Here is a 144179-nt window from a genome sequence, read left to right as displayed (position 1 = left end):
CAGCACTTGGCTATTGTAAATTGTGCTGCTATGAACATTGGGGTGTGTAAGTTCTTTTGAATTGATGTTTCAGGATTCTTAGAGTATATTCCCAGTGGTATAATTGCTGGCTGAAAAGGCAGTTCCATTTTTAATTTTTCAAGGAAATTTCATACAGTTTTCCACAATGAGTGTACCAGTTTGCATTCCCACCAACAGTGCACTAGGGTTCCCTTTTTTCCAAACCCTCGTCAGCACTTGTTTTTTGCTGATTTATTAATCATAGCCATTTTGACATGTGTGAGCTGATATTTCATTGTGGTTTTAATTTGTGTCTCTGATAAGTACTGATGTTGAGCATCTTTTCATATGTCTATGGACCCTCTGTATATCCTCCTTGAAAAAGTGTCTATTCAGGTCCTTTGCCCATTTTTAATTGGATTTTTTGTCTTCCTCCTGTTGAGTCATATGAGTTCTCTATATATTTTGGAGATTAAACCCTTGTTCAGTATATCATTGGAAAATATGTTTTCCCATACAGTCAGTTCCCTTTCTATTTTGATGATGTTTTCCTTAGCCATGCAGAAGCTTTTTAATTTGATGTGATCCCATTTGTTTATTATTTCTTTTATTTCCCTTGCCTTAGGAGAAATATTGGCAAAAATATTGCTGCATGGGGTATCTGAAATTTTACTGCCTTTTTTTTCACTAGGACCTTTATGGTATTGCCTCTTATGGGTATATTTAAGTCTCTTATCGATTTTGCATTCATTCTGGTATATGCTGTAAGTCGATGGTCAATTTTCAATTCTTTGCATGTACCAGTTCAGTTCTCATAAGACCATTTATTGAAGAGGCTAATTTCACTCAATTTTTGCTCCTTCCCCCTTTGTCAAATATTAATTTACCATATAGGCATGGCTTTATTTCTGGGCTCTCTATTCTGTTCCATTGATCAATGTGCCTGTTCTTATGGTGGTACCAGCCTATTTTGATTACAGGTGCTTTGTAATATAGTTTTATATTAGATATTGCAATCCCTTCAACTTTATTCTTTTTTCTCAAGAATGCTGAGGCTATCCAAGGTTTTGTTGTTGTTGTTGTTCCATATAAGTTTTTAGAGTATTTGTTTGAGATCAGTGACATATGCCATTGGAATTGTCATAGGGATTACAAAAAATATTTTCATCAATATTCATGAATATTGTTGATACTGATGAATATTTTTCATTAATATTCATCAGTATCAACAATATCCTTGTTCAGTTTTTGTTTGCACGATCTATCCATTGTTGGTAGTAGGGTGTTAAAATTCCCTTTAATGACTTTGTTTCTGTCAATTGTCTTCTTAAAATCCTCCAAGATATTCCTTCTATATTTAGGTGCTCCTATATTGAGTGCATAAAATAGTTATATCCTCTTGTTTATGGTTATATTACAGTTTAAAACGGTTATATTCTATTGTTGGACAACTCCCTTAAATATTATTGCCCTATAATTTTCTTTCTTTGTTGTGTCTTTACCTGGTTTTTTAATCAGGATAATACTGACTCCATAAAAAGACTTTGGGAGTATTCCCTGTTCTTGAAATTTTTTGAATTAGTTGAGAAGGATAAAAGTTAGTTCCTTGAATATTTGGTAAAATTTGCCGTGAAGCCCTCCAGTCTAAGAGATTTTTGATCAATGCTTCAATTTTGCTAGTTGTTATAAATCTGTTCAGGCTTTCTGCTGCTTCGTGATTCAGTTTTGGAATACTGTATGTTTCTAGAAATTTATCCATTTTTCCAGATTGTCAAATTTCTTGGCATGTAATTATTCATACTAATTTATGTGGTATCAGTTGTTACTTCCCCTTTTTCTTTTCTGATTTCATTTATTTGGGTCCTCTTTCTTTTTTTCCTGATGAGTCAGGTTAAAGGTTTGTCAATTTTGTTTATCTTTTCAAAACCAGCTGCTGGATTCACTGATCCTTCAGATTCTTTTATTAGTCTCTATATCATTTAATTCTGCTCTGACCTTGATTATTTCCTACCTTCTACTCACTCTGAGCTTTGTTTGTTGCTGTTCCTCTAGTTCTTATAAATGCAGGGTTAGGTAGTTTGTTTGAGGTTTTTCGATCTTCTTTAGACAGGCCTATAGAGCTATGAACTTCCTTCTTAGAAATGCCTCCGCAGAGTCCCATAGGTTTTGGGTTGCTCTGTATTCAATTTCATTTGTTTCCAGGTACTTTTTTATTTTGTCCTTGATTTTATTATTACCCCATTCATTATCTAATAAAATGTTGCTCAGTCTTCATGTATTTGAACATTTTTGACTGTTTTCCTTGGGTTGGTTTCTAGTTTCAAGGCATTGTAATCCAAGAAGATGCTTAATATGATTTCACTTTTCTTGGATTTGTTGAGGGTTGTTTTGTGTCCTACCATGTGGTCTGTCTTTGAAAATGATCCATGTGCTTTTGAAAAGAGTGTATATTCAGCTTCTTTGAGGTGAAATTCCTTGTATCAATTAAGTCTATAGGGTGTCGTTCAATGCCACAATATCCTTGTTGATGTTTTGTTTGCATGATCTATCCATTGTTGACATTGGTGGGTTAAAATCCCCTACAATGACTGTATTGCTGTTGACCTTCTTAAAGTCCTCCAGGATTTTTCTTATATATTAAGTGCTCCTATGTTGGGTGCATATACTGTGTTTACAAGTGTTATATCCCTGTGTTGGGCAACTTCCTTAAGTATTACATAGTGACATTCTTTGTTTCTTATTATGGCTTTAGGCATTAAATCTATTTTATCTAATATAAGTATTACTATTACACCTTTTTTTAAGGTCCATTGCTTGGAATATTTTTTCCATCCCTTCTCTTTCAGCTTGTGTAGATCTTTTGTTTTGACATTGGTCTCTTGTGGAGAATGTATATTGGGTCACATTTCCTTATCCATTCAGCTATCCTATGTCTTTTGTTTGGAGCTTTTAATCCATTTACATTTAAGATTATTATTGATAGGTATTCATTTATTGCCATTTCCCCCCTTTGTGTCTGTGTTCCTCTCTTTCTTCTTCTTCATCTTCTTGAAGCAGTCCCTTTGGTATCTCTTGCAATACTAATTTGGTGAAGATGTACCTTTTTAGTTTTTTTTTTCTTTTTTCTTTTTTTTTTTTTTTTTTGGTCTGGAAAGCTCCTTATTTTACCTCCTATTTTAAATGAGAGCCTTACTGGGTAAGAGTAGTCTTGGTTGCAAGTCTTTGCTTTTCATTACTTAGAATATTTTGTGCCATTTTGGCTTGTGTTTCTGTTGAGAAATTAGCTGATAGCTGTATCCAAACTCCTTTGTATGTGACTAGCTGTTTCTTCCATGTTGCTTTGAAGATTATATCTTTGTCTTTGTATTTTGCCATTTTAATTATTATGTGTCTTGGAGTGAGTGGGACTCTTTGAGTTCATCTTGATTGGGGCTCTCTGTATTTCTTGAACTTGCATGACTTTTTATCTCTCCAGGTAGGGAAGTTTTCTGTCATTATTTTTTTGAACAGGTTTTCTATCTTTTGCTCCTTCTACTTCTGTGATCCCTATGATGTGAATATTGTTACTTTTTGTGTTGTCCTGCTGATCCCCTAAACTATATTCATTCTTTTTGAGTCATTTTTCATTTTGTTGCTCTAACGGGGTGTTTTTTTTTCTAGCTTGTCTTCCAACTTGCTGATTTGATCTTCTGCTTCATCTAATTTGTTTTTAATTCCTTCTACTATATTTTTCATTTCAGATATTATATTTTTAGACTTTTTCCTGTTTTTTAATAGTTTTTTTTAGTTTATAGTTTTTTGTCCTTTTTCATGATGATGTAGTTCCCACTAAGTTCCTTGTAGTTCTCACTGAGTTCCTTTAGCATTCTTATAACCATTACTTCAAACTCTATCTGAAAAATTGCTTGCCTCGATTTTATGTAGCAGTCTTTGGGCGGTGGGGGGGGTCCTCCTTTACTTTTGAGTGGGAATTGTTTCTTTGCCTCCTTATTTTAGGTGATTCTTTTTGTGTTTCTGCCTATGAGATTGATCTGCTTTGATTCCCTGTCTTTGTAGTGTGGCATCTGTAATAGGACACCTGTGGGACTCAGTGGTACTGTCTCCTTTGACTATTGAGCTGTATGCTCTCGGGATGCCATTTATGCATTTTATGTGGGTTCTCTTATTGTGATTGGGTTTTGGTTATNTCCTCCTTTACTTTTGAGTGGGAATTGTTTCTTTGCCTCCTTATTTTAGGTGATTCTTTTTGTGTTTCTGCCTATGAGATTGATCTGCCTTGATTCCCTGTCTTTGTAATGTGGCATCTGTGATAGGACACCTGTGGGACTCAGTGGTACTGTCTCCTTTGACTATTGAGCTGTATGCTCTAGGGATGCCATTTATGCATTTTATGTGGGTTCTCTTATTGTGATTGGGTTTTGGTTATTGTTGGCTCATTTATTGGTGGATTCTCCCCTCTGGCTGGCTGGCTAAGAGTCATAGTCCCCACCATTTTTTATATGCTGTTGTATAGGAATTGCCAGAACAGAACAAAACAACCCAGCAAACAAAACCCACAGCAGCAAAAATACCGTCAACCATTACTGTGGTATCAACAACAAGTGAGCCAAGATTAATAAAGGTGGAAATAGAATAAGAGTATTATACAAAAGGAAAAAAATATGATGTGACTAATGGAAAAAAATAAGTTTGAGAGAGTAGATGGAGGAGGGATAATAACAGTGGGGAATAAAAACAAGATGAAGAAAAGAAGAAAATAAAAAATTACAACATAAATAAGATAGGGAATAGAGCAAATGATTAAGAAAAGGGAAGAATAAAAAATAAGGTATGAAAAAAAGGTGAAAGAATAGGAACCAAGTTGAAGAAAAACAACTACCACAGTGATATCTATGAAAACTGGGCAAAGATTAATAAAGGTAGAAAGAGAATAAGAATATTATAAGGAAGAAAAAAAAGAAAAACTGTGAGATGTCTAAAGGAAAGTACAGTGATTTTGAGACGATAAAGGGAGGAGAAATAATAAGTGTGAGGGTTAGAAGCCAGGATCATAAAGGGAAAAAATGAAATTTAAAATGAAAATAAGACAGGTCAGGAGGAAGGCAAAATGGAATAGGACAGGGGAAAAATAAAATATGAGATTTAAAATTTAAAATAAATGAACAACTAGCAATAAAATTAAAGAAATGCAGCAACAACCCCCAAATCAATGACAACCAAGAAAATATTAATAAGGGTGGATCAAAAATAAGAATATTATAAGAAAGGGAAAAAGAATGTGAGATGAGTAATGGAAGGAAAGATGGTTTTGAGAGGGTGGAAGAAAAATAATGACAGTGATGAATAGAAGCAAGGCATAGAAAGGGAAAAAAATAAAATTTAATGCAAAAATAAGAAAGAAAAGGATGAAGGCAAAATGGAGTAAAAGAAGGGAGGAGTAAAAGCTGTGTTTTGAAAAAGAACAAAAATAAAAAATAACAATAATAAAATATATTTAAAAATAAAACTGGAAATAATGAAATAGTAGGAACAAAATTGAAGACAAAGAAACAATGTTAGAAAGCTATGCAAGATAAAAAATAATGCAAATAATGAAAAAGAATGAGGTGGGATTAATCTTATGAGAGTCTAGTGTTTGTTGGCCTACTGTCTTCTCCTTCTGGAATTGTCCCTGATAACACCAGCTGGTGTCCCAGCCTAGCTTCATGCAGGCTGTTCAAGGCTACAAGCAATCCACAGTCTTTGGCTGTCTCCTTCATGCTTGCCTAGTCCTTGCTGTTCTATCCTGATGGCTCTTTATGAGCACAAGGTGCAGGGGTGGTTCATCTAAAATTTGACAGCACTGCATGTACCACCTCCACCTCCCTCTAGAGGGGGCTTCTGGTGTGATCAGGAGGGTGTGATTCCTGGTTCTTCCTGAGAGGCACTGTTCAATCTTCAGAGAAGGCGAAGGGTGTGTTCCCTGATACCTGTGCCACATATCTTGGTCTGTCCCAGATTATTTCAAATACTGTATATAGTCTCTGATGAATTAACTGTCTGTTTCATGTGAGAGGCTGACCTATGTAAAAGGTCAGCTCTTTCCTGCTTGAAACTGATGGCAGCTCTGTGTGAGAGCTGAGTCTGGGTGGGACCCTGAATACCTTTTGCTATGCCAGTTTCTAATTGTTCTGCTTCACTATTTTCAGTGGAATAGGGCCCAAGGAAGAGCCAGCATAGTGTCTTATAATAAAAGTTCATAAAGGTCTCCTTTAGAGATTCTCCTTTCCCCCGCAGATATGTGCCCAGCAGGGGTTTCTTGAGCCTAACCTTACTGTTCTGCAGAGTTTGAATCCTGCAGGTGGTGTTGGGCACTCCTTCCTTTTCTCAGAGCTTTGTACTCTGTGGTGAGTGGTCCTGCCTGGTTGCAAAGAATCTCGGTTGCTCAGCTTTTGTCCGTTGAGCTCCTAGCCCACTGCTTTCACAGGAGGCTTAGTCTTAGACCTATACTCTCCATTCTGCATGCAGCCCTCACTTACCAGTCATGCTTGGTGGGGGCCTACAATCCCTTCACCATGCAGCTTTCTACTCTCCCTAGCCAGCTGGACTCAATGGGCATTTAATCTGGCCTCTTTGCTGGCAGGGCAGCTGTATGTGTGGGGTCCCTGACAAGTCATGCCTCAGCTACTCTCTTAAAAAAATAGTTCCTTCATGGCATCCATACTGCAGCACTGAACCACTACCCAGCTCTTCATGCACCCCACCTCCCCAAGAGGCAACAGGTCTCTCTTTCTCAGGGATGGCCACAGCCTGCCAGTGCCTCTGACAGTTATAAGAGATAGAATTTCTCTCTTGAACCCTCATGGTTGGTGTTGCAGCTAAGGATGTGCTGCTTGCTGTGTGTGTGCAACCTGAGTGTCCCAGACTCTTCATATTCTCTCTAGTCTCTCCTGATTAGGGTTGGGGGTTTCCTGTGAGGGACTGGGGCCCCCTGCTCCAGGAGGGGTGGGCACTACTAAGCTGCATTTTCAGTCTGTTCTGTCCTTTTCTGCAGAGGTCTTATGCAGGGTATTTCCTTTTTAACTTATGTAACCTTTTACTGGATGGTGAAAAGCATCCTCTGTACTACTTGACTTCAGAAATTCCTATCAGCCAAGATTCCATTGATTATTTAGGTCACTTGTTGAAAGATCAGCTGAAAATCCATGTGGGGGCATGAGCAAGTGGGCTCAGCTTCCACCTTCTTGGCTGCCATCTTCTCCTTCTCCTATTCATATAAGTTTTAACTAGGATCCCCCCCCACACACAAGAATTCTGCCAATGGCTATCCCCATCACCAAGGGAATACTCAGCTCTGTTCTCTGATAGAAATTTATCTTCCTGTGTCTGAGGGCTTCCAATATGAGAAAAGTGATAAGATGATAAATTAATTGCTAAGGGAAAAGAACAAAAGGAAGATTTTGACAGTCTCCTCATTCATGCTTTGGAATGGGTCAGAAACTCAAAGCTAAAGCTGAGACTCGGAGAGAGAACCTGGGCCTTAGATAACTTTCTGACACGTCAGTGATATTATTGCCTCTGCATTTCTGTAGAAATTGATTATTTCAATTGCTGAGGGCTCTTTGGAATCTTTTTCTCTTGAGCTGCATTAGGGTAAGAAAACATTTATCCCTCTCTAGTACTTAAAAGAAACTCATGTTATGCATTCTTTAAACTTGAAGTGGTTTTCCATTATTCAACACATGAGCTGGGATTTGTAAAGATACAGAAACCGAGGACCTAATTTACTCCTTGTTCTGCTTTGTGGAAAACAAAACAGAAAGGGATAATAGCCAAGGTCTGGTGGCTTCAGCCAAAATCAATCTAGGCTTCAGATTCCACATGAATCTCAGAAGCCTTGGCCTCCCTGAAATGAATCATTATTTTGTCTTTATAGTCAGGTACCAGAACATTCTCATGTTCAGATAAGGGAATCAGACTTGACTTTTTTCCCCCCCTTTCTAATATCTGTACTTGTTTTCTTCTTACCCAACTCTCCTTTCTCTTTCCTTTTCTGCCTCTTTCTTCCCTTCTCTTTCCCACTTTACTCCTTTCAGGTTACAGTTTGGAGACCCCCTTCTCATTAGAGACAGCCCACGAAACGTCTCAGGCAGAGCAGGTCTCCAATCTCCCGAGGCAGTGTGGCAGCATGCAGAGCCACCTAAGTGTAACTTTTGGGGGACGCCGGGCTGTCCACCTTGAACACAGCCATGTTCAAGAAAGCACTTGTTTCCACACCGAGGTGATTAGCTAATAGGCATCCCCCTTTAGCCATTTCATGCCATAAAAATTAATTAATATGCAAAGATTTTCTCAGAGTAGGAGCAGAGAGAGTGGAAAATAACAGGAGGGTGTTGATAGTGTGCTTGAAAGATGTCATTAGATGAAAGAGACAGGGCTACATAACCTAACCAGGAATTTGGTTTCCTTTATCGCTTTGTCTCAGCTCTGCACCTGTGTCAAAGCAGGGTGGCTCTGTCCAATGAACTTTCTGCTTCTGTCATCCCCCGAAGCTCTGCCCCTTCCCGTTAAAGCTACCTCTCTGGTCCTAACAGCTCCCGAGCTCTGTCCAGGATTAAGTCCTGCAGCCAAAAGGAGTAGGTCAGTTGTATCACAGCTGAGCATGTGGTTGGGGGGCATAGATGTCCACTTTTACTCCCTCGGGAACGTGTGAACTTATGTTAAGTAAAAGCTAAAAAATATCTGTCTTTCATGAAGAGCGAATTGATACTCTGAGAAAATAAGATTAATCATTTTTGGTTCTCCTCGTGCATGTTTATTTCCCTCTGCCGTTTTGGGAAGTTACCTGCCAAGGATGGAAGTTGGTCTTAAGTGAGCAAGAAATATAGACAAATTAGGTGCCAGATTCTACTTGTCTAAAAATGATAAATTAGTAGTACTTACCTAATGGTGTTCTTTTTACTTGAGTTAAGTCAAATCTGAAATTTTCTCTTCCATGTAAAAGCTGAAGACATTTTTATTTCTTTGCCTCATTCCTCTCATGAGGGGTATGCTAAGTTTTGTTTTCAGTGGAAAACTCCTAAGTTCCAATTACTCTCTTTCCCTCACCCTTCCCCCTCACCAGAATACAGTACTTCTTTTTTCCTTTTTCTGAAATTAAGAAGGAAAACAACTTGGTGCTGCTCAGAAAAGTAAAAGGAGATGGATGGGAACATTTATTTCTGACCTTCAGCAAAAGAATTCTCCTAGTTGGGCACTATAAATGTGTTTTCTGCAAATAGGGAAGCATGAATTTGCTCCATCAGGATGGGGAAAGCATTTGCACTTGAAATGCGAAACACAGAAAATAAATCAATCAAATTAATGTCTAGCTGTCAGCCCAAGAGGTCCATTCCCCACCAGCTACATCGGGAGGCAAAGGAGCAGTTAACTTATAATGACTGAGAAAAGTGGGACCACCCATGGATTTGCTCACCAGCACTGGTAAAGGGTGCCTTTCTCCTACTGTTCCTAATAAGAATTTGCTTGGTCTGTAATCACATTTATCCACTGCTATAATAGAGAAAGTGGTAGGATGCCTTGGGCCCAGGTGCTCACTGGCTTGCTACCCCAATCCTTGTGAAATTACCTGTAGGAGTTATTCCTTGAGTTAAAGAATTACAGGACCACTCACAGGCACCTATTCATCCTCTAACTGGTCAGCCACCGGGCAAAGAAAAGACTCCTAGGGGATAGAGGATGCCAAATAAGTTCTGTTGGGAAAATATCTCTAGCTGAGGGCAGCATTGGGAAATTTCGCCACATAAAGGGTGCTCAGGACAAGCCTTGGACACAGAACTCAAAGCATTAATAATGATGGCATTGCATTGACACTCAGTTGATTTCTCCATGATATTTCTTTGTATCTCAGTTGTCTAAAATTGGTTCTGAATAGCTACTTTACTGATCCAGGTAACTGAATTATTTTATGATCATGGTGTGTTGTAAAATTTAGCTTGTCTGTATGGATCACACCAACCAGATATTTGCCATATTTCACTTTCTCAACATATGTTATTCCTAGGAAATACAAGTAAAATACCTTCAGATGACAGTATAGTAACTGAGTGAATTGGCTGTAAGGCAGAACACTAGAGAGTGATTTAGACTGTGGGTTAAAAGTTCTACACTTACACTTCACTTGGAGACATTCACACAAAAAACATTGCATCTGGCCTGTGGTTTTATAACTGAAGACCTCAAAAGACTATTATGGTGACTCCTGAAGAATGTCTTTTTTTACATCCAGGTTTAGTGATGGAATATTTAGTTAGAAGCAGAGTGAACTGGTGATCTCTGGGTAGGAGTGGAATGTTATGTTGGAATAATTGGATCAATCTGGTCTTCTGGTTTGGAACATCATTCTTCTCATCTGCCAAGTTCTTCCCCTCTTCCTACACCCACAGAAGCACAGATTTTGATTACGACACTGGGAAGTCTCCAACTGTCCGGGAGCATCCCATGTTCTTCTGGTCTTTCTGAATAGAGGGTGACACCCCTGCCCTAACACACACACTATGAATATTGGCCATGTTGTAATATACAGAAACTGTTCTCCATTGAGTTTCTACCTGAGTCCTGAACGCAATTGACTTTACTTCTTGGTTGTTTTAGGAGGGTCAGCTATGTCAGGCCTTTGTTATGATTCTCAGTGATAATAATAACAATACTTATTTTCTGGAGTGGACTATTTTTATCTAACATAAAAACATACTTAGTGGGGTTTTTCTACTGGATTTTTAAATAGCCTTGACTATCTATATGAGTAAGTGATATTTAACTTCAGGAAAGGTTTGGTTTCTGAAGTTGAATCTGTATCTTTTTGTTAACTAAAAAAATAATAGTTATGTAACCCAGTATTTGCCTTTTTGGCCTTAGTACTCAAGAAACTAAATCTGAATTTAGTATTTAATTATAGGTGATAGACATATCTGTGAACTTACTTATCCTGGCTTTTGTTTATTACTGCTCCTGGGTAATTTAGAGGGCTAGATAATTTAGTTACCAGCATAAATAAGAACTTTTTTCTCTTGAATTCATGAACATTACCTGTTGTCACAGAGAAGAGAGAAGGAACTCTCAGTTAGTGAGTTATAATGAGACAGTGGGAAATATAAAAGAAAAATCTGGAGCTTGATTTAAGGAGAGAAAGCATAAAATAGACACTGTAGTTTGTGTGTGTGAGTGTGTTTATAAAACTGAGGAGAATCTGAGATGGAAAAGAAGATGTGGCTAAGAAAGCTAAGAAAAGGAAAACAAATTGGCATTGCGAAGTCCTAGAAATATTTTTTGAACACTACCATACACTGTGCTTTGTGCTGATGAAATAACAAAATGCAGAAAGCTATTGCCAGTCCAGACTGACAAAAATGTCAAGATCATTAGAATAGGAGTTAGGGGATCTTAACTAGTGACCAAGTCCTAGCTTGGTCACTAGATAAGAGAGCATCTTTGAGAAAATCACACTGTTTCCAGGTCTCCGATTCTTCATCTTCACATGAGAGGCATGGCCTAGATATCTCTAAATCCTCATCTAGCTTTGACATTATGAGTCATTTTAAAAATACTTCCATATTGCACAAGTATCGGGAACAGTGTTGTCACTCTCAGCATGTGGCCTGGTCACAGCTCTGAGCTATAGATAGTAATAGGTCAGAACTGGGATTTTTGACCTGGTCTGTTCTGACCTCTCCTGGACTCTGTGTCCCAGAAATTTTTATACTTATTCAACGGGTGACTTGTCTGTTTAGTAATATTCCCTTTATATTGCAGGAAACAACTGCATGCTGGTACCTTTCCTGTCAGGCCAAAATAGCCCATGGCATAGTAGTCTCAGAATAGCTCTTATGGATTTATTGAACTCCCTGGGCCAAGATGCTCATCAGCCCCAGGCCAATGAAGGACGGGTGTTCTCACTTGGGGGAACTGACGTTCTTGAGACCACCCTATGGCACAACATGTACTGGATCACTGCAGGAGACTGGCCATATCGCTTATTCACTGACCACGTGGTCTGTGGTCTGTTGGCCTTCTTTCTAGAATGAAGACTCATTAGAGCCACTATTGCTTAGGAGCCCTTTCCTTTTTACTCCACATACATGGGCTGTCCCCTGTGTTTACCTGATTTCCCTTCTCCACCAGGAATGCTATTAGAATAGAAATTTCAGCTGTCACTTCTTAAATTGAGATGTAAGACCAAGAGGTGTGTCTTTCAGACCAAGTAGCTGGCTGAAAGCTGGCTAACAAACTCAATACCCTCACCCACTCTGGAGCTATAAACAGATCAATACATGGATATTAGAGGGAAGACTTTTTCTTTTCTTTTTTTAGACAGAGGGGAAGGGAGGAGGGGAAGGGAGGGACAGAGGGAGAGAAACATCGATGTGTGGCTGCCTCTTGTGTGCTGCCCCCACTGGGGACCTGGCCTGCAACCCAAGCATGCGCCCTGACTGGGAATCAAACCTGTGACCCTTTGGTTTGCAGGCCAATGTTCAATCCATTGAGCCACATCAGCCAGGGTAGAGGGAAGACTTTTTTAAACAGGGCTAATGGTCTTCCAAGCTAGCCCCTATCTTTAGAAAGGAGAAATGGGTCCTGACCAAAGCACTGGGAGAGCTGGGCGAGTCCTGCATGTACTGATGGAGAACACAGAGGTCAAGGGTTCAACAGATTGTGAGAGGCGAAAGGATGAGAATCACACTGCAGCTGCTTCCACCATGACGCAGCAGAAAGCTGGCTGCACTGGAACTGGCCTACACTCCCAGTGTTTGTCTGTGAAAAGGACCGGTATTTACTGTGGCTGAAGGATTTGGAGAACAGTGATCCATGGGTCTGATTCACGATGGCTGCTCGGAGCATGAATAAACTTCAGTGGAAATCTGGAGATTCCTGGGCACTGATGCAGAGGCAATGTCCCAGTGGAGAGAAGATGCACTGACCTGGGCAGAGGGCACCGCTGATTGACAGAGCCTCCTGGAAGACCTGCCAAGCCCAGCCAGCACTTGTGTTGGGGCAGCATCTGTTCAGTGAGCAAAGGAGGTCCTGTTTCCGTCGCTCTTTTCCCATCCCTTGCCTCACTTGGAGGCCTGAACACTTAGCAAGTAGTGGGGGCAAGTAGGAGTTGAAGCTGCCACGTGGAGGACAGAAGACAGTCTAACAAGTGCCTCCTCATATTTCCTACAGTCCCATCAGGGGAAGGAGAAGCACTTTCACTCTAAAGCAAGATTTAAACTTTTTTATAGGACTGTATGTGGTGGGGAGAATAATGCCCCAACCCCAAGTTGTCTGCATTCTAATTCCTGGAACCTGTGACTGTGTTACCTTACATGGCAAAGGGGAATTAAGGTTTCAGGTGGAATGAAGGTTGTTAATCAGCTGCTTTGAAAGTAAGGAGACGATTCTGGATATTCCAGGTGGGCCCGATGTAATCACAGGGGCCCTTATGAAGTGAAAGAGAGAGGCAGAGGAGTTAGCGTCAGGATGATGCAATGTAAGAAAGACTGGACTGGCAGCTGCTGGCTTTGAAGATGGGAAAATAACTGTTGTGCAGGAAATACAAAGCAGCCTGTAGAAGATGGAGAAGACAAGAAGTGGATTCTCCCTTGGAGTCTCCAGAAGAGAACCAGTGCTGCTCACTCCTTGACTTCAGCCTAGTGAGACCCATGCCAGACTTCTGACCTTCAGAAATGTAAGACAATGTGTGTGCTGTGATACCCCTTGTATTTTGTGGCAATTTGTTACAGCAGTAATAGGGAAGTGACACACTGCATAGCTGAGTTGAGACTGTATTACTTCAGAATGACCAGAAAAGTCATGGAGTGGAAAGAATTAGACCCCAGAGAATAAATTAAATGATAAGAGGGAGCCCTCTCTGGGTGGTTTAATTGGTTGAAGCATCATCCCATACACCAACAAGGTTGTGGGTGTGATTCCCATTTGGGGAACCTGGGGGAGGTCACTCGTCGATGTTTCTCTTTCTCCCTCTCTAAAATCAATAAACATATTATCACGTGAAGATTTAAAAAAATGAAGAGAATCCAGAATGTGAAGTTACTCAAGGAATCCCTGCCCCATGACACAATTGTTTGCCATAACAATCTCATTGCTAAATTGTGTCAGCTGCTGGTCTTTTTCTCCTAGAATTTGCTGACAAATTCTAGAAAAAAAAGTGAATCAAGTATTCTGTGCTTTCAAATGGGGTCATATTTGCAGTCCAAGCCCCCAGAACTTTTTGTGGGGCTCTGCTAGGTTGCAGAAATAGTCACTCCATTAGGGTGATTAGCTATTAATATGAAGTTCAGTTTTTTTTAAGCATCATTGAAAAGGGGGCTAACAAGTCAGGTTTCAGTGAACGTTGTCCCCTTTTGTAGCGAGAGAATCGGGCTATGAACGGAGGAGGTGAAGGGTGAAGCTGGAGATTTAGGCCAGGGCCAGGTTGGAAGACTTTAGTGACTATCTGAAACCGGCTGCATTTTATCCCAACAATCAGAGTGAGAATTGATAAAAATCTAAATTAGGATGATGGCAAAGGGATTTGAAAGAAGCAAAGTGAAGACACTTTCCAGGTAAGTTGAAGGTGATAATACTTGTGTATGAACTAAATGGCAATCTTAGTTTCCTGTCCTGTGTATGTCATGAGCTAATAGTGAAACTGAAGGGAAGGTAGGTGGGTGTTTGTTTATCATTGTGGAATTTTACCTTCAAAGTGGCTGTGGGACATCTTTTTGGAGCCGAAGGCTCAATTCAGAACATTACATCAAGAGTGGAAGAAGGAAGACGGAGACTGGGATAATGATTTGGGAATTGTCAAATCAAAGATGAAAATAGTTAAGGTCACAGGAGAGCATGAAATCGTTTAAGAAAGTGTTGAGAATCATCCAGATACCATTTCTATGCAGTTAGCAGGAGGAGATTTTTAATGAAAAAACAGTTATAGCAGTCTTGCACATCTCAAGCAGGCTGAATAGGGGACAGCAGAATTCAAGATCAGTGAGCAGGGATGGAAGCTGAGGTGTCAGTGTAACAAAGGCTGAGTAAATATTAGGTTGGCACCAGTGAGTAAAGAGAAGTGACTTTTAATACAATCAAAGAGATGTATAAAGCTGGGCTGTAAATTTTGAGGAGAAACTCCATGCGAATGATTGGAGCGTGGGCAAGAGAGGCAGAAGGAGGAAAATATTCATGCCTTGGTGATAATGGCAGGCCTGTGTGAAGAGAAAGTTATAAGGTAGGAGCTGGAGAGAGGAAGACAGGTGATGCCAATTCCTCTTTCTGGAATTAGACTTTAAATGACATTTTATGTGTCAATTATGAGCAGGTGAGGAGGCTGGGCTCCAAGGTGAGTTGCCCACCCCTGTGGTGAGGGGCACAGTGACATGCAGCCAGAAGCTGGCACACAGGAGGGTTTGACACCCATTGTGTTCTCAGCATCACATTTCATTGGAGGAGGAAGCCAGTGCCTGCCTCTGGAAAGCACATGTTATAATTAGGAAGACAAGATCTTCACAGAGAAGAGTTTTAACATAACCAAACTGGAGCCACGTTTTTAAGACTAATATTGTGAAATTTCAGAGTACAGGGAAGATCCTGTTAGCCTCTGTGGGGTTAGCTAAGGAAGGCTTCCTGGATTGCATGGGGCCTGAACTTGACTTTCGAGGTAGAATGAGTACAGTAAGCAAAAGCATAGAATAGGGCCGTTCAACCTTGGCCTCAGGCGTTACCAATCTCTGTCTAAGTTGTCACAGCATCAGGGTAGCTGTTGGTGTGACAACAGCTTCCCAAGGCTTCCCAAGCCTTCAGGGGAAGGGGGAACACAGTAAGCACCTGGGGAAAGGGGGTAGGGCTTTGGGAAGACAGGCCTTGGATTGATTAGTCCTGGCTATGAACCTGACCTGCGGGGTGATTATAGGGGGATGTACTTAACCTCTTTGAGTCTCTGTGTCCTATCTGTAAAATAGGGGTCAGAAAAGGTAAGTAATAAAATGGCATCTTGTGCACTGGATTTCATGCACCTTGTTTCTTCCTATTCTATATATAGCAGGTGCACAATTTCCTTTCCACAGTCCGACTCTAGAGGCAGACCCCAGCTCTGTCTGTCTCATTTTTCTCCCATTCACATTCCAAACAACTGCCCAAGTGTTCCTCCTAAAACATGTGTCTAATCATTCCTCATAGGCTACAAGTCTTCACCGTTGCCTACAGGGGAAAGTGAAATTTCTGCTTTCCCTGGCACTGACTTCAGCCCCAGCTGTATTACCTGCTGACCACCCCCATTATGCTCAGTCTTTAATGAACTGCCTGCCAACCAGGTCCAAAGAGCAAACAGCTCAGGCTCTTTGGACCTGGTTCACATTGTTCCTGCTCCCTGGAATTCCCTGCCTATGCCTCCAGCCTCTACTTACCCTTTCCTTTTCCCCTACCTTAGGATCTGCCTTATGCAAGACTCAGGACTTGCATCATTGAAGTGTTTCCTGAGTGACCTCTGCCTCTATGAGCCCTCCCACAAAATAGATCACCTCCCCCCCCGTTTTGTGTGTCCACTGCAGCTGGCATGGCCTTGGACAGCAGGTCTCACATCTCATTGCACTTGCTCCTGTAGGGCTACCTCACCCCATCAGATTTGGGTTGCTTGAAGGCAGAGGGGATGTCTGTTTCTCTTATTTTGCTTGACTTCACTAAGCCAACAGTGGGGATTAATTAAAGTCATTAAGCAAGAGAGTGAACAAATGAAGCAGAAGTCAATGTCTTGTGGCTAACTCTTTCCTCTTTGGGTGGTTTCAGGTCAGGCTGGGCCAGAATTTCCCAGCCAGATTTCTTAGACTGACTGTTTCCATCTTCTTTCTCTTCACCTAGAGAGGTAGAAGGCAGACAACTGGCCAGAAATATGCTTCTAAGTTTCCTGAATTTGACTTTGGAACAGCCACTCAGGAGCCCTCTCCTACCCTGCTTGGTTAGATGGGCTCCATGTGTGTGCTTGCCTGGGAGCTGGAATCTGGTAAGGCAGGTCTCTGAAGGCGTTGGGGACTCGCTGTCTCTTCCAGTCTGAAGGAGCTCGTTGTGTGCCAGCCCCTCAATTCTGTGTTAGTGACATCCTCTCTTACATCTTCAAAATAAGGAGGAAACAACTTGATACCATGGTCAAGTTAAGTGACTTTGAATTTGTGTCTGGTAAAGCTCAGGAGCAGGACCAGCCTCCGGTGCAAAACTGAAGTCAACCAAGCTGGACTTTCCAGAGCCCCTTCTCCAATCTGCTCTTCATCCTCAATATCAACTTGTGTCCTTTGTGCCTTTGCTTTCTCTATTGGAAAATGTATTTTCTGTTAGAAGGGTGTTCATTACTCTTATCATGTCAGCTTTTTCTAAATTACTCTTGAAGTGACTATAACTTAAAGTCGGAAGGCTACCTTCTCCACTGGTAAGAATGCAGAGGGTACAATAGCCCTATTTATAATATATAGTATATATTACATATTCATAATATTGATTACATTATATGTATATGTATATGTATATATATATATGAATGACATACACACATGGGACCTGGAAATGGACTCCAGTTCAAATATTAGTTCAGCCAGTTATTAACTCTGTGATCAAGGCAATGCACTTACCCCCTCTTAGCTTCTGGTTTGTAATGTGTAAAATGGCAGCAAATTATTTCCCATTTAGAGGTTTGTGAAGAGTGAGAAATAAGCATCACATTGGCATTTGTTGAATATGCTTTGGACTTAGTCTGCTGACATTCAAACCTGACTTTCCTGCTTGCTATGGTGTGACCTGGGAAAATTCTCTGTGCCTGAATTTCCTCATCTATAAAATGGCAATGATCATAATAGTACCTACCTCATAGGGAGTGTGAGGCTACCATGAGAAAATACATACAAAATTTCTTAAAGTGTGCAATTTATACTCATGAAAATGAAACTCTTGTTACTTCAAGTGTTGTGAGAATTGAAAGAAATAGTAAATTATATATGTATTAAATTTTAATGCTTCTTTTGAGTTTTCAGTGCCCATCCATAGTTAGGAATGACAGAAAGGGAAATCTGGATCCTGGCCTCTATTTTGCAGAAACTTAGCTGCAGGACCAAGAGCAAGTCTTCTAAAGCATTTGGAATAATTCTCTGGAAAAATGGGTGGTGGTGGAGCACATGAAAAAGTGTTGGGATCTGATCAATGGTTTTCAACCTTGCCTAGACACTTGAATCACCCAGTGAAATTTAAAAACAAAAATCTACTGATGGGCAAGCTCTACTCTGGCATCTCAGGTCAGGCCTGCGCATTGGTATTTTTCTGCGCATTGGTATTGTTTGTTTAATGCTTCAGGTGTTTAGAATATGCAGCTAAAACCATTGCATTAGAGGATTTCTAAAACCTCTGAGTTATACATTGTTCTCATATGAGTTAGTCATTGACTTCCTGTAGCCAGTGTCAAATAATTTTCAGAAAACAGACTAAATTGCCAAGCATTTTTCATCAAATAATTTTTCTCACTTTGTTTTAGTATTTACTGTATTATAGTGGCTCACATAATCATATATAGGAGTCAACCCTTTGGAGAACACTTATTTGCTTGACACCTTATAATAATTTATCCTTCCCATAAAAGTTAGGCATCTGAACACTTTTATAGAGGATGACATGACAACTTAAAGAGAACAACTTACTTTCCCAAGTAGCACACTAGTCCAGTTTTGTATCTCATGTGAGTTGCATTACGCCAATAGTTTTCAAATTGTAATGGTTCTGAGAATCAACCTGAGGATTCTGTAAAAGGTGGACCATGATTCAGAAAATCTGGGCAAGACCTGAGATTCTGGCCTTCTAACTCACCACCCTCCCACCGCAGCTGCAATGGCTCTCTCACCGGCCTGTGGACCATGCTTTAAATATTAAAGCCCTGTCTCATATTCTCTCCATGGAAACCAGTGAGCTGGACTCATTTCTTCAGAAATTATTATAGATCTAATGGGTCCTGGCACATACAAGGTACAACACCTACATAAAACATATTCATCCAGAAGAGTGCTGTTTTCTTCAAAGTAGACCCACTGGGAGTTTTCTAGAAATATTCTAGAAATAGTGCTTCTAACATGCTTTTTGTGCACTTCTTCTTTGTGAATTCTCTTTAAAGTCTTAGGCATATTCTTTGGACCATTCTCAAACTTAGCAGTTCTTTAGTCCCGAGGATAGACTGGATTTGGGGGAAAGCTAAATTTGGTGAAAGGATAAATGATGCAATATGGTTTAATATAAATAAATAAAATGTGCAAGGAATGTGAAGGGTCCTTTCCTTTAACAAACATCACCAGGGAAGAGGTTGGGAGATGATACCATTCCACGGGGCTTCATTGAACAGAAGCATAGGATTCCAGGACTGGAGCAGCTGGAACAACTTCCAGTCTGGTCCACAAGCAAACAAATAGCACGGCATCTTCATATTTACAACAGTATCGTGTTAGACGGGTTAGATGACTTTATTGTTAAGAGTAGTAAATATCTATGGGTTTATGGGCTACATAACATAGGGTCTCACATATTTTTCTGCATGTATGCTAACCAAATTTAACCAGTGTGTAAACCTTTTTTTTTTGCTTGAAGACCATACAAAAGCAAGCGAGTGGCCGCATTTGGCTCATGGGCATAGCTTGTTAATCATATTTCCTCACTAAAAATGCCAATTAATATGTACATTTTTATCTGTATACACAATATATTCTGTTGTGAAATAATAGGTTTTAAGACCTTTAAAAGGTAAAAAATTACTTACACCTTAGGCAATATTATAATTAATTGTTGCTTACTTAGCCAACAGACAGCATTTACATTGATAATGCCCAAATACCTTCATGGGCTCTTTTTTCTGTCTCCCTAGCTCTGTGTGCACACACAATATTACCATTGCTCCCAAAACAACTATGCATGCTAAACATGGATCCTATAGAAAAACAATGCTGAACTTACTTGAGGCAAAAATCCCACAGTTACATAAACAGCCTGGGGAGTACAAAGCTGAACAGAAGCAAGATGCCTAGAATTTCTTCATTCCTTGCTCTTCTCAGGGACTATTAGTCAAAATGCTGTCTTCAGGTTTGTTTGTTTTTTGGTGGTGGTTGTTGTTGTTTGGTTGGTTGGTTTTTACACAGCAGATTGAAGGGTCAGGCAAACTGGCCATTCACCCAGATGATTAATTCAGCTAGGGAAAAACCTGAACCACTGAGGATGATAGCAAGACAATTCTCCTGCAGAAGTTGCCGAGCTGAGGCACATTTGAAGGGTATTGTGGTACTGGACTATTCCTGGGAGCATTGGTTATGAACATAACCTTGGCTGAAAGTTGACATGTGCTTTTGCAAGCACAGCTGCTGCTTCCATTTAGAGCTGGCCCTGGTCTCCTGAGGGCCTGCAGATGAAACCAGGATGCATCTGGGGTCCAAGCCTGGGCAAAGTTCTGTAGTGTGATGGCTGCCTCTTGCCTAACGAGGTGGAGGTGGCTACTTGAAAGTCACATGGGAGAAAAGGGGTTCCATGTGGCAGGGCCCTTTTAGAGATGGTTCCCAGGTGACATGGAATAACTCTGGTCTAGCCCTCTGACACCATGCTGCTCTGTTCTAGCATCATGGAATTGTGTTAGATTTCAGAGCTGAGCAAGACACTGGCATATTTTCAGGCTTTCGTAGGGGCTTGTGTCCTATGGAAGGAAGAGGGTGCAGAGCACTCAACAGGGGAGTCTTCAGCTTGGTAGAGATTTGTGGAAGCCTTGGTTATCAATGAAATGAGGCTTCTTCTAACTTTGTCCTTCAGGACACAGGCAAGCAAAAATCTGCTGGGATGAGGAGGTGAAAGGGTGTTGTACTCACTGGGCTAATAATGTTAGATAGCTGGGGAAGAACCTCCCTAGGTGTTAGGCAAAGGAGAACCTGAAGCTGTGAGTCCTGTGGTCTCTGGTGCATCTACTCAACTGTGCCCTTGTGCAAATGCAACCACAGACGATTTGCAAGCGAATGGGAAAAGATGTGCTACAATAAGATTTTATTTACACAATCATGTGATCAGAGGAAGAAAAGACAAAAGCATTTTTAGATAAAGATGACAGGGCTTAAAGAATGATCGCTGTCCCTGCGTATTTCCCTCATGGCTTCCCTGGGGGCCTGAAGTTTCTCCAAGGTGCACTTCAAAGTTCTTTAAGGACTCAGGGACATCTTAACTGGGTTAAGATGTTATATTAGGAGGAATATGTTAGAGAATATTTTTTTTCTCTTGGAGGAGAGATATTACCTTAGTGAGTAGTTACTTTGACTAATCAGTTAGCATTCATTGCTGGCTAAGCAGTCATAAGAGGGGGGGGACTCAACAGAGGTAAGTACAGGAGATCAGAAGACATCCAGGGACTAAAATTATATCTGCTGTGTGCAAGATCTTATACGGGGAGCCGTAGGGGCCACAAGGATGAACAAAACAACCATATTTCAGGGAGGCTAAAATGTCATTGAACATGCACAACATCTATCCAAAGTGAGGCAAAGGTAGATCTACAGTTGTTTGTGTGGAAAATAATACAATAATTAAAAATAGTACAGGAATAAACTGTTTCTTATATTCACAACTGTAAGCCTACTCTTGCCCCATCCTGTGTGTGTATGTATGTATGTATATACACACATATATGTATTTCTAATACTGTGTATGTACTTACTCATCTATCCATACATAACCACTAAAAGATTCCTAAATAAGGGCTAGAACATTAGTACGTGGTAAGCAGCTGCCGGTGGTGTAGGCAGTAACCCTGAAGAGCCTTAGCAAAGAAATCTATTCCTATTGTCCAGTCTTCAGGGACTTGTGGACTTTGAATTGAACCTTAGCTGATGTCTAAAAGGTTACTTGGTGGAGGCACCTGCCTCTATTACCCCCCTACTCCCCCAAACAATAACAAAAAACATGGGCATAAAGGGGACAGCATGGGGGCACTTCTGACTGTCACCCTCATCAATTTGGAATTCTGTACAAAGGGGCCTGAGGTCAGATATAATATTGGTTAGGATGGTTATCATTCCTTTACACTGTGGTTATGGCTTTGACTCCATGCTTCTGCTTATCAGCTTGACATAGATGAGACCAGGCAACAGAGAACACCTGCACTTAGGTATTCAGATATTCTGCAAACAATCCTTGGCTTCTGGTAAAAGTTAAGCACTGATGGTACAGTGTGGCCCTTCTCCACTGCTAGAGACAGAACCTTGAGCTCCGGGCCCACCAATGTGCATTGGGGCTATATTCACCTCCCATATATGAAAGTCAACTAATATTCCACTTCCATGGGACTCTGAGAAACCAATTAATAGTGGAGGGTAATAATTCAGTTGTTCGGTGAAAGGATGGGTAAAACAAAATCCTAGGATGCCAATAGTAATTAAAAGGGCATTGCATTTGTTGTGTGATTCCAGATAACCCCTGCTAAGTCTCTCCTATCTTTTCCACACAACCACACGTTATTGATAAACAGGCATCAAGAAGGCATTTGGTGGTGCTTTATTGCATTAGTTTAAGCCACTGAGGTTTTTATGTAAGAAGGGTATAGATTTATGCTGAGTGATTCAGCTGTGAAGCAAGCACATTAATTTGTTCATGAATGTGAACTGGTGATTACCTCTATTAAAGTCACCAGGGCAGACTGATCACTTTAATTTGGGCAGAGGTGTGCAAACAGCTAGTAGTGTGTGTGTACCTAAGAGCACAGGCCGAAGAGCGGTTCTGCATCTCTGAGGAGCCCTAAGGAATGAAGATTTGTATTCTTATAGGTATGTAAGTACTGGTGAGGTTAGGAAGCCTGGTGGGACTAGGAAGAAATTGCTTCATAGCACCATGTGGCAGATACGGTGTGTTAGCATTAGCTGCCGAATGCTGATTGAATGATAAACTCCAAAAAGCACGGTACGTAGAACATAGACTTGCTTCCAATTCTAGATCACAGGACTCAGGATACTTCTAGGGGTGATTAAGTTATGACAAGTTAAATGGTGCTCCACTTTATACAGGATGAATAGAATATGTGAGATTTAGCAAAATCGAAAAATTGGAATTGAGTACCTGTGCTAGATATAATGAAGACTTCTGTCCTGCAAGAATTCACAGTCTAGCTGTGGAAACGTGAGATGACTTTTTAGCAATCCTGACTTCCACTTGCAGTTTGGGGAATGAAGGTTGGGAAGACGTTAGACTGATATGGTGGCTGAGAAGGAGGAACAGTGTTGAGTGTGGGATATGATGCTGGGGACACTGGAGAATTAGCGGTTCACTCATTGCTGGGGACCTTGCAGCAGGCACTGCGGCCATATGTAAATACGGGCCACAACACAACCAGTTTCTCTGACCCAGAAAGCACGCTTCTGACAGGAGCCAAAAGTAGATGCTTAGGGATGTGCATAACTTTGTTTTGGGGAAGGGCAAATGTCAGAGACTTCTTTGTGTGCATGAAAACAGAAAATTGACTGAACACATAAAGCAAAAATGTTTAGGAATCTTAATCAATTATTAAAAATGAATTCCAAGTATATACGAATCTGGAAATATTTGCTATGTAAGAGATTAAGCAGTGAAAAAAGAGACACGCTGAGATTGCAACTATATAAAAATTGTATATAACTGAAGGATCAACTATGCAAGTGATTACTTAGATTTCTCTTTACTCTCATTGCTTCTACTTTATTCTCTTTGTCTTAAAATTTATGATATGAACTTCAAAAATGCACTTACTGAATTTCACCAAAATATAAACTTCTTGAGAAAAGACAAAAATATTTGATTACCTTTGTGTATGGCACATTGTAGGCATCAGAATTTGAATAGATGGGTATATATATATATCTGTAATGGGGTACCGTTATTAAAATATTTCTTAACTTTCATAGTGACCTTTCACAATATAAAGATAATATCTGTCAACTTCTTACTGGGTGTTTGGTTAAGCACTCTGTCCATTTTTTATTTCAAACTTATCACCACTTTGTTATTTTATATTTATATTTTATAGTTGAGGAAATTGAGGCTCATATCACTAATGCAACGTGCTTGATGGCAAGGACAAGAGTCAAGATGTGAACCTTAGCTGTCCACCCCTAAAGCCCAGGCTCTTACCATTATATGATTCCAAAAATATATATACAACAATTATAAGCACAGATGCTTTACAGAAGTCATTTAAAACAGAGGCATGAGAAAGTGTTTCTCATTTTCTCCTGTCCTAGGGATTTCAGGCTGCCCCAGCTGCCACCCTCTCCTGAGCCATCCCTCCCTTATCAAGTTATCCCTGTTGTCTCTTCTGTTTTTGAGAAACCCAGTTACTGGTAATGAGGTTGATAAACTCATCTCCTTCTAAGACAGCTGAATTGTAAAAGATTCCAAAATCCCTCAGTCAGGAGGGAAATGAGAATTGGGGGAAGGCAGGAAAAGGTAAAGGGAGGGTGGTAAATGGAGATGGAAAGAGACATGGCTTGGGGTGGCGAAGACACAATACAATATACTGATGATATATTATAGAGTTGTACACCTGAAATATATATCATATATGATATATATACACCAGTGTCACCCCAATAAATTCAATACAAAAGGAAAAAATAAAATAGAACTATTATAACACTATGCTACAATAAAAACAAACAAACAAGCAGATAAAACCAAACACCCCGACCAGGAAGAGATACTACTGCTGACATAATCTGGGGTGGCCAGATCATTGGGGCTTTGCTCATATCAAGTCATGAGGGTGGTCATTAGGTCTTTTTCTAGGACCGTCTTTGTCGAAGTCCAGCATCATCTTAAGGTCAAATCTCTGTCTTCGTATCAGCTGCTTCTGTCTTGCCTCTCAAATATTTCAGGGAAGTATATCATTTCACCTCTCACTGGATTGTAAAATTCCATCAGTGATACATGAGGCATATTCCGTGGACCCTTACCATTCTAGACAGGGTAGCCACAGATATATTAATGCCTTTTTGTGTGCTAATGCTATCAGTGCAGATAACTAAATAAATCTTCATGTCGAGACCATAGCGTTCTTCATTGCTATGAATGTTACAGACAGTGACTATGGGTGAGGTTTGTGCTATCATTTCTTCCTTTATGCTTTTGTATGGCCGTGTGACTGTAGTGTCTGAAAATTGCATAAATTCCCTTTTAATGGTAAGTTTGTTCATTTTATTCTCAAATTTATGATGACAATGAAATATCTACATGAGGAGCAAGTACTTTATAAACCTCAGAATTGCTGTTCTGATTTAGTTCAATAGTGTATTCTTAAAACACCAATATGGCACCGAAAGCTGTAAACGTGAATAAGATGATGGAGTGTTTGGGGGTTGAACACATCAAATATGCACTGGCATCTAAAACTGAACAGACTTACACATATTGAAAAAAAAAGTGATTTAATTTCTAGGGTAGCCAGAAAAGAAGAAAACATTCTATTTTTTCTGATGCACCTCGTATCACTTTCGAGTTAAATACTTTGTTAGTAATGTCTAATTAAAGCTAAGCCTTCCAGGCATTTTGGCTTTTATTATAATTGCTCAAACAAGACTATGGTGTTTTTAAAATCAAGGTGCTTTCTGTAGTGATATCCAGAAAACCAAATTTCACAGTTGTGGTATGCTACTCATCTTGAACTCTGAGCTATGCAGGATATTTTTGTGATCAAAAATATCTTGCATTTTGAGTGGTCACAATATATTTTCATGAGGGTTCCACATGTTTCTGAATTTGTCCACTTTAACCCTCCTACCCGTGCCTCTGGACTCTCTCTACCTGCTTTTTGGTCTCCTAAGGTGATTGTTAAATGTTAGGGAATATCCATGTACATTTGGTTGTAGTACAAATTCAGTTCAAGGAGACAGTTGATTTCTTGAATCAGCCTCAGGCTTCCTTGCTGGTTTATGTCTTTCTAATCTTAGTGATAGTATTCTTTGCTTCACCTACTTACATGGTGCACCTCCAGAAGAACAGAAAATATCATAATTTTTGAGTATCCAGAAAGTTGTGCTAATTAAACAATTAGAAAAACCTATTGTAAAATAGATTTCATAACCATCCATGTGTTTACTGATTCCCACCCAGAGGTACTGTTTCTAAACCCATTCAGTTCTTGTAGTCAGCAACGCACAATTTAGTAATGACTACTAAGCTGCTTTCTTTTCTTCAAGATCACCATTTCTAAGGCACCAAGTCAGATATAGAGACTTGGCCCAGTCTTGGCAGTTTCTATTGCCCCAAGTTCATTATGCTCTCAGAAGTTATATGCGTGTGTGTTGTGTGTGTTGTGTGTGTTGTGTGTGTGTGTCGGGGGTCTTCCTTCCATAAAAGATCAATGTGAATTTGGTATGATTAGTTCACCAAGGAGCTGCGCCAACTTTATTCACAGACCTAGTCACTTTCAGAAATCCCAAATCAATCAAAATAGCCCAACATTTAATAGTTAATGATAAAGCAAATCCCAAATATATCATTTCATCCATAAGGATCTCAATATTTATCTCTAAAAGACATGGACACTTAAATAACTGAAATATTATTAGTGCACTCCTTAATATCATCATATATTTAGTCAATACTTAAAATTACTTTGTTTCACAATGCACTTTTATTTTTGAATTTATTTTTTGCACATTTCCATACATATGTATTACAGTTTATTTATTGTATTCAGGAACCCAAAAAAATGCAACACTTATGGTTCTGACTTTTTCCTACTAGTTTATCATAATCAGGATTTTCATGATTGCATTTATGTGGTTTCATTTTACATATTTCTTTGTCTCTTGAATCTCTTATAAATTCAGAAGTGATCACAAGGCTGGTAACTTCTGGGTTTTCGGTAAAAACATTTTATAAGTAGTATTATGTCCTTCCATCAAGATATACATATTTGGTTCTTTTACTCTCTCTTAATTATGTATATTTTTATGTCAATTGCCATTAAATATTAGGCCTAGAGTCATTATTTCATTGAGAGTATGAGTATTTCTTCCCTCTTCTTACCAAAATATTATCCAAGACCTTGTTCCTGGATTATTTCTGAGTATTCATGTTGTTGCTATATAGATCACACCAGACTCACTAGTAATTGTTCACTGCTGTGCAAAAGTGTGACCTCAAGTCTCTCTCACACACCAATCAATGTTGACAAAACACAAACAAAATAATTAACTGAAATCATTTTATAAAATGAATGGTCGTTCAATAACAAAACTAGGAAGAATTTAATTGAAGATTAAATAATAGAATTTTATATTAAATACATATATTTTCCTGGAAACACCATCGTAACCTGATTTTTCTCATGCCACCAAGAACAGAGAACACAGCATTCTGGAGTCAAATAATAGAGCAGAATGTAGGGACTTTGTTTAGCACCAGAGTATTGGTAAACATCTGCTAGAAGGTAATGTGAAAATTTTTCTAGACAAATTAAAAGAGGAATTTAACTTTACCTTTGGGAGTATCTTTAATCTATGATGTATTATAAATCACTATATTCAGTAAAAAATATAAAAAAAGCTATTTTTAAATCAATAAATACATATTGAACACCAATTATGTATCTGGTTTTTGGACTATAAAGCACACTAGAATAAACATAACAAAGATAAATAAAATGCAGAGTGGGGACAATGTGGTATAAGAAAAAGGAATTGAGAATCTGTAGGAATTGAGAATTCTTGTCCTGCCTTCAAGGAACCTCATGACCCTGGGCATTTAATTTCAACATATATTTGTCTTTCTCACACACTTATTCTGAAAACTAAGTAAAATGGTGAAGACTATCTGGAGAATCAAAGGTGAAGTATTAAATATAAGAAAATACATGATAAAGTTTGGTACTCAGTCTGTGATCTCTCATAGTACTATATATACTCACTGTAATAGACTTCATATGTCCCTAAAAGCTTCAAAACAGGATTCTTTGGACTAATGATTTATTAAAGTCGAATTTGGAAGTATTTCTACTATTACCATCTACTGAACTCCTTTTGCTGACAAGCAGTGGTCCTCCAAATGCTCACTAGTTCTGTGCTTTCCCCACTGCTCCCACTGTTTAACTAAGATTTCTTTCACGTTAGGAATTCTGCACATGTGTAATGCAATATAATCTTCGAGGGCATTAAGACATGGTAGGAAAGCATGGTTTTGGGCAGAAATGAGCCAGATCCAACAGGGCAGGTGGCCAGGAGGCTCCCAGGGATTGTCTCTCTGCTAATCACTTGTTCTATTTACCCTACTGCGCCCAGGCCTGGCTGGCACCCCTTCCCTACTCCTTTGCCCTTTCTAATTCCCAACCTCTTGTTCTGTTTACACTGGCTTGATGAGACTGATCAGTGTTTTGATGGTGGTTTTGTGTGCTGTTGACCTTGACCAATCAACCTGACCTTGCATTACCAATTCTCCTTGAAGAAAAGGGATAATACAAATTGAAATGCTTGACCTGGGATCTTAAATGCTGTTCAGCTGTTTTGGTTGGTGTCATGTGTTAAAATATGAAATTAGAGTGCCCTTATACTAGACCTGCATGTTCTAATTTGCCCCACGCTCCACTACTACCTATGGATTATACCAGTCTCTTCGATACATTTCTCAGGCCCATGGAGCCCCTGAAAACATTGTAGTTGGCTGTTGTGGACTGGCATCTTCCTGACACACTCTGACCGGCAGCTCTGAGCTCCTTTAGGTAGAACACACTGATTTTCAGCTTATTATGAGTCTCTTTTAAATTCAAAGCACTGCCTGTAACATATCTTAGTGATTACAATTTAGTACTTATTTGACCCAAATCACAATGTTCTGCACTCAGTGATGAGTCTAATAGGGCTCAAGTTACAGACTAGGGCAGCCATAATAGACAACGATTCAAATCAGTGCAGTTAAAATACGTTATTGTGAACACATGAGCATCCTGAAGCAATGATTTGCTATTAGCACCCTATTTTGGAAGAGATGCCTAACTTAATATTAAAACTAGTAACATTTGATTCAATATTGAAGAGTACCCTACTCTTATTTGTGAAAGCTGTCTCCTGGATTCGTCACCCTCCAGAGAAGGTGCAAGGTCACACAACAGTACGCTTTTCCTTTGCCTTTATGTAATTTTCACTCAAATGTTCTTCAATACAGGTTGCCAATTTGGCCTGTTCCATCTCCAACAATGAAGAAGGGGTGAAATTAGTTCGAATGGCAGCCACCCAGATTGACAGCCTGTGTCCCCAGGTAAGCTTTATTCACTTCATTTCAAAAACTGGTTGGTGACTTTATACTTCGGACCTTTCACACTACAACCCTCATGTCACTCTCCCCCTCATCTTGCCCTCTTTCCTCTCACTAGAATGGGCTACCAAAGCTCTATGGGCTGTTTAAAGTTCTGCTTTTATCAAAAAGAGAGAGGGAGGGAGGGAGGGAGGGAGGGAGGGAAGGAAGGAAGGAGGGAGGGAGGAAGCATATCTAACTATTCCAGTCTCTTCAGAATCACTGTGGCAATTATTATCTCTTCTACTCATATTGGCTTTGTTTTATTTGTTGTGGGCTGTTATTTAAATATTCCATGTCTATTTGCCTTGTCTCAACAACTAAATTATAAGCTTGTGCATGTAGAACAAGACTTATGCTTCCTCCATGTCTGTGATAAGTAAATAGGACTTGTCCAGTAAACACTTTCTGAAACCCGATGCTAATTACTGTGTCTTAAAAGAGAAGCAAAGCAAACAAGAACTAATGGTAGTTGATGACCTACTTTATCATTCGTGTGTTTGATTGTCCTGAAAACCGAGAACCCACTAACCTGAAGAAACTACATGGTTTGGTGTTTCAAGATGGTATTTTGAAGAGAGTTCTCAGTATGCCCTTGGCCTGTTCCTAACAAACAGGTCATCAATGCGGCTCTCACCCTGGCTGCCCGGCCACAGAGCAAAGTTGCTCAGGACAACATGGACGTCTTCAAAGACCAGTGGGAGAAGCAGGTCCGAGTGCTGACAGAGGCTGTGGATGACATCACCTCGGTGGATGACTTTCTTTCTGTTTCAGGTAATCAGAAGCAGGCCCCTTGCAAGGAGGCTGAAGGAGGAGAGCAGGATGAGATAAGGGATAATTTGTAAATGTCATGGGTCTGTGTTTCAAATGCTTTTCTTGTCCCTCTGAGCTTTCAATCATCTCTGTAAATGTGACTCTCATACCCTCTTGAAAATTCTCCTTCGGTGTGCACATCATTTCAAGGTACTAGTCAAAGCATTAGCAGGAGAAAACATAACTTTCCAATAAAGATCAGAAGCCCAAACAGATTATTTAAGATGTCAGTTCCTTTCTAGTTTTTGGAGTTTTTAAAAAAAACAGGATGGTCTCTGATGCACCTGAGTCGCCCATCTGCAAAGGGGCATGAGGTATGAGATTGGTCAGTCTTCATGGTTCATGTTTACATCTTTAAAAAAAATCTACTGTTTCAATTTGGCTGTGGTAAGGGGGTCATTTTTGCAATAAATGAAGTTGTCCAGGTTTGCTGTAAGCCAGGAAGAAATATTAGCCACAAAATGAACCCATTAGAAGGCACTTGGGAGCCATTGAGGCTTTGAGCATTTGTCTATAAGGCTGTGTAAGGAAGAGAGAGAAAGCAAATAGTCATCCCTCAAAATTCTAACTTCCTTCCTTGTAAATGAAGCCAGATTGAGGGATGTTAGTGCATTTGAATAACATTGCAGTCACCGACTATTTTGACCTTTAACGGGATTCATCAGTGCCAAAGCAGGATAGGACCACCAGCCAAAAACTGGGCCTTTTCCCCCCAAACACCTTTGGCTCAGTTCAGGTAGATGAGTTTCTGTGGGAGGAGTGGAGGAAGAGGTCACTGAAAACATCAGCCTCCAATGTAATGTATCGAAATAACCTAGTGACCCTTGAAAATTTCATATTGACCCAGTGTTGATTCTACCCACAGGTGTGTGGAACTCACATCTGTCAAGTCGGTCAGCCATAACCTTGACCAGGCTATTCTTGTTCTTGGCCACTGAGGCCTGAGAGGGAGAGGTCACAGCACTACTGGTAGGATCAAGCCAATAGGGCTGCTGACTGCAACAGTGTGGGAGAGATTCCTAGGGGAGGCTGTCGTATTTGGGAAATCTTCCTAGATGTATTCTTTCCTTCTCATGAAAAAAAAAGAAAATTTCCCCTAGAGGCTTCTGTGGAAGCCCCTGGTTTAAAGCTCTGTTTAAAGCTTGCCTGACAGCGGCATGGTTGGATCTATAGATGTGATGGATAATCGAAAAGCTGACTTTGAAATCATGGAGGGCAAGACAAGGCAGATGGGAAAAACAAGCTAACACATGCTCAGTGTCTATAATTTGCCCAACTCTCTGCTGTTTGCTTGAATTCTCACCAAAATTCCGTAGAACAGGTTTTGGTATTCTAAGTCTTTGAGAAAATGAAGTCATTGAGGAGGTAGGTAGCTTGGTGGAGAGGGCATTAAAATTCAGATGGTCTTCTTCTCAGAAGTTACATGACCCTCAGTAACTCAAGCTAGAAAGGAAATTTCCTTTGGTGCTTCTAGCTTTCCTCACAGCTCCCTCCCCTCCACCTCTGGCATCTTCATTTCTCTCTCTAGTCCCTTGCAGAAATCCATCCTGTTCTTCATTCCCAAGGTGCTCTATTTTGATGACTTGTCAAAACAGCTATTCATTTAAATATACTCATATCTTGGGTTTGGCTAGTAAAGAACTCAATGTTGCCATTCCTGGGATTTTTGCTTTTCTGGTGGCTGAGTCCTTACATCACAAAAGATATACCCAAGAAATGCGTCTCTCATGAGGAGCTTAGGAACTGTCTGGATAGGCATGTTGGGGATTTGGATAGTAGGGAATAGAACGGTGGCCAACAATGTTGAATATCTTTCTGATACATACTCAGTTTTTGTCAGGGTGACCACAGGGGCCCCCAGGAAGGGGCAAGGGAACTCCCCACCCAGGCTGAGATCTCAGAGCAATCCTAATAGCCCCTAAAACGCTTTTCTTTCATCCCTTTCTAGCTACAACTGAGTAGAAAATACCCACATATTACTTCTTCCAAAGAGGAAGCATTTCAGAACTTCTCACTTCCCTAACTTATCCTTTTCTTTAAATGCCTACACAAAAATTTCTGAGGATGGGGGGAAGCAAGGCGGGCAGGTCCTATCTCCGACTTTTTCAACAGGGCAAAGCTTTTCTTAATTTTCTCACACCATCCCTGCCTCTTGGCCACCTTTCTCCCTGCCATTCCTTTGTGCAACTCATTATTACTGGCAACAAGAAAGGGCTTTGTCCTCCACTGATAACACAGTGCGGTGCAACCCCAGTGGTCCGAGTGCCACAGCTGCCGTGACAGGAAAGTGACCAGGCGCTGTCCGGGAGCCAGCCGGGCCGGGCCTGCTGGAGCATGCCCTTGGGGGCAGCAGGCACCTTTCCACAGACGAGCTTGACAGATGATGACACAGCCCACTCTCCTGTTGGTAGGCTGTGGACACAGCCCGATAGTTGGGGAAACTACTTCTCCTCTCCTGGCCGAGCTGGAGCCCAAACATTTGCATCCTTAAATTGCAAGATTGGCTCAGAAAGTATTTTGCAATGGCACTAATGACATTTTATGTATCAGTTTCTTCTTAAGGGAATATCTGTTCTGGCAGGAAACTCTATTTCAAAACCAACAACAAAGATCTTTGTGTTTAAAGGATTATAGTGTTCTGTGCTTTCTTTTGTCCCCGCTACCTGGATGTGTGTATCTGAGTGCAACAAGTTTGGGTTGCAACGACTCTGGCTATTAACATTAGAGGAGCAAACCAATTTTCCAGTATTGGCCTAGGCTCATAAAGAAGTGGAATGGCTGTGTTAGAACATTTTAACTTATTCCCATTGGGCAAAAACTACAATTGCAATACTGTTTTTAAATGAGCATCTTGGCATTAACCTTGTAGCAGTTTAATTCTTGGGTTTGGCTCACAAAATAGCAGGCATCTAAGATCTGAAAAAGCTATTATCTCAATCCTGTAATGTTCAAAAGTTTTTTGGGTTTTTTTTGTTTGCCTTTTCTTTTTCTTTTCTTTGATTCCAGGGTCTTGAGTTTGTTTCCTTTTAAAAATTCATATGGTGAACTTTGTTTTTGAATTTAGAAACAATAGCTCTGAGGTTTATAATGATTAAGTACTTTTGTCATCAGTGATCTCTGTAACAAAATTACATCTTGTCTGAAAATAGGCTGCAAAAATCGAAGGAAGTTTATCACAAAATCTGTTGCAGTCAAATGTTTTATCATATGTTTAAATGCCACGCTTTATATCCAGGTGTGATACCCAAAATACCTGAGTAGCTTTCCCTAGCGGTGTAATCATCTCTGGAATGCAGACGATTTTTATTACTACTTTCACTTCTATGTTCTTTTCTAGTTGGAAGAGCATTCATCTGTTTTCTTACTTAATGAATTCTTTCTCTTGAAAATACCTTAGTATCAAAATATATATTTGATTGTCCCTTTTCAATGGACAAGTGTATTCACTATTTCTTCTTTGATTGCCTCTTGTGCGTGAGGCAGTCGTGAATGCAAATAGGACTCAGGTGTGGATTCTGCCTTCCAGTACTTCATTGTTCTTCTTGCTAGACACCAGGTCAGTGTGTTTCCAAACCTGCGAGCCCCAGGCCTGAGGTTGTAGGGAGTAGAGGGAGAGAAACTATGAAAGGGATCCAGCAACACACATTTACAAGTATTGTCTTGTGATTAAATCATGTCTACATATGCAGGTCTAGCTCCTTTTAAAATACATTGTTGGTACTTAGGTTAATAAAATGCAAGTCTACTTAAAGCATCTGTATCATCAGAGCTATGATATATATGTCACATACCAGTAAAACTGCTATCATGAGGGAATTGGGACTTTTTTTTCCATGACAGGGTACCTCTTATTGGAGAAGATTGGGAAATACTGTGTAAACTGTCTTTACATTTCAAAAAAGAGTTGACTCAGAAAACTGAGTCAATACTTTATTTATGTGGTATGATTAACCTGGTTACCATTGAATAAATTAATTGATGATTTAATTCAAAGCAGAGTTTTTATGTCATAGATTTTCAACTTCTGCTGGCCTCCTTCAGCTATGTATAGCTTATTTATACAAAAGCATATTCTTTTTCTTGCCCTTTAATTAAATTAGTCACATGTTCTAATTTGGGAAATAGAATTTTTTCAAAACTATCTTTTTATTTTAAGATATTGGGTCTTAAGTGGGTTGCACACTTTAAAAAAATAACTCCAGAGAAATAAGTATGATAATGAACAAATTCTTTTTCATTGAACTCCAAAATTCCATCTTTAAACTATGCACAGAAAAGCAGTAGCTATGTCTATTCTTATACTAGGCTATTCAAAGAAAATGGCAGCTGGATGCCTGTTTTTGACGTGAACTACTTCTCAGTTGCTCACTTTTGGGGATCAGAAAGCATTTAAATTGTTTGGAGGAATCCAGCAGAGACGTAAGAGAGGCCTACTTCAATCAAACTTTTGTGTTTAAAATTCCATTCCAAGTTTTATCTGAGTAAACATTTTCCTCAGGTGTCCTTTTAGGTGAGTTTGCATGATATAATCCAAGAGCTCATAAAAAGGGGAGGATTTTAGAAGTTCCTCAATCAAAGTGAAAACTTCTGAGTCTGTGTTTTCAAAACTGATTCTCTTTTTTACTTAGAAAAATATCAGCATTCAGAAGTACTGCTACTTGTGACTTTAAGATACCTGAAAATAAACTGATATACAAGATAGAAACAGAAGTATGGATGCATGGAACAGACTGACAGCTGTCAGAAGGGAGGGGGGAGGGAAGGCGGAGGGATTAGCCAAAGAACAATAATGCATAACCCACAGACACAGACAACGGTGTGGTGATGGCCAGTTAAATCAAGCATTTATTTTTCTGTTCTAATTTATGTTTGAAATGGAAAAACTAGAGGTTATAGAAATCACAAATTTCTTATGGTTGAGTGAGGAAATCATATTATTGAGGTCAAAACAGATGTTCCTTGATGAACAGTAGGTTATACTTTGCAGTTTCCTACCAAATGTTTTACAGAAACAACTATGCCCTCTGAGTGATTGTTTCATGAGAGTAAGAGGGATCTGTGGTAGAGACGGGTTTGCTAAGTATCCTCCCATTTCTTCTTTGGAAATTTTAAAATTAGAGCTAGTTCTAGAAACTTTTTAAAGTGGTGAATATTTGTTTTAATCCTTTATTACTATTCATCAAGTTTGGCAATTACAATTTTTACAAGGCAGTAGATTATTTGACAATATCTTCAAACTTGTTCTGTTTACCTGTTTGAGGTGTGTGTGTGTGTGTGTGTTATTTTCAGTTTAAGTTATTCTCGTTCCTCAAACAGAAAATACTAAACTTTTTGAACATTTCCTTAGTATCTTATTTCTAAAGAATGTGCAGAGACATAATTACAACTCTCACATTGGACATGGGAAATGCAAAATTGCGTCCTTGCAAAACTGTGATGGACCAGATCATGTGTTTTCTCTATGCTAGTAGAGAGCAAAGCCTCTCATCCTGCTTGCTTGGCCTCCATTTTGGGCAATAGAAGGAGAGTGGTCACAGACCTCGACTAATCTGAGGGAACCAGCCACAGGACTCAGGTGTATTTTAACTGTGGGGAACTCTGTCACCATTTCCCCCTGATCTGTTTTCCCATTGCATATGCCTTGTGCATAGCATGGCATTAGAAGATGGACTGGCTGGCGTTTGTTCATTCTGTGGTTCCCCCTAAATATCCCTTAATAAAAACACGATCAAACAGACCCAAGGCTGGTCATGTCTAGAAAAACCTGGTCATGTCCAGAAATGTTCCTGCTTGGCCAGTCAACTTTATATGAGCTGCCACAACCCCTTCTAACAGATCTTCTATGCAATAGATCTCAAAACACTGAAAGAAACAAAGTTTGTGGTCCTCAAAGTACGCTCTCTAAACTGTGAAAAGTAGCATCATTTAAGAACTCGATAGAAATGCAATTCTTGGGCTACTACTCAGGCCCAGTCAAAAACCCGGGGAATGACGCCTAGCAGTCTGTATGATTCTGCAAGTCTTCAGGCCGTGCTCAAGTTTGAGAACCACTATTGTAATTATAAACTTTGTCCTTTACATGTCATTTCTGTGTTAGGCATATATAGAAATGTACAAGATGATGGTTTACAATAGTGATGAATCTTAGATTGGTTATTAAGGAAGGTCTGACTAATGTAAAATCATGCACACATGTACCTGTTTCCCCCTCCAGAAAATCACATCTTGGAGGACGTGAACAAATGTGTGATAGCCCTCCAAGAGGGGGACGTGGACACTCTGGACCGGACTGCGGGGGCCATCAGGGGCCGCGCAGCTCGAGTCATACACATCATCAATGCTGAGATGGAGAACTACGAAGCTGGTGTTTATACCGAGAAGGTGCTGGAAGCTACAAAACTGCTCTCTGAGACAGGTAAACATGGATATTAGATTTGACCACAATGTGAACGTGTGATTAATTTTCATATTTGAATAAGTCTGTTTTATTGTTTCATATAGGCCTTTGTGAATCTCCATTACAAATGATCATGGAAGGGGCACTGTCTTTGTTTCTGGGGTTTAAGTTGGTATAACTTTAGCAGAATAATGATCTTAATGCTTTGCATGCATAAAAAAAACTTTGTAGTTTCATATGCAATCTCATCTGATTCTCACAAGTACCTTATGAAGTAGGCAGATAATAAAAATTTCTTTTCAATTACTATGCAAATGTGGTGATTCAAATCAGTTAAAAGATGGCAAAGTTTTCCAAGTCTAGAAAATAGTGGAGATGTAATTGGAACTTAGAATCATGAACTTGAAAACAATTTCTTAGTCCATTTCTTGAGAAGATAGACCTTGAGGAAGGACTCTGGATAGACAACCAATGGGAAGAATGCATAAAAATTCTAGGTAATGCCTGGATATGAAGTACTTCAAGAAAGGAGGTAGTAACTGCTGACAAAGGGTTATACATTCAATATATTTCCTACTTCCTGCTCCTGTAGGAAAACCTTACCTGCCCTGCTCCAGGGGTGTGAGAGTGGCCACTGGGGGGATCAGTGCTGTAGTAAGACACGGTTACTTATGGGAGTGTGTCATAGCTCTGTGGTGTATTAGGATGGAAGAAAGACTTCCACTGAGTTAGTAGAACAACTCATAACTTCGAATAAGAAAAGATTAGCCTATTTTTAGTAGTGTGTGTTCTTGACTAATGCCTCTTGGCTTTAGACCATTTCTAAAGTCTTTCATGCTGTGTGAGTTTGTATATATGGGAGAATTGAGAAAAAGTTCAGGGAAGGAGAGAACACAGAGACTTTAAGTCTATACTGTGTGGGATTATGAATAAATAATGAGTTGGGTCCCATGCCTGCACAGAAGGACCTCTCCTCAAACCCCAAGTTCAATGGCAGTGGGGAACTTCTGCACTATACACATGGACTTTGGAATCCACTGGGCTAATCAGAAAGAGACGGGACTCTCAAAGGTCAGATACAGCAGTGTTCCAAGTTCTGCATATTAGATACATGTTTCCTTCTACAAAGAAAAAGTGTTTTACAAAGATTCCTATACATATTTGTTAGTCTAGAATACCAGGGAAAAAACAGGATAAATGGACATTGGTTGCTATCTCTGAAATTTAAGCAGTAGGAAAATAGTGTAATATGACAAAATAAAGAGCATATTCAGAGATTGTTGCTCTTGAGAATCCTCGCAGATTTAGAATTAGAAATTATAACAATAACAACTACTTAATAACATCTACTTACATTTTAATTAGCTGAAGTTCAGCACTATTTTCTTTCAAACAGACTTGCCCTCTGCACTCAACAGAGCAATAGAGCAACACAGCAAGCCATACAGTTCCTTCCCTCACTTGGAAGAATGAAGGAATAGACATGTAACTTTCCAAGTTAAGGACTTTCCTTTCGCATTTAGAGGACCCTCTCACATTCCTGTGGCACTCGGTCCCTGGCCCATTAGCTCTATTCTTACAAAGTCTCAGATTCATCTGGCATACTGGACACGTAGCAGCCCTCCCTGAGGTGCCGCACTGGGAGAAGAGTTTCAGAGAAAGGGGGGACACCTGGAGACGGCACTCTCAGCTCATGCCTGCTCACGGGGCCGGAATAATTTTAGCAGACGAAGGATACAGAGCGCATAGCAGACTTACATGTGATTTCTTGTGCATACAAAGATTTCAGGCATTGTTCAAGACACAATTGTTTTTTTTTTCTTACTGTATCTTGGGGTGCTTTAAGGAACAGAAGGAGTGGTGCATGAACTCAAAATCAACTTAAAAGCAAGGACAGTGTGCTTAGTTGATTGAGATATTTTAACATAATTTTTACCAAAGTCTTGAAATGTATACAATTATCTGGTAGATTTTTCTTAAACTAAAAAATAAAATCAGTGAAACAGTGCAATCCATTCTGGGTTGTTGTTGCTAATCAAGACTTGGCTCTTATTTGTTAATTTTCAGAGCTTTTAAAATTCTCATCATTCCAGCCCTCCCTTATGGTGATTGGATACTTAGCTAAAGGCACCTTCCTGATTCTGACACCCATATTTAGTTCTTGGTTGAACAGATACAATGAGCAAGATATTTAGATATATGCTATTTTTCAGGATCTATCAAAGATAACTAGGAAAGTAACTGGGTAGAAAATATTAAAATAGATAGCTTGTACATAGCTTGTACACAACTGTAGTAGAAAATACAAAAATTCATGTCAAAGAAAAGTAGATATTAGTGGGCCAAGAGTTAGAATATGTAAGGTATATGAATTATTTTTCTTCTCTCACCAATTATTCTTATCTTTTCTAAACAGGAACAAAATTGGTTTTTTATGTGTAACTAGAGAGTTTGCTAAAGAAATGAAGGCAGAGCCCTGGCTGGTGTAGCTCAGTGGATTGAGCACGGGCCTGTGAACCAGAGGATCGCGGTTCGATTCCCAGTCAGGGCACATTCCTGGGTTGCAGGCCAGTTCCCGGCAAGGGCCAGTTCCCAGCAGGGGATGCATAAGAAGCAACCATACATTGATGTTTCTCTTCCTCTCTCCCTTCCCCTCTAAAGATAAATAAATAAAATATTTAAAAAAAAAAGAAATGAAGGCAAAAATGTCAGCTGTTGACTCATTGGTTGCTCATTAGAATTGTTGAGAATGTACCAGACATGTGACGTTTGAGGAAGACCATAGGGTCAGGTCTGTGATTACTGCTATGCAGAGTTTTGTTGGCAAAAAAGTATGTGTGTGTGCATGTATGTGTATATATATTATATATGTACATGGATAATATATATATACACATATATGAACCTTAAACAGGACTAATTCATTTTTCTATATATAATATATAACATATTATGTATAATGTAGTATATGTGTGTATATAATATATGTACACACATACATTATATATTATATGCTATATATTATATATATATATATATTTATTCTAAAATGAATTAGTCCACTTGTGAGGTTCTGGCTATGCTAAGGAGACGTCCGCCCTCAGAATAAAAAGTCATATGCATATCACTAATGCCCAGGTTCCTACGTTTGGGCTAATGTTTTGTTCCGATTTTTTTTTTTAACCAAATTTATGGCCCCATTAAATTGGTCACTATTTACAATCTGAACCTATCAGGCTTTGTCCCATAGCGGCGTTGCTCAAGGAGGGAGTGCGCTCAGGGAGGGAATGGCGCTGCTCCAGAAGGAAGGGCGAGGAAACAGGAGAGGAGTCCAGCACCCGGGAGACAAAGCGGCATGGCTTCTTTCTCTCCTTTTTACAACCTACAAGGCTCTGCCTCATTTTAGATCTGAGTTGTTAGATTCAAGACCACAAGGCAGAAGTTTCCAACCTCTCTACTACTGATATTTCAGCCTGAGCAATTCTTTCTTGGGGGAGGGGAGTTTTCCTGTACATTATTGGGTATTTCACAGCACCCCTGGCCTCAACTCACTAGATGCTTGTAGGACCTCCTCCCCCGCCAGGTTGTGATAACCACGTGTCTCCAGATACTGCCCCCTGTTCTTGGGAGAGGGTAACCGCATTGACAATAACTGCCCTAAGGGAATAAATTTTCCCAAATAGGGGTAAGTTTTAAAAAGAAAAAAGGAAAATCAGATGTTGTGACCATAGGGCATGGCGAAGGGAGTGGAGTTGAAGTATATACAAAGAAGAAGCCAAAAAAAGGCAGACGGCTCAAAAAGTTTTGACTAGAGCAGAATTTGCTGCTGAAGGGGTTGTAAACACAGGCCAGCCCCCGTTTAGACACATAAACGTGGCAGGGGTGCGTTTCGGCAGAGAAACTCTCACTTTGCCACTTGATTGCCTTGGTTGAGTGGCTAGGAACTGAGAGCAAGCTAAAGACATGCTTTGCTTAAGTGCTTTTGGTGTTCATATAATGCTAAGTTAAATTAGGGGAGAAATTGTGTGGATTACGAGGATGTTAAAATTCAAGGGAAATAGTATACTTATTTATTTTTTATAAAAGTAATCTAGGCTGATAAAAACACAATAAACTCAGTCTTCATCGGCCCCATTGCATGCTTACATATTCGATGGGCTCTTCAATAAAACCCGAGTTATCACAAACTGTCAGCAGCTTGGTAGTAAGCACATGCTTGACCAGGCCCATCTTCAGAGATCTTATTTACAAAGTCAGGTTACAGCAGAAGGTGGGGTGGGGCAAAAATGCATTCAGTGATATCATATTTAGATATGTAAAGAGCAGCTCATTCTTCACTGAACAGATTATATTGAAATGTCATTTTAAAAGTTGATAGTTGATGCAAGTTTGTGGCAACGTGTACGTGATGAGGTTGAGAGATCTTTGAGATTCTGCCAACAGTTCCTCTTCAGTGGGGACAAAAAAAGAATAAAAAAATGAAGTATTTTTAATAGGATTCTTTGTTATTAAGCATGTTATAGGCAGATATTAAAATTTCATTGTTTTGGAGACCACGTGGGCCAAACAGATGGCGTACTTTTTATTAAGACGTTATTCTTTTTAGAACAGTTTAATGCTCAGAGAAAAAGTGAAGATGTAGATATTTTCTGTCTATGCCTTGATTGTACATGTGCAGAGTGTCCCCATTATGCATATCCCCTCTCAGGGTGGTAAGTTTGTTACAACTGATGAGCCTGCATTGACACATCGTAACCATCTAAAGTCCATAGTTTACATTACAGTCACCTCTCAGCATTATATATTCTATGGGTTTGAGTAATGTGCAGTGACATGTGTCCACCTTTATGTAATCATACCATGTATGTTTCACTATCCTAAAAATACTCTGTTCTCTATCTAATCATCCATCTCCCTGTCCCAACTCCCTGGCAACCACTGACCTTTTACACTGTCTCCATAGTTTTGCCATTTCTAGAATGTCATATAGTTTGAATCACACAGTATGTATGTAGCTTAGCTTTTTTTTACTTAGTAGAAATAGTACAATTTTTAATTTTATGCATAATTTTATGTAAAGTTTTTATAGAAATGTAAGAGATTTCTTAACATTCTTAGTCTATATTTTACCTAGAAAATGTAAGAGGATCAGCAAATTGAAAGCACCCAAAGTGGAAGTAGTAACGAGGGGTACCATTGCATCTCAATATATTGTAGTGGAATGAATTCAGGTTAGGAATCAGAACTCAATTCCTGGATTTCTGCCAACTAACTGTGACCTCACCCAAGTTAGGTAATGCCTCTGGGCCTCAGCTTCTCAGGTCCTGGCTGATGTTTCGTCATCTAAGAATGATCAGTATTACTGATCTTGGGACTCTATGTGTCCCTGTCTACTGGCTTCCTGGTGACTGCACCTACCACGGACAGTCATTGCCCATGAATCCTCCATAAACATCTTTGTAAACCTGTCATTAAAAAAATTAAAAAACAGCTCGGATCCATATAGACAGGCGTATTCTTATTCTTCAAGCAAAACAGATCCATGCTGTTCCCATGCTCCTTCCTCTGATGTTCTTTGTTTTCTCTTTCTCTACGTTTGTGTACTGAGCTCATCCTTTAGGGTCTGGCTCAAGTTTCAGCTGCAGACAACAGGGACCACCCTTTATGAGTCCTCTGACATTTAATATGTTCTCTTCAGTGTAAATGTTCCACAACTAGATTCTTCCCAGGGTTGGGTGTTTCTGTCAGTGCCTACGGTCTAGAACAGTATTATCATATAATTAGCATTTAATAGATATTTATTGAATAGACGAAAACAAAAACTTAGGAAATCACCTTTTTTTAGTAGAGAATATTCATATGTCAGCTCAAGATTTCAGGATAAATATGGAGACTTCCTTTCCTCCTCCTTTCTACATATTAAAGGGAAGCCATCTGCTTGGTGACTTGGGGTATGCTTCTTCCCCTTGGGCTGCTTTCTTTTGCTAGGGGGAGTCAGTTTTGTGATTGGACAGGTACACATGATCTACCTAAATACGGGATGAGATATGTGGGTGTGGACTGAAGCAAGGTCAATATCAGAAGAACATGGTAGGGACAGCTTATCAGGAGGAGAGAAAGCATTAGCTATTATAACTGAAAAGGCCCATTACAGTGCAAGCTCACTTCTCCATAACTGATCTTGAAATTTGATTATGAAAGAAAGGCATTCCCACAGAAGCTGTAATGGCTGTGGTTGTTCAGCTTGGGCACCCTAATATATGTGTTTTAATAGGGCTCTTAGTATTGGTGCAAAGTTATTTCTCACCGAAAGATCAAAGGATTATGATGTGGAGGAAATGTCTTATTGGTGGTTGTAGTATTCATGATGGTAGGAAGTCAGAAGCATAGGAAGAATAACAAAATTGTATCCACTTATAGTCCTTAAACGAACAATACATAGTTTGTCTTAAAGTTCTTTCTGCTTGACTGAAACCTGTACACTCTAGGTATTACAGAGATTTGACTGATGGTTTTAAATACCTATATTTATTTTATCCTAAGAGCAAACGTAAGGTCTCTGGCTCAGAGGGAAAAAAACTTATTAATTAGAGCAGTAACTTGGCCAGTTCCCCAGGCTTCATTCTTCTTCCCAAGGCATCCGATGAGGGCAGGTGAAATCTGCCCACGCAGGGAGACCCATGCCGTAGGAGTGGAACCGTGAAATTATGATCTTGGACCTTGTATAGGAACTGGTGCTCAGCTGCCTTTCTCCCCTCCTAAGAGGAGCGAAAGCTTTACTTTTTAACATTGATGAACTGTCAAGGGAAGGTGCCCATGTTATTATAGCCCTATGGAATATAAATAAATGGCTCCTGGTTTTATCCTCTTATGAAATATAAACATATTTCTCTGGGGGGGAGATAACCTGGAAATTTACAGGTTTATTTTACTGTTTTAGGACTGTTATTGATTCATCCTTTGAATCAGGTTACCAGTCACAAAGCTCTGGCCATGAAGAAACATGATAATATTTCCTCTATTTTGGCTTGTTTGTTAGTAATCTCTTTGGCTAGAACTCAGACATGTCCAGCTCTCTAAGCATGAGGAGCCGAAGAACCACCCACAAAAACACAACTTAAGAAAAGACAGTAAGATACACAATTTTATCTTGATAATAAAGCTCTAATAAAGAAGTAGATGTGGAAATAAGGTGAATTCAGGAAGGCTCACGGTTACATATTTACATGCCTTAAGTTTAGAGCAACGTAGTGGAAGAAACAGCACTTTCTTGTGCCCATTTGTCAAAGTAAAACTACAATGAAAAACATGAATGTCCAGTTGTGCATGGACCAGATCGCGGATTCAGAATTCTGGGGACTGCGTAGGACACGGTATTTCTTTGTCATTTCTTAGGCCCCAGGGACCAGCATCTGTGATAATGATAGTGACAGTGGAGTGGAGGAGGGGCCGGCATATTTCATCGTGCAGGAAACCCCAACACTGATGGCCTCTGCTGGGACTGGCATCCAGGGTGTGTTCATTGTGCGTGGTGGAGGCGTTAGTAAGTTCCCTTCACCTCGAAGATCTGCCCTATTAGTGACAGGTGTTTGAATCAAACAAGTGCCAATCACTTGTTTGGGAGCACAGGTGACACATCACTGGTATATTCTGGAAATAGTTTGGTTAGGAAAAAGCTGGAGAACCTGAAATAACAGATGAATATAAGAACCAGAGAAGTTCTGTTTATTCTGGTCAAAATGATCCCAGAATAACCTCCTCACCTGATTTGTCTTTTTGTATTTTACTTATTCTCTAGCACTGGCTAATTTCATTCTTGTAGGTCAAGTCTTCTGCCAATCCTACTCCCCTGTGCCCCTCTTACTCTTATTATCAGGGTCTTTCATCAGGCAATTTACATTTACCACTTTGTGTCGCAAACCCTTTGTTCACCCTTTTCTCTGTCTTAGTGTATGTATCTGTGCTTTCCCTTTGGGGGTGTGTGTGTGTGTGTGTGTGTGTGTGTGTGTGTGGCTTCCTAATTAAATTTTACCCCCTGATATTTTAAAAACACCTTTCATTTCTTCCAACCTTAATTAGATTTGAAGTTTAAAATGGTTGTATTAATATAAATGAAAAAACATCACTGACGGAGTAATACCTTATTTTGGTGATTGTATACCTTTTAAAAATTACAAGCCTAATGATCAAAATCAAAATCTATTAAATTATGTGCAATATATTCTTAGCAATTATTTTACTACATCTTAATATTTTAAACCTCACAGATGCCAAATTTAACTGTCTTCATCAAGCCTGGTTTCCAGAAAACTTTGTAAACTGGAGAAGGCATCTTGTTTCATTCTTTATCCCTTCCTTAAGCTTCAGTGTGCCATCCTTATTTGTAACTTACAAACCATTTTAAGTGCTTACTTTAAATATAAGAAAACTTTCCAAGCAAGCCGCTTCTATCCTGAGTGAAAGGAATTTGTGTCTAGACAAGAGCAGATGGACGTTCCCTGGTTCTCTTAGGGCAGTCGCTGTGAATGGAGTTTAGAGGATGTTTCTCCCTCTTTTCTAGGCAGTGCTTTTTCATCTTTCATCAAACAATTCAGCTCATGGGTTATGTATGGCCTTCTGGAACTTGAATTTGATTTTGATGTTTAAAATGTACATTATAATTTTCCAAACAAGAACTGATGAAAATGGAAGCCTTTAGGAACTCCCTCAGAGGGAACAGATGACTGACTTTGAAGAAACAAAGTCCGAGATAACACCAAGATGAAGGAATTAGGACTAGCCAGAATAATGCTGATGGTCATCTAGAAAGGTAGGAAGACTAAATAAATAGTCACTGGGGAACGGGAAACAGACTAAGCTGGGTTGCTTTTGTCTCTGCTCCTGATTTCCGGTGATCAACATCCTCTAACCTGATGAAGAGTTATGAAGAAAGCACCGTGCCACCTAGCATATCATTGGTCTAGGCAGTGACATTTAAATTTGGAGAAAGTATTTAACTAGTATTTCTACACTGTCACTACCACATTTCAAAAAGCATTTGTGGATTCAAATCCAGTAAATCAACTAATATACAATAAAGTGGTATAATTTTGAGATAGAAGAGAAGTAGTTTCACAAGAATATTGGATTAAGCTGGGAGGTGTTTAGAAAAAGTGTTTCATTTGACCTTGGGAAGCTAGGTTTTAATTTTTATTTTTGGCAAAGTCTCTTACCTTTTAAAGATTCTCTTTCCTCATGGATCTGGTGAGGTTATAATGGAACACAATATTTGACACTGACTGACCTTGCTGGCAATCAAGACAAAAAGGAAAATTCTAGGGGTAAGTAAGTTTATAAAATTTAACCCCAATGACAGATAGTATATGAAATTCATTTTTAAAAAATACAAAGTCATCAGAAGGGTGATGTGGACCAGCTAAGGAAAGCGAAGGACATAGAAGCAGGGATAACTTGTTTTTAACATAAATTATTGTAGCTTCTCAATTTTCAGAAATTTCAGCACTAATTGGTATGCTATTTTCAATTTACTTCCACAAGGTATACTTTTGGGGGTAAATCATGTAGTTGTAACCTTCAAATTTTATCCAAAGGAGACTGGCTGATTTTGCCTGCTGTAAACAATGAAAAGGGTACATGTCTGGGTAGACACAGAGGGTCCTGGTGTGAAGACAGTTGCAAGAACCATTTACTATGAATCTTTTATGTGTGAGGCACAATGGTGAGCATTGTGCACACATTCCATGCCTTGAAGGAAAGATCATTTTGTTTTGTCACTCTACATCCATTCACTAAAGTACTGCCTATACAGTATAAAAATTTTGTTGAATGCATTATTTTTTAACTCAATGTAAAACCTGAAGGGCCTCTATCATTATCTCTGTTTAACTAACTGAGGTTCATATTGGTTAACTCGTACCAAATGAAATATTAAGATATTATACTTCTGTCTGGACCCAATGCATGGACGAAAAAGAAACCTACACCAAGGATACTTTCTATAATTGAGCAGAAACTTTAATGTACTGATAAAACTATTTTTACTGATATTTCTACTTATGGCATTGCATACTCTATTAGTTACCTATTGCCATGTAACAAATTACCCAAATATTTATGAATTAATATTTTATAAATATTATTTTGTAGTGTCTGTGGACTAGAAATCTGGCCACAACTTAGCTGAGTGCCACTGTCTCAAGATCTCTTGAAAGGATACCAGAAAATAGCAGAGCTAGATAGCGGGCAAAGGAAAAGTAAAATTGGCTCAAGGTGATTGGACAGGGGAGTTGAGGCAGAGAAGGACAGATTCGAGGAATTGTATAGAGAAACATGATAAAGTTGGTATATAATTCAAAGGGAAGAAAAAGGAAAGAAAAAACCCTGACATCATTAGTACAAATCAAAGTTTAGGCAAAATACTAATATCACTAAGGAAAATATCACTTGACTTAAGTTCAGAGATGCAAACATTAACCTCAGAATCTCAGAAGCTGTGTAGCCAGTGGGGATGGAAGTCAAGCAGGATTAGGGAAAAATGTGCAAAATCAGGATGAGAAGTGAGTTTGAGATGATGCAGGAAAGCCTTTATATCTAGTGGAAGTCCCTGGGTCTATAGTACAATACGTATAGAAATGAAGTAGCCACTCTCCACGAAGTAGAATTACAGAGTCATTTGATTACGTACTTCTTGCCCAATAGGTAGAAACCCAAGCAGCCTTAAAAAAATTCTGAACTTAGGGTTTTGAAAGATTCCCTGTTTGAGGGTAAGGCAACCCTAGAACATTCTCTAATAACTTAATGATCAGGAAGGTCTTTCTAAAACTACTGAACTAACACAAAACATTGGCTAGCTTCTGTGGTGTTTCCTCCACTATTTTGGAGTGGTACCAAAGCGGCAAGTGTGCCGCAGCTTCAATGAGTATGGATTGTACAGTAAGTATGACTTGAAGCTTCATGCTCCAACAGGCTCCTTTAAGTGATGGTGCTTGATTTCATCTGCCACAGATGAAAGTGAAACTAACACGACATGATCTGCTTGGGGAGGAGAGGTGGCCAATCCCTCAAAGGGGAAGGGCCAAGAGCCCCCTGCTCAAGGGGCTTTTATTGGGTCCGTTTGCACAAGAATACAGGTGAGGATCAAACAATAGATAGCATTCAAAGAACCGTGAGGGCTTATTCTCAGTCAGGGTCAGATAGCTAAAGAGCCATAAAACTTTGAGGAACAAACTTCTTGCTTGGACCCTTATCATTTAAATGAGAGCATTCTAAACAAAGCAGGTTTCACAGGATTTTTACACATTCTTTCTTATGCCTGATTTACCCCATACCTGCCCTTTCCAGCACAGTGCTGCACCGCCTTCTCCATCATATGTTTTTAGGCTTAAGTGGATTAGAGCCAGGCAGTGCTTCTCCCAGACAGAAATGGGGACTCAGGCTATGTCACAATAGTCAGGGAGACAAGGGTCCGTCACTCCCTCTTTGTGGCAGCCCTCTAAGTCCTTCCATGATGGCCTTCTAAGTGATTGTGTCTGGCCTAGGCTGCCCCTCTCTGAGGGGTCTTACTGGCCATGGACGTCGACCATGCTTTGGGGGCAGGGGAAGAAGCAGAGGCAGCGCTTGCTGCCAGAGACAAACTTTGTCTCCTGTGGCCCGCATTCCGGAGGTCGCTCACTTAGCCATAGGAGGCAGTTACAATTCCTGAAACCAGGCAGGGTGGTTCCCAACTCTTGATGGGTGCACTGAGCTATCAAGATATACCCAAAGCCTAGAAATGCTGGTCAGACTTTGCTTTGGGCAAATTTTGGCCCCAGTGGTTTAGATCATACTGTCCTTTACACTTTCTTCTCTTACCTAGTGTCTGATTTGGTACACTTGAGTAAAATGTCTTAGCAGAGTCTGATTTTAAAAAAAACATTTTAGGGAAAGAATGCATTACCTATACAAGTAATATCACACAATGCTTTCCTGCCTTAGGGGGACACTGGAGTTGCCCCCAGAGTCTCTGTCTAAATTAACACTTCCTGGCTCCAATTACTCTGATAAAACATAACTCTTTACCTAATTTCAACTATCAAAATGGAGGCATAATAACCTTTAGTGATGGGTAGGGGAGAAGTATAATGTACTTACTCCTATATTGGAATGAGCCATAATTCCTCCTAGTCCTGGAATTGTATCTTTCTAGATTACTTTCAAATGTTCTTATTTTTCTATTTTCTATTAACACTTAGTAGATTGGTTCTTTCTTTAAAACTGGGGCCCTGTCTATTTTCTCTATCTGAAGTAATAACATTTTACAAGGAGCACACTTAAGAGAGTATGTTGGTTGACCGCACCACCACAATTGGGTGACTCCTAGAAATATAGATATGCTGGTTTGGCCTTGGTGAACTAGTCAAGGGTACAATAATTAATTCTCCAGGCTTTGTGGCGAAGATCCTCCTCAGGTATTTATGAAAGTATTCTGAGCTCAACTCTGTGAAAAGTCCCTAGAGACCAAACCTGGAATGCTCACTGATAATTTGGTTAATGACGCATGAAACTCTTTAATATAATTACTGAACTAATATGAAATGATGGGCAGAAAGAGTATGTGAAATTTAATACTGCCCATGTTGCTATTGAATACTTGACGGCCAGTCAGTTGTTCCTTACACCCCATTTTTTCACTTCTCCCAACTGGATAGATTAACTCTACCAGAAGCACAATAAGGGCTTAATGTACGAAGAATGGAGAAGAGATCATCTCTGACTAACAGTGACTCCTATATGAAAAAATTGACACACAGAAATGTCAAACAATCCTACTTTTGTGTTCTAGGTACTGTAATGATGCATGCATAATTAGGATGCTATATCATTATAAGAAGTGTGAACTTTGAGGTGTGGATTAGGAAGGCTTCACAATGGAAGTCAATTATAAACTGGATATTGAAGATGGAGGAAAAATTCACTGAGCTAAAAGATAAGACATACATGTCAGTATGAAAGAATAAGTTGATCATGGACATGCTGGTATAACATGGTATGTCTCTGTGTCATATTAGAAGACATAGGAGTAATTCAGTCTAATTGGAACATTTGCATGCATGTTGGAATAGGTGGAGAGAGAGAGAGCACGTGAGTGCTAGGAATTATAGGCAGGTGTCAGAGGTTTGTTTGTATCCTACTCTATCAAAGGGAATCATTGGAAAATATAAAGCTGGATATGCACCTTTCAGACAGTTGCTTGGAAGCTGTGGTTGGTTGATGTTCATTTTCACTGCCTCTAGTTCACCTTGAATTTTTCTCTTAGGTTGTCAGCAGTCCCATTTGCATCTTTAGTACAACTTTTCTTTGTTTTACTGACTCACCCTGTGCTCTGAAACTTCACCTCTGAAGGTGAAGGATTCAGTCCGGATCTTTCTCACCTCTGGTTTAGGATCTCAACACTAGAATGAGACGACCTTGATTTTTACATGCACACTGGGCTCTGATTTCATTACTCTGGGAATGTCATTCTGTGGCCTAGCATGCACTCTGCTCTGCATACAAAAGCACAGTGAGAATTTAAAAGTTTATTTCTAACTTTGATCTACCTTTCAGGACATAAGCTATTAAAAGCATTCCAGGGTTTTCTGATAAATAACAGTAAAGTGGTGTCTAAACTTTTTTTGGATATAATTCAGAAAGTAGAAAAAAGCGTCTATTTATATAATTCCATATCAGAAACTCTGTTAATACATAATGTGTGAATTGCAAAGCTAGTGCTGTGTGTTGTCCTAATTAGTGGGAAGCAGAATCAGCCTCATATTTGGAGAAGTTGAGGCTTTCTTTCTACCTCAGTCTTACTTTGGGGCTATTTAATTTTTCAGATCCTACTGCAGCATTGGAAGAATTCATAGTTAAACTAACACCTGAGGTTGTCAAGATGGATTGTTCTATAAACTTTGGTTTTCCCCTTATCACTTTTAAAAACAAAGATACAACTAAAACAGAAAGAGAACAGCGATGCAGAGAGCAAAAATATGTTGGTTAAAAAGCATTAGCAGTTGACCAATTGCTAAAGAAATAATTACTGAATGTGCTGTGGAAGCGAGCGTGGAGAAAGACTTTCTAACGGGTCAGACTCAGAAAAACCCTGACTTGCAGTAAGAAAAATAGATGTCTTCTCAGTGACCATAAACAAAATCAAAGTAAATTGAGTTCAAGTTCTATGTTTTGCCAGCTTGTGGAGTATAACAAGGTCATTGGAATATTAAGGCTAAATTGTACTCAGAGCCCTCATTTGGAAACTATGGGTTTTGCAGCCCTTTTCCAACCATTTTTCACCTGGGAAGGTTATAGTATTATCTGTTCCTATCTCTTAAGAAGAAGGCCTAGTTTCTGCCTTTTCTAACAATGCCGTATCAACACTGTTTTATACCGAGACTGTACCCTCCTAAGTATCCCCAGAGCAATTCTGCCCTCCATCCCGGAGCAAATAATATTCCCTTCTCCACACTTAGGGTTGCAGAGCAACACTGGGTATGTTTTCGACCCTAGAGCATTTGTTACAAAAATGATGCCGTTGGATTTTACCTTTCCTCTCTTTCTGTTGGGCAGAATCAGGCCTAGAGCCAGGCAGGAGAGAGAGCAGGTCACTTCCTGCATGCTCCCCCTCCCCAAATCTTCAGGGTGGTCTTGCACACAAAACCCCAAAGTAACACACAGCCCTGCTCTTCCTTTTAGACTCTATCAAACGTCCTCATGCAAATAGAGGTATGTGCCTAGGAGCTGAGGTCTAAGAGGTTGGTACTCCATAGTTCAACCTTCCAGCTGTCAGTTATTAAGGCTGAATATTAAGCCTTAACATTTGATCAGGCACAAGTTCTGAGGAAATTCCTCACCTAATACTGTTATCAAATTAATTTTTATTGTGTTCTGAGCCATGAGCTGGAACTTTATTTTTTCAGAGCCTTAGTCTATAAGAAGTATAGCCTTGAAGATAATACATTGATCTCTTTTTAAACATTTGAATTATGAAAAGATTCAAAGATACACAAGATACATCATCCTTCACCTGTGAAACAGATATTAACATTTTGCTATATCTGAATCACAATTGTTGGAGTTAAGACACCCTTGAGGCCTCCTTAAGAAGTCTATTTAATCTCACGTCTCTCCTTTCCCTTCAAAGGTAACCACTATACTTAAGGTGGTATACAGCCCTTCAAAATATGCATGATAAAAATGCATATCGGTTTAAATTATACAGAGAACCCTTTTGTGTATTTAAAACTTCTTGTGAATGACCTCTCTTTTCATTTTGCTTTTCCCAGTCAAAACTTTGATCTCTGGACTTATTTTAATATACCAGTGTTCTCTGGTTACACCCCTCGGTCCATTTTGACCCACTCAGGTGTACTGCCCATGAGCCTGGGGTGAGCAGCTTATAGTGGTTCCCTTCTGAATTTGGGGATGCAGAATAGAACTTGCAGAAAGCCTGTTGAAAAACCTCCCCGTTATTTTTATTCCCAGGTTTTACCTAACTCTTCTTATTAACTCTTAGAATGTACAACCTGTGAAGAAGAAACAGCCATAACCAGAGAGACACAAAGACACTGCTGTGACTCCAGTATACCCAGCCCTCCTACTCAGTATCTCTTTATAAGCTGACATTTGGCCACGCTCCAGATACTGTCCCGGCTCACTGGTTGGGACCGGCTTGCTTCGTTAGATTTTTGTCAAAGTGCCCAAATTATATGTACCAATTTTTACTCCATCTACAACAGAAGGCTTCCCTTTTGTCTATGCTCACAATAAGATGGATATTATTATGAAATTATATGTCATTATTTACATTGTCATTTTTTAAATTAGACAAGTCAGGTACCTTATTATGTATCTATAACTTAGGGCTTCTTTTTCTGTGAATTGCCTGTCTTATGCTTTTGTCTGTTTCTCTTCTTTTTTCCTTATTGATTTGCAGGAGTGTTTATCTTGTGTACATGTAGGATTACTGATCGTTTATTAGTCACACAACAGGGACACAAACTTATGCAGCTAAGTGCTACTGATGGTATCGCATCAGTATGTAAAATTGCCAAGGGTCGTGATTGGCAGCTTAAACATAAATGGAATGAGATTAATATGATCCAGAATTTTTAGTTTATGAAAGAAGGGAATTTATAATTTAAGAAAAGTACTTGTGAAATTTCGAAATACCTACAAAAATGCTTTCATGCCTAAGGAGGTCACTTTCAATTACCTAGGCCTCTGAGGGTAAAAGAGTTGACTCCCAGCACAAGGGGATAACTGAAGTGGCCCGAGTTGAATGTGGCAATCATTAGAAATGTATTTTAACTGGATTCATATTTGAGGCAATACAGCTCAGAATCCCCCAAACTCCTCTTATATAAAAGCAGATAAAAAGCCAAAAGGAAAATTTCAAATAGTAGAGAACTAATTTGCTCACGGAGGGAAATTCACCCAATGCATGCTTTGGTTTTGATAATTTCTACTGAAAGAATATTTACTGTTTTCCTCCAATTCGCCTTTAAAAAATAGTTTGACTTTTCCTAGAAAAATACACTTTTCTAGGAATGCTTTATCTTGAATACTCTAACCCTGAGACAGTAAAGTAATTTATCAGAGTTCCTCACACTAGGGATTAAAATGGATGTTAAAATGTCCACAGAGGAACAAAATGAGTATAAAGACGAATCAGGCATGAAAGTTCAGAAACAGAAGGAGATGAATGATGTTTCTATTTTATTGCCCTTGTGAATCAATGAATTGTTCTCTTGGCCTGCTTTTGCCATATGAATTGATGTTATGAGATAACAGCTGAGCAAATTGAATTAAAATTTTTGAGAATCAGTGAATGAGTATCATTTTCTTAAGTGCTCCAGACACTCCATTGAGTTTATTTTCCACCAACTTCCAGTGTATATGTAGGGGTCCTCATTTACAGAGAGAGGTGCCACCACCTTAGAAACGTGTGTATGCACCTTCTTTCACATCAGGATGGTGCTGGTGAAATGGAATGATCAGATTCACCGGTCAGCCCACTAGTCTCTCCATAGGTTTTCTGCTGAAGTCCTTTGGGATTTTCCTCTCTCCTCTGACAATCCTCCTGCAAGCCTCCTGCAAGCCTCCTTCCACAGCCATCCCCCAACCTCCAGCATCTCGAGTCCTGTACTTCAGACACAAGTAAAATTGACTGAATTATTTCATTCACACTTTACTATGAAGTCATGTAGGTTAAGGGCTGTTCCTCACCAGTGATGACTAGCCTCTGAAATTCGTCACATATTTATGGAGGCTTTCTAAAGACCACATGCAATCTGGCACATTTTTATGCATTATCCTACTGAATCCTAAGGAAGAATCATATTATTATATTTTTTAGACAAGGAAACAGGCCTAGAAGTATTAAGAAAACTTGTTCAAGGCTCCATAGCTAGTAACTAGTGGAAGTGGAATTCAACTCCGTTTAGGATAATGTGAAATCTGTGCTTCTACACATTCTGATGTACTTACTACCTTGGGCTAGCTTTAAAAACTCGCTCTGTTAAATACCAAATTTTGGAGTATAAGATGCACCATTTCCCCTCCACAAATTTGGGAGAAATACTAGTTGTTAATGCTGCTGTTAAGTTCGGTTTACATTTACATTGATGAAATATTATGTTATTTATATTATTAAATATTTTACCACACTTTTTGCTTCACAGTTTTTTTTTCCCTATTTTCCTCCTCTAAAACTTAGGCGTATCTTATGGTCCGAAAGACACGGTAAATCACCATTCATGAACTAACAGTTTGCTTTCCCTCTTGCAAGTAAGTAGCACAAAGACCACTGAAGTGGCTTCGAGTCACACTGGACAGGTGCCCACACGGCTCCGTGGAGTTGTTGGGATGCTCAGAGCCTGCCACCCCACCCAAGGGGTGGTGCACCGGAGCATGAGAAAGGTCGCCTAACCCACTGCTTTTCTTTCTTCAATCCAGTGATGCCACGCTTTGCTGAACAAGTAGAAGTAGCCATTGAAGCCCTGAGTGCCAATGTCCCACAGCCCTTTGAGGAGAACGAGTTCATTGATGCATCTCGCCTGGTGTACGACGGTGTTCGGGACATCCGGAAGGCTGTGCTGATGATCAGGGTATGTAAGGCCTCTGTGGCTCAGAGCTCATCAGACCTTCTAGGAGGGACTCCCTGGAACCTATCATTTCATTTTTAATTACTTGGTTTAACTTGGCAAGCTGTTTGGCTCCTTATTTACCCAATCATTGGTAACTTTGTACTAATAAAAGGATGGGTGATCCCAACAAGCCTAGGTTGGCAGTGAATGACCTGAACCATGATGTTTGCCTGAGTGGTTACCTGAATTGATTTCAGTTTAGGGCTGCCCCTGCTTTTCTCCATGTTTCTCTTGGTGACGTTATTTTCCCATTAGGATCATAAAGCCATGGCATGGAGAGAAATGAAGATTACCTAGCTTAATACCATTAATAATGAGAATAGTGATGATAAAGTTGTATATAGCTGCCTTCTCCTTAAATAAATAATTCGGTCACTGTAAATATGGCTATATAACCACTTGGTAAACTTCCCCATCAACTCTCCTACTGTCTTCCCATTCTCAGCCTTCTGCTATCAGGTAGGCGTCAGCCTTCCAAACCGCTGTCCAGGTGATTATATGTGAAGGGGGCCCAGAAAGCAGAAATTTATTTATAAAAAATTGTGTATTTATTCATACACTTTTAAACTTCAGTCACCTTCAAAGTACTCTCCATTTGATGCTTATATAACTATTGAGACATTTTTTTCACTGCTTAGAACAGTTTTTGAGCTTGTAGGTTTTTATGCCTTTTAGTGTTCCTGCCGTTTTTTGTTTCAGCTCGTCCACATCAGTAAAATGTTTCCCTTTGAGGACTCTTTTTATCTGGGAAACAAAAAAAAAATTATTTGGGGTGACATGGGGTGAATAGGCAGGGTAGGACTTGGTGGTCATGCCGTGTTTGGTCAAAAACTGCTGAACACTCCGTGCAGTGTGGGCAGGTGCTTTTATAAATCACCCATCACAAAATGGGAAAATATGTTAAAACAGTCTTCAGAAAAACAAACTCACAGAAGCTAAACACAGCCTCCCTCAATATCGCCAGCTGATACACTGATACACATGTGTTCCTGGAGCGCTCACCTAGTTCGGGAGGCCAGTAGCACAAGGAACCTGACCTCTGGAAGATTAATTATGGGTTTCCGGGTCCTCCCTCATATGGACACATGCTAGAAAATATATAGGCTGGGGCAAAAGTAGGTTTACAGCTGTCTGTATGGAAAATAATAATCAATGCGCAATACAAGAATAAACTGCGTTTTGTGTACTCACGACTGTAAACTTACTTTTGCATTACCTTGTATAATAAAGTAGATTTTAAATTGGTAAGAACAGATACCACACTTGATCTTAGCCAAAAGGCCAAGAAGCCATATAAAGTAGATTTTAAAACTCATTCATTATCACTTGCAACTTGTTTTGTTCGCCCACAATGTGCCATCACTTATGTCTATTATAAAGACACATCACGTACCTCATTCCATTTAACTGCAGCATAATATTCCATCATGAAAAAAGTTCCAAGATGAAACTTTTTTCTCCTTACCTCACCAACAGTTTGGCATAGTAGTTTTAAAACACTTCTTTAGCCACAATTCTTTCTTGAAATAAACTTAAATATGCAAAAACTGAATTGATGAGCATGCTGCTTAATAGAAATATAATGTAAGCCACATTTGCAATTTTAAATTTTCTAATAGATGCATTGCAAAAACCCAAGAAACTGTTGAAATTAATTTTCGTAATATAATTTATTCAGCCAACTGTATCCAAAACTTTATTATTTCAATACGTGACCCTAGCCACATTTGAAGTGCTTAGTAGCTCTAACTTAGTGGACAAGTAGCCCTTGACTCCATCTTCACAGTCAACCTCCACAGCTATCTCTGAAGGTGCTCAGTGAAGGCACAAGGTAGCTGCTATGTGCATTCTCAACAACTTTGTGTCAGGGTGATCACTCAGCATCCAAAAAATGAACATCCTGTCAAACACTGGAAAACAATAGTAACCAAATCATTCATGTTCTGTGTATGGTCCCTCAGCTATTTCATAAAGTGTCTGCAATGTATTGTTCTTTCCCGATAATACATATCCATTCTTTGAGGAGTTCATTTATGGCATTAACTGTCCTTCAAATTTTGGTATTTTTAAAGTCATTAAATGCACCTGTGGTTTGTCCTCTTCCACTATGGTTTCCAGAGGACAGCATGGTGCTTCGAAGGTGGTCTGAGTGGAGTAAAGCATCACCAGAAAGGGTTTCTCCACCCTCTTCCTTGACATCCATGCTTCTCCTAAAACTGCCACCAAATATCTTCACTTGGGAGCACAAGTAACATCATCTTATCTTTTCATTTCTTAAAAAGCTTGCCCACTCTTACATTAAATGTCTCTTAAAAACTCCATGTTTTATTCAGTGTTCACAGCATTGTACTGGTTATGTAAGACACTATTAGGCATACTTAACATGTAGAGTTCAAGTTAGGAATTTGGAGACTCTCAGATGTATTTCCTGTTCTTCTACTTAACACTGTGGGGGGGGGGTGCAGGACACAAATATATAGGCAGATAGGACGGTGACAGAAAATATAGGCAAACTGAAGGAGAAGGGAAGAAAGGATAGTCAGCCTTTTAAGCCTGTAACAAATTAGATCATTTTTTTCATTACGTACTGACATGTAAAATAAAGTAATAGACCATGAGAGTTATGTTTTCAAAGCATTTGGCACTAAATCCCACTTAAACCTTAGGACATATTCCCTCTTTTGCCATTTTTCTGCTTTGTTAGCTTTCACATTTCTGTAACAACCATTCATCTGAGAGGCTGAGGAACTTTATGGCCATCATTCATTTATTTATTCATGATGTGTAAAAAAACATACTTTTTGATGAAATGCTATATCTTTGTTACATGAAGTGTCATTCCTCTATCTCGACACTTCAAGTGATTTGATCAGATGGATTTCACATCACTTAAAACTTAGGAAGAGAGAAATGCACAGTGTGTACAAATTGTTATTTTTAAACTTCTTCTCCATTTAGCACCCGAATGGCTTCATTTTGTACTTAATTTTTTAGTTGCTTTTGAGTATAATGATTAAGTCTATTTAAAAATATTTCATTGCACTAAGTCTGGAAGAAAGTAAGACAAGTGGAGCTATTCCTTTCCCAGAAAACATGGCCGTGGCTTCTCTCCCAAAGTGTCAATTATGTTTTGATTTCTAATTGGTCCCCAAAAATAAATGCGCAAAGGGTCTTGGAGGGTCCATTGTCCCCACCTTGCTTTTCAGTAATCAACATATATTTAATGATGACAAGTTCTCCATAGTGAGGAGCCTGTGTATATGTAAGACACAAAGGGTTAAACAGTTAACACTGGGATTGAAGTCAGTGGCGTAGAAGATGACGATGCTATCTTGGTGTCCGAATACCTGTATTGAACAAACAGTAGTTGGTCCTCATAAGAGTGAGCATGAAAATAATCTATAATGATAGCTATATGCTAAACTTTTGTAATTGGAGCCTGTTAATTTGGTTATATGGGAGAAAACAGGGCCTAAAACAGGGTTCAGGTAAAAGTCCATAGCTTCACTTTCTATTTCCCAAACTGCGCATGAAAGGATCCTGGATCCTGGATCAAGTGCTCCGGGCCACCATCTGGAGTATACAGAACATGTCCTTCCCATATTCCAACCTCACCATTCATGATCCTACTTCTCCCTTGGAAATGTCTACTCTGCCTCTCTTCCAACAGAATGTTTTTTTGTGTGTGTGTGTGTGGGTTTTTTTTTGGTTTATTTGGTTTATTTGGTTTTTTTGGTTTATTTTGGTTTATTTGGTTTATTTGGTTTTTTTTTAGACAAGCCTTGCTGAGGCTTGTCTTTGGTGACCTATCTGCTACGTAAGAATTTTCTGATTACCCCAGCATGGTTGTTTAAAAAATAAATAAGAAAACCTTGCACACCTACATGCATTTGATTCTTATTATTTGCAGCAGTTATTTTCAATAATGGTGCTGTGAACACTAGATTAGAGAATACTGCAACTATGATTTCTCCTGGAAATTCAGAGTTAGGCACCTTTGAGCCTCTGGTCACATTTTTATCAACTGATCAATACACAATATGGTTTTGTGTATGTTTTTGTTTAAAGATACTTTAATATATATTGTAGATTCATTAACATTGAACTCACAGCAAACCGTATTATAATTTATGCCTGAAGGAAGCTTATCTAACAAGTGCATTTCCTCCATAATACGTGTCACAACCTTTGTGCCCTTAGGAACACTAAACAACACTTTAGCACTATGCTTGGAAGCCATTTTAAGTAGATAAACAACCAGCAAAAAGCAAACAAATGCAAGAAATTCGGCACTGAATAAACTGAAAAGAGGATGTGTATTCACAGTATCAGAGCTGAACAGGAAGACAGGACACTGCCATTTGCCCTCAGCAGAGAATTTGCATGTTGAGTGATCACAGTTTTATGCCATAGCGCACATGTCTGTGAATTACAAAAGTACCGGTTTTGGAAATGCATCCAAACTTTGATGAATAAAAAATTTACAAGTGAGTAATCTACAAATAGTGAGGAGCCTGTGTATAGGTAAGACGAAAAGGGTTAAACATTTAACATTGGGATTGAAGTGAGTGGCGTAGAAGATGATGATGCTATCTTGGTGTCCGAGTATCTGTATTGAACAAACAGTAGTTGGTTCTCATAAGAATGAGCATGAAAATAATCTGTGATGATAGCTATATGCTAAACTTTTGTCATTGGAGCCTGTTAATTTGGTTATGTGGGAGAAAACAGGGCCTAAAACAGGGTTCAGGTAAAAGTCCATAGCTTCACTTTCTATTTTCCAAACTGTGCATGAATGGATCCTGGATCATTACAAAATATTTTAAAATAATCCATGAAAACACATAAAAGTCCCTCAGATAGTGTGTGAAATATTAGCTAAAGGTGGTTCACAGTATAAACATCAGACCTGTTCACCCTTTTAGGTGACATCATATATTGTGACCCTGGGTTTCTGGTGGTTGGGGGCAAAGCAAGCTCAGTGGATGTTCAATTGTATACCAAGGTTTAAGAAGTCATACAGTCTGTAACGGGCACTCAGTTGTTAGGTCCAATTAACTTAATCCATTTTTTATTGCTTAATAAACAGCATTGTTAGGATTTGGGGGTTGTTTTGGAGATATTTATATATTTGGTTAGACTAAATTTATCATAAAAAATTACCGAGACATTGAGAGTGCTTGAAGCAATAAAGTTTGGGAACCTAATTTTTTTAACTGATTCTAGAGAGAGGTGAAGGGAGGGAGAAAGAGAGAGAGAGAAACATCAATGTGAGAAAGAAAATCAATCCATTGCCTCTTGTACGCACTCTGACTGGGGACTAAACCCACGACCCAGGCAGGTACCCTGACTGGGAATTGAGCCAACAACCTTTAGGCTTGTGGGACGATGCCCAACCAACTAAGCCACAGCAGCCAGGGCACGTTTGGGAACCTATTTTATCCTAATTCCACTGTTATGTGAACTGTCTTCTCTATCCCTCTGTTCCTTTATCTGAAAATGGGACAAATACTGCTCCAGCTATGAAGCACCAGCATAGGTCTGGCCCTTAGTAGATTCAGAAAAAATACTTTATTTTCTTATCCTGCTGGGGTGAAGTTTATCTTTATGTAATTAATTAATGAAATAGAACTTGTATAATAAGTCAACAATATTATCAAAATTTCAGGGATTGGAGTGAGAGTATTTTTCATAGCTAGAAAATAAAGGGTTGAAGAGACTGTAGAAACAACTTCCGAGGTAAAGTGAATCTGCCTATTACAGATTGTTCTTATTGAGTTAACCCGTAAGTTAACCTAGTTTTGTTTTATTAATTAGAAATATTTTAGTATGTTTTTTTAAAAGCATTATTTCATCTTGGCCATCCATTGATCAAATATTTATTGAACACTTACTACAGACCCCACTATTGAAGGTCCCCTGAATGTAGAGGTGAGGAAAAGCCCTTATCCTCCAAGAACTTACATTCCTTTGGTAGGAAACAGAGAAAAAATATATATATTAAATATTTAAAATATATAAAATATANTATTCTATTTATATATATATATATATATATATATATATATATATATATATACACACACACACACACACACACACACACACACACACACACATACATACATAATGTGCCAGTTCATCTGCCATGGAGAAAACCAAGGCAATGTAAAGGGGACAGCACACAGAATGGGCATGGGCTTTACAAAGGGCGGTCACTAGGTAATGTGGGAGAAGAGATTTGGAAAAGGAGAAAATAAGCCATAAAGGTATAAAGGAAGTGTGTTCCAGGCAGAAGGAAAGGCACATATGCCCTGAGGACCACAGTGAATGAGGTGGGAGACACTGAATGGCTAAATAACATGATCTGACTTAGATTTTGGAGGGACCACCGTGACTATAACTGGTGAGAATACAATGTATATGGCAAGGGCAGGAAAAAAGAGATCAGTTCAGAGGCCTCTATTGCAATACAGGATGGAGATGCCAGTGGCCAGTCAGTCCTGACTGGCAAGATTCTGTTCTGTATTTTCTTTAGGAAATCTTTAATTCTGTTTTCTAGTTTCCAGTGCACTCCAGTGACATGGCACTCTGTTTGGAAATCTTTCTTCATGCATCACCCAAACTTTCCTTTTGTAGCTGCCAATCTACATCCTCATCTTTCTGTTCCCAATGAAACTCGTATATACTAGCACCTTTCCTTTGAATAGTCCTTAATACCCTGGTGAAACAACTCTGAATCCTTTAGCCTTTTTCTCATTTTGCTTCTCTACAGAAGCTGTTGTAGAGGAGATTGGGCATTTGACTGGGGACCAGAGGCAGGTAGAGGGATTCTGTTCTGTAACTTATATGTGGTGTGATCCTGGACAAGTCAGATGAGCTTCTTGGGCCTTCATAATGGCACAAGTACATCCCATAGACTCTCAGGGGGGATAGATTTTAGAGGCCAAATGCTTTAATTATGCCATTTTACAGGTATGCCCCACTCTCACAGTAATCTTCTATTTTTAGATAATAGTAGGACCAGGGAACCAAGTGTAGAACAGAGTGGTTTCTGAATGCTATAGTAAGACCTTCCCTGAGAGAACATAGGGCAGAACTGAGACTTGCCCCTCAATCTCCAGCTCCCAGGACAGTGAATTCACATTTTGTTAATTCAATTGACCCTGTAACACTGTCTAATGATACAAGTCTGGCGATCTCTGGATCCACTTGCAGATACTATTTTCCATGTCCCTTTTAATTTGTAAATGTCTTTGACCAACCAAAAATAACACTCATACTTTAAAAAAATAATAATAAAATAACAGCATGGGTAGGAGACATATTTATATGCAGTTGCCCAACTGCACATGAATATAATTATTTATGGGTTATTGGATGGATTTGCTGCGTAGTGAAGGGCACAAGAAAATATTTTAATTTTATTAAAATAGGCTTGCCTGGTGGTGTTTGTGATGGTTAAAAGCAGAGGCTCTGGAACCTTCAACTTGCTAGGTGGAATACCTTGAAAGATTACTCAGATTTGAGCCTGTTTACACATCTGCAATATGGGGATTAATTAATTAATTAGTAGGTTGCTGTAATAATTAAATCCATTAGCTGAATGCTTGTTCCATAATGATTGCTATTATCATTAGTATTGCTGTCGTTAGGTATATTTTTATTTAACATAATTTTCAGTTACTACTTTAGTTCACTTTTATAATTTACAAAGCATTTTTCTATATGTTTTATTCTAGAATCCTGTGAGGGAGGCAGGACAGGCAGCAGTTATTATCTCCATATTACGAGTGAGGAAACGGGGGCAGAAAAGCTCTCAGTGACTTGCCAAAAACGCACAGCTTACAAGTGCGAGAGTTAGGACAGAAAATTTAGATTCTCTGGGTCCATATCCAGGTTATTACTTTTTCATTTTCAAACTTCATTTTGGTTCCTGAGCTACTGTCACTTGAATAAAAGCTCATAAACATTAGCCTAATGCGTCCAGGTTCCGTCTGTCATTGATTCATCTACTAAATACACAGATCACTGAAATGTTTGGACACAGCACTATCGGCACTGTCATATTCTCCTTCCTTCTGTTGAGTGAAGTTTTCCACTTTATTTTTCTCTCTCCTTTTCAAAAACTGATGATGAAAAGTGTGTGAAATCTTGTCATCACTTCTGTCAGCAGAATTCACCAACTTGCTGCGATTGTTCAGGAGCACTGCCCAGAAAAGAGAGGAATGATCAGAGATGAGTGTCTCTGTCCATAATGAAAAGACACTCTATTACTTGAATCAGGTTTGGCCCACCACGCCCCTGCTTTAGTTAATAAAGCTTGGAAACAAAAAACTTCTTTCTTTCCTCCTTCTTTTAATATTCCTATGAAAGAAAATTGAACACGAGGACATGACTGAGTAAATACAAATACACTGATGGCTAGCGGAGGAAAACAAGAGGGGTTTGCTGAAGCTTGGAAAACAACGAGGCATGCTGGGATTTTGGCATGAAGGACCCCATTTTGTGCCTGTCTGACCAATCTCAAGGATTCATCAATAACCACACCAATTAATTACACTGAGGTGGTCAAAGAAATCAACAGAATAAAAATGATGTTCTTTTGCATGAGGAATGAGCAACTCAGTCATCAGTAATACTTGTGGTCTGTTTCTTCCTTTTGAGAGACAGAGCCCTAGGAGGTGGGGCTACCATGTGCCAAGAGGCAGTTTGTGGATGACATCACCTTAAGGCTAATGCCACTTGAGCTAGGGATCTCACTACTGCCCTGTGTTCCCGTCATGCACTGTCCTGGCCACCTTCTGAGTTCATCCTTTTAGGATTAACAGCAGGATAGTTAAGACTACATGCTTCAAATTGCCAGACTTAGAAGCCTTTAAAAGAGATATTATCTTTCACACTTCAGTTTTGTTGTCTATCAAATGAAGACAATTGTGTCTACATTGTAGGTCTGTTAGTGTATATAAATCACTTAGAGAAAACAGTGATGGTAACATAGAAAGACTTTAATACATGTTACCTGTTATTATTGTCATGAGGGATTTTTAAAATTTCTGGATTCATTTATATCTTTTCTCCAATACTGACTTTACGTATTGTAACAGATTTTATCTAACTCTACTCGCTTTAAAGCTATTCCATACCTTCAGTTCTAGCCCAATTTGTCATGTGAAAAAACCCTGCAGTGACAACAGAACAAAGAGCAGTGTGTTTGGAGTCAGGCACATCTGAGTGTTGGGTCTAGATGCTAGTTCTGTTGTTGGCTAGTTCAGAGACATTTGGGCACATTGATTGACTTCTCAGAGCCTTGGTTTTCTCATCTGATGAGGACTCTCTATCGCTTGAAAAGCAGCCACATCAAAGCAAATCACACATGTAAAATGGGTTTTGTTGGGATTAGGTGTTACGATCAGATAGTTCAACAGCCAGGGACACAGAATGCCAAGATCTTGTGTTGGCACAGACACCGTGGTTCTGCTTGGTCTCCAAACTTATTTTGTTGTGTTGTACTGAGCTAAATGGATACTATGTATGAAAGAATTATTTAATCCTTAGTGGATATACAGTAGTTGTTGATAGCTTCACTATAAAAAAATAAATGTTTGAACCAGTTGATTTTCAAATTCCTAGGTAATAATGATAGCAAACCTTTTTAAAGTGCTTGTCATGTGCCAGACACTTGACATGGAGTACCTAATTTTCACAACAATCATGTAGGTAGCTACTGTTGTCAACCAATTCACAGACTTGGAAACCAAACCTAAGAGAGGGGTTTTCCCATGGTCACATAGGGGGTCATAGTCAGGTGTTCTTACTCTATAGTTGCAACCTGTATATTAAATAGCTTAATGACCACATCAATTATTTCATCAGGTCTAGCCATTGCCCTGGAAATGGTCAATCTTTTGGGGGCTTATTGAGCCTGAAAGAGAGCAAAGGGGCATTATAGAAGAAGCACAGGTTTCACTTGGGTTGTTGATGGTGATTTTCTATCTTAGAATATATTCATATGGGTGGAAATAACACAAATACATTTTTCTTAAATTAAAAAAAATACAGAATTAGACTTTCTACTCCTACAGAAGGGAGTAATACACAAAATGCATTTTTAAAAATATATATAAATTAGGGCAGCTTGATTTTTCTGACTCCATTCCAGCCAAAACCTACCCACATGAGCCCCTGAAGTTAATCCCCTACAAACTCTTTTCTGGGGGATATTTAGCTTTTACAGTGATGAAGTGTATGGATGAGGGTAAAGGTTATCAATGTAAAACATAATGATTTTTCTCTTTCCTCTGTATCTGTAGACTCCAGAAGAACTAGAGGATGATTCTGACTTTGAGCAGGAGGATTATGACGTGCGCAGTAGGACAAGTGTTCAGACGGAGGACGACCAGCTCATCGCCGGACAGAGTGCACGGGTGAGTGGATATCCAGGGCTCCAGTTTGTTGCACAGAGGCTACAAAACCAGAATGATTTGAGGGGATTTCTGATTTCCAAGGAATTGAAACCCAGATTCATGGCTCTGAAATCTGTGCTTTCATCTGGGGTTGTTTATAGTGACTCACATTTTACACAGTAGAAATAACTACCACTTCTTCTGATTGCTTTTAACTCGGTTCTCTCTCTGACACTCAAAAAACAGCAGGCACAACAAAGCAAACACTTATGTGTATATTGGGTTTGTTGAGGATGAGGATTAAGATTAGATGCATCAATCGCCAGGGGATGCAGGATGTCCAGATCTTGCATTGGCACAGACACCATGGTTTTGCTTGAAGTCCCTGAGCTTGTTAACTACACAAAAGGCAAGGACAAATGGAGAATTAGAGCACTATTTTTCACTGACTGGGCTGCCATTGCTTCATAATCTGGCCTAGGTGTCTAAGAAACAAGACTACGTCTTTTGAAATTGGTTCAAGACCATCAGAGTAGAGAGAGAACTTCCTCTCCCCCTCCCCCAATACCTACCTCTGGGCAGAGCTGTAGCCCCAGATCTGTCTGCCACATGACAGAAAAATAATTATAGAGACATATTACAAATATGCCAGTTCAAGGCATGGAGTGAGAAGCAAAATAATATCTCTGTTCTGGCTTTTGAACACCCTTGAACACTGGTGACACTGTCCACCGACACAAGTGTTTCAAAGAGGATCCAGAAATCTGACCAATCAGATTAGCTGTATCATCTTGAGGGTAAAAGCAAGTAGGCAAGGCAGGTGGCAGGAGATGAAATATTTGGGGATTGCAAAGGAGGCTGAGATTCTCCTCCCTTTAAAGCTTCGATTTCCATAGGGTAAAAGCAATCAAATTATAATATAGCTGAGAAGTAGGTATTCCAGATTTCTAAGTTAGTTTTAAGAAAATATAATCAGCCCTGGCTGGTGTAGCTCAGTGGATTAAGCGCGGGCCTGTGAACCAAACAACTTCGGTTCCATTCATAGTCAGGGCACATGCCTGGGTTGCAGGCCAGTTCCCAGCAGGGGACACATAAGAGACAATCATACATGGATATTTCTCTTCCTTTCTCCTTCCCTTCCCCTCTAAAGATAAATAAATAAAACCTTTTAAAAATATATAATCAATAGGAAGCATGAGATTGAGAAAGGTGATGATTAAGATAGGGATTAGGGAATCCCAGAAAGCTGACAGTCATTTAGGATTTGGGAATAACAGTAAGAAATAACCATAGATTAAAATAAGGAGGACTCAAAGAAATTAGGTTTTTTTTTCAGTTTTTATTGCTGTTCAAGTAGAGTTCACCCCACAACTCCCCCCTGCCCCATCCACCCCCACCTTCCATGCTTGATGCTACCCCTTTTTGGCTTTGTCCATGTGTCCCTTACACATGTTCTTTGATAACCCTTCCCCTTTTCCCTCCATATCCCCTCTACTTCTCCTCCGGTTACTGTCAGTTCTTTATTTCAGTGACTCTGGTTACATTTTGCTCGCTTGTTTGTTTTGTTAATTAGGTTCCATTTATAGGTGAGATTACATGATATTTGTCTTTTACCACCTGGCTTATTTCACTTAGCATAATGCTCTCTAGATCCATCTATGCTGTCATGAAGATTAGGAGCTCCTTCTTTCCTTCTGCTGCATAGTATTCCATTGTGTAAATGTACCATAGTTTTTTTTATGTACTCATTCAGCAGAATGAAAAAAGAACCAATGGTATGGGAAAGTATGTTTGCCAATGATACCTTGGACAAGGGTTTGATCTCCAAAATATATAAAGAGCACATATGACTCCATTCCAGGAAGACAAACAACCCATTTAAAAAATGTGCAAAGGACCCGAATAGACATTTCCCCAAGGAGGACATAGAGAGAGTTCAGAGACATGTGAAAGGATACTCAGCATCACTAGCCATCAGAGAGATGCAGATTAATACCACAATAAGACACTACTTCACACCAACCAGAATGGCAATCATTAATAAGTCAGCAAACAACAAATGCTGGTGATGATGTGGAGAAAAGGGAACACTGGTGCACGGTTGGTAGGAGTGCATACTGGTGTAGCCACTCTGGAAAGCACTATGGAATTTCCTCAGAAAACTAAAATGGAATTGTCTTTTGACCCAGCAGTTCCATTGCTGGGATTATACCCTAAGAACCCTGAAACACCAATTCAAAAGAACCTGTACACTCCAATGTTCACAGCAGCACAATTTACAATAGCCATGTGCTGGATGAATATTAGGTCTTTAAATGAGTCATAAAGTCTTTGTGCATAAAACCCACATTCCCTTTTGTGCTATATGTCCTGATAGTCTCATCCAAAAATTAAATAATCCAGAAAATATAGATGGACATTTATATGGGAAAATGTGAGCATAAAAGTCAGAATATTGAAGATACACTAGCTTTGATTTCAGACAGACTTGGTTTTGAACTGTAAACATGCAAGTGAGGACCATGCTTTGTTGCATGTTGCTTAATTTCTCTGATCTTCAGAGCTATCATCTGTCAAATGTGAACAATAGACTTTAAAAATTTTTAGGGTTTTAATTACTTATTTGTAAAATAATGAGGATAATACCTGGCATACATTAAGTTCTCAATGCAGGTGACTGCAAAATGTTATTATTTGGAAGAAAAATCTCTTCTGATCATAGACTGGTGACAGCAGAAAAACACACAACACAGTATGAAACTTCCTACTTTGAGAATTTCTTGTAGACTCTATTTGACTCCACCCAAAATGTTGACTTGGGAAGATCGGTAGCTGAGAGTCTTTTGCGCTTAGTTGGCATAACACTAAAGTAATTCATCAACCAAGTCATTCATCTTCAAAATTAAGGAAAAACCGCATTTTTACATTAATGACAAAGGGCAAGTTTGAGTAATTTATCCAAGCTTTAATCAATTCAAAGTCAATTTGATTGATTGCAACTCAGTATCGATACGGCTCAAGAACCATTATCTTGTTTTCTCAAAGACAAAGGCATACTGTACAACTCTTCTAATCACCATCTTGTCAAAGGGGCATAATTAGTCTCACTCTTTACAAGGAAGAACAAGCTCCCATTGTACTTCATTTCATCAAGTACGTTATGGGTGGAAACAAAAGTCAGATGCCACCTATCTACATCATCAGTTATTTCTTCACTCAACAGGTGAAAACAGTAGTATTTTCTGAAGGATTTCTCATCATGAGTTATGAACATAGTCCAGGATATTATGAAAATATGCTGCTATGATAGAGCACTTGCTGATTTGTCTTTGAAATCCACCGTGTGGTCTGTGTGATTAACTTGGAGCAGACAGCATTAGTTATTGAGTCAGCCTACCGTAGCCTGTAATTATACGATGACAAATCAGAGGCATAGAATTAAGTTGGAAATAAGAGGGTGCATTGAATTGCTGAGATGACAGATAGTTGAACTTTTGGCCAGAGAAGTGTGTTAACTTGGTCAAAATTTTGAAGGAAGCAGAAGTTGTTTTTGACAAAGGCAGTTGCTCTTTCCAGCAGCCAGTTACTCTGGCTAATGGCCTTATTTTGTGTTCTCATTCAGACATTTCTCTCTGAAGTATTAAATTAATCTAAAAGGAGGTTAAGGTGGGGGGAAAAGCTTTTAGAACCCACTCCAACATTGCTCTCAAATTCTGAAATTAGAATGTTTATTCTCCTCATGTGTCCCTGTCTGTTGCCTCTTTAAAACATTTTATGAAAGAGACCAAGTGAGTGAGAGAACAAATGAGTGAAAGAGTGAGAATGACCATACCCTGGAATAATGGAATGTAGAAGTGATCGGGCCTTGACATGACATCTTACAAACTCTTTTTTTTTCCACATGTTGTTATAGCTAAAATTGGTCAGCAACAATTCTTGGGCACTTAACCTTGGTGATAGAATGTATTATTTGGAATGATGCAGACTTGATTTTAAATATGGGCTTGACCATGCTATGTAACTTGGAGGCTTCTTTCTTAACATCTTCATGCCTCATCTCTTTGCTTATATATACAGCATCCTGTCTTGGAATGTCATTCAGAGATCTGCATGATAAAATGTATCACAAGATGTTATATAATGTTAGGCTGATTAAGATGATGATGATGCTTGTAACATTAGGGAGTTATTCATCAGAAGGTTGCCCAAATAGTTTATTCTGAAAGCTGGACAATTTGGGCAGTTATGAAAATTTTTACTTGAATTAATGGGACAAGTACTTCAACTTTCCAGTTTACTTTACAGCCTGAGACTGGTAAAAGTCAAAGGACCCATTTGTTAACTACTTTTAGTCATTATCCTGCTTTAAATTAAAGTGAATAGAAATGGATGCATTGAGTTTTAGTCCTTTTACTAATTATTTCCAAACATTCATTTACTGGTAGCGCTAATGTTAGACTCTTCTTGCTCTGTGTTTAGGAAATGAACTCTTGTCAGGTTGGAGGCCTGTAGACCTCAAAAATCATTTTTTTCTTTGAGATTGGAGAAATAATTATAAGAAAAGATCCTTGAGCTTTAGATTGAAGAAAAGATTCTGAGCTAAGTGGTTGTTGGCTTGGATCAGTGATTTGTACTTTTATTTAATAAGTAGAATTTATCACAAAAAATGGTTGGCTGTGAACCTGGGATGAGAGGGTTGGCAACTTTGAGGATTCAAGTGTCTGATGCCACAGATTTGGGCTCCCAGATCAAGCAGATCAACAATCTGCAGAGCTCTGCTTGGCTGCTATGAACAGAAGCAGCAGCAACCCTCAGGTCCTAGGTGGTCACATCACACAAATAGAAAAGCCAATTTATTCCCTATCCTCTTGGCCATGAAAATAATTTGTCTCATGTTCCCTTAGTTTGAATGAATGAACAATTGCATGTTATTTATTTTGTATTAAATTTGATTTCAATGTAAACAGTCTTTAATTTTTTTTTTCTAGCCAGAACGGCCTTAAAGTGTTAGCATTTGAAACTGCTGAGTTACATTGATAAGACCTAATTAAAACTCATATGATGAATGTTAATTTGATTAACTTGCAAATTTTGTAGTTTTTGGTCTACTGTTTATAGATAACTTTTTTAAAATTCCAGTTTCAGAAAAGGTCAATAATGCATTTTTAAAAGCAAGAGCATTTTAAAAGTATTTGGGAAAAGACTGGTTCATTGATAACTACACATGCAGAAGCTTATGTAACGACACTTGCACCCACATCACACAACATTAAGTGTGTCATGCAGCTGGAGCACCCTTAGACTCACAATAACATTTTCCTTGCAAATCTGCTCTGAGGGGGCCAGATTTTCTTCCAAAATGTGCCCTTAGAAAATGTTTGCCTGTTCTGGTAACTTTTCTTGAACTATGTTGATGTAGTAAGTGAAAAAAATTTAGGTAGTCAATCAAAAGATATCTATTGAGCTTCTATTCTCTAGAGGATGTTGAGGACTCTACCCTAAGGAAGATTAGAGAGAAGGTGGTGGTAGGACACTCATAAAAATTAGAGAGAAAAGTAAAGCAGATAGTATTCAAATGTTAAATTTCACAGTTGAAACTGATACAGTTCACAGAGAAGTGTGCATCCTTCAGTATACAAATTAACCCTCTTGTGATAACAGAAGGTCCGTTGCTTTCCATCGGAGGATTAAATGTAGAGTCTGGAAGTCTGCTGGATAGGTTTACAAAATTTTCTACAGAGAAGTAGGTAGTAGATGCTTTACATGATGCTGGTTAGGACTTGTGTGGTCTAAGTAAAACATTATCAATTTTGTGTGCGGAGGACAAATTACTCTAGGATAGCATTAAATCATCGGACAGGGATGCCTCTGGAAAAAGTGTATAGCAAGTATTAACTTCTGCAAATCCAAATCTATCTCAAATGCATTGGAATAACTATCTTATCATCAATACAATATAGCATATGTGAGTTTATAAGAAACTCTGGTGTATATAAAACACCATTTTAAATAGTTTTTGAAAGTACTTTAAAATTTTTTAAAATATAGTATTTTAAAATACATTAACTATAGTATCATTCCAGTCTGGCTATTTAATATGAATTGTAATTTGTATATAGACACCTACATACATACCTATACATAAATTATGTACTCACTCAGACATGTATTATTTATCTAAAGCCACATACATGTATGCATGGACATTATTAGTAAGCATGGCTCTCTACTGGTAAGAGGGAGCATCTAAGTAACTGCTAGTCCAAGGTTACTTTTATGCAAATAAGACAAAGACACCCCTTACTCTGGGCAGATGAACCATTATCTGTAAGATGCTCAGCCTGGTGGACAGCGATTTTAGTGACATTTGTTCCAATGAGCCAGGACCACTGTGCAGTGTCAAACCTGTATGGGCATGCATGGTGATTCAGTGTGCACAGTGGTTAAGCATGGTGTTAGCTGAGGTGGGTTTGAATCCTATTCCTACAGCTTAGTAGTAGTATGATGTTGGGCATTTAACCTCTCTGGGCTTTGGTATTATCATTAATAAAATAGTAATAATAGTACTAATTTTGTCCAATGATTACTTAATCTAATGATTAGATTAAGTTTTTTGACATGCATAGCTTCTCAGCACAGTACCCAGTAAATATCTGGTTGGGTTTCAGATCAATCTTTTGTTCATAGAGAGTCATATAGACTCTGAGCCCAATTCCTGACTTTGATAGCAACTAAGTAATAAGTTATGGGGGTAGCTGGAAAGAAAAAATGAATACAGAAATGATGTAATCATATTAGATAATGTTAACAATAATCTCACACATGCTTACTTTCATTTTTTTGTCAGACAAAACAGCACATTTATTTTACTTGCTGTCCATCATAGCATTCTGAGGTAATTGTTTATTATTCTTATACTATATCTGAAGATGTTAAAGATATGACCCAGTAGCAATGAGGCATGAAACCAACTCAGTATCAGGGCCTGAGTGAGACCAGTTTTTCTGAGCTTGTGTCCACTGATACTTCTACTAGGCACCTGCTACCTCTCCATCAAACAATTCACTGGGGAGAGTTTACAATTTTGGAAGCAGCTGCTCCTGTTATTTTACTTGTTCTATGCAAAAGTTGTAGGTCTCTGAAATCATGAGTTCTTGCTCTCTCTTCTGGAGAATGCCTGCATGCCCAAACCAGAGGGGTACTGGAACTGATAGTCTCATTCACCTGCTCCTTCTGTGAAGCAGATTGCACACAGTTCTGTGAGGGGGCACTGAGATGGTGTCAGATATTTCGGTGTGGGCCTGCTACATAAACAGTGCTTGCCAAATACAGCCGATTGTCTTTATTCGTGGTACTTATGTTCTGTAGTCACCATGAATACTTAATTAGCAATATTGAATTATTGCTGCTAGAGGAAACGGGGTTAGGTTTCTGAGAGCTGCTATTCTCAATACGTTCTTCAATCATATATAATCTTGTTTAATGGCTGGTTTTGTTTAGATACCTTATTTTATCATTGTGATTCACTTATTTTGAACCCACATGGCCAAGAGCACTATAACTCATGCCTGACTGAAGTGAACCTAATGCATGTATTTTCTCCATAAGGCACATCACAGGACACGAGGCAGAATTCCAGCTCTGTGCTTGGGGGCCACATTATATAGCAAAATCACTAACAGAAAGTGCAGAGATGTGGAAAGTGTGGCGCTAAAGATATCCCAGGAGGGATGCTTGTCTTTATATTAGTGGTGAAACAAGAAGACAGAATAAGAATATACCTTATTTAACCTCACCTAGGAACAAAGACTTTGGGTGCCTCGTATTTTTTCAGCTCTGGGCAGGTATTGATTTGAAGTAAATAAATTTTAGAGAGTAGGTAAATTTGCAAATAGAATCCGTGAGAAATGAGAATTGACTCTAGTTATTGCTTTTCTACATTCCCTTGCTTATAGACTGTTGAAAATCAACCTTTGCTTTCTAATCCTATATTTTAGCCCATCTCTGTCTACACACTCACAGGCTCCACAGGGAGCCTTGATCATACCAGGATTTCCATAGATGTGGTGGAAGAGGGCTGAGAATTGCTGTGCCATCCCTGAAATGCTCGGGGTAGGGGACTTTTGCTTGACATCCAACTGTAGATTCCTTCGCTAACACTCATAGGAAGTCTCCCCACCCTCCTGCACTTGGATGCTCGGATGGAGTTTAAAATTCCTTAGCGACAGAAGGCCTATTTTCTTCTTTCCCTTCTCAGAACAGATTTTGGTGTTCAAAGAGGTGCATTCTCTCATCTGGTAAAAGTTTCCTGAGACCAAATATAAAATTTGTCAAAAATAGATTCTTTTGAACAAACATATGTCATCAAAACGACAGAGAAATTCTGTTACTGTCAATGTGCATGTGCTTTTGGATCTCTGTATTTTTCGTATGTGGGAGTGGGGACGGGGAGTTTGGGGACCTTATCAGATGTCTGTGCTTTTTCCTTCCCCAGGATGGAAGAAACATACTTTCCAGAATTGAGGCACAGTCTATAAATTATGTCAGGTCTGGTTCTGCTGTTGACTGGAGGTAGAACCAATCTACTGTCTATATTTCCATTGTCACTATTCGTCACACTTCTCTGTAACCCACACAGGCCATCATGGCGCAACTACCACAGGAGGAGAAGGCAAAAATAGCTGAGCAGGTGGAAATATTTCACCAAGAGAAAAGCAAGCTGGATGCTGAAGTGGCCAAGTGGGACGACAGCGGCAATGATATAATTGTGCTGGCCAAGCAGATGTGTATGATCATGATGGAAATGACAGACTTCACAAGGTGAGGCCCAGAGGCAGAGTTGAAGATTTTCTCATTGAACCCAGAAGCATAACAGTATACATTAGCTTGCAAAAGCTTGCTGAAAAATTTAAATATTACCTAAAAGCTGGGTATAGATATTATACAATTTACATGTGTAAGTCAAAATGATCTGAACCTAATTCTTAGCACATAGTTTTTGGGTTGTTTTTTTTTTTTGGTTAGGGAAAAGAGGCTCATTTTTGTAACTATGATTGTTTTAATTATTTAGGCAGAGTCAGTCTTCCAACCGCTGGGGATTGGCTGGCTTATTTTTTTGTCTGTGCTATTTTGCAGTGTACCTAAATATTCTGAAGATAAAGTGAATGATTTGTTAATATCCTCTTGGGAAAATACATTTATGCATTTGTGTGAGTGTACAGATATACATGTGATATGTTTTAATTCTAGACCATGGTCTTAGTATTAACTTCAGCTCATTTTTACTCTTATGTGCAAAGCATTAGGTTCAACGAACTGATTTCATAATTTTGACAGGTTAATTAAAACTTGTGTATGTTTTATTCCCTTTTGCTCTGAGCAATGCTTTTAAAATATCAAGAGACCAGTCAGAATTTTGTCAGGAGCCTTTTCTTCATCTGGGTCATTACTGTTTCTGCCATTGTATTTTTAGTCTCCTCTTTAAAGGGAGGTGACATTTCTGTCCTGCCTACCACACAAAGGTCAAACTAAAGCAAAGCAAAGCTCAATGAAAAGATCCCTTGATTTTTAGTCCAAATATCAGGTAATTTTAGATCTGTCCCTTATTGTCTTTATCTGCAAAATGGGGAAATCATATGTCTTTTACAAACTTCACAGGATGAGTTTAATCCAAAAAAGATAATGTGTTTGTAAATTATGCTGCCATAGAAAGGTAAGCTCGTATTATACTGTAGATTTTTTTCCTGGCAACACAGGCACACACAGATACATGTAAACAAGGATGTTTTAATGACTCCACATTATATTTGTTATCAAAACTATGTAATATATATGGTAATGTCAAAACATCACCTCACAGGTAACAATTTTTTAATGATTGTTGAATGCTTCTAATAAGAAAAGGCTGCCATGGATTATAGGTTATAATAAAATATGGAACATTTCTACTTCATCTCCTCTACCCTTTGACCTTTGCCTCTGGCCGATATATACTAATAACATTACTTGGCCCATTCTCCAAATATTTTAGAATTGATTTTGACTTCAGTAGAATGATTTTACTGTTATTCGGGTGACCTTTGAGACTTTTAAATGTCATCATATTCATTAGAAGCTCAAATTTGTAAATTTAGTCTCTGTCAGCTTCACAAAGTTATTACACACACACACACACACAAGTAATAGTAGGAAAAAACAGCTTGGGCTATTATTTAAGACTTAATTTTCTACAAATCATGCTACTGTGGCAGGCTCAGTCATTACTTTTTAAGGCCTATGATGACTTAATTTGCTTGCTTTCAGGATTGTACCAGTACTTTATCTGATGGGTATTATGCAATCCATTAATAACATCACCTGAACAAATATTCTTATTAAAGTGAATGACAAATCTGCTCATGTTGCCAGTTATAATGCTCTACATAATATATAACTGTGCTCTAGGAAAAAAAATATTTGAGAAGGTCTCGTTATATGTTAAATAAGACAGAATTTTTATTAGTCAAAGTATAGTTTTAAAAGTGAAAGGAAGGCCACTTCAATTTCCTAGGGATTTCATGTAGTAATTTTATGCTGATTTGAATAATGGAATGTCTAGAATGCCACTGGTGATCGTTTCCTCCCCTGCTTGATGAGCAGTTTTGTGCCCACTTGTGAGGGCAAAGGGAGGAGAACAGTAATTAATGACCAGAGAAAAGAAGGCGGAGTGAATTGGAAACGGAACACTTGAAGGGAGATTTTGCCACCACCTCCATCTGCACAGCCTCTTCCTTAACAAAGAGATAGCTGACTTCAGACATTTTTTGTGGCCTCTCACCCAAGTTCACCGCATCTGTCCATGTGCATTATTGTTATTGCCTTTGCATTTTCCACTTCAAGAAGGAATAATTTCAGCTATGTATATCTAATAACTCCTATGAACTTTTATGCCTTATTGAAAGGAATTAAACCTTGACTATTCTTCTGAAGTCATATGTTTAAAGGACATTTCAATGCAGAAAATACCCTTGCATTTAGTATCTTATTATTTTATTCTTATCAGTAGCTGATTTATTAATTTGATTCAGTAACCTCAATGATATCCACTACAGTATTATTAAAATTGGAAAGGTTCTGCCTTCATTATTTATCTAAGAACTTCTTCATGGAGGATAAAACTCATTACGCCACCTGTCTTTCTCCTATTCAATTCTTGACTTCTAGCTCATGGGCAATGGCAGAAGCACTATAGTGCATGAGGTGAATCCATACTTATGTCATTTTTGCAAAGAAATAGCATGTGCTGGTCTTGTCAAAAAGAAGAGGTACAGAGGTGGCAAGAGCTCTGGAGAGAAACTCAAGTTTAGTTGTAGAGGAAGAGACAAAGCAAGCTATCTTTTGAGATTAACCATAAATTCTGATCGTGAAAGAACTAAGGTTCAGGCTAAGAAAATAATTTTTAGGGTACATTTAACTGTAAAGTTCCAAGGATAAGACTAAAAATAATGTAATTACCCCACTCTTCTCTGTCTTCACTCAGACACTCAATACCTCAGCCTAAGTTCCCCTGACTGGTTTTTCAGTTCCAATTCTTTACTCTTATCTGTTCATGCCTCATCACATCTGCCTACTAAAGGGAACCATTCAGCTCCCTTTGTAAAAAACTTTTATTACCTCCTTTTTGTATAAAATGAAATGAAAATCTTGACTTGTCTATCTAAGGTCAACATTTATTGATCTTTAGGTTTCTTTATCAATTTTGTACATATTTGTACTTCAACTTCAAGGCCATGATATTAATGACACTCCCTTAAATAGTTTAACTCACAGCCCCACAGCCAAACCTGATGCCTCATTAATCCCCAGATTCATTCAACTATTCTATGGTGTTGTCTTCATACTGTTCCAGGTGATTGGTGAAAGTGATATTTCCCAAGCATGTTTTATGGAACCCAGGCTTTGAAAAGCAGTTTCTAGGATTCAATGAGTTTGCAAATACATTCCTTACATATTATATTTCATTGTTGGAAAGTTACACTATATATTGACAGGTTAGATGTTTTGAGAAATCTATAGCAAATGAACCTTTTTTAAAAATTTTGATTAACTTCAAATTTAAGAATTCTGGATATTGAGTACATGAATTCAGAATGTACTCACAATTGATTTTTTTATGTTAACACCTACTGCCTTTTCATGAAATAAATATAAATTGTTGATCAGTGGTAGATAGCAGTGATATGGTAATAGTCATCTATGATTCAGTCTTTTTAATGTACTGCTTCCTAGAAAGGCTTCCAGATATTGACCCTTGTGTATCACCCATTACCAAAGGACAAAAGGTAATTGTACAAATCTATACAGCAGACCCAAATCTGTGGCTTGGTGTTCTTTCCAAGAAAACAAAAAATATATATATGTTCCTGATGGAACAATATGATGACTTCTATCTTTAAGATTACAAGATTTCTCAAAGCACCTTTTAAAACACCCCCAATAGAGACTCTGGTCCAATGTACATGTGTAAGTCACAGCAATATGAAACACAAAGGTAGGGAAACATAGACGGTGGACACCATCATTTTAAGATGGAGCTACAGCCAGTGGGGCCATTCCCTTTATCAACACAGCTTCCACTAACAGGAAGGCTCACATTTCTTGTCTTGTCTTTTCTGAGCCTGTTTTATATATATGTTGATGAAAGGTAGATGATAGATAGAAAGATAGATTTTTTTCTGTTGGCCATGTATTTCTTATTTCTGTGCCCCTTCACATTATTCAGACGACTGTGGCTCATTTTGACCTCTGCTGTCCAATAAAGTAATCACTGGCCATGTGTGTCTATTTGGGTTTTTTTAATTATGGTAATACACACACACATTACATATATAATTTACTAATTTAACCATGTTTAAGTGTATATTTCCATAGCATTATATACCTTCACATGGCTGTGCAGCCATCACCATCATCCATGTCTAAAAAATTTTTATCTTCCCCAACAGAATAACTGTACTATTGAGTGTTAGCTCCCCATTCTCCCCCAATCAGCCCCTGGGAACCACTGTTGTCCTTTCCATCTCTGAGAATTTGACTACTCCAAGTATCTCATACAAGTGGAAACATAAAGTATTTGTCTTTTTGTGACTGGTTTATTTCAAAATGTTCTCAAGGTTCATACATATTATAGTTGGCGCCAGATTTTCATCCATTTTAAGGCTAAATAACATATCATCGTATTTATTTATCACATTTTATTTATCCATAAAGCCATTGTTGAACACTTGATTTGATTTGCAGGCTATTCTGAATAATGCTGTGATGAGCATGAATGTACAGATACCTCTTTGGGATTTTGCTTTCAGTACTCTTAGGTTTATACCCAGCAGTGGAATTGCTGGATTGTATGATAATCGTATGTTGAAGTTTTGGAGGAACCACTGTACTGTTTACACAGTAGCTGTGCCATTTTACATTGCCATCAACAGCACCCAAAGTTCCCAACTTCTTTATATCCTCGCCAACACTTTTTATTTTCTGTATTTTTAAAATTTTTGCCTGTTTTTATAGTAGTCATCTTAATGTGTGTGAAATGATATCTCATTGTAGTTTTGATTTGGCTCCCCTAATGATTAGTGAAGTTACACATCTTTTCATGTGTAGAGATTAGCCATTGTATATCTTCTTCAGAAAAATGTCTGTTCAAGTCCTCTGCTTATTTTCTAATAAAGTTGATTAAGTTTTAGTGTTGAATTTTAGAAGCTTTTATATACTCTGAACATCAACTTCTTGTCAGGTGTGTGATTTGAGAGTCTTTTTTCCAGTTCTGTTGGTTGCCTTTTTTACTGTTGTGTGTTTTGTTTTGTTTTGTTTTGTTGGATGCATACAATTTTTTTAAAAATTGGACAGTCAGATTTATATTTCTTTTTTTGTCCTGTACTCTTGGTGTCAAATCTAAGACATCATTGCCAAATTCAATGTCATGAAGTTTTTTCTGTATATTTTCTTGCAAGATTTTTATAGTTTATAGTTTTATAGGTCTTATATTAAGAGCCTTTATGCATTTCAAGTTAAATTTTATATGTAGTATGAGATAAGAGTCCCACTTTATCCTTATGCATGTGGATATCTAGCTTCCCCAACATCATTTGTTGAAAACACTGTCCTTTTTCTGTTGACTATCATTAAAAACAATGTTACCATGTTCATGAGGGTTTATTTCTGGGCTCATTTCTGTTCTATTGGTTTATATGTCTGTCTTAATGCCATTACTACACTGTTTTAATTACTGGAGCTTTATAATGAGTCTTGAAGTCAAGGAGTGTAAGGCCCCCAACTATGTTCTTTTCGAAGGTTATTTTGACTATTTGGAGTGCCTTGAAAATCCAAATAAATTTTAGGATAGATTTTTCCATTTGGGGAAAAAAAAACCTATGGACATTCTGATAAGAAAAACATTGATTGCTTTGGATAGTGTTAACATCTTGACAATATTATGTCTTCTATCTATGAACATTGGGTAACTTATATATATTTGTGCATTTATTTTAGCAATATTTTGTAGTTTTTAGCATATACATCTTTTGCCTCCTTGATTATGTTTATTACTAAGTACTTTTTCATGTAATTACAAATGGAATTGCTTTTTTAATTTCTCTCTTAGATAATTTTTTAAATTGTTTATTTATTTATTTTTAGAGAGAAGGGGAGGGTGGGAGAAAGAGAGGAAAAGAAATATCAATGTGTTTGCCTCTCACGCACCCCCTACCAGGGGCCTGGCATTCAACCCAGGCATGTACCCTGACTGGGAATCAAACCAGGACCCTTTGGTTTACAGGCTGGTACTCAGTCCCCTGAGACACACCAGCCAGGGCCAGATAGTTCTTTGTGTAGAGAAATGCAACTGATTTTTGTATGTTGATTTTGTATTCTATAACTGCTAAATTCATTTATTCTAATTCTTTATAGAAAGCTTAGGGTTTCTATATCTAAGTCACGTTATCTGTAAACAAAGATCATTTACTTCTTCCTTTCTCATATGGATGACTTTTATTTCTTTCTCTTGCTTCATTGTTCTGGCTCTGACTTCCCGGAGTCTGCTGAATAGAAGTAGCAAAGTGGCATCTTTGTCATCTTCCTGATCTTAGGGAAGAGAAGCTTTCAGTCTTTCACCAATTAACTGTGATGCTAACTCCAGATTTTTTAAACTTGTTTTATGATGAAATGAAATTACAAAATGGACAGTTCCTTTTAGAACTAGACATGGATTTATGATAGGGTCCAATAATTTCATCCTTGGGCATTTTTCCTAGAGAAATGAGAGCTTCCACCCATCCAAAAAAAACGTACACAAATATTTATGCTAGTTTATTTGTAATAGCCTAAAACTGGAAATTATCCAAATGTCCTTTATTTGGGTAAATTGTTAAAGTAAATATGGTGCATCTATATAATAGGCTACTACTTAGCAATAAATACTTGCAGCAACTTGGATGAATTTCAAGGAAACTCTGCTGAGTGAAAAACATCAGTGCCTACTGCATGATTCCATTGACATACATTCTTGAAATAAAAAAAATATTACAGAGGTGGAGAAAAAATAGTGATTACCATCTAGGGATAATTACGATTAGGAATAGGTGGGTGATATAAAATTGATTCAAGACAACTTTGCGTTCTATGCCTCAGTTGTGGTAGTAGTGACATGAATATACACATGTGATACAATTGCCTGTAACTTACACACACGTGCACACAAGTGCATGGATAAACACTGAAATCTGAATAATCTCCATTAATTTTATCAGCGTTAGTTTCCTGATTTCATTATGCAGTTTCTTAACACTGGGGGATGCTGGATTAATGGTGCATCGCACATCCCTGTATATATATATATATATATATATATATATATATTTGCAAATTCCTAGGAATATATAAATACTTCAAAATGCAAAGATAGAAAATAGAAAAACTTGAATAAATTACATTGAGTTTCTCATTCCCATGAGCCATGTTTTAAATGTTCTATAGTACATGCGACTAGGGGATACTATATTGGGCAATGCAGAATTACAAAACATGTCCATCATTACAAAAATTCTCTTGGACAGCACTGCTGTAGACGCTCTGATGTCTAACGGAGTTTTAAATTTTACTCCCAGCCTACACAGTAACATTAAAAGAAAATGCTTGCCATATAAGCTAAATTCAGGGTCCTTCCTTAGAGATACTGGTTATTACCCAACAACTAGCAAGGACAGCTGCACATGCTGGCACATAAGCAGAAAGAAATGAACACTTTTGATTCTCCACCCCACAAAATGACCCAGCTATGTTTTCTATCCTTTTTCTTTCTTCTGTTTGTATGTGGGGAAAGTGTGTCATGTCACTGATTCTGTACTCACAAAATCTGGGCCTTGAAACTTTCTTAGAAATGTCTTGCATGTTGCCCAGAACCATGTGTTAGATATTTAGGATTTTTGAGATAAGTTAAGGAATTTTCTGAATTCAGCCTTATTAGGCAATGAGTGGATGCACATTGCTTTAAATGCTGATGAATGTCTAGAATCTTCTATTTGGCAGTCAATAACTTTTCTTGTATTTTTATATGTAATTATGCTTTCTGTTTTCATATTTAGATTTTATTTTTATTAAGCATTTGTATATACTGTGAGACAATTACTCTAGAAAGTCTAGTTAATATCCATCACCATATATAATATAAAAATTTATTCTTTTTAAAAAACATTTTATTTATTTATTTTTAGAGACAGGGGAAGGAGGGAGAAAGAGAGAGAAAAACATCAATGTGTGGTTGTCTCTTGCACACCCCCAAATGGGGACTTGGCCCACAACCCAGGCATGTGCCCTGACTGGAAATAGAACTGGTGACCCTTTGGTTTGCAGGCTGGTACTCAATCCATAAGCCATACCAGCCAGGGCTAAAAACTTATTCTTGTGATAAAAAATGTTAAGATCTATTCTCTTAGCAATGTTTAAAAATTATTACATCCTCATGACTTATTTATTTTATACCTGGGAATTTTTACTTTTTGACTCCCTTTTCTCATTTCACCAACACCCCTTACCTTGGATAACCATCAATCTGTTCTCTGTATCCAGAAGCTCAGGGATTTTTTTTTTTTTTGCGGTGGGTGGCGGGGGGGTGTTTCTCTAATTTTACTTAGCATTATGCCCTCAGTGTTTACCTATGTTGTCACAATGGCATATCTCATTTTATGGCTGTATAATATTCCATTGTGTGTATGTGTGGATGTTTTCTTTATCCATTTACTCACTGATGGGTATTTAAGTTGTTTCTCTAGCTTGAGTATTATAAATAATGCTACAGTGAACATGAAGGTGCAGATGAATTTTTCAGCAAATGTTTTCATATTCTTCAGATAAACACCAAGAAGTGGAATTGCTGATTTTATGATAGTTCTATTTTTAATTTTTTGAGGAACCTCCATACTATCTTTTACGGTAGCTGCATCAACTTACATTCTCACCAATAGCAGGGATCCCTTTTTCCCATATCCTTGCCCACTCTTGTTATTTCTTGTCTTTTTGAAAATAGACATTCTACAATCATAAACATAGCAACAAACAACAAATGTTGGATCGGGTATGGGGAAAATGGAATCCTAGTGCACTGTTGGTGGAATTGCAAACTTGTGCAACTAGTATGGACAACAGTATGGAATTTCCTCAGAAAACTAAAAATTGAAATGCCTTTTGACCTGGCAATTCCACTGCTAGGATTATGTCCTAAGAATCCTGAAACACCAATCCAAAAGAACCTATGTACCCCAATGTCCATAGCAGCACAATTTACAATAGCCAAGTGTTGGAAGCAATCTAGGTGCCCATCAGTAAATGAATGGATCAGAAAACTATGGTACATTTACACAATGGAATTCTATGCAGCAGAAAGAAAGAAGGAGCTCCTACCCTTTTGCAACAGCATGGATAGAACTGGAGAGCATTATGCTAAGTGAAATAAGCCAGGTGATGAAAGACAAATACCACATGATCTCACCTTTAACAGGATCCTAATCAACAAAATGAACAAGCAAGCAAAGCATAACCAAAGGCATTGAAACTGAGAACTGGCTGACAGTGATCAGAAAGGAGAGGGGAGGGGATAGAGGGGGGAAAGATGAAGGATTTATAGAAACAACTATAAAGGACACATGAACAACAAGAAGGCGGATGGAAATGGGGGAGGGAGGCAGGGAGGACTGGGGTGATGGGGAGAAGTGGGGGAAAAGGCAGAAAACTGTACTTGAAAAACAAAAATCAATTTAAAAATTTTTAAGCTGAAATGAATACAAAAACCACCTCCAGTGATTTAAAGGTGACAAAGTGATTAACATGCAATTTTTAAAACCTGGTATTGGAACAAAACAATCAACAAATTTAACTGGAGAAAATAAACTATGTTTTATTATTTTTTTTAAAAAAGAAAATAGCCATTCTAACAGGTATAAGGTGATACCTGACTGTGGTTTTCATATGCATCTTCCTGATGACTAGTGATGTTGAGCATCTTGTCATGTGTCTGTTGACCTGCACATGTATCTGTGCATCTTCTTTGGAAAACTGTCTATTAAAATCCTTTGCCCATGTTTAAAATGGTTTATTTACTTTTTCATTATTGAATTGTAATGGTTCTTTATATATTTTGGATATTAACCCTTTGTCGGAATCGTGATTTGCAAATATTTCCTCCAGTTCCACAGGTTGCCTTCCAGTTTTATTGACAGTATTATTTGCCATGCAGCAGCTTTTCAGTTTGATGTCATCCAAAAGGTTGTGTTTTAGATCTCCTGTTAGGGCACATGCCTAGGTTGTGGGTACTGTCCCCAATCTGGATACATATTGGAGGCAACCAATCAATGTCCCCTCTCTTTCTCTCTCTCTTTTGCTCTTTCGCTCTCCCTCTTTTACTCTCTCTAAAATTGGTTAAGTACATACATGGGCTAAGATAAAAAAAAACTTTAATAAAAATAAACATTCAGGCTAAAACTGTAAGAAGTAATTTGTGACATTGCATCATGAACCAACAAAATATTAGAATCCAAAATATCTAAAGAAAATAAACAAGTGATTTAGGTAAAAACAAACAAGTCACTAGAAAATTGTGCAAAGGTCCTGCACATAAAACTCAGAAAAGGATATATGAATGTTTAATAATAATTATCAATGAATAATAAAATCAACTTGGCCTCCTGTCATCACAGAAAGGAAAATTGAAAAATTTTATATCCATCAGATTAACAAATATAAGTGAATAAATAAATATTAAATTATGAAATATATAGAGAAAAGCACATAAAATAAACACACATCTTAAACAGTGTTGTAACATGATCTGACCATCACCCAGCCACAGAAGCCCTGCACATACTTCTTCCAGATCATAATTCCCTCTCTTTCAACTGAGTATAACTACTACTTGACTTTTTGTAGTGGTGTGAAAAAGCCCTCACTTACACAACATTTGCTCATTTCCATGGAATAAGTACTTCCATCTTGGCAGATTTCAAGCTATCAATAAGTCAACTGACTCATCAAATTCCTGAAAATTTGGCAATCAGCTCTTTTGAGCATAAACAAATCCATGTCACCACTCCAATGCCACTTCCTTCTTTGCTTTTTTTTCTCCTCTTCCTTCATTTAAAAAGTTTTGTTATATAAATAAGAATTCTTTTTTTTAAGATTTTATTTAATTTTAGAAAGAGAGGAAAGGAAGGAGAAAGAAAGGGAAACATCGGTATGTGGTTGCCTCTCATGCTCCTGCAACTGAGGACCTGGTGTGCAACCCAGGCATGTGCTCTGACTGGGATCTGAGCCTGTGACCTTTTGGTTTGCAGCAAAGCATGCACTTAATACACTGAGCTACACCAGCCAGGGCTAAATAAAAATTCTTAGATACATAGGTTATATTAGCTGCTTCTTATAACATCAGTATTATATTAATGAATATTTTTGAAGTCTTTCTTCTTTCTCTATATTCTAGAAAAGTTTAGCTTTGGGTTTATCTTTTTTAAGGTTTAGTGAATTTCTCTGAGAAACCATCTGGATTTACTTAGTTTTTGGATTAGCTTTCTTTCTGATAGTCTTATTTATTTCTTCCATGGAAATCAGACTCTAAGTTTTTTTTTTAAATATTTATTTGTCTTTAGAGGGGAAGGAAAGGAGAGAGGGAGAGAAATATCAATGTATGGTTGCCTCTCTTGAGTCCCCTGCTGGGAACTGGCCTGCAACCCAGGCATGTGCCCTGACTGGGAATCGAACCGTGGTGGTTTGGTTCCCAGGCCCGTGCTCAGTCCACTGAGCTACAGCAGCCAGGGCTCAGACTCTTAGTTTTTCAATATCTTTTTTTCCTGGTCAGTGTTTGTAAATTGTATTTTCCTAGAAAGTTATTTTACCCAGCTCTCAAATTAATTTACATGTATATAGGAAAAATACTGTTATGATACTTTTAATTCTCTATTTTCTAATTATTTCACTCTTTTACACTTGAGTATTTTTCTTAATAGCAATCTAAGTATATTTTCTACATCAGTTTTCCTTTTTTTAGATAGTTTTAGATTTCTTTATTTCCAGTGCTTTATTTTTAAATCACTTATCCCTTTTTGAATTTTATTAGTTTCTTCCTAAGTCTTTTTGAGATTTTGAGTGAGATATGGTTTTCATTATTTCTTGCATGTTGATGTCTGTAGTTAAGGCTGTTTGTTTTTGTCTGGGATCACTATTTTAGCTGTTCTTATAAGAATGAAATCATACACACACACAAAAAAATCGTTACTCAGAACACAGAGATTTCAATCCTAATTCTCTCTTTGAGTATCAATCTCTCTGCATTATCACCCTGGGCTCATCACTTAGTTTTCCTCCTTGTACTTCAGTTTTCTCCAGTAGAAAAAGAGGAAATATGTAATGTTCTCAAAACTTTTATTTTGTTTTTTAGTTTTGTGAAATACACCCTATTACCAGCTCATGACTCTGATAATTTGGACTTAGTCTACATTGTGAACCCTAAAGTTCTTTAATAACAATCTATTACTGACCCTGTGACTCTCTTGTGCAATCTCAGTAGACACACTACTAATCATAATTTTGGCTATGAGATAGGAGCCTGAGCTTCTAGCAAATTCAGTTCTCCATAAATGTTCTTTCTAACTTAGTACATTTTGTCAGAATCAATCAACTATTGAAAGTTATCATGTAAGGTTTCCCAAGTTGCCCCCAAACCCTTGGAAATTTTTGACATAAACAAACACACATGATTGTTAGTAACAAAAATTCAAGCAGAGGGCAGCTCTTTGGGAATGGGTTACAATGAAGGCAAAAAGCAATAACAAATGTGTCATAGGCAAACTGCAAAATAAAGGGCTCTTCTAGGATCTGGAAGTTACAGAGAAATCTGTAATAATGAGAACATTATTAAACATTGACAGATTCTGCATCTAAAATTCCCTTTAAAAATGTAAAACAAAAACATGGAATAGTTTCTTTAGAGATAAATAAAACATAGTGTTAAGAGAATGAAAGCCAGATTTTCACAGAATCTTTATCTCATTCATATTACATAAAATTTACATGTGAACTCCCTGTCCATATTTAAATATCTAAATAGCAACTAAAAATATTGCTGTCCTTTGTGGAAGAGCTAATACAATCATAGCATAATAAAATATCTTGTTTTAAATTTCTCTATGTGTGTGTTTAAGCTTTGACATGAACACAATATATTTAAATTGTAGCTACTAATGTAATGCAGAACAGAAATTAGGAGGGAAAGTGAACAAAATGCCCTTCATTTACATTAATTTTCTGAAGCCACTTGAAATCTTCCATTTTATTATCTTCCACATTATCTATCAGTGGCAATCATTGCTCGCTCTATATGACCTTATGTGTTGTAAATAAATCACTTCTAAGTAGTTCTTGTCCACATTTCATCACATTTCTAACTAAGAATGTAATTTTGTAACCTTAAAAAATTGTATTGATTTTTTCAGATGCACCTAGAAAGACCAGGCTAAGGAGAAATGCTTAAAAAAAAAGATAAATGTATTTAACCTGTTATTTATCTCCCAAGAAAATATAAGGACAAGTTATATGCTATATTTTGTTTAAACATGTCTGATGCAGCATAGTTTCCCTTATAATAAGTATTTTAAGACATCTAATATTAAACAGTTCACCGAATTGAAAACCTAATGGGAAAATACTGGCACGATGGTTTGGAAGCATGAAAACATCCACTGTCACAGTGTTTTGTCTGTTCCCTCATAAAGCAGTACTAGCAGCATACCACCAGCGAGGGTAAGAGCTGAAGAGAATTCTGAAATTCTGGCCCAGCAGTTCCCCGTTATGTACAAGAGACAGTTGCCTCTCAAAGTATCAAAGTAAATAAACTTAAGAATGTAATAGAGTTGGATGTGGTATGAAGGCACTGGAAGGGCACTTATTTTAGCTAGACTCTTATTTACATTTAGAGACTATTACTTAATGACTTGTCTGAACTTAGATGAGTTCATGATTTTTAGTCTATTTTTCTCTTTTTCTAAGATGGGAATGATGATACCTACTAGGGTTGTCATATGAGGTAGTGCGTAGGACAGCATAGGCACATGGGAAGCATTTCAATATTAAATTTCTTTTGCCTTGTGGTGATCACCCTTTTCAATGGAATACTGTTTAAAATAGGTAAGTTAATGTAAAGAATTAAATGTGAACATACACATCAAAACAGGAGAAAGTAAAGTGGATCATTAACATGGAAATTGAAATGAATCAAGAAAACATTCAAAATTCTTCTAACATGACCGGGGCCAAATACAAAATCAGAGTCCTGGTCAGACAATATGGTTGGTTTGTCCATTTCTGTTCATAAAATAGATTTCTAATTATGTTGTATATATTGTTTCAGAGGCAAAGGGCCACTGAAAAATACATCTGATGTCATTAATGCCGCGAAGAAAATTGCCGAAGCAGGATCTCGAATGGACAAATTAGCCCGTGCTGTGGCTGATCAGGTAATACAAGAGGGAAGAGTGGAATCAAATTAATTAGCACTTGGGCTCTGTAATGGGTTTTATATACCCTATAAAACACCTGAAGAATGACTTGTGGAGAATCACTGACATTTTGTAAACTAGCCTCTAACTCTGCTGAGACTGAGCTGATGGAGGAGGGGGGTTCAGTTCAGGAGGGACTCCTACAGCCTATAACTGAATTCCTTGAGAAAGAAGGGCACTCACAACTGAGAGACATAGCCCCAGAGAACCATCCTTATTCAGAAATTGAAACACGCTGAATAGGGGAAAAAACCAAGTGTATCTTGTTAGTTATTATTGAGCTCACTGTAAGGATGTTCTCCATAATTTATGATAATTTATTCTCTAGTGTAAATGGGATTAATCCCCATAATCAAGAACTTCCACATTTCAGCTGCATTTTCATCCAGACTCAGAGCCATCACAAATACATGAAATATTCTTAAAGTATCTTTTCTGCTTTCAGACCAAACTAAGATACAGATTAAAATACATTTTTAATCTCACCTTGAATGTTTGATTTCTTTCTACACTTCATATTTTATTTGGCCTGAACTGGAACTCTAATATCCTGTTGTAAATATGTCTTGTTGCAATAATGTTTCATTTCGGTAAGGGTACTTTAGGCAATAGACTTTTCCAGATAACTGATCCTTATTTCTTTAAGCAACAGCGGTTTACAGTTTGAACCATTTTTAAAGGGAGATGTCTTTAAGTACAAGATTCTGAAATGTAAATATTACATGAACTATTATTTACATGGAGACAGTATAGGCATGAATTTGCTTACCAGACCACACACAGTGATGCTCTCTGGAGATATTGAAAGAGGCAGCTTTTCTTCCTCCCCCAAGGGCAGCCCTAGTCTTCCATCATTTTAGGGTTGATGATTGTCATTTTCCTCCCTCATTCCTTAATATTAAGTAGGTCCTCTAAATATAATCTTCAACATCCCAGAATATGGAATATTTTAAGGAAAATACGTTATTAAACTATTAAGATTATAGTTAAAATAAGGCAATATGTTATCATTTTGATGATATCTTTAACTATATGTATAATGGGTAATTCAAGGGAATGTTTTATGTTTGCTTTTGAATTTTTGAAAAATAAATAAGAGTAAAGATAATTCATTAAGTATTACCATGATTTGAGACCCCCCAAATTTGTAGGGTGTGAGGACCAAACCATTACTAAATTGCTAGTGTCAGGGTAACATCACTGCCAGGCTTACTGAAGTTTGCAGATAAGGGGAGATTCTTTCTCTAAAGAAAGAACTCTATAGAGTTCTTTCTATATGTGGAAGAAAGAACATCTTTCTATATGTTCTTTCTATATGTGTCCCAGAAAGAGGAGAAGAGAAACAAGGAACTTACTTGAAAATATGCATGCATACAAACAAACAAAAATGCACCAACCAAAAAAGAATGCCACATTTTTTTCCATGCAATTGTTGAGAGGGGTTGGGATGAATAGAGTTGAGACGAGATTGGTGGTGGTTGTGAAAAAGAGTTTTATTAGGACCGACTTATTCCTGGGAGTTGAAGTAGATGAAGTTTGGATGGCTTTTCCATTATATTTTGAATCTCAGTGGCTCAAGTTATTGCTCAATATGTTTAGGCTAATTGAGTTAAATATTTTTATTGCAATTCTTGTTTTCAATTTGCATTTTTGGACTTATTTTAAACAATTTTGCAAGTCGAAGCATAGCCCAACACAGTTTTGATATCTGGAAACAACACACACACACACACACCAATTCCAGGATTCTAGATGCCTGTTGATGTTATGACAAAGAATTAAAATATCATTTAATGATGACTTTAAAATAAACAGATGAAGGTAAATATAACCCTCTATTTGTGGCATTCTTACTGCCATCAGTGGTGAAACAACTTACATTTTTTTTCTAATATTTTATCTAAATGGTCATTTCTCAAATTCTGCTCATATTTTCATGATGTAAGAATTATTTTTCTTGTTCATTGTACCTTTATTTGTTTTAAATGCTTCAGCTTCAATAATAGAGCAGAATGAAAATCACTGAGAAGTGAATTGGTTGCCTCTATTTTGCCTGAAAATATTTTTATGAAGATTTGAGATATGCACGCAATATAAACTTTTTACGGACTGTTGCATTTTTAATTACTGTTCCATTGAGATAGAACTTCCTGTTTAATTTGCTGCAAGGTTTTTGTATTGAAAGACTTTTCAGTCCTCCAGGGAGATATCATTTTAAAGTTAATTCCTTTCAGTATATGGGTCTCTGGAGTAGGGTAAATATTACAGTATTAAATACTTATCAAGAGCTAAAAACAGTCTCTGTGAGATTCTTTCTTGATAAGTGAATTTACTGAGAAGAAATACCACAATCGTGTCATGTATAAAAAGAGACTTCTTTGTCACTTAATGAATGAAAGATTATGTCAAAACCATTGGCTTTACAGTACTAATGAAATTTTCTTTACTTGAGCTTGAAAAAAACAGCTGGCATCTTTCTCTCATACTCTTATTCTGAAGAAGATACTTCATTTTGGCTTGTGGGTACTTATTTCTTACAGTGTTTCACCAACAATCTGGTGGTTATATATATTTTTATAAGTGCCAAGTTGAGCCAGAACAGTGGAATAGCCTGGAGAATCTTGAGCTAAACTTTTAATAGAAATAGGAATATATTTTAATTACTAGTTAGCCATTGGCATTGAAGTCTCAGAAATGATTTAGGAAGCCATGTTGATATCTGTGGAAGTATCCATCTAAGGTCAGTGTGTTGAATGAACATCTACTATTTTAGTCACTAAGAAAATTCAAAATCCCTGGTCATAGTTGGCCCTAGCACAGTCAGAGTCCTGGGTCTGTTGTTAACTCTTACAAGTTAATTTCAATGGGCATCAAATTTCATTCTATTTCTCGTATCTGTTTCTCCTACAGTGGTCATGATTTTTCTGTTTTTGTTCGGAAGAAGTTTATCATGTTGCTTAAATTTTTGATGAATGTGAAAATCCAAGAAGTATAATAGACTTTCACTAGTGAATGATGCATTTGTTAGAAGGCCAAAGGAGACAGGTGATTTCCCCCCAACTAAATGAAATAAAACTCTACCTGCTCCTATGGCAGAAAGACTGACACACAGAGAAATTTCCTTCTAGCGTGTGTTGCTATGGTTGTCTGTATTAAAATAACTTTGCACATAGTGGACAATGGATAAGCTACTAGGAGAAAAAACACCTGTGGAATATTTAATTTTCTTAACAGTTTTAAAGACAACTGGTGAAATATTCACAAAAATATACAGAAATCCCCATCAGACTTCCTGGAAGACCTTCGATGTTCTTTTCATTGAATTTTATTAAAGTAGAGCTAACTATTCTAAACTTTTGGCTGCGGCCTTCCTAAAATGCTATAGAAATGTGTTAAATGGATGTAATTAAGGTATATGACACTGAAACCTTTTCTTCTCACAGCTTTTCTATAGCAAGTCTTAGAAACTGAAGAGTCCTTACTAACTGAGATCACTTTTTTAAATGTTTTATAGTGTCCTGATTCAGCATGTAAGCAGGATTTATTAGCCTACCTTCAACGAATTGCCTTGTACTGCCATCAGCTAAATATCTGCAGCAAGGTGAAGGCAGAAGTACAGAATCTGGGAGGAGAGCTCATTGTGTCAGGGGTAAGCGGGGACTGGGGCTTCACCATTTAGTTTCCACTGTTGTACTTCAAGGCAAGAATTCTTGGCAACAGTACTGCTAAAACCACCAAACTGCAGTGATTCATAGGGAGGTAGTTTAAAAATAAACGTTATCACCATTATTCCAGACCTCACAATAACTCACACAGAGCAATTTGATTTTCCAATTACCCAGTGTTTATACTAGCCTTGTAAAATCTCCATTCTTCACAAGGAAACTAATTTTGTAGTCTGGAAACTGATTGCCAAGCTGTGGCTATTATAATTATTTGGGGCTTTTGTATATTTACTCATTGTGAGTCCACATCCTTTTGTTAGTCCTGGTAATTTTAATTATTTGTTCAGGAGCCAGCCTCTCTATATGTGGATTGTGTTCACATGTTAGAGATGATGAAAACAATGGAAATTCATTCATCAGGTTCCAATGCATACTAGGTTACCAGTAACCCTTAAAAGCCAGAATGTTTGAATTTAATACAGGTTGATGTGCTGTTGCCAAAAACTAACATTGTTGTCAAAGACTAACAATTATATATATATATATTTTTTTACTTAGTCACTCCAGTGTTTCCCTTTTCCTGAAAATATAAGTATCTGGTTCATTTCATCAAAGGCAAAGAAATAAGAAGTTCAGTGAATAGATGGATCATGATTTCTTGGCAAGATTTTCAAATGTATGTGTTGAGGTTCTTCATCTTGACTTCTTCTCCTTCCTCACCCAGTCCCACTCTTTCAACAGAAGTTGCCATCAATTATCGTAATCTATTTGCAATTCTGAAGTGTGGCTCTCCCACCTTTCGTTCTTTTCCCAGTCGACCATGAGGCTGCCTTTTTAAGCATGGCAGTACCAGGAACATAACATTATCAACATAGGAAATGCTTGGTGAAAATCACACTGGTCATGAAACTCAATTTCTCCACAAGCCATTTAAAAATTAATCAATTTGATACATTTGATAAAAATATGTGGAAAAATCATTCTTGAATCCCCAGGTTTCAGTTCCTATATTGTTTGGCTTGCAGAAACCACAGCTGGGAAAAGAGCTGACCTGGCTTGCATGGAGATACCATCTGGAAAGCCTGGTTCATGCAATCCCACCTAGAGCCTGATAGATTGGCTATTTTGTGCCTCTTTCCAAAGCATAGTCACCTCTTTGCATTTCCCAAGTGATCCTGCTTCAACATTCTTCAACAACCAAGTGCAATCTGTCTTGCAATGTGTTCTTTCTGTCAAGTTGGTAATTACCAAGATTCTCTCTGCCAAGAAATGATCAAAACATTGCATCTCCCTTGCTTCCTTTCTTATCTTCAGCCTCAATGGTATAGTTTCCCATACCATTTAGCTTTCATGTCCATTTGTATATAGCTTCCATAGAACTGAGTGCTTTTTGTTTAGCTTGCCTTGTGTGCTTTCATTTGTCACTTTCCAAATCTTAGTATTTACATGGATGCGCAGAGCATCTTTGTGGATCTCAGATTCCACAACTTCATCTGGACAATATTTTACTGGCAGAGTTGCTCTCCATCATCCTCTCAGTACCCATTGTTCATCACTGCCTCCAGAGCTTCATTCCCATTGTCTTTTCTTCATTGAGATGTAGTCCAAACCATCACTGGCTTTTATCACTTGCACTGTTGGTGTTTGCACAGGTGTTCGAGATTGAGAACACCATCAAGAAGCCTGTTTCCTTCTTTGAGTCTTACTGGCAAAGAACATAAATCCTTGCATGGGAGAAGGCTTCTTTTAGAGGAATGCTATACAACTTCATAATAATTCTGAGTCCAATGCATTATAAAGGTTTGCTATTTATTGCTCAATTGTGGTCCACTCTTGGCCTCCTCATGATTTTTTTCCAGCTTGATTGCTATTTGGTGCCGTACCTGCATCTGTAGTCTGCTATCTTTGCCACTTCTGCCTCCTCTTTATTTATTCTTCATCCTTCCTCACCGATGGCTAATGGAGAAAAAAGTCAATATGTTTATTTTTCAAAATAGCCATAAATGGCTGCCTTCAAAGTGTTGAAAGTATCAAGAACGTGAGACCCCATACACTCAAACTTTCAATGATTTTGCCAAGAAAGTACACCCATGCTTTGGGCCTCATTTATTTTGTTGTGTGGCATGATAAAGTTGCTATGTTTTTAAGTAGAAGCAACTATAGTATAATGCACAAAAAAAGGAGAAATACTTAAGTATTTCTTCCTTTTCTCCTATGTTTATATATATGGGATTCAAAGCTGTGGGTTTTTTTTTTCTCTGAAATATGTGAAAGCCCCCAGGAAGATATATTTGTTAGAAGTCAAAGTTTCTCCTAAAACAGAAGAGATTTGGGTGGACTATTTCCACTTTGCCAAGAAAAATAATTTGGATTTCAAAATTCAGAGCCTTTTTTTACAGTCTTGTGCTGGCATGATGAACATAGGTTAAAATGTACACGTGCACAACTATGTAGTATGTCAGCAAGTGGTATTTTATGGGACTGTATGCGTAGGAATGGGGAAAGGCCTCTTCTGTTGTATCTTCCTCTCATGTGAGAGGTGGCTCAGAAACCTCAATAGGTTGTGGGGGACAATGGGTACAAATGCTCCTCGTGAGTCATGATAAGGAACTAAAAAAGTAAAGCAATTTAGGATGTATTTTGGCATATGCTCATTCACACAACTGCTGTCTAAGAAGCACCATTAATTTCCTGGCTGGCAACCAATTTTTTAAACTCATTGTCTTGAACCTTTTTCAACAGCCAAATGGTGCCATTCTTATTAAATCTCAAAGTAGAAGATGCATTTGGTATCCAATGCAGCCGATCTAAGTTGCTAACGCGATAAAGGAAAAAGAAAAAATAATTTAAAAACAAGTAGAGTTATAGAAATATTAAAGTAAAAGTAGATGACAGTAAAGTCCAGAAGATGAAGCAATTTTTGAGTCTATAGACTGGTTTTGTTTGCTTAGGTGTCTGCTTATTAAATCTTTTAAGCCAGTTTAAATGCATTTTGGGAAAAGAACTGTTGAAAGAAGAAAAAGTGAGAAAAGGAAAGGTAGGAGGGGAAGGTAGGAGGAAGAGCAATAAAATAGGGAAGAAGAGAAAACAAAGGAAAGAGAAACTTAATCATAGCATATCATAAATTTGTATAGTGCAGGTAATAGCTATTAAATATAACAGCATTATATTTACCATGGTGAAAAAAAAGTTGAGCCAGCTCTTTCAGTATGTATATGTATTTTGAATCCAAATAAGTTCCAAAGTCATACTATGGAAATTATCTGAATATGTGATTGTCATGTTTTTAATTAATTTTTGTTCACTAGGATTCAGAGGATTTAATGGGTTCTTTTAAATTTAAAAAGAAGATGTACACATGATTCTGAAGAAACAAAACCCATTGCAAACCCCTCAATTATCTTTAGCTACCCAAAGATTTATGCTTTGTTCATTATTTTGAACAAGATTAGAAACACTAATGTAGGATTTTACAATATAGAATGCTGAACATCAAGCATCCTGATAAAATTTTTTAAATTCCACTTTTTACATTCTATTACAATAAGAGGCCCCTTATAAAAATGAAGCCAGGACACGAGAGCAATAACCCCGCCCTAGACAGGAATGTGACGTTCCAGGACAGAGTCGGAGGGACATTTATATAATGTAGAGCTGACTCCATAGGAAAATGCGAGAAATTTAATAGATTTTATTGCTAAAGCATGCCTTTTTTATACTAACAAAATATAGAAACACAGTTGCAAATGAGGAACATTAGTTCCTTAAATCCTCAAGCTGACTGAGTGGAGCCCAAACCTATTCCTGAGGGATTGAGTAATTCGCCCTAATGTGCACTTTTGTTCTTTGCCTTTTAAATCTCTCCTTTCCAAATCTGAATCCCTCTCAATTGAGCAAGGTGAGCGAGTATAATTAGTGACACTGGTAGGATCTGAATTGGTAAAGAGAAAATTGGAGAATTACAGGTCAATTACAATAATTTTTATTGCCTGTGTTTCACATCATTAAAAAATTTGAATCAGTTAAAATCGACATGAACATTTTTGGTGATAAATGGAAAATATTCATAAAATACCAAAACTGATAATATTCAGATCAATCTTACCTAACACTGGCATGTCATCAGAGATATGTGTGAGAATCTTCACATATATGCATTCAACAGATACACTTGACTTGACATTTACTCCCTATTCCCTGAACAAGCAGTCATGAAGAACCAAACAAATGGTTGAAAACTGACGTGTCTAATCTAATACAATACAGGGAAAAGAAAATGTGGGATTCATTTGCATAATTTCATATATTTGTAAAACTTGTGGTTTGTTGAGATGAGAATTGCATTCTATCTGAAAAGTTCTGTTTTTTCTCATTAAAAAAAGGTGTATTTTGTAATGGCATGAAACAGTCATTGAAATAAGCATTGCACCTAGTTGTCTAGATCTGTACTTTAAGCAACTCTTTTGAGAGTCTTTTTATATCTTCTGATTGTGTCTATTGTCAACTTTTATCATGTCTACTGACCACAGTATAGTAGTAATAGGAAAATATCTAAATTTCTAGCTATTTCAATTTGGGTTTGGAATGCATTTTCGTGCCTCATTTGAACAAAAGGGTGTGTGTTTAGGGGATTTGCAGCAGTTCCAAATATTTTATCCAGACCATACAGAGGGTAGGTCAAGTATTATGTTAAAGGACTTTTCTTGATCTAGGAAGAGTAATCCAATTCTAAAGACAGTGAGATAAAAACAAAGTTCAGATTACAAATTGGATAGAGGGGTGGTAAAGATACTGTGTCCATAAGAAACTGAAATAGTTATTTATCATTTGCTGAATGGCACACATTTTGCTAGTAAAATAGATTATTGCATAATTCCATCTTTCTCCCCCCCCAGTCTGTTATGACAGTAAAACTATATAACCATATAAAATCTGATTCCAGCATCAAGTCTTCTTTAGTTACATTTGTACCAGAGTACGTCATTGATTTTTGCACAATCCAATTTATGCAAACCTTCATAGAAAAAAAAAGCCTTAAGTGGTTTTTCAGTGCAAATTTAATCTCCCACTGTTATAAAAGTGACATTTAACAAACTCAGGGCATTATTTTTGGAAGAAATGGGAAATAAGACATTTTATGAGCAAAGTAAAAATCTCCTTAGGTGTTAGTCATCATAGCAAGCTCTTTGTCTGTTGCCGCACACCTGTGTGGGTGTCTCCCTGAATTCAGGTAGTCTTTTGTAAGAGAGGATGCTATTCTGCTCTGAAGTGTGGCTTTCAGTTAAATACTCTATGATGATGACCATACATACCCTTATCAGTATATTCCATTCTATTCATTGAAAAAAAAACAGTTATTCACTGATGGAATTAAACTAGTTGGCTATCTTGCTGAACCGTTGTATGCATAGAAAAGGGCTTTCTATTCTAATGCTCTTGTTCCCAAAATTAAGAAAACAGATTCTCTTTTGGCAGAACTGGGACATGAGCCAAGCAAATAACTCTTTTTACCTTAACTGGAGAAACATTGTAATTGACCTAACTTGGATCTACCCAGTGGATTGATTGAATTACATCACCTGAATGTATGGGCTGAAGAGTTTTTATTTTAGTTTGAGGGCATTATTACTTGTAAGAGTAGAAAGGTTAGTGGCTTTAAGAAGACATTTTTGCCTCAGATATTTCTGCCTCAGAAATGTCAGTGCCATTACCTGTCCTTCAATCAGTGAACTTTCATTCCTTTGGGTTTTAGAAGGATCTTTTTATTTTATGTTTTGAAAAGCCTCTAATTAAAAGAAGGCAGGCAAATAGTGCACACCTTAATCTATTAGCAATTGACACCTTCGATTTCAGTTAACATTCTGAGAATTACTTGGCAGCCAATGAATGATCTTTTGTGAAAACCTTGGAATTAGACAAATGGGAGTTACCTAATAACTGCAACACACTGGCAACCCTATTTAAGAAGTACTTGCTTATAATATGTTCCAATGAGACATTATTCTAATTATGAGATATTATTTATATGTGATAACTGTCTAATTTTATTCTAAGATGTTTATTTAGTAATGTGTTTTAAATAATTATGACTATAATAGTGTCTTAGGAGGCACCTCTTCCCATTTTTAGCTAGTTTTGGATATTTGAGAGCAAATCCAGACCTACCTGTTTCCTTCCATTTAGATTCCCAAATCATGGGAATCTAAAGGGTTGAGTGAATACCTTTATTTAGAAACAGTATTTTATTCAGTTTTTGCTTTCTGGTTTTCCCATATACACTTGGATTTGTCAATGGTAGTCAAGAAATACATTATTTTGAACCGGTTACATGAATCAATTGATTTTTTTTTTTTGTTCCTAAAGAAATTTAAAGAAAAATGAGATAATGAACAAGTTGATATAAAAGTAAATTTAAGAAGAGATGAACTTTAAAACCTTATACTAAATATTATCGGGGGATTTCATTATTGATTTTGCACAATTTTTCTTTACCTCAGATAATAAAAACTAAAAGAAATAAAGAGACCCTAAGAGCAAATCAAATAGTATTTTTTTTTGTTTTGTACTAAATTTTACACAATTTTGAGAATATTTTTCCAGAAAAAGATCAGTGTTTCCATGTTTTTTCTACTTTCTAATGACACACTAATAATTAAAACTTCAAAGAGTTCTACTTATTTCTTGTTCATGTTAGCATATTTTCTGATTTATTGAATTCAACATTTGTATTGCATTCCAGCTACATAAAAGACATAATGCTAAATATCAGTTGGGTTAGTGTAAAGTCCTTTATCTCCGATAATAAATCTTCCTGAAAAGGATTATTTTTTCTGTCCATTCTGGTTTTATTAGGTTGGGTAGTCTATTGTTTTTCATTTATTTATTTTTTCATCTTACTGTTCAGTATTCTCAGCTAGAAGAGCAAGGTGTCTGCTAATTGGTACCTCTGCGTACTCACTGTGTTTCTCGGTTTACTGTATTCTGCAAATAAAAGTGTGTTTAACTTATTATCATCTATATTCAGACCCTACAGATTATTTTGTCAAATGCTTTCTTCAGCTTAATGTAAATGATTTATAAAATATGGCTTTGATCACAGTCCTGAGGAAAAAACATATGCACCATGTTATGGCTCATATATCTTATAAATAAGAATGGCTTCAGAATGGGCAATGTGGAGTCTTCTTAGTTCAGATTATCTTTTACTGCTTCAGAACACATTGTCTTACTCTGTTGAACAGTCATTTTTCTTCTGAATAATAAATGCATCTCAAATACTTTATAGGAATCCTATTTTCTTGAATGCAAGCTTTCTTAATTTAGACTTTAATCCTTGCTCTCATTATTAATACGATATCTTACCTGATTGCTTTATTCCAAATACTTTCATCTGTGCAGATGCCTTGTTGGTAATGAACTTGTCTCCCTGGAACTCTGGCTAGATGTTCTGTCAAATCTGCACAACTTGTTTCTTGACCCCTTTCACCCATTTCCTTTGGCACTGAGAGAGAATAATATCCTGAGAAGTTCTAGTCAACATCATCTTCTAAGAACCACGTACTCTTTTAAGCTTATATGAGACAGTATCATAAACATAATCATTTTATCTGAGAACTCCTGATTCAAATCTGTTGGCATAAAAACTGGATTCTCATTTGCCATTTCTCTTCAATAATATTTTGGTGAAATTGCATGCCAGCTGTCCGATTATGTCTTCCATGGTGAATTACTTCGTAAATACATCTGTATGCAGGCCCTTCTTTTGGAGTGTACAGATTATTCCACTCGATTTTTCTCAATCCTTTTCATTAAGAAGTTAACTAAAAACTTTTTTTTCCAACAGAGAAAAATTTGAAGCCAATCCTACATTTCTGTTGTCATAGTAAAATTATAATCATGACCCCAGTAGTGGGGTCTTTTGACTGAAATCTTACAGTTACTTCATATCTTTCCTTGAAGGGCTAACTAGTCCACTTTTGTAATGCATCAAATTTGTAGCTGCCATAAGACTTAGTTTTCTTAAATAGTGTCAAGAGGCTAGATCCAAAGAATAGTAGGAAATTAGGGAATTGCCTGATCCTGGCATTGCATTCTGTGTCAAAGACAGCTTGGTTATTTTAACTAATATAACTAAAGACATCACATTCAATCATACTAAAAGGTCAGCACAGTTCACCACTCTGCATCCTTTTGATGCAGCCTAGTTTTGCATTGGGTTCCTGAAGTCATGCCTCATTTCCAAATAAACAACAGTTAATTAATAAGGAATAACAATAGATTATAACCTAATTCCAGTTTGTTTTATTTAAACAGTATTTAATTTCATGTTTAGTTTAATATCTTAACACAGGGAGAAGTGTGCCTTCTGTGCTAGATAGTAAAAAATCGTAAGGTATATTTATTGGAAGAATGGGCAAGTGCACCACTATTTTTAAAATAATGGGCTTTAAATTTTGTACAAAAGATTTTATGATACAAGTACGTTTCTAATACTCAATAATCTTCTTGAAATTGAGAAATAATGATAAATTCTGTACAATGGTAAAATCAGGGAATGCCTAATTTCTAAAACAAAATGGAATTGTTATAAAACATCAAAAAGGCAAGGATAAGCCAACTAGTCAATGATCCAATATGTAAAAATTGGAAGACAATACAATTTTATAGAGCCATTAATTGGGAAATCTCTTGCAACAAAAACTGTTGACTATAGAATTTGAATTTAGACTTGCAATTATAGAAAATGGAAATAGAATACGGAAAACATATACAGAGTATTACTGCTACTTCTAATAAGTCCAGAAAAAGTCAAATATAGGGAAAATGTGTTCTCATATGGCAGATTTTTTTCTCTTTTATTGTCTTTAATTCTCTCAGGAGATTCTTTAAATGTCTTTAACATTCATTTCGAAGTAAAATATGAGAGTAATGTTGCCAAATTTGTAATTAGTTTGAATTTAGTAGCTTCTGTATCTCAAAATACTCCCTAATCTGTCAATTTTGCTTAATTTTACATTGTGATTACCTAATACATATGTATTTAATGAACTAAGAATGACAGAACAAGAAATATAACTATATTGGCTCAAAACCTAAGAACATAATTCCAAATTGGGAATTTTGTTTATCTGCATAGAGAAACAGCTATTTAGGCTTTCCCTCTTTATTATGTTTTGAATTGCAAGGTATCGTTTTGAATCTTTTACTAAAATATTTTAGTAAATATATTTTATGGAGAGAGAGAGATGGCTGCCATTGGATGGTCTCTGGACCAGCCTGTTCTCCAGTATTTCTCCTTCCTTTTGTTTTGTCATAATACCCAATTGACAACTTTGAGTAGTTTGTATTTTAACCTTCTAAATCTTCATTTGAAAAAACACTTAGTTCTCTCCACATTATTTTCCATCTTAGATGATTTTAAAAAATGGACTCAGAGATTAAACAAAGCTACAACTATAGGACTATAGCAGAATTTCATGTGACAAAAATGTTTGGTCACTTAGTATCTCTAAGTCACTTAAGCCTGACCTCTGAGAGCACCTTATGATTGTAGAATCTTGCTGTTTGATTTTTTTCTCTAGTTTGAAGGTATACAGGGAAAATCTTCATCAAGACTGTCAGAAATATTTTATGTCAGATATAACATTTTAAGAGCTATAATTTTAAAGGTAGAAATAGGCATTGATTATTGGCTTATCTTTTAAATTGTTCTTGTCATACAATCCACCCATGAGTGCAAAAAGCAAGAATAAAAAGAGTTGCAGTTTTAGAAACAATGAATGCCTTAGCTCTTCAGTGATTCCAATGAAAGAGGTAAGTATCCCTTTAGTATTATTACTGTCTGGATGTACAGAGGCCCAAAGGCTTGACGAAGGTCACACAGCAGGGCAATGGAACTTCCAAGAAAGCCATCTGAGACTCCCCATGTACCGTTCCAGGCTTTAAGAGCTTCAGCCCTCGCTTTCTCTCTTGGTGATCTTCAATGCATTAAGTAGGGGATTCTTCCCCTTTGAACCCACTACGGTTGTCCCCTACAATGCCTGACAAGGCAGGGTGCTTCTTCATCCTCCTTCTCCCAGATGGTCCACTTACCTGTTCAGGAGAACCAATGAGGAATCCTAATGGCTGGCCTACTTAATATCACAGAGGCCCACCCATCTCTTTCAGCACCTAATTCCTTCATGTGCCTCTTTCTCCCGATTACCCGTTCCCTCTTCCACCTCCCTAATCCCTTCCCAATAGGGTACGTTTTATTTTTTCTCTTGCTCTCTCTCTCACTCTCTCTTTTCTGTATCTCTCGGAAATCAGACAGGAGTTCAGAGCACTTTCACTACCTTTTATGAGGTAGATTGTGATGTCATAGATGGGGGCAGGGCTAGTCAACTTTCTACCCACCTCCCAACCTGTGCTGAGGGAGCTCCGATCGGGAGTGGAAGCAGTGATTCCTCCATGGTGAGTAACTTTGCTTTCTAATCTAATCTGTCTCATTGTAAACATTACTTTTGAAAGCAGGCGGATGGGGTTTCAAGGGGGTAAAGGTGTGACCACTGAAGCCCTCTTTACTTACTATTAACCAACTTTGGAAAGAGGATCTACTTATTTATTCTCTGTGCAGGTGAAGAATTCTAGAGCACAAATACACTCTTGAAGCATTATCTAAACTTGAGAAATGAAAATGGTATTATTTTCATTCCTCTATTTCTCAGTCTTTCTTCCCTTTGGGACTGAAAGTCGTTGCGTATGAGGAATGAATCCATTCTGTAGTCCTTTGGTGAGTTTTTCCAAGGAGTCTCTCTTAAGAGGATGTGTTCTTCTTCATTTGAAAGATTTCTGGATCACAGAATATTCTTTATTGATGTTTGCCCAGAGAATCAGTCTGCTCTTATAAAACTGTGGGATAAAACTGTGAAGAAACTGATACATAGAATTATTAACAACTTTGGTTTTGATGTAAACAAGTGAGTATTTCTAATGCAAAGGCTAAAATATTGATTTGAAAAAAGAGTCACCGTTCTTGCAAGATTAAGGTATAGCCATTTCAAGTTGTCACGACCAAATTTGCTACCTTTTTTTGCATGTAATAACACTGATGCTGTTTTTTTGTAGTTAAGATCTGTGAAAAGTTGCTGTCCTTTGTTTCATTTAGAGTTTCTGTTACTGATTGTTTCTTTTATATGCCTTAGTATTTAGAAAGAAAAGATCAACTGAAGTGAGCATTTTTCTTCACCTTTCTTGTTCTCTCCTGCATACCTATTAAAACTGTCAAGATGTCAGCTTCTATTTAAAAGGGCAAAGGAAGTTCATAGAAGTGGTTAAATCTTTAAGAGATGTTAGGCACCGGGGTGGGTGTTTTTAAAAGGACTTGACCATCAGAATGTCTGGCCCTGTTACTTTTCATGAGGTGGGATAAAAGCACCCTAGTGTGGATTATCACTATTATGAAATATAAGAAGGTATCATATATTTTTTCAAAGTATAATTGCATCCAAGTTAATTGGCTAAGTATGGATATTGGTGCTGGAGAATCGGGGGCAGTTTAAAAAGAGGAGTCCTTTCTCACCAATAGCTTTCTCATGTGGAGATCTTCAACTTTTCTCCTCCTCCAGCTAATGCAATTTAATAGCTCAAAAGCAATAGTCCAAAAATGGACAGGAACTGATAGTGCCCTTTTGTTACCTGGGGTGGATAACATGCCAATTTCTGAGGTCATTTTCCCACCTGAGGCTTCTAACTTAAAGTCACTGTAATGGTAGGAATTTCAGGTACAATGAGGAAAAATAGAGCCATGACTGACCAATAAGAAGATTTAGGTGATAATCACCTGCAGTCAGCTGAGTACTTCCATGTGGGTAAAGTCATATATGTTGGGTGATATATACTGGGTACCAGAATAATATGTTGGGTGATATATACTGGGTACCAGAATCATAGACGATGGCTCTCAAGTCTCTGGCCTACCTTTCATTAAAAATGCCAGACCCCCTGAAACTACCCGTACAGGACAATTTTCAGTGCCAGAGAAATCTGATGTCTACTCATAGCTCAAGTTTTTAATGTCTTTTATCAACCCTCATACAGCTGCCAGGTAAGAAATGTTCATATTTTACAAACCCTTGGAATACAGTCATCTTTAAACTTCGTGAGTTAAGAACAGTGTGTTGTGAGCTTGTGCAAATTTAGAAAGTCTCCCATGGAATGCATGATGTATGCACTCATTTATTCTCATGTGCATGTGTCATTTACAGTGGCGTTCGATGTTTTTAAATCCATTTTGTATGTATTAAAGTTATCATTTAAAAATACATACATAAATTGTGCTCTAAATGGAATGGTAAACTATAACAGGAGTTGCATTAACCTGGAGTCTGAACACTGGTCCTATTTCTGTCACTGAATAATAATGTAATAGCATAAATTACTTAGGTCTTTTAGGTCTCTGTTTTTCCATCTGTAAAATGATGATAGATGATCTAATGAATATATCCTAAAATATTTATGCTCTAAAAATCTATGGTTTTATACTATATTTTTGAAGAAATGGTTTATGGGAAAAATTACATATTTGATGAGACATGTTTTTTTGTATAGGTCACACAATTATTCATACAAAAAAAATTTCAGTCCAAACTAGGTTTTTAAGGTGTTCCTTATATGTGATGTAGTATTATTAAGTTAGTAATATAAGTGGGTCATGTTCTTTTAAATCTAAAAATATCAAGCCCATGATAGATAATTATGTGTTCATTTAGAAAACTGATTTGTTTAACTCTACGATTCTATGTTATTCTGATTTTTGAGATTTAAAAAATCCCTGTCTACTAAAAAATAGATGGAGCTAGGTCTTAAGAGATTCTAACATTCAAAATTACTTTTACAATATCGCAAGAATTTCCTTTCGGTGTTTGGGAGGATTGAGTTCTGAACTAACGTGTATTGAGCCACATGCTGTGGGGAATAAAACAGATGTAAGGCCTGGCTCCTGCTCTTGAGGAATGTACAGCCTTTTTGGGAGTCTGGACACATGTCAAGTGTCACCTTAGAGGTGAATTGAAGACAGTAAGTGTTAAAGAACCAAGAACCATCCTGTGGCCAGGGTAGTGCTGCATTGCACGGGGAAGGCTTTGTGAGAAGCTGAGGGCTTCGCCTAACTTTGAGCAGAGTGGTTGAGATTTGGGTTGTGATACCAAGGGCACAGGAAAGCATTTCAGGTCAGCAAGGCCGCAGAATTGTAAATGTTACAAAGGAATCTTTGTGTTTAGATATGCCATGTGTCAAAAATTGAAGTTGTTGCTTAGAGTCAAGCCCCAGACTTTTGCCAAGCCGTTCCCCCCTTAATTATGTACTGACTTTACAATAGATGATATACCTGCGTGGAAGGGTTGAGGAGGCTGCAAGTGAATGAATTTCAATGTTTATTAAAATATAATCAGTCAGCTATTTTCTCAATTATACAAAAGCTCAAATGATCACTCACAGACACAAATGTGGAAGAGAAAGAAATAAAAGGAGAAATTAGGGACAGAAGGAAAGTCTAGCTCTGAGACTTTCTGGTTTTCTGATGAAGGTGGAAAGGGATTATCATTTTGAATAACCAATGGGATTATCACTGACAGGTTTAAGAATGTTGATGGTCATGCAAAATGTCTAGTAGCTAAGGAGAATCCATGCAGCCAGGATAATTTTCCGAAGCAAAAGGAAGCTTCTCTGCACACCAAGCAGGAATCAGATTCTGCTCTCAAACACCCAGTGTTGAGAAGGTTTAAACGCTAAATAAAACTGTACGTGATTATGCAAGTCTCTTTCCCAGTGCACATGAGAAAAGGTTACTGGTTTGTCCAGGTTGACAAAGAAGGACATTTACATTTGAAAGCCTCTCTGTTGCCATAGATGGTTTGTAGTGGATACTTTGCACCATGTACAGGGCACCGTTTTTGACCTTTCCTGCCATCCAAGTTCCTCCCAAGTTTGTCCTTTGGCCTTTGGTACTCCTTGGACTTCCATGAAGAAAAGTGCTTTACCGCCTATCCCAGGTTCTAAGGACTTGGTTTACATCATCCGGTGAAATATGTCTTAATTTCCTATCATGACATAAAAATTAATTTTTAGAATATATTACCTCTGAAAATCATTTTCAAAAGCTAAACTTGCCTATATGTGAATGATGAAGTAACAGGATTGATGTCAGTTACACAAAGAAAGGAACAGTCTCTTAAAACTTTCTCCCAAAAAAGTCCAAGTAGGACTTACATAAGACTCTGTGGAACAATATAGTTTATTAAAGGAAGTTAGAAATATTGGAATTATATCTGTCTCAAGAGAACAATGACAAGGATGGCAACTGTTCCCTCCTTCCCTCCAATGTCTCTAGAGGTAATTTTAGAAAGAGAGGATCAGTTAGATTTTTAATTCAACAAGCATCTATTGAGTAAATAATATGTGATATTCACTCTCCTATGGATGGATATAGCATTAGTGTGAAACAAAATTACTAACTGTGGTGGATTATAATAATCACTCTAACTGAAGTACATGCACAATGGTGGGGGCATTCCATAGAGAGGGGGAAGAGGAGCTTCATAAGGGACAGGGGTAATGTTTTTTAAGCCTTCAGAGATAAGTGGATAGATGTTTCCAGATAGAGGAGGGAAGAAAGGATTCGCCTGGGGAAAAACCGAATGCTCTCGCTATTGAAGTGTAGATGCAGTCTGTGCTGGCTAGAACTTCAGATCAGATGTCAGAGATGGGTAGAAAGAGAAAGGTAAAAGATGAAAGGTATGTGGAAGCTGGGTAAAAAAGACATTTTTCATGCCCATTCTGATTTTAGTGAGTGTTTCTCAAAATGGTTAGAAGATTACCTGCATGCTAGACCCAGCCAGGGCTGGGAGGAGACTGTTAAAATAGAGATTCCTGGGCCATGCTGTAGACCTCTGGAATCCATCATTGTAGGGATTAGTTCTTGGAATCCGTGAGTAGATGCTCCATCTGACCCTCGACCCATATTAGGTGATCCATTTTCACACCAAAGTTAGAGAGAGAGAGATATGTATAGGCTGCATAAATAATTTGAGGCATTGAGGCAGCCTTTATATCTATATCCATATATATATATATATATATATTAACAAAATATATATATATATTAACAATATATATATATATATATTAACAAAATATATATATATATATATTCCTGGAAAAAGATTTAGGAAAATAAAGTATTAAAATATTAAGAATACAAGTACAAGCTTGGTTTTAAGACTTAAAGGTTATCTAAAATATTCTTGAGAAAATTGATTTGAATTTTGGCTAAGTTTAAAAAATAACTATCTGAAATTATGGTTCTTGTGTATAAAAAGTTACTATGTGATGCTATTAAATGTCCTTGAAGGAAAGGCATGCCATCCCGTACTTTCAAGGGAGCATCTTGCATATCTGTTGTCGTACTCCAGTACACAAAGTTCGGAGCTAAGTGGTTCCCAGCTCTCACGTTGTGCCAACATCAGGGATAGACACAACAATCCAGGACCGAATTTGTTTCTGCATGGTCCTTTTTGGTAGAGGCATTTGGCTACTTTTGTTTAATTAGGTGAACTTCATTGGGGAAAAATGTGTGTGTTAACATTTCTATCGTGACTAGAAAACAGGCTTTCCTGCCAGTATAGGGCCTGATCCCTATGGTCTATGCTGAAAAGCATATTAATTATATAACTATATGTTAATTATTAGTAGCACTAAATTTTGGGGTTTTTTCCCATGGTAACAGCTGTTATCCTATGCCTGTCAGTCTGTGTAGAAACTTATCCAGCTGGCTGTTCAAAGGTATAAGAAGAAAGAGGGACTAGAAAGATGGGTATTTTACATTTGACTAAGGTGTAAGGATAACTCCTGGTCTAGGAGAAGGCGGGTCTCAGTTTACAGCAATGCCCATCAGCTCTGGATTGAACCCCCTAATTGCTTTACATATTTTTCTACTTTTCTAGATTACTAGAATCTTTTGTATTTTTTTGAGAACTTTGTTGTTTAGAAGACAAGAAATGATGGGGAGCCTTGCTTTTTCTCTGTATTTATGTTTATGCAGATAACTAAAGTAACTGTTTTGACAGACTGTTACACTACCACATTCTAGAAGCAGTTGACTAGTAGGATATGCGGGTTCCTGCCATTAACTGAGCAAATTAGGTTTGGCATTTGGGCATGATGACCTAAAGACCTTTTTGTTTGTTTGTTTGTTTGTTCTTACCAGTGTAGCTCTGTCGTTACACCAACACAGGCATGTAACCTTGGGTGGTTAAGGGAGATTTGCCAGGCAAATTACTTACCTCAAGGCCTAGCATTTCACCTTAATAAAAGCCAAGAGAACAGTAATAGCCACCTGGTTTTGATGTCAGAGATCTGCAAAATAAATTAGACAATGCTTTATTTTCATAGGTAGATGTTAAAATTATGAGCAAGGTATTACTGTTAGATAGGAATTGTTAAACCAACCGTATGTTTTAGAATCTAGGGAGTATCGGGTAATATTCTTAACCTCCGTGGTTTCTCTTTTGATTTATAAATTGTAATAGTAATGCCACTTGGACCATAGGGCAACTGCATATAGTAAATAGCAATTATTAATATACTAAGATACATTGTGGGCCCAGTATGTTCCAGGCACTGTGCTAAGCATTTTAAATGCCTTAATGCAGTCTGTTTCCCAGTCATCCTATGGAGAAGACACTGTTATCTCCATTAAAAATATTAGGAAAATGAGGTCCTGAGAAATTAAGTAACTTCCTGGAGGTCACAGAATTAGTGGCTGGTATATTGCAGTGCTTCCAGGAAGGCTGCCTTGATATTGTCCCTCAGCATGATGAGATCTGTCATTCCTGATGCGACACCACAATGTAATAACATTTAACTGTATGTCTCCCAATTAGTCTGTAAGCTCCATAAAGACAGGAGATGCATCTGAATGATCATTTTCCCCCTGGTTCTTTGCACCATGAGCACATAATGTGTGCTTAATACAATAGCTTCTTTGCCATTTCTTTTGCCTTTGCAATAAGTTATACCAAAAAATCCTAATCAGTGATTCTGGTCTATTATTCATTTGTTCCTTCCTGAAAGTACCTGACTTTGTTTTAAATATTATATTTCAAAGTGCATCAAGACTTGGGACCAAAGATCAAGTCATTTTTTCCAGCTAGCAAATAGCTTTGTAATTTACTTTATGTTTTCTGGTACGTTAAGTAGATTTCTTTTTTAAGTTTTATGGTATGAAAACACACAATTTCTTTCAAAAGAACTAAATTAGTCAAATTAGCTACTTATTTTTTTTTTAAAATTTGAAAGGGCCACAGTGGCATAGTTAGTTTCATTTGCCCTCACACATGAAGGTTATGATGTATTAAAAGGTTAATTATATTTAGGTGTGAAATTTTGCTTTTTAATTAACTATCCTAAATTATTAATGCCCAATAATAGTAATTTTATAAAACCTTGCACGTGTTTTAATTAGGTGTAATTACAACTGCAGATGACAAATCATTCAAATAGAGTTGTTTTTCTCTCATCTAGGTCTATATGTAGTTCAGGGTCAGTACAGTAACCCCAAGGACTCAGACCCCTTCTGACCTGCTCTACTTAATTGGGGACTACTATTCTCAAGTTCATTTTTTGGTCCAAGATGACTGCTAATTCTCTACCTTACCATTTTCCACACAGGAAGAAGAAAGGAGGTTAGAGGGTAAAACAGTGTTATATTTACCTGTGTTAGCCTTCTTTAAAGAGGTTTTGCAGGAATATCTGTTTCTCCACTTCAACTGTTTCTGACATCACGTGAGGAATCTGAAAAAGAGAAAAACTGGGGAGTTAGGCATGAGTTTGCATTTCTTGCCCATGTATGACCACCATTAAGTGGAACGTGAATTGAATTCTGAATTTCAATGGTCACTGTGTGACCTTGGGCAGTTTTCTTTTTTAATGTGAGTCCCTTTTTTGCATCTATAAAGTGCTAATGATATTCATGCTTACTTTACTGCAGTGTTATTTAAATTAAATATGTTAATAGGTGCTACACACTTAGCACAGAAACTAGAATGGAGAAATACTAAATAAATGGGTAGCTTTTTTTTATTATTTTGTCTCTTCTAGTAAAAGATAGCCTTTTGCATGATGTGGGTGCTCTCTTGTTCTCTTTCCTGTTGACCCCAGTTGAGCCATGGACCATGCAGCAGTTAACAACTGGCAAGATCCTTCCCTGCTCGAGATTACATGGTCTTGTCATTGAGAGTCTCAGAAGAATTGCCTACAGATGGGTAATCATTGGAAATGCAGAAGGGAATGGCCATAACAGAACAATGAAGTCGTGGTTCTCATATTTAACTTATGGAAGAATCACATGAGTCACAGATTAAAATGGAGATTCCTAGGCTCTGCTTTCAGTTATGAAACTCACATCAGAGATCAGGAATCTATATTTTATTCTTAGATGTTTCTGATGCACCTGACACGTGGATCGCATTTTGAAAGATGCTAGTCTAGGAAATGGATGGGGAAGCCCTATGAGCTGCAGTAAGAGCTTTCTAGAACTTGACATTAGTTTTGACCCTTTCCTAAAAAATTTCTTGGCTTGTTCCATTTAGCTATTTTAGTCTAGTCTAGTCTGGATAATTCTTAGTTTTGAGGGTTTGTTGTGGTTTTTTGCTGTAGATGTTTAGCAACATCTCTGGTATCTCCCCACTGGTTGATTGTAGCAAACTCCCCTCCCTGTAGTCATAATAAAATATCCTCAGACATTGCCCAACATATCCTGGGATGGAGAGAAGGAATTGCCCGGGATGAGAACCACAGGTCTGGTTGAAATCTTCACCTTTTACTTAGAACACACAGACTATCTGAAATGGAGGCATTTACCTCTTCCCTCTGGAAGGGAGGAGAAGGGCAGGTACAATGATCCCAGTGTCTTGTGCCAAATACCCACTCTAAGCCTGACATCAGAGTGCGGTTGAGAACTTTCCTAGAGCAAGACTCCAGAGAGCCTATCACAATTATCCTCTGGCCATATTTTAATATACCTTTTAAAGGTCTTTAACCACTATTCTTAGTTACCCCAAATCTTCCTGTCTTGGAGACACAGGTATTTTTACTCTCGAAGGCAATTAAGGCTTTAGCAAGAATATTGTTGAAAGCTTTAGACAAGGTGAAATTACTTCAATTTCTTGCTTTTTACAAATAAGGGTATTGAGGTTAAAACAATTCAATTGTTTTCATAGCACTTTAAAAAAATAAATCCTTTGTACATATCATTGCGTATTAGCTTAGCTATTGTAATATATCTCTGTATATTACTCTTTTTGATGAGATAAGAAATACATACATTTTTAAGAAGTTAAACAGTAATACTTTATATTTAAAAAATAATATGAAGAAATGCAGCAGGCTGATGGTGTCCTTGAAGTTCAAATTATTTATGCAGGTATTTTTAAGGTGATATTTAGCTCTGTGATGCTGAAATTAATGTAGGTGAGCCCTTGAAATCAAGCAAGTTATGGGTAGAAATAGGACATTTCATACCTTAGTATTAATGTTTTAAAGAGAAAAGTGGAGAGCTGTAATGCAGTCCAGCTATAAAAGAGATTACTTTCTTTCAAAGATGTAGCTGTAGTGTATTTGAAGAATTTCCCTTGGCATTTTTTAGTGTATTGGGTAAAGAAATAATGAGGCAGCCTTTACATCTCATTATAAATATGGAGGTGATTTAACTTTGTCAAAGGATAGCTTCATAGGACTCCAAGATAGGGATTATGCCTTGAGGAAATGTTCATCTTAATATCAAGCATGATTTTTAGTAAGGGCAGGTACTGTACCAGACTCTCTCTGGCCCTTCAACGTTTATCATTCTTTACTGGTTAAAAGTTGTCATTTCCTTGGAAGTTCATGAAACATTTTTTTGTTTTTCAAAGAAGTTTTCAAATTTCATAGATTTGAGGCTTTCTTTCAAGGGAACCACTAATATTTTTCTATGATTTTTGGCAATACTGTTATGTATTTTCAGTCTTTTGCCTGAAAGACTGGCCTTTAATCTGTGATTTTAAAATTTCTTGTACAGCTCAACATCTTTTGTAAAGAAACAGGTGGTATGATGCCCATCTATAGAGATTCTTTGTTGGACAAAAGAAATGACATTTCCAGTTTTAGACTGAGCAGAACCCTCTGGTGCTTTTGCTGTGTCTCCCTAAAAAAACAGTCACTCTTAAAGAAATAGGCTGTGAGGTTCCAAACCAGGCCAAGTCCTGGCAGACACCTCTTTGGAGAAGTATCCTAGCTTCTCAAGGGAACCCCCTTAAATGCCCTCCATTTTTCATTTTATTTAAAAGCTGTCAAAGCTAAGTATATAGCTATAAATACCCTGTACCTAGGAACAGAAGTCATGCATTTAAATCCCTAATAATTGTCTTATTAGCCAACACATTTCTTCTCCTGTTAAAGAACGAGGATAAATTGATGTATCACTTTTTTTACATGAGGATTGTGTGATGTAACATATACAAAAGATTTAATTGCTTGGGATGCTCAATGTGAATTGAAGCTGGAAAATATTCCAAGTACATTAACCCAATAAAGAGAAGTACTAATCCACTTTTGCCAGGAGGCCAGTTTTACAAGCCAGTAGAGGAGGCAGCCTACACTGAATTCATCACTTAACTGACTACACACGGGAGACATGTTGTACACACAGTCCCATGTGGCTAATGCAAAAAACATGACAGTAAATAACTAGGAAGTACTTGTTCATCAGTAGCCAGAAGTCTAACACTGAAGACAAAACTTTGGCATATAAATCCTTTGAAGAGAAAGCAGCAAATAAGTAACTAACTATCTGATTCTAGCAGCACTGAGCTGGAATCACGAAAGACAGCTCCATGGATGAACTGGCTTATATCACAAGAATGGTTTATCTTCAGTTTTGGTTGACTTTCTATATCTCTTTTTGGGCTGCACTCCATAGACAATTTTCAGGTCTCTGACAGAAGGTTCCCATGTGTTATGTCTTTTGAGAATCATATTTCTTGGCCGTTCTTCATAAATGGGAAAAATGAGATTGTAGCTAGACCTCCCCACCCGTACTTCATCCCTAGTCATGCACCATGTCATGTGAAAGAAAAAGCTTACCTCCTCTTGAAAGTAACTTGTTCTTGTTTTTCTAGGGCTTGCGGGGCCCTCACACTAACCTGTTATCTAGTGGGATAGCCTTCCCTGTGCAGAGCTTTTTGGGCCTGAGTTTCCTGGGTGAAGCAATATATTATGATGAACATTCTAAAAGAACTTCCAAAGGTCTTCCAAAAAACTGACCAGAAGTTATGCAGTAATATTTTATACTGACATACTGATTTAAAATTTAAAAGGTATTTTAAATATGGGGTCTCCGAATATTTGATGAAATATATTGGTATTACTAAGCTCAATTTATAGTCTAACTGGCATAGCCAAGATTAGAGCCAGTTACTCCAATGGATAATTTTGTGCTTTATGCAATATAAGGAAGTTACTGAGCTCTGTCTTCCATAGACTAGTAATTGAACACATTCTAATATGTGTATATGTGTGTGTATATATATGTATGTATATTAGAATAATACATATATATGTATTGTATATGTACACACACATATATAGTTTTTAAAAACTATATCAACCTCACATTATATCATGGTGCCCACTGTATGACAGACTAAAATGCAATATAAAAATTTAGAATTAATATTTTATTATTTAGAATTATTTTATACCATTATTATTTTAATAACATTTAATTATTATTTAAAATATATTATTCAAAATTAAATTATCATTATTTTAAATTAATATTAATTTAAATTATTATTTTAAATTATTGTTTTATTATTTTAAATTTAAGAATTAATATTTTATTATCTTTAACCTGTTTAGTTAAATAGGAAGTGATATATATGGTAGCTAGAAAAAAGAATTAGATGTAAGTTAATCAAGTTTTTTTGAACAGGTAGATGACATTTTTTGTTGCTGAAAAGAAAATGAGTGAGTAGAAGATAATGTCACTGCTACTTGCCTAATTCTTATCTCATGTGAATCATGATTGCAAGATTGGAAATTGGTGTTACGTTTGTTCCCTTGTTGCCATAAGGAAATTCATCATCTACTGTTTAGTCACATGACTGAATCATGTAAACAGTTAATATGCACCATAACTCATGTTTAGCTCCAGATAAATGACACCAATAGCCAGAAATAAAGAATTTAGAGCAGCCCTGGCTAGTGTGGCTCAGTGGATTGAATACTGGCCTCTGAACCAGTGTCACCAGTTTGATTCCCAGCCAGGGCCCATGCCTGGGTTTCGGGCTGTAACCCCAGATGGGGGCAGTAGAGAGGCAACCACACATCCGTGTTTCTCCTCTTTTCTTTTTCCTTCCTTTCCTCTCTCTCTAAAAATAAATTTAAAAATCTTAAAAAGAAAATGCAAAGCAGACAAAGCCCATAGTAAAGTCCTGGTCAGGAAAGATGGTATCACAGTGAACTAATACTAGTAGAAATTTTGTGAACCCAAGTTTACAAAAAAAAGTTAACTTTTCTCTATTTCAGTTTCCTCATATTCAAAAAAGGGATGATAGTACTATAACTTATATATCATTTGAAAATTAAAGATAATTTACGAAGACATCAGCACTTACCTAGCAAACACAGCTCAGTGCCTCACAGATGCTGATATTATTAATATGGGAAATATCTTTTTAAAAAGCTTGTAATTTTATACAATGAAAGAAAGCAATAAAAACAAATAAAACAGCGGCTATTTTCTAAGCAAGGCCTAATTCTGAATCTCTACCACTGAGGGCACAGTAAGAGGAAGAGGCATAAGATTTAGCTGAAATTTACTTTCTCTATTGCGTCCCTAAATTTCCCATTCTGTCAGTATCATGCTATTTAGTGATCTTCCACAGAAGAATGAAGAGGAGTCATGAGGGAGTTGGGTATGGAACCCTAGGTGTTATGACCTATTTTTGTGTCTTTGGGTAATCCCATCACCTTTTATTTTTCTCAACTATAAAGATGCAATTATTTAGTAATGTTTAACAAACATCTATGAGAGACTGTATGCTAGACCCTGTTTTAGGTATTTGAGATATAATAGTGGATGGGGGAAAATAAACCTAACATTTGATTAGATGGTTATGAATTTATAAAAGAAATATTAAAACAGAGAAAGGGGAGCAAATTGAGGACATAAGGGTAGGAAAGGAGTTGCAATTTGAAAAGTGAAGTTTTTACTAATATGTTGCTATTTGCTTAAAGACTTGATGAAGGTGAGGGACCAAGACTTACAGGTATCTGGGGAAAGAGCATTCTAGGCAGAGATAAAAACACAAAGATCCTGAAGTGTGGGCATGACTGGTCTGTCTGAGTAATAGCCAAGGGACTAACTAGTATTTAGGAGTGGAGTTAACAAGGAAGACACTAGAACTATTGGGAAACAGAGTATACGACCTTGAAGACCACTTTGATAGCTTTGGATTCAGATTGTGATGGGGATCCACTGGACAATATTAAGAAGAAAAGTGACATTATGTAAGTTTACTTAACAGGATCATTCTGACTCTTGTTTAAAAATAGACTAAAGGGGGGTAAAAGGTGGGAAAAAAAGGTAGCAAGCTAGGGGAAAACATTGAACAATCTTGATGAGAGATTCTGATGACTTGGCCTCGGTGGTAACATTGGAGAAGGTGATAGGAGGTCAAATAATGCATGTATTTCAAAGATGCTGTTGACAGGATATAAGGGCATATTGGATCCTGGGTCAGAGAGAACAAGATGTAACATAAGATTTTTCGATTTTAACCTAAAGAGTTGGAATAGTTGTGTTGCCAATAATGAAGTAGGAAGACCATAGGAGGGACAGATTTTGGGTAGAGGCGTGGTGTTAATTGTAGAGCTTTTGTCTATTTCCAGCATATTAGGAGGAGTCGGAAAGAAAGCTCTTCAGAAGCTTAGATCATTCTCTACATGTCAAAGGTCTTATCTGTGAAAGTAAGGACTCATGCAAGAATGTGAAGTATGATCTCAATGGAAGTTAAAGACTTAATGCTTACAACCCATTGAGTTATCTTCTGAACTAAAGGTAGAAAATCTCCACCTGAATGTGTGACAGTGCACACACTGACCATGTGAGCACTTGGAAGTTATTTGAATACAAGATAAAACTGTCAGATAGTATACATTTTACAATGGGAAAAGCAGTGAACGGGAAGAAAGAAAAAAATTTGAAGGGTATTATTCTATGTCTACTAAAAAATGTTTAAAAGTAGGTAGAAAAATGTGTTCAATTATAAAAAGCTATGAATCAACTGCTCAAATTTAGAACTAATTTAATTAAAATTACTGGTTTTAAACTGTACATTATACTGGACCTCTTATGAATCCTTGAATAATGACATTCATTTCTTCTTGTTGCAATGCTCATTTCTATAATAAGAGTTGAAATTTTGTTAGTGAATTATTTTGTTATACATATTTCTATCATTTCACTTCAATTTTCTGCATTATATTTAAAAGATAATTCTTTGTGAATTATGTGAGAAGAAAATGATAATAAAGGAGAAATAATATTAATATATTACTGTTAATCAAAGCATCACCTTTGTGGGGATAGAACATAGGGGATGGTGAATAGGTTTTTATTTTGACTGCTAGCTTTCCTCAATCATTAGCGATTGCCTGGGCTGTTTTGAGAATTGTGAGACTATTTCTAGAATGAATAGAACAAAGCATACCCCCTTTGTTATTGATTGAGCATACCCTCTAAAGATACTGATGAAGAAATGACAGCAACCAGGCACACATTGCCCATCCTTGTTTACTAGTTCTGGAAGAGGCTTGGAACAATAACAAGTATGGCTTATGTTAATGTTGTCCACTGTGGGTTTTTTGTTCTACTTGCTTTCTCTCCCTGGTCTTTCTAGGTGATAGTCCAGGCAATATCCTTCCTCATATTTTGAATTTTATTCATCTTAGATTTTTTTCTTTAGAACTTTTCTTAAAAATCTGCCATTTGCTAACTTATTTAGTTAATAAATGTGAGCACCATACAGCCAAATGGCATAAAATTGATTTACTCATGATCTGGGAAGCTGGTTGGATGGGGCTTTTACAGACTTCTAAGGAACATGTAGATTCAGTACTTCAAGTTTCTTGATGGATTTAATGATGACATAGGGCAGCCTTAGCTGTAGAGGGCAGGTTCAAGACTGAGGTAGAGATTAAAAATAGCCCATCTCATAGAAAAATAGATTAAGAACCCAAATGTGCGTTTTTGTGGAGACAAAGCACGGGGCTTGGGAAGTTGGTATTCAATGTTTGCTGTGCCATTTTAGCCAGAAGGGCCCCATTTTTTGAGGCATTTGGTGCTCTCAACTGAATTCTGACAACAGTATAAGATTTTAGTGAATTAAAGTGTTAAACTTTTCAGGTAGCATCATTTTCTTATTAGTAATAAATATCTAGAAATAAGATCTTAACCAAAAATGAACAGCTTGTATTTTTGGAATTGGGCCCTACAATTGGTTGGGTAAAATATTATATAACATTTCTTTTTATTCTTCTTAAATTAGACCTTTAAACATCTTTTTCCCAGGCTAAATTTTCTTCTCTGTATCTCCTATTAGAGCTCTCTTGATTTTCTACCATTAGTCTTCCTCCAATCCTACAAGCCCTGAATGTTCTTAGATATTTGGGGTGTCACACTATTTACACAAAATGCTTGTTTTCTTGTGCTAAATCCCTTCTTTCTTTCAGTAAAGAATATAGTAGAACTAGTGCCCTGGCTGGTGTAGTTCAGTAGATTGAGGGCAGGCTGTGAACCAAAGGGTCGCTAGTTCAATTCCCAGTCAGGGCACATGCCTGAGTTGCAGACCACGTCCCCATTGGGGGGCCACATGAGAAGCAACAACACACTGATGTTTCTCTCTCTTTCTCCTTCCCTTCCCCTCTCTTTAAAAAATAAATGAATAAAATCTTTTTAAAAAATATAGTAGAACTAGAAAAGATACAGGTGTTTTTGGTGCTTTTCTATTCCCCTTGTAAACTTCTCTATGCCTTTATCCCTAACATGTTAAAATCATAACATTCAGGCACTGAGAGCAAGCCAAGGTACTACGTAGATTCAGTAAGAATCTTCAGTAAGAAGAGGGTTGGAGAGAACCCAAAATGCTGATGGGGGTAGGACTTGAAAGGAGAAAGTAAAAGGGAAGAGTTGGAAATGGGGAAATATAATTTTAAAAACAGTTTTTTAACTGAAATGGTGATTTAAGAAAAGATAAATCACAATAACAATAAAAAGCTAAGATTCACTAAGGGCCCACCATTTGCCACACACTCAGCTTTAAGGACGTTATCACATTTAATACCTAAAGACTAAATAAATGTTTTAATTTTATTTCAAAGATTAAACACTTGAGGTAGAGCTAGAGTAAGTAACGCTCTCAAGATCACATAGCCAGTGATCAGTCCAATCATGGTTTGAACTATGGCTTGGAGTCCAGAGCCCAGGTTTTCATTTACTACAAGAAAGGACATGAAAGGCTGGGAGCTACAGGGAGAATAGTAGACAGAACATAAAGTGTGACAATATCTTACCAGAGGGAAGAAAATGAAAAGGTCTTGGAAGAAAGGGGTGACGAAGAAGGAACTAGGATCCTGAGCAGAGGCAGCAAACAGTCCCTGGGTGAAGGGGTCTCTTCTGGTCTTCTTTACTCTTCTCATCCAGGGCCCAGGTAGCAGTGGAGGCTTCGACCAGCTTTTTCAACATACCTGATGAGGAGAGAGGCATGAGCTGAATGGGAGTTGACTTTCCCCAACATATGAATAATGCCATACAACACAATTCTTTGTGGTGGAATGTGAAGAGAAGTGAAAAGATGAGGGATAATAAACCAGGGATCTCAGATTATGCTTACTTTCGAGGCAAAGTCCTCCACCAACCAGCACCCAAAGATGTGGTCCTTGCCTCTCGTGCTTTGTTCTCCACTCCACGGTTGCAGTTTAGGTGCTGGGCCATAGGTGGTGTTTTGTAAGGTGTTAACTAGCCCTCCTCACTTATCGGCACATGTCTACAAAGTTGGGTTCCATTAGTGATTCATTCATTTAGTTTATGAAGACTTATTTCTCTTGGATTCCTAGACAAAGGCTTGTCCTAGATTTGTCTTCCAGTCATGTCGATATTGCTCAAGGAGGGAGAATGGGGAAAATAGAAAAATCAAAGGTGCTGATATTCTGCTAGCTGCCTCCCCTATAAGGAAGGCAGAAAGAGGCTTTAGCCTTTTGAAGAGTTGCTATGAGGTATGAACCCTGGATGGTGGTGACAGAAAGAGTGTCTTCTTACCCAGAGATATTTCCCAATTATGGTTAGAACTCCAGCGGATTTGCTTATCATCGTTCTGTTGTCATGTGGGGACAAACCAGAGAGGAGATCCTTAAGTGTGGCAAAAAAAAAAAAAAAAATTAGGGAGAAAAATAGAGAAAAAGGAGGGAACTACCTAAATAAACAAATACCTATTCATAACTTTCCAAGGGCCAACACACCTCAATATTGCCACTTCTCCCTGGAATTCTGACATTAGCCAGAATGCCTTGTTAGGGTTGAACAAAGACTGTTCTGCCTTTAATGGTGAGGAAAAACTGGCCCTTAGCCATATTTAGGAAATTTATTGACTGTAATTAAACCTTCATGGGAGTCCCCAAGGTTTACTCACCTATAATTGAAAAATGCGAATGAAAACAGTTAATCAGTGAACTGGCTGAGGATGAACCGCTACCTACCCACCTAAATGAATTAAGAATGAAAAGTGTGTCCAGTTGAGAAAGTTACCCAAGGGCTAATTGGTAAATTTCTCAGCAACTGGGAGAGATTTTTTCTTAGCCTGGCTGAGATTGCAGTGCTTTTAATGCTAAAGCCTTTGCCAACTTCACCTGGAGCCATTGCATACAGTCTTCCTAACAACTGGCCTTCAGCGCTGGTGGAGGGCCTGCCGCCTCCTTGTCATCACTCAAGGAATCACTGCAGGAGAAATAACTGATCTCTTGGCCTCCTTTCTATCATGATTCAGCCACTACCTAAAGCTGTAGACCATTTGCTTTTCAAGATCCCATAATCAAATGAAATGCCCCTGGAATTAATCCAGTTCTACAGGAGTTACCGCTCAGTAACCACTAGCAGTAAATAGCGATTGGTAAATGTTCCAATGTTAATAGACTCGATGCAACCTTTTTCCTTTTTAGTAATAATCACAGCACACCTCTGATAGCCATTTCTCACTTCAGACACTATACTTGTTAATATATTCAGCTAATTTTTATCACCTGATTAAAAATTACCCCCCAAATGGTTTACACAATGTTAATGCTTGTGTCTTCTGCTTAATGATTTTATTCATTAACAACTATATTGTCAGTGATAAATACACAAAAGAGTATATGCAACATTGAAATAAAAATATTTGCCAGTAATCTAATTAGTAGTAACAAGAGCAAAAGGTATTAAACGAGTTAATTTAAATATAGAAGTAAAAGTAAAATATTTAGGTAACATACCAAGTTGTTTTTGACAACTCTGTCAAAATGTGACCTCTTGGAGATAAGTTTTTCCATCCCTACCACCCAGCAGACTCTGATGGAGCAAAGTGCCATGATTGATTAGTAGTGTCTGCCATGGCCACCACAGGGGTGAGTGGCAAGTTGTTGCCTGTGTGCAGCACTGTCACTGTCTCAACAGGAAGGAATTCACCTTTGTGAACTCACTTCGTTGTTGATGTTTGATGAGGGGTAGAGAGTGCACTAGAACACTGAAGTGAGGACTTGCCATAAAGGAATTGTCCTCTTTGCAAGTGTGTAAACATCCATAAAGTGGGAAAAGATGCAATTAGGCTGAACCTTTTCACTGTGCCTTTGTTTGCCTGGGCTATTTATTACTCTTGCACTTGCTAGAGTTTTTAAAGAGTGTTATTGATATAGACTGGAAAAAGTAGGCAGATAGTTCAAGGTACTTCAAATGTATCAGAGTTCCTAAGGAGATCAAATACTTCTTCAAAGCCTCATGGATTTTTTAAACATGAAATGTTCTTCATGTCAGATAATAGGCACCACTGCTCTGGGTTTCTAACCTCCCATTCATTAGCAGCAAAGCTGACTTATTGCAAAGTCTTTTTTTTTTCCCCTGCAAGCAATTTATGACTCATTTCGAGTAAATGATTAAATATAAATAAATGACCAGTGGAAAGATTTCAGGTTTCTCAAGGTGTTTGCTCTCACTTGATTGTCAATTCTCCCTTCACAACTTCCTTCCCCCAAAACACTGCCCCAGGCCTGAACAGGTACAGCATAGTTCCATTAAAATGCTTCATGTTGGAGCATCGTCCTGTATACAGAAAAGCTGTGGGTTTGATCACTGGTCAGGGCACATGCCTAGATTGAGGGTTCAATCCCCATGTTAGCTGAAGAGCCTGTGAGAGGCAACCAATAATTAATCAATCAATCTCTCTCTCCCCCCTCCCTGCCCCTCCCCTGCCTATCTTCCTCCTTCTCTAAAAGCAATGAAAAATACATCTTGAGTTGGAATAAAAAATACTTCATGTTCTTGTCAAATAATAAATTATTCCCATTAAAAGATCTTGCAGGTGGCTAAAATGGACTCTATCCATATTTGCAGAACAGTTTTAGCATTGTCAAAATCAGTAACACTATCAGCTCTGACATGAGAAAATTAAAATAAAATAGCGTAGGCCTAAATGGGACTCAATTCCATCTCCTCAGAATTCTAAGCTCTTTTGAGATAGTCAAGACCAACTTCTCAGTTTTATAATATTTCACAGTAACTTTCAAATGAATTTGGTTAATTTTATTGGATTTACCTCAGCCAGTAGCCTCATGGCACTTGCATTGTAAATCCAAGGGCAGATCGCTTGGCCCCTGAGATTTCCATGAACTGCCATTTGTGGTTTATTATTGGTAATAGATAATAAGCCTTTTGAAAATAGAAATACAACCTTGAAATGAATCTATCTCTACATGCATATTTTAAATGGATTAGTGTAGAACTCAGTGTAATTTTTAATCCTCTTCTATAATTATATGTCTGGCCCTCTCCTAAGCCATTTACTGTGTTACATGTAATTAACCCAATGCATTTCCCTCTACCTCTTTTGCATTACTTTGCAAGTTTGACTATGCTGGGTTTTTTATGTGTGTGTTTTTAAAACCAGCTGTTAAGTCTAAATTGCATTTGTTTTATTGCTGGTTGGCCCCAGGAAGTTCACCATTATTATCAAGAGTAATTGCTAATTAACAGATAGAAAGTAGCCCTGTCTGTCAAAGGAATGGTTGAGATGTCTCTTGATGATGTTATATCTTTGATTATTAAAAGAATATTGATTTTTATATTAAAATTATGACACTGAGAGAATTTTTACTACATTTAGTGGACTTTTTACCTAAGAAAAACATGGATTTAATATTTCTTTCAGCATTCTGTTTTAGCTCTGTAAAAATGCTAAACAATATTAAAGAAAAAAGAAATTAGAATTGACATAAATTAGATGCTTGCAATATGCAGAATACTGTTATTGAAACTATGGGGAAAACCAATATAAGCTACTATGTGGTTTCTTATATCTAGCCACCTGAATTTCAATTCCATAATTTCAACTGTTCCTTTGATAGTTGCACACAACACGTAAACGTGAAACTCAGTAGATACAAAGCTAAATTTAACACCCTGGTTGGTGTGACTCAGTGGATTGAGCACCAGCCTGTGATTCAAAGGGTCACCAGTTTTATTCCCAATCAGGGCGCATGCCTGGGTTGTGGGCCAGGTCCCCAGTAAGGGGTGTGCTAGAGGCAACCACACATTGATGTTTTTCTCCCTCTCTTTTTTCCTCCCTTCCCTTCTGTCTAAAATAAATAAATAAAATCTTTTAAAAAGGCAAAGTTAAATTAGCCTTATAGCACCTTTTCATCTCTCTTCTTTCTATCACCTGGGTTAAGAGCATCAATATAGGTCCAGTTGTACAAGCTAGAAATTTGACAAGTATCCTTCATTACTAAACTATTCAGTCACCAACAATCTTCTATCTAGTTTCATTCGTTAAGTCGTGTTTAGATATCATGCCCACCAGGAAGCTTTAGTTTCCTATCCTGTCTCCATCTGACTCAACGTAGATCTCCCATTCTCTCTGTGCCTTTACACCTTACGTCCTATTAAAGCACTTACCACAGAGCATTAAATTGTGTAGTTTATGTGTCGGTTTGTGCACCCAACCTTAAATCACACATTTGGCACAAGTAGATACACACTAGTGGTCTGAGGAGATTCTTGTGTGAGTAAGTAGGTAGGAAGAGGGAGCGAAAGACTTGAGTAAAGAGTAAATGAGAATTCAGCATTTCAAGAAATATATTTGCATTTTCATTTAGAAGAGTGTGAGCCATGCAGTCACAATTGTTTCTGTGGACACTGAACCCCTCTTGTGGTATAAACGTCATGTTAGTGAGATAGCATGGAACTTCACACATGGAGTGTTAGAATGCTTCAGATGATCTTGTAAATTTTTAGTTATTTTAAGCCGTTTTCATAACACTCTTCATCTATTCTTTTTAGCTTAAACAACAGAAATGTATTTTCTCACAATTCTGGAGGTCAGAAGTCCCAGATCAAGGTCCACCAGGGTGGGTTTCTGATGAGGCCTCTCTTCTTGGCTTGCAGATGGCCACCTTCTCGTCATGTCCTCACATGGCCTTTCTTGGGTGTGTGCATGCAGAGAGAGTAAACTTCCTTTTTACTTGTTCAAGAATGTCTGTAACAGTTTTATTCTTTTTTGTAAAAAAAATTATACACACTTCATCTTTTGTCCTAAGGAATTAGGCAGCACAAATATCAATTAATAGCAGAGTCACAATTCATGAAAGTCTTTTCTTTCCACTGAATGCACTCAATGAGAATTGTGTAGAGAGTTTAGAAGCTGTGTGGTGTTAAGAACAGTGGTAACAGAGGCAGGAATATGGCCAGAAAAAGCCCCCATAAAAACTGCTTTAAAACAGCTCTCCCACCCTTACTTGATTTTCATGTACTGTAATAGAACAAGATGTGAGGAAACATCTGTTGCCTTTTTTAAAATAGTACTTTGATATTTTAAGAATATTGACAGAATTAGAAGAAGCCTAATTTCTGTGGTGAGGGACAGTAGACACCTCTGAACTGGAACAGAGAGGATTAGTCTAGCCCAGCTTGTTAGATTTGGGGCTTGTGGATTCTTCTGTTATACATAGCTCTGCGAAGCAGCATGGAGCCACAGTGAGCTCCTGGGCGCTGGAGTTAGGCCGCTTGCATTTACATCTTGCCTTCTTCATCTCTTATTTGTAAAGTGGTACTGGATAAGCTGTATGGCTCTCTAAATTGTGATGGAGCATCACAGTGTTTCTCTGTCAAGAGTGGTTGCGAGATTGAATGAGAGAAGGGAAACTCAGGCAGCTACTTCCAAGACTGGCTCATGGTCACATTTGGTAAATTTAGGCTCTTATTTTCAAAGGTAGGTAAAAATTAGCAGCTTCTGTTAGAGTAAATATTGGAACTGAATGGGACATCCTGTAGGAATAGTAAGGCCTTTAAGTAGGAAAAATGCAAGTCTCTTATTGTGGAAAAGTCTGGTCAGTGTATACACAGACAAGCTTGAGGAATAGCTGAGATATGGCCCATTTCTGAGGTTGTTACACAGCCAGCTCAACCAGCAGAGAGAAGGGCACAGCAGAACACCAGTCAGAGTAGGTGAGCTCCTGCCAAGGATACAAACGGTCGTTACAGCTGCACAATGCATGTGCTTCAGAGAATCGAAGCAAGTACAAGAGAAATTTGCAAGTCTCAGATTCCAGGCACTGCCTCCATGAGGGAGAATCCAAGCCACCCTCAAGTGCAGGAAAGACTGGGAAGGGCAGATCCCAGAGCAGGAGCACAGCCAGGACCAAGAGATCCAGTTATAAAGAATTCAGGCTCTGAGGATGAGGCTGAACATCACAGACCAGGTGAGGTGAAGGCTCTCACCAGATATAGTCTTGGTGTTTCCAGGTTTAAAGGACAGGCCTCCACCCAGACAGAGGTAATGATTGAAATAGGTTCATTTTGGATGACAGGTAGTCACTGAAAAAACAAGCCCCCAGAGGTTAAAGGGTGTTTCAAAGAAATAGTGTAGCGGTTCAGATGGTGGGCTTCAGGCAGAGCTGGTACGATCCTACTCTCGACTTTGCCAGTTACTTACTGCACAGTCGAGTTACATTACATCTCTAGGCGTCTGTCTGTTCACCTGTAGAATGCGGGTAATGAAAGTCCTCACTTCAAGGTTTTTAGAAACTTGAATCAGGCAATTTAATTAAAAGGACCAAGGCAAAGCCAAGTACCTGCTAATTTCTCGATTAATGTTGGTTATTATTATTAAAACTTTATCCAGAATCATTTGCATTTCTTGCTTTAAAATGCCATGCCTACAGGATAAATTACAAAATAGAATGCAATTATGTTAAATAAGTTTCACAAAACCTTGTGTTTTAAAAAATCACCTGGTCATGTAGCTTTACTTTTTTTAATGTATTTTTTAGGAAGTGAATTTTTTAGCAATATGTGCCACCCAGAAACCAGAACTCAGTACTATTTCAGACAAGCATAACAAAGACTTATTTTTATTTATTTGTTTATTTATTTATTATTTTTGCAGATTTTATTTATTTATCTTTAGAGGGGAAGGGAAGGAGAGAGGGAGAGAAATATCAATGTATGGTTGCCTCTCATGAGTCCCCTGCTGAGAACTGGCCTGCAACCCAGGAATGTGCCCTGACTAGGAATCGAACTGCGGTTGTTTGGTTCTCAGGCCTGTGCTCAATCCGCTGAGCTACACGGGCCAGGGGGAAAGACCTATTGTTAAATTTTAAAAATTTTATTGTACTGATAATTATCTCAATTATTAAAGTAGGTATAGAGCATATAGAAAAATATCCTTTTGTAATTCAAGTTTTAAGAAAAAAGTCAAATTTTGTTTTTAATTTTAGATTGGGCTTACTGTCTAGGAATAAATTTGTTCCAAGTTTATCTGGCTAGGTCCTTCACCTCCTCGCTTCGCCTTGCCACAAATTAGTATTTGCGATTCCAGATGGCTTGAATGAAATAACTGGCTTTATACTTCAGAGCTGTCTCACTCTCAACCAATGTATTAGGTTTATTCACAGGATTCCTGCTTCAGGCTGGGAGAGCAAAGGGGTTCTGAAGAAGAGACAGGCTATCCTATTTTTGCTGCAGAATTAGATAGACACCATCTATCTGAAAATGGAATCTGTGGTAAAAATCTCCAAATTACTTGTAATTCTTCTCTTTGGATCCACTCAGTTCTCTCAAGATTTGCTTTTTGAAACCATTTAATAATACAGTAGACACGCCTTCTTCTACTTCTACTAATTTTACTGCCCTGAGGCAAATCAAAACAACAGTCTTTGCTATTATGTCATTTCACCCTCTCTTTAGCATAGCAAACAATAGAATTCACTAACTTCATGAATGAATATTACTTATTTTTGAAACCTGACAGACTTACAGGAAACCATCAATTGGACAAGGGATACAGTATCTAGCTTCTAAAGAAACCACAACTGATCTAATTGTCCCAACATTTTGCTAACTTATCTCTTTCCTTCATTATTTATACTTCTACCTGAGAATGAAATGGAAAAGATGAAAAAGTGGAATCCAGTCTGATAACTGGCTATGTTACCAAATTCACCCATGGTGAAAGTTCTGAAATCATTGGATGACATGAACCATCAGATGGTCTTTGGGTTTCATTAATTCAGTGGTTCTCAACTGTTATCATGCATCAGAATCTCCTGGAATGCAAGTTTTTAAATCAGAGAGTTTGGGATTGGCCTTAGAAGTTGCATTTTTAATAGGTTCCCAGGTGATGCTGATACTGTACTAGTTCAGAGACTGTACTTTGAGAACCCCTGTACTAATCCATGCTTAGTTTCTCTTCTATTAACATGAATAATTTAGACTTTGCTTTTGCTTAGCTAGTTGTAGAAAATTACACTGTAAAAACTAGTCTGGGGTAAGCAGTTATTTTGATCTATATGTACGTTGTGCAGCGTAATAGAAGTGGTAAAGTATGTGGTTACTCTGTCCATTTGGTTGATTTAATTCATAAAGCAGTCAGTTATGATATTTGCTGAATCATGGCTCTAATCCACAAATTACCTTGCTTCTCTATATTAATGTGAGGCCCAGGTAATACTGATGTATAATCTTGTTTTTTTTAGGGGTGGAACCTCAGTTCTATGACATTGCAAAGAATTCATACAGAAAAAGTATCTTCCATTTCCCCCCAATTAATCTGACTGTATGGGTGTTTTCAATGGTGAAAGAATTTAGTTTATTTGTTATAACATATTTTTTAAATCAGCATAATTTTATTTAGCTTTCACAGTGAATGAGGAACAGAGATCTGCGTGTTGTTGGTCACTACTTGGGACATGTTTTGATCTTAAGAAATGACAAGAAGCTAAAGTGAGTGCAGGTTGCATGAAACAGGAAAGCCACAGTGTTTGGGGTCCCTCAGCTTAAATACTTGGCTAATCTCCTTGCGCCCAGAAGGTTGTAGGCCTAGCCTCCAGTTCTCTAATGCAGATATAGCCCATCAGTTACAGATTAGACAAGAAATCATGTCAAAAACTAGGAACAACATTGCTTAGGAACGTCCTTGGATCCCTCATCTGAATGCAATGGATACATATCCTTAGTCACTCAAGCATCCCTGAGGCTGGAATCATAATCTCATTCCTACTGTTAATTCTTTCCCATTACTAAGTTGCATATAGAAATATGGCTGAAAGGGAGTCTGGGAAATGCAGTTTTGATTTTGTCAGCATCTATGGTTCAGGAAGTGAAAAAAAGGTTGAAACATATTGAATGGGCTAATATACAGCAGATACCACATCATCTAACTAAAAGCAGAAGAGAGGTAACCTAAAAAAATTTCCTGGCCTGAGGGTCTGAGGATGAGCTTCTACACCTACTGTGCTCTGAGTTGTGACTCGTCGTAGCCTTTTTGAGGTTATCCTGCCCAATAGTGTGGCAGAATGGTGCAGTAATACAGTCTGTAAGGACTTCATTACTTAAGCTGTGTGAAACTGTAGGACTTACGAGACCTCTGCATGTGACAGTCCTCTCATCATGAAGGAGCAATGACAATTATTGCCCCTTTACAGATTGTTGTGAGAGTTAAATGGGCTCGGACAGTAGTGTTTGGCACGTAGTGCTCAGTCAGTCTTTCGTTAACACGTGGTCTCAGGGGTCTCACCGAATGCTCTCTGACCGGCAACAACCTAGCACAGATATTGAGGCTCTTATAGGAGGTATTTTCAAGACCTGGGAATACTTAAATGGATACTCAAGCTTAAAAAACACTTAAGCAAAAGACAAAACACCCATAAGTGTTCCTCTTATGAACCGCTTGCATCCTTACCAATCCTAAATTCAAGGTGGAGAAATAATCTGTAAATAGAGGCATAATCCCACCGGGGGACCATACAATTATAATGGAATCTCTTACCCTTTTTCCAGTGCCTGCTAAATGTTTTTTAAATATTTGAGTAATTGAGACCATTACCAATCAGCCTAATGTAATAACATGAGGTACTGTACTTTGAAAACCTTTTGTAAATATTGGAATTCTTACACACTCTAAAGAGGGCTTTTACTTTATGTGTATTAGGATTTTAATGAACTATGCATCACAGAATATCTTTTTTTAATTTTTATCTTGGGAAGAGGGATGGGAGAAGATAGGTGACTGCTTTATAGTTCGTTCACCTTACTGTGTGATATTTGCTTTGGGACACCGCTGTGTACTTGCACAGACAAAGCATTGTTTTACTGTGAAGCTGCACCACTATTTTGTGAGTGTTGTGCCTTGACTAACCCATGTGTATCTCACTCTAGCTGGACAGTGCTACATCGCTCATCCAGGCAGCGAAAAACCTGATGAATGCTGTTGTCCTCACGGTAAAAGCATCCTATGTGGCCTCAACCAAATACCAGAAGGTCTATGGGACAGCAGCTGTCAACTCACCTGTTGTGTCTTGGAAGATGAAGGCTCCAGAGAAGAAGCCCCTTGTGAAGAGAGAAAAGCCTGAAGAATTCCAGACACGAGTTAGACGAGGTTCTCAGAAGAAACACATTTCGCCTGTACAGGCCTTAAGTGAATTCAAAGCAATGGATTCCTTCTAGAATGATAGGCTTTAACAAGAAATCTTTTTTCTTTCTTTTTTTTTTCTTTCCTTTTCTTTTTAAATTCATTTTTTGTAATGCATACCTGCCGACTCATATGCCTCTGGCATGGGGAAATTATGGGAGCAGAGTCTGTTTGCATGAAGATGAGATGTGATCAGTACTACTGATCCATCTATAAGCCTGGGCAGAGGACAGGGAAGTCCTGTCCTGAGGTGGCACAGAGCTGTTCTTTGCAACATTCTCATGCAGTTGGGTGAAGAGTTCGTATTGCGATGTTTACGGGAGTGGGAGGGATGGGGAAAATAAACTTAACACTACAAGAGCAAATTCTAATGCATGCAAGAATCATTAGGTTGGCAGGTATAGTAAATGAAAAATCTGGAAGTGTAATGGTAGAACATAAAGCTTGTATTGCTTCTGTGTCAGTGCAAAAATGTACTAGCCAATACGCTTAAGTGTGTGGCCCACAAATGGAACAACTTAACTTTGAAGTCATATCCACACTATGTGGATTTTTTTACTAAGGGGAAACTAACTCGTCCAGCCTAAAATGCTTCTTTTAATCTGTATTCTGTTCTTTCTCTTCCAGTAGTGTCATTACTAATGCTCATGCTATCAATTTTTCCCCTTCACTGAAAACAAACATTTATTTGAGACAATTATCCTTCTGGGGGCACTGGAAGCACAATACAGTGATCAATCTTGCTTTTACTTTTTTAAAAAAAAATTGAACTATGATTTTGCTAGAAATAGGAGGCCCAGTGGTGGAATGTTAGAGGAACAGAAACTGACAATGTGTGAAGGTTTAGAGGCAGATACATAGGTGTAGCTTGGAGTGCTGGTATCTAATATGGCATTGTACCTACTAACTCAAATAAACACATTTAATCTTGACATATGAAGAATGTTTTCTTTCTTTAAATGCATACTTAATAAAACAACAGCTTCTTGCTGAAAAGGCATACTTTTTCAGAACAGCTTCTTGAAAAGTGGTTAAAATGTTCATTGGATTTTAGAAATTGGGGGAGCAAATGGGTAATAAATAAAGAAATCTCTGAGTCATCTTTAAAGTCCAGGAACTGATTGTTTTATATCTTTCATTTATTTTTATTTACTTTCCAACAGAATTTAAAGTGAGAAAGTCATGTGTTAGATTTTTGTGGGCCTTGTTAAGCCCCGGGCTAAAGTTAAGAAACTTAATGAATTCTCAGAGAGAAACTGAATCCAATATATACCCATTGATTTCAAAATATTTTATTTCAAAGCTTTTTAATCTAAATTGTAAAAAAAAAGGGCATTTGTCCCTTTACTAGGAAGGAGTGAGTAGCAGTCTTTCAGCTATGGCCTGAGGCGGGAGAAAGGGATCTCAAATACTCATCTGAGTGCCCCAAATCCTCCCATTTAAGTGAGCCCTACAGGTTTGCAAGTTACAATATGTCTCCAGACGACTTCTGGTAAAATATGTGTGTTTCTGAGCAATGTAGTAACACATTGGGACTATGCTTGCACTAGCTTAGGTGCAAAGTCTTAAGGAGAAGAGACTGAGGTCTTATAGAAGGAGAGCAGCATAGTCCAAAATCTTATTTAGACATGATTAGGCTCAAAACACTTCTAACCACCACTGGATGATGAAAAATTCCACCCAGGCTAAGAACAATCAGGTGGAAAAGCAACACTAAAAGTAGAAGCTGATTTTTAACACTAATCATTAGGTCCTATTACCACTATCCTGCCCTCTTAATGTATGTAAACTTAGTAAAGCTCATATAGGAAAAAATACACAGCTAACAATATACTCAATGTTGTAAAACTTTTTCTCTAAGATCAGGACCAAAACAAGGATGCCTAATCTGGCTAATTTTACTCAATGAAGTATTGGAAACCTTAACAGAGCAATTAAGCAAGAAAAAGAAAAAAAAATCCAAATTAGAAAGGAGGAAATAAAACTTATTATTTTCAGATGATATATATAGAAAACCCTAAAATCTCTAAAAAAGAAACTGTTAGACCTAATAAACAAATCCAATAATGTTACAATATACAAAATAATATGCAAAAATCATCTGTGTTTCTCTACACTAATAATGAACTATAAGAAAGAGAAATTAGGAAAAATTTTCTGTAATGTACAAAACAATAAAATACCTAGGAATACATCTCATTAAGGAAGGGAAATCACTGAAAACTATAAGGTACTGTTGAAAGAGATTAAAGACACAAATAAATGGAAAGATGTTACATGCTTATGGATTAGAATATCATTAAGTCTTCCATGGTACCCAAAGCAATCTACATATCCAATACAATCACTATCAAATTTTTCAGTATAATGTTTCACAGAATAGAACAAGCCTAAATTTTTTTATGAAACCACAAAGGACCTCAAATAACCAAATTAATCTTGAGAAAGAACAAATTTGGAGACATAACTTTCTCTCATATCAAACTACTATATTACAAAGCTAGAGTAATAAAAACAGTATGGTATTGGCATAAAACACACAGATTAATGGCTCAGAAAGAAACTTATGCATATATGATTATGACAAGAGAGCCAAAATATACAATGGGTAAAGGGCAGCCTTTTCAATAAATAGTATGGGGAAAACTTGACAGCCACATGTGGAAGAATGAAACTGAGCTATCTTATTGTGCACATAATTTAATTCAAAATGATTAAAGACTTGGATGTAAGACCTGAAATAAAGCTCCTAGAATTAAACATAGGCAGTAAGTTCTTTATCATCAGTCTTAGTGATGACTTTGAATCTGAGGCCAAAACTAAGGGCACCAAAAACAAAAATAAATGCCATTACATTGAATTAAAATGCTTTTTACAGCAAAAAAAAAAAAGAAAGAGCAACCAACAGAATGGGAGGAAACATTTGCAACCTTATGTTGAGGTGTATTTGCTCTATACCACTTTGTTGAGAGTTTTGTATCATAAATGGATGTTGAATTTTAACATCCTTTATTGTGTATATCTTTGCTTCTCCTTTATTATATTTATTTATAGATACTTTTCCTTTAGTATATAATATTCACTTACTCATCTCCAAATTCTATCTCTTCCATTAATTGATACCTGAATACTTTAGCCCTCAATATGATCTGACTTCTCTAGTCCTACATAGTAGTTATTTCTGTAATCTTTTCATTTATCATATTATGATTTCTTGTCATACCTAAAAAATAATATGTAGACCAAGGTGAATCACCAAGCATAATAAGCATTAAAAATATTGGGATTTTATAAATTATAGTTCCTAAATTACCTGGTAATAGATCATGAGTCATTTGATTTTCAGTGCTGTGTCAATACATAGTATCCAAATCAAAGTGACCAGTACTTGTACCTACTCTTCTTGAGCACTTACTTAATCCTAAAGATTATGGCATTTTTTTAAGGTAATGAAAGGAATCACACAAGCTACAAAAGTCTGTTGTTAATAGTAATTTTAAATAATACCAGTGCTGAGGATGGTCATTGACAAGGTGGTGACTCGAGGCCCTTGTTCCCTGATGGAAACACAAAACGAACAACATAATGACCATAAAGTAGCTTTGTGGAAATTCTAGAAATCAATGAAGGATTTTAGCAGCTAAGTGAATGTCTAACAAAAAAATTGGATGTTTTTGCTTATTTATGTCCTGCCCCTTCTTTGGCATAGCATGGTCAGGAGGAAGCTGTCAATTCTTGGTTCTTCCCATGTAATGGAAGGGAAAGAGTGGAACCGTGCACATTGTCCTGACCTCTCTGAGGATACCCACAGGACTGCTTCTGTCTTGCCTAATTTGGATCACTGGTGGAAGTGGTGGCATGGTTTGGACACCAGGTTGGAGGCCACTGGAAGCATTTGCAGGCACCAGGGAAGGTAAGAGCTGTAGGGAGGGCTGCAAACTTATTGGCTCCTAAAAGCAAGAGCTTTGGGGCAGAGGATTACAACAGAACATATAAGACTTCAGAAAAAGGCAGTGGTGAGTCTCTTAGGGGATATAAGACAATTTAAAGGCACCCATGAATATGGGGGGATTGGGAAAAAAAACACACACAGACATAGAGAACAGGCATGCTTATAAAGGCCTGAAGAAACCATAAGCCTTCATGCCAGGTTGATTAGTAAAAGGTTCTTCCTTCAAAAAGCCAATCCATAAAGACTAAAAGAAGTGACTATTTCTTTAAATATCCAATTATATGTTGTTGACAAGTGACAATAGATCTAAGGAAACATATAGGTTGAAAGAGAAAGGGTATAAAAATATTCCCTGCAAATAATAATAATAAAAACAGCTGGGGTGATTATTCTAATACCAGACAAGAGAGACATGAAGTCATAACTGTTACTACATACATAAAAGGGCACTATATAATATTAAAAAGTCAATGTAGCAAGAAGATACAATTATAGACATCTATATACCAAACATCAAAGCTCCTAGATAGACAAGGCAAGCAAGCATGGACAAAATTGAAGTGAGAAATAGCTCTAGAAAAATAGGAGCTATCAATACCCTCCTTTAAAAAGAAAAAAATATATTTTTAGAGAGAGAGAAAGGGAGGGAGAAAGAGAGGGAGAGAAACCTCACTGTGAAGTTGCCTCTCACAGGGCACCCTACAATCCAGACATGTGCCCTGACTGGGAATTGAACTGGTGACCCTTTATTTTACAGCCTGCACTCAATCCACCGAGTTACACCAGCCAGAGAAATACCCTTGCTTTTAATAATGGGTAGAATACTTACACAGAAGACCAATGGAAAATAGAAAACTTGAACAACATGATAAATGAACTGGACCTAACAGGAATATACAGCACACTCCATTCAAAACACAGAATACAGATTTTTCTAAAGTGTGTATAGAATATTCTCCAGGATAGATCACATCTTAGGCCACAAAAAATATTAAATTTTTAAAATATTTAAATTATATATCTAGTTTCACAATGGAGCTAGAATCAACAGCATCAGGAATAATGACAAATGTTGAAATACCTGGAAATTAAATAATACTCTTAAACAGTGGGTCACAAAGAAAATCTGAAAATATCTTGAGATAAATGAAAATAAAAGCATAACTTACCAAAACATATGGGATGCATCAAAAACAATGCTAAAAGGGTAACCTCATTGTAAATGCTTACATTAAAATAAGGAAAAGAGTCTCACATCAACAAGCTAAGATTATACCTCAAGGAATTAGAAAGAAAATAACTAAACCCATGACTAATGAAAGAAAATAAAGACTAGATCTGAAATAAAGACTACAGAAAATGGAAAAACAATAGAGAAAAATTAACAAAAGCAAGAGTTGGTTTTTTGAAATAAATCAACAAAAATTAGCACACTTTTAGCTAGATTGATTAAGAAATAAATGAAATAGGAAACATTGCAAATGATTTACAGAAGTAAAGGACTTATAAGAGAATAATATGAACAACTGTACATCAACAAATTGGATAACCTACAGGAAGTAGATACATTTCTAGAAACACAAACCTAACAATACTGAATCATGAAGAAACAGACAATCTGAACAGATCCATAAATAAGGAAACATAATCAGTCAGCACGACCTCCCAAACAGCCTTGGCCGTTTGTCTCAGTCGGTTGGAGCGCAGTCTTGTACACCAAAGAAGCTCCAGGTTTCATCCCTGGTCAGGGCACATATTTATGTTTCAGATTTGATCCTCTGGAGCACAAACATGAGGGTGCCAACTGATATTTCTTTCTTTCTCTCTCTCCCCTCCCCCTTACTTTCTTTTTTCTCTCTCTTTAAAATCATAAACATCTCCTCAGGTGAGGATTAAAAAAAAATCCAACAAATAAAAGCCCAGATTCAGATCATTTCATTTGTGAATGCTGCCAAACATTAAAGAAATGAACACTAATCCTCTTCAAATTCTTCCAAAGTAAAATAAAAAGGAGGGAACACTTACATTGTGAGGCCACCAATAACCTGACACTAAAGCCAAAGACACCATAAAAAAAGAAAATTACAGACCAATATTTGTGGAGGCAACTTTCCCCGCAAAGTCCCCTGTCCACCACGGATGAAAGTGAAACACAACCAAGACATGATCTGCTTGGGGAGGAGAGGTGGCCAATCCCTCAAAGGGGAAGGGCCAAGAGCTCCTTTCTCAAGGGGCTTTTATTGGGTTTGTTTGCACAGGAATACAGGTAAGGATCAAACAATAGATACCACACAAAGAACTATGAGGGCTTATTCTCAGTCAGGGTCAGATAGCTAAAGAGCCATAAAACTTTGAGGAACAAACTTCTTGCTTGGACCCTTATCATTTAAATGAGAACATTCTAAACAAAGCAGGTTTCACAGGATTTCTACATATTCTTTCTTAGGCCTGATCACCCGGGGAACCTGCCCTTTCAGGCACAGGGCTGCACTGCCTTCCCCATTGTATGTTTTTAGGCTTAAGTGGATTAGAACCAGGAAGTACTTCTTCCAGACAGAAATGGGGACTTGGGCTATGTCAGAATAGCCCGGAGGGCGGAGGGGGTGAGGGTCCATCACTCCCTCTTTGTTGCAGCCCCCCGAGTCCTTCCATGATGGCCTCCCAAGTGATCGTGTCTGGCTTAGTTTGCCCCTCTCTGAGGGGTTATACCCATCATGGACACCAACCATTCTTTGGGGGCAGGGAGTAAGCTGAGGCAGCATTTGCTACCAGAGGCAAGCTTTGTCTCCTAAGTGGCTCACATTCCGGAGGTTGCTCACTCAGTCTTAGCCATGGGAGTAGTTACAATTCCTGAAACCAGGCAGAGCGGTTTCCAACATATTCCTGATGAATATCAATGCAAAGATTATCAACAAAACTCTAGCACATAAAATTGAACAGCTCATTAAAAGAATTGCATACTGTGATGAAGTGGGACATATTCCAGATCCACAGGTATGTTTCAACATGTAAAAATCAATCAATGTGATATACTGCAGGGGGAAACATGAAGAAAAAAAGATCATCTCAATCAATAAAAAGATAAACATTTGACAAAATATGTCAAAATACTACATTCCACTAATGATCTGGCATGCTCAGACTACTGAATTTATAACCATTGTACAAGTAAGGCTATTTTGTAAATGTTTGTAAAGTTTATTTCACCATTTCTGACCCTCCTGTGTTTTATTAGGCATCTAAAGTACTTGTCATTTCCTGTTTACCCGATCATCATGTGATTAATATTGTGGACAAGAATTATGTTCTGTGGATGTCAAGACAATTCAGGTCTCAATAGACTATATTCTCTTAGAAATTAGGACTTTAATTATAACTCTAATATGAGAAAATAGGTTCCGCCATTTTACCCACATAAATGCACCTTGCCTTTCATCCTCCTTACTCATTGGCATTGGAAATAATTTTATGTACCGATCAACAGTCTCATGCCAAGTGCTAGGGGTCCGGTGATCTTAGTAATGCTGGCACATGCAACTTGAGAATTTTCGGGGAACATACCGATTAACTGAACTTGACTTCTTCTGCATCTTTAAGCCTTGGGGGCTTATGTTAAGCTCTACAGTTCCACCTAGGATGTGACAATGCTTATGATTAATTATCATGGATGAAAGAGTAGTTTCAGGAATTTTGCTTGGTGATTTCTACTTTTACGACATCTACCCCACAGGTCAGAAAACAAATGCGATTGTGGTTTTCTGTCAGCTAGTAAAAATCTCCACCCCAAACATTCACTGTAGGAACAGGAAAATACCATGTGGTTCTGTGCAGACCCACTGGGCACTCTAAGACTTGAATGAGGCCTGCCTGCTTTCTCTGGCCTTCGTAAAGCTCCATTCTAGCCAGGATAGGAGTGGGAATGGAAGCATGATTACATTCGAGTCTCAGGGCATCAGTGTCATTTCAACAGCTCTTATTTATTTTTGTTTGCTACTATACAAAGTCTCTAGTAAATGAATACAATTCCCTTGGGGAATAATTGAAAATATTTATTGTCTACACTATGGATTATGTTTCCTCCTCAACTGGATCTGCTCCAGGAAATGAGAACTGACTCCATCTAGAAATGGAATGAAAGATCATAGTTTTTCATTATGGTACTGACCTTAATCTTCTATTCCCCTGTTCTTAATCTTGTTGAATACATAAATTGAACAATACTGTTGTTTGCTGGCCATCTATCTTATCTTAAATAACACTATTTATTGGGCATTGCCGCACATCTCTGTATTTGGGGTTCCCTAACTACCATTTCAGCCGTTTATTATAGTAAGTACGTCTTGTCTTGCTGCTTACATGTTCCAACCTGGCTTATGCTATTCTGGAATCTCATCATCGCTCTTGATTGTAGGGTACCCAATTTCACTAGAAGCATCTCCCACCATCATATTTGACTCACATGGTATAGTCATCACTGAGTCAACAAACGATGTTTGTATTCTCTTTTCTCTCACCTTCTTTAAATACTTTGATAAATATAATATCAGCAGTACTCAACTCCATTTTACCAGAAATTAAAAAATGTATTATTCTTTATCAAATTATCCATCAGAAGGAAAGTGGGTTTGAACAGTCCCAAAGGACTAACTATCTCACATTTCTGAGTCGAGCTTATTTATTAAGCTAGGAAAGCCTAAGAAAGTTGAGGAAAATGCTAGTGAAAAAAATCATAGACACACTGCACACACTTGAGGTAGAATTTGTCAGCATGAAGTGAATCTGAACTCATAAAACTACCACTATTGTGTATTAAATTAGACAAAGGCCAATGGGTTCCAAAGATATCTGCTCTGAAGTCTCTGTCATAGGCATGGACATGATTTTATTGCCAAAGGATGGTATATGCAGGTGTATGGATACAAATTGGGTGAAGGAAAACTTACAAGGGTGCAGAGTCACCAATGAGTAAAATCTTGTCTTGTCATCAGAGAAATGTTGTCAGACAGAAAAGGCATTTGATTTATACTTTTTCCAAAAAAACTAAAATTTACAATTACATAAATGGATGAAACCCCCAAATTTGAGCATCTGGCCAAGAAAACATGTGGAATCAACCATGAATCTTGTTCAAGAACTAAATTTGAGTTCCCAAGTATAAGAAGAATAAGGAGCTCGGGATCACATAGATGATGGAGTTCAGAAATGAAAGCCCTCTCTTCCCCATCCCCCACACCACTGCCTGCCACGGAGAGTGGGGTAGAAGGCAGTTTGTAATTTAGGATTTGGTGGCATGGGCAAGGTAACTGTGTCTGACTTTCCATATACATGATAAAATTTTGATCACCTGTTGCTTACTGTTAATTAGAATTCTTTGGAGGAGATGGTTAAATAATTGTCTATTACATAAACCATATGTAAATTATTTCTTTAAAGAACAAACTCCCCTCCCTTTTACTACTGATCTGCTTCTTTCCTCCACAAAGGTACCCACTAATGTGAGGTAATGAGTAACAAACTTTTCTTTACAATTAATGCATGTTCACAAGCCCATAGGAAATAAATAGTATTTTTAGGCATTTATAAGCATGTTTCCAAATGCCTGTTGTAAGAGTCCTAGCAAGAAGGTGAGACAGATTTTTCTCTCTTCTTTTGAGTAGTGATCATCCCAGAAGTGTCAGGAGATGGGGTTCACTGGCAAAGACAATAATCCTAAAAGACTAAATTAGCTGGCATATTTGTGGAAAGGAACAGTAAAATGTATGTTTACAGAGAATATTGGGGAAGAATATGAGGCTCAACCCTGGCCCTGGGAAATATCATCCTGAGGTTGTTCACAAAGTGAACTAAGCCAGACACAGAAAGACAAATACTGTTGATCTTATATATGGAATCTAAAAGAGTCAGACTCATAGACCAGAGAGTAGAATGGTAGTTTCCAGAGTTGGGGAAGAGGGGGAAATGGAAGGTGATGGTCAAATGGTACAAAAGTTTAGTTATGCAAGAAAAGGTTCTGGAGAAGTGCTGTACAGAAGAGTATCATAGCTATCAATTATATACTTACATATATATGCAATATTATATATATAATATATATCCCATATATATATTATATGCATATGTCTATGTATAACATTCTACACATAAAGTTTGCTAAAGATAAATCTTATGTTAAGTGTTCTCACCACAGAAAAAATTTATGAGGTATAACAAAATGAGCAAGAAAAAAACTTTAGGAAGTGATGTTTATGGTCTGGATGGTGCTAATGGTTTCACAGGCATGAAATTATCTCCAAACTTAAAAAGTTTATACATTAAATATATGCAACTTTTTGCATGTGGATTACACATCAATAAAAAGGTTTAAAAAGTACTTGCGGACCACCTAGTGCCATAAATGAATCCAGTGTAGACGCTGCACTGGGGAGACACAAAGGAGGGTCAGTTTCATCCCACAAATGAATAGGAAAGGGAACACGGTAACTGAAGATAAAATGCCTCTGAGTCTGGCTGTGCCTTCGTGTTTCTATGTCAAGCAGAGAGAAGGTGTTTGTTACGTTGTGTGAAGTGAGGAAAGAACGCTGTGACGTAGAAAGAACAGCCCAAGGGCCTCTGGCATGAATGTGTGTGGGAATGGGTGGGAAAGACATTCTCTGTCACCACACTCACATTATTCTTAAGATAAGGACATAAGATTTAACAGAACATTATCTTTTTAGTTTGCATCCACTACTCCTATAGGACCACCATACATCTCCCAATTTTTAACAGTACATAGAATTTCATGTTTCAGCAATATTTTTCAGTAACAGTTTCTGCAAACAATTATGTAATTACTTAATGGGCAATAGGAATTTTAATATTATGAAATAAAAATATGTGAAAGCAGTTTAAATGATCCAAAACAGGAGATGGCAAACTTTCCTGTAAAGGGCCTGTAGAAAATATTTTTAGCGTTGTTGGCCATATGAGCTCTGTTCCAGCTACTCAACTCCTCTGCTGAGGTGTAAAAGCAGCTGCAGACAACCACATAAAAAATAAACACATGTGTTCCAAAAAATCGTTGTTTTCAAAAACTGTAGGTAAGCCAGAATAGGCACACAGGCCATAGTTGGCCAACCCCTACACCCTCTTTCCCAAAAAGTCTCCTAATATTTATCACTTAGAATTATTTCATTTTTTAGATTGGGAACATCCCCTCTTCTGATGTCTTGTTATGAACATAAACCAGCTGATTAAAAACAGACAGACAATGTATTTGGTGGGTTCCAAACCTAGCACTAGTAATTCATCCAGCAACAATTTATCAAGTCCTTCATTTGTGCCAAGCACTGCTGTAAGTTCTGGCAAAATGGAGTTTAAAAATTCTCTTCTGTTTATAAAGCTCATAGTTTTGTTATGATGGAGAGGTAAACAGGAAATTGAATTACAAGGTACTAATAATTATGTTCAGGATTCAATAATGACAGCGCACGTCTAGTAAAGCCCTGTAGGAACCTGGTGCTGGGAGAGCGAGTTGAATGGCCGGGTAGGGTGGTGGTGGGTGTTCATGTCTGTCAAGGAAGTCTACATATCCTATTTTTTAGAAGCTCAGGAATAGCTCTGTAACAGGTGCTTATTTCTGTCTCTTGTGGGGTAGCAATTGTGGCATACTTTGGAAGTATACTTACTCTTCTTAGAGCTCGGCAGATGCCCCAAAGGGCTCTGTTGCCTTACTTGGAGATTAATTTCTCTTTCGAGGTTCACTCTTAAGGTGATGCTGAGTACCAGGCTACCTGGAATCTTTTCCTGTGCCACTCGAGATAAGTTTATAAATCTCTTTGAGTCTGATTATTCCACAGTTTAAAATGAATACTTGTGATTGCTAAAGAGATACACAAAAGGGATTCACAGATTAGAAAAAAGTGCCAGATAGGAAGAGAAAATTGAAGCATATTCTACCCTGGTGGCACTTTTGCTTACAACGCCACGTGCAATCCTCACCCTAAACCCAAGATGAGGTACTAGTGACTCCATTTTATAGATGGTGAAGTTAAGTCCCAGACGTCAAACCACATAGCTGATAAGCACAAGCCAAACTTCAAATTTAGATCTGTGATATATTAGCTCTCCACCATCTTTCCACGTGCCTGTTATCTCCTTGATGTTCATAACACACAAAGACATACACTGTGCTCAGAGTCCAAGTCATAAATGCATGAAAAGCAAAATAATAAGAGGAGTCAAATAATAATGCAAAAGGTGAGGTGTGTGTGCGTATTCAACTGGGTAGAACATACACTAAACCGAGGAGACTAAGATCAATGGGCTGTATTGGTGGAAAAACACAATAAACTATTGTAAAAGAGTGGTTTGTGTGTATATCTATATGTGAGAGACAGATTGATTCTGTAATTCTGATCTTAAATATCAGGTGTAGCAGATTAGGGTTTGTTATTCAGTAGATGCCCTGGAATCTACGCATGGGATGTGACATGTTGTAATGACTTAAAACATGGTTTCCCATTTAGACAGGGGCAGGTGTCAATCATCACTACTTTATTCACTAACTATGAGTCCCTTAAAATCATTCTGTAAGATCCAATCACTTCTGCCCAGTTCAAATATGTTTAAAAAGATGTATTAAGAATCGCCAGCCCTTCATCTTTTAAGTTTTTATCAGTGATGCCATTGCCTTCAATTTTCCCAGGACTGCTTTACATTTTGGAATGGAGTCTTCCTACTTGTTTTTTATCTGCTCCAATATGCCCCATATCTATGGATCAGTGAAACTGTGTGGCAATTTGGTCAGTATTAAGATGTGTTGCAACCAAGCCTTAAGAAACTGGAGGGGAAAAAATTATAGGGTGGCTCTACAGAACCACTGTACCCATTGAGAAACAGTTTTAGGCCAAATCTTCCGTTTTTACTAGATCTTCATCAGCCTCCACCATCCAGGGGAACACAGTGTCATTTCAGATCTCCAGGATTAGCATCAGCCATGAGCTGGTATCCAATAATTCCTGAAGTATCTGGTAATTTCTCTTTTGCCAGTGCTCATTTATCCTGCTTATGACACAGATCTCTTTTGAGAAACTTTTGAGGGTGCTTTACAACATTGTCATAAGTTCCTTCCCTCAAAGATCCCAACTCCATCTTCATTAAGGGGATCCAAGTCTAAAATGACAGCACTGGGAACTCCATGAGAGGTATGGCATTCCACTGTGGAGATTCAAGTCTTGTCTCTACTCAACAGATCTAATATTTTTCTGATTTTACAAATGAGTAATACTTTTGTCACCAGGGTTGTAGGTCCCTGGCTATTGAAACCTTGTGTACTTATCTTTTCATTTCAGTTACAAACTATATTAATAACCATAATAAAAAGTAAACTCAAGAAGGAATAAGGCTAGAATAACAAAACCACCTAGAGCTTGCCTGAACAGAGATGGTACTATATCTGACCTCCAGGAGCCCCTGAAGCTCATTATGACACATGGGCATGATAACCGACACACCTGCTGGTGCTGTGACAGATCCTCATCAAGCCATGTACGAAAAGAAAGATGCTCCCATTTCAGGAAGAGACTGCCCCATCCCCCCAAAAAACTAAGGCATATGCCTCCCCCTCATTATGTTGCTCCCATAACAATCCTCCCCACACCTCTCTAGAAGGAGAGGTTGATATGAGTTTGACTCTTGCTTCTCCATAACACTTTGGCAGGCTGTTTATTTAGTGATACCATGACAAATTAGCCAACACAAAATATCACTAAAGGTGATGATTATTTAGGTCCCATTCACCTTACAGAAATCGCACTCACCTTATATCTGACAATTAAGCAGAAGTCAGGGTCTCTGCCAATGTGGGACTCTGGGGGGGGGGCCCATGTGGCAGATCCTGGCCTGCATGATTTGTGTATGTTGTGGCTGCCAGAGAACAAATACACATGGAGTAGAGAAGTCCTGTAGAGAAAAAGGGACGGCATGGCCCCTCTCTGACAGAGAGAGGGTGAGAGGGCCAGAGTGCCTGGTCCCTGCCTGGGCTTTTCTGGGTACATTACATGGAGGGTAGTCCTCATTTACTATGCACAGGTTCGCTGCAGGGGATTATCTTTTACAGATAACAAAGGAAAGAATGCTGTTAATTACTTCAAAGAGAAGGATGTTGCAGACCAAGGGGAAAAGTGGTTAAACAGGTCACACTCCATACTTGGGAGGTTTAACTCAGGTTTTAGGAAGTTACAGTAAACACTCTCTGCCTCAATTCAGGGTCAGGGAATATTAGCAAAAGCAAGACTCATAGCAGTTTAGGTACAATACAAGCCTGATTCCCCACTGAAAAACCTCTTTGTAGGCCTGGTCCTGCATGCCACTTTTTCCCCACTGGTTTTCCACGTGGAGGCTGAGCTACACTTCCACTCCACGTGAAGCAGTTCCCTATAGCCCCACCTGCAGAGACCCCCACTACAGATGAGAATAAGTCTACCAAAACATGACCTGCTTGGGGAGGAAAGGTAGCTGATCTCTCAAAGGAGAATAGTTTTGAGTCGATTCTTCAATGGGCTTTCTTGGTTTTAATTTGCATAGGAATACAGGACATATATGTAATCAATCATTTTCAGGCAGTAATGGTCAAACAATAGATAACATTCAAAGAACTATGAGGGCTTATTCTAAGCCAGGGTCAGATAGCCAAAGGGCCATAAAACTTTGGGAAACAAACTCATTTTATGCTTGGACCCTCATCTTTTAAATTGAGGGTATTCTTAGCAAATCAGGTTTCACGGGATTTTATGCATTCTGTTTTTAGGCCTTGATCGCCTGGGGAACCCACCCTTTCCATCACAGGGCCACATCCATCTCTGGCATTGTTTCAGGCTTAAGTCAGACAGAGAAAGTAAAACAGCCAAAAGATTAGGAGACTTCTTACAGATAGAATGAGGATTCAGGCTATGTCAAAGTTGAGGGGTGAGGATCCATCACTCCCTTTTTATAGCCTCCTGATGCCCCCCTTGAAGTCCTTCTCTGATGCCCACTTCAAGACCATGCCTGTCTTAGTTCATTCCTCCCTTGAGGAATCTTACCTGTCATTGGCTAATCAGTCATCCAGCCAGGGCCAAGAAGGGTGAAAT

General features: G+C 37.8%; 1 protein-coding gene and 1 pseudogene across 1 annotated transcript; one reads left to right on the top strand and one right to left on the bottom strand.

Annotated features, from left to right (window-relative positions):
• Positions 1-29184: 29184 nt before the first annotated feature.
• On the top strand, positions 29185-130048 carry LOC118982521 (catenin alpha-2). Its single transcript, XM_037039617.1, has 9 exons — positions 29185-29277; positions 29931-30087; positions 36341-36541; positions 54494-54645; positions 64998-65111; positions 73729-73910; positions 88018-88123; positions 91680-91814; positions 128864-130048. The coding sequence occupies exons 1-9, from the start codon at positions 29242-29244 to the stop codon at positions 129149-129151; spliced, it is 1371 nt and encodes a 456-aa protein (XP_036895512.1). The 5' UTR covers positions 29185-29241; the 3' UTR covers positions 129152-130048.
• Positions 55799-55977, bottom strand: LOC118982768 (uncharacterized; annotated as a pseudogene).
• Positions 130049-144179: the final 14131 nt, after the last annotated feature.

The sequence above is a fragment of the Sturnira hondurensis genome, unplaced genomic scaffold (assembly GCF_014824575.4).
Source record: "Sturnira hondurensis isolate 20B ecotype Veracruz unplaced genomic scaffold, ASM1482457v3 Scaffold0002039, whole genome shotgun sequence".
In the NCBI taxonomy this organism is placed as follows: domain Eukaryota; kingdom Metazoa; phylum Chordata; class Mammalia; order Chiroptera; family Phyllostomidae; genus Sturnira; species Sturnira hondurensis.
The sequence above is the reverse complement of the archived record's forward strand: the minus strand, read 5'-3'. Positions and strand labels throughout refer to the sequence as shown.

Bases quoted from the DNA above. Each gene is read 5' to 3' on its own strand.
- LOC118982521 (XM_037039617.1), top strand. From the start codon at position 29,242: ATGGCAGCCACCCAGATTGACAGCCTGTGTCCCCAG. The intron at 54,646-64,997 runs GTATGTAAGGCC...CTGTATCTGTAG, and splicing joins AGGCTGTGCTGATGATCAGG to ACTCCAGAAGAACTAGAGGA. The intron at 91,815-128,863 runs GTAAGCGGGGAC...ATCTCACTCTAG, and splicing joins GAGAGCTCATTGTGTCAGGG to CTGGACAGTGCTACATCGCT.